General features: G+C 39.9%; 1 long non-coding RNA gene and 1 other non-coding gene across 2 annotated transcripts; one reads left to right on the top strand and one right to left on the bottom strand.

Annotated features, from left to right (window-relative positions):
- Positions 1–31,330: 31,330 nt before the first annotated feature.
- TRNAG-CCC (transfer RNA glycine (anticodon CCC)) lies at positions 31,331–31,403 on the bottom strand. Its single transcript has one exon. It is a non-coding gene; the product is annotated as a tRNA-Gly (tRNA).
- Positions 31,404–45,715: 14,312 nt separating this feature from the next.
- On the top strand, positions 45,716–123,289 carry LOC110142085 (uncharacterized). Its single transcript, XR_011485235.1, has 4 exons — positions 45,716–45,848; positions 50,958–51,066; positions 100,919–101,063; positions 123,159–123,289. It is a non-coding gene; the product is annotated as an uncharacterized lncRNA (long non-coding RNA).
- The last annotated feature ends 20,890 nt before the right edge of the window (positions 123,290–144,179 follow it).

Genomic DNA, 144,179 nt, shown 5'->3' with positions numbered 1-144,179 from the left:
TTCTGTATGACTCCACCTTTTCTTCTCCCACGATCCAGGGGATGATAACATCCATGGAAGTGATGCAAGCCTTGTGTAGAAGATGCTGGAGCCTCTGTCCCCCTGGGTCCCTGCCTGACTACATGGAATAGAATTCTCTCCTGGCAGCAGCTAGACTTCATGTGAGTGAGAAATAAGCTTTTATTGTGAGATGTTTGGAATTTGTATACTGGAGCAGCTAGTGTGGATTTTGAGGTATGGATTCCTGTATCATTTAAACAGCATACTGTTGTAAGAACTGAGGATGTGTGACTCTGGCTTAGAAGCTGAGTGGTGAGAAACCTGGTATTACGGACAGAAAGCCTGTAGTTCTGTCTCCTGCAGTGACAGTGTTTTTGGTAAAACTATCACTGTGAAAAGCTTGAAGTTAGATCTTGTGTCTACTGTACCTCTTGTTCCAAAGTTTAAGATAAAAAAAACAGTGTGTTAGGAGCGTGTGTTGGTTTTTATTGGCTGCCACTATCAAGATATTGCAAGAATGAGATGAACTCAGGAAAGAACTGGCTGGTTTGGAAGGAGAGACTGAAGGGAATGGGGAAGTCCAGAACTCAAAGATTGTTGGGATCTGGAAAAATTTTATTATGCCGGACCCCAAACAGTAAAAGATAAGACAGAAATGTTTTGAGTAACAGAGACTCATTAAAAATCAGCCTTAGGTAAAAACTTCTTTCTATAATAGCCATCATTTGCATATCTAAAAACTCACCAATGTACTTTGCTAAATTTAAATAAATTGATTATTAACCTTGAGATACCTTTCATGGTTATAAAGAACTGCCAGAAGCTATGAAATTTGAATTTTGTGAATATGCCCTGTATCAAATTCTCAGCATCTCTAATCTGACTAGAGCAAACCACAGTGGTGGTTAGGGTTGGAAATGGTGACTTTTCCCCACTTAACTAAAAAAATACATGAGTTATATACTCAGCTCACGAGCACCTCCCATGGTATTAGGGTGTGTGACCCAAATTGGTGTACAAAAGCAGAAGTGACATGGAGAGCAAAAGTACAAAGTAAAACACCGCAAACTGCCAGGAGGGAGATAGAAAATGTTATAGGATTTCAGAAGAAGGTGAAACAACTGTCGGCTAGAACATTTATGGAAGACAGATGTCAGGCAGAACATTTGACCTGGGCTTCAAAGGACAGGTGGGACTTTGATGTCTATAAACAGTGGTAGACAAGGACGTTGGAGGTGAGTAGAAAGGCAATGTTAAAGGCATGAAATGGGAATGCATCCTCTTGAGCTCATATGGATTTGGGTACAGTTTAGAGAGATAAGCCAGGCCTTTGAGGACCTTGAATTTGACCCTGAGAGTGCATTCTTTAGGCATTTGGTGAATGTGGGGAGTTTCAAGTATTATCAGCAACATAGGCGTGTGGTTAGAAGTAGGTAGTAGATGGTAACATAATTTGGAGGGGGAATACAATGAGCAAAGAAGATGTGTTTGCAGATCATCACAATAGTCCTGGCAGTGGGAAAGCAAAAAGGGCAGATGTGTGATAGAAGAAATTAATAGGATCAGGGAAACGCCCAAATATAGGAGACAGCATAGGCTCAAAATGTAGAAGGAAAAATTATAAGCCTTAGTTTCTTGATCTGTTCTTACATTATGGAAATGTAAGAATGTGTAGTATGTTGTAAGAATTTTGTGAAATCCAAATTCCTGAACTGGTCATTATCTTTCTCAGTTAAAATAAGGAATGAAATGTTAAAACAATTTAATATCTGTTGCACAGTTACTGTAAATAACGGTCTCCCAGGTGGCGCTAGTGGTAAAGAACCCTCCTGCCAATGCAGATGTAAGAGACGTGGTTTCGATTCCTGGAAGATCCCCTGGAGGAGGTCATGGCAACCCACTCACGTATTCTTGCTTGGAGAATCCCATGGACAGAGGAGCCTGGAGGGCTACAGTCCATGGGGTCCCGCAGAGTTGAGCACGACTGAAGAGATTTTGCATGCGCACGTGCACTGTAAATGAGTCAGGTAGAGCAAACATGTCATAAGATCAAGAATACTCTGCTATCTCAGGATAAACTGAGTATACATCTTAGTAAGAAAATCTGTATGTTACATGGTGGTTAAGAAGAATCAGACTTGTAAATATAATATATCCAGTTAATGACTTGCATTTCTAAGTCATGGTTGCTCTAGGGAGTTATGATTATCCACTTTAATGTCATTAAAATACTCAAAAGAAAAGCGCTTCCAACCACCATCTGTTTAGGGCTAGCAGGAGGCCTGGGAGATGGAAAGCCACAGATGCGGCCCCAACGCCAGAAACTGGAGCAAGCTGGCCCCTGGCAGGTGAGGGACGCTGACCCGTACTGCCATAGACTAGAGACCCCACACCAAGACTGTAAGACTTGGATTTGGAGATAGTCATAAGAGGTCCTGAATGGGGAATGGTGTGCAGATGAGAAATAATACAATGACCAAACTACAATGGCCAGTATAACCTCAAAAGGAAAACTGGACTAGGGCAGATATAAAGGAAATAGACACACAATAAATGTAAATGCAGAAGTGTTCAATGGAATTTTGGTAGGTTAAATCATAAGTAAGCTTATCAAATCAAATTCAGTGCTGATGAAAAAAATCAAAGCTATATTAATTAAAGTGAAGCAAAGCTGATGGACTAAAAAGACCTCAGTGGCTCAAAGAACATAGGCATTTCTTCCTCTTTCATGCTGATGCTACAAGGCTCCAGGTTTGCTGGCTATTCCTTGTGTTCACCCAGGGACCCAGGTTCCTTCAATTATGTTGTTTCATTATTACTTAGGAAGTGGGTTTCAAACTTTAGTGCAACAAAGAAGTCAGCTAGAGAGCCTTAAAAAATCAAGACTGCTGGGTCTCACCCTCAGACTTTTTAGTTAGTTGATTTTGAGTGGGCCCTGAGAATTCACCTTAAAAAAAATGCCCAGGTAATTGCACCGCTACTGGTCTGGGATCCTAGTTTCACTAGAACATCAGTATCATCTACATGGTGAAAAATGGGTCACTGTGGGTTCCAGGTGACAGAAAAAGAAAACAAGGCTATGTGATTTGTTTGATTACTATCTTAAGGTAAAAGAAATTTCACACATCAATTTCCTTCCCATATTGTTGGCAAGAATCTAGTCATCTGGTTACATCTAACTGCAAGTCACACTGGAAAATATGATCTCTAGGCAATGGCATGCTGGGAAAATCTCTCCCAATTCTTTATTTAGTGATATCACACTGGCGGCTTGAAATTGACCACAGTGTAACAACAGCACAGAGACTGGCAAATGCTACGAATCATGGCTCCCCCAATACAGGGACCACTTTTTAAACATTCACTGATACTTTCCTGTTTATAGCTCAGCTGCTCCAGCCCGTTTCCACTCTTTAACTCTGGATGTACGGAGAATAAATTTTGGTGGACAGTTAGCAGCTTCTGCCACAATGATCAAGTAGGATTTGTTGTAAGGATGCAAATATAAATAATATCTATTAAATAAATGATCTAAAAAGAAAAAATCTATTAAAGCAATGATTCAGTTAATACATTGAAATACATATAATCATCTCAATGGATCCATAAAATGTACTTGATCATTTAACACACATGTATGACAAATCCAATGATCAAACGAGAACAAAAATCTAGGTAATGTCTAGGCTGGAAAACTTTCCCACAACCTCTTATGTGAAGTTATAGAGGGCCTGTGAATTAAATCAACAAAAGTCAAATTAGCAAGAGAAAATACAATGTTTATTCATGTAGGTAAATGGGAGCTCATGAAAAATGTGACTCAAAGAAGCAGATAGAATTTGGTGCTCATACACCATCCTAATACAGGAAGGGGAAGGGTGCTGTTGAGAAAATAAGGAAGGGAAAATAGGAAGATAAATTAAGGAGATAAATGAAGCCTTAGGAAAACAGGTGGAAGATATGACTGTTTTGAAACAATTGCCTGTTCAGGTAATTTCTTAGTCCAGTGCCAATGTCTCTAGTGATAGGAGTCAGTTTTCTCTGATAGCTGTAAAATGTATGACACTTGTTCCTAATTCAAACAATAATATCCTAAACCAAGTGTGGTCAGTGACTAGACCCCACCCCGAACATTAATATTTGTTTCTTGACCATGCAAATTAAAATTAACTTCGGAAAGTTCTGGATTTGGATTTTTGATGCTAGCATCCTCTTTCCTAGGGACTGCCTGACTGATCAAGCACGGAAAAAATGTCCTCAATAATTAGCTAATTGTGGCACACGCAGGCACTTGCTGGGTAATTGAGACACTTCTCTCTCATTTCTAGGGTGAAACATGCTGACTGCGTTTCTAATGAGCCAATTAAAGGTACACACTCCTCACTGACCACTTCTAGCTCACTAGGAATTTTGTTTCTAAGTGTTGAATAAGGAACAAGCACAACCCAATCATTTCTACATTCTCCCACTGTACTTTCTAATTCAGTTTGTTTTTAAAGTTCTCATTTAAATTCTACCGTAAGTAAGGAGTTAAATATTTTTCAAAAATCAAGTAAAAAAACCAAAATACAAATAAGTATTGCACTCCTGGATGGCAAACAAGCATTTTAATTTGGAAGAGCCCACTGAACATGATGTTGGCGAGCACCACTGGGTGTCTCACATACTCCTGGCCACGGCAGGCTGCAGGCACAAGCCCAGAAGAACCTGTTGGCTTCCTCCTTTCCTCCTCCTCTCCCTCCCTCCTTCCATTCCTCCTTCCTTTCTTTCCACTTCCACCCCTCCACTATCTCTCCTTTCTCTCTCCTAGCCTGTTCTCCTCTGTGCCCATTTGTTCTTATTTAGTTGCTAAGTCATGTCTGACTCTGCAACCTCGAACTGTTGCACTCCAGGCTTCCCTGTCCTTCACTATCCCCCAGAGCTGCTCAAGTTCATGTTCATTGAATCAGTGGTGCCATCCAACCATCTCATCCTCTGCCATCCTCTTCTTCTTACCTTCAATCTTTCCCCAGCATCAGGTCTTTTCCAATCAGTTGGCTCTTCACATCGGGTGGCCAAAGTATTGGAACTTCAACTTCAACAGTCCTTCCAATGAATATTCAGGGTTGATTTCCTTTAGGATTGACTGGTTTAATCTCCTTGGTGTCCAAGGGACTCTCAAGAGTCTTCTCCAGCAACACAATTTGAAAGCATCAATTCTTCAGTGCTCAGCCTTCTTTGTGGTCCAGTTCTCACATCTGTATATGACTACTGGAGAAACCATAGCTTTGAGTATATGGACCTTTGTCAGCAAAGTGATGTCTTTGGTTTTTAATATGCTGTCTAGGCTTGTTGTAGCTTTTCTTCCAAGGAGCAAGTGTCTTTTAATTTCATGGCTGCAGTCACTGTCCATAGTGATTTGGGAGCCCAAGGAAATAAAATCTGTTACTGTTACTTTTTCTCCTTTCTATATTCCATGAAGTGATGGGACCAGATGCCATGAACTTAGTTTTCTGAATGTTGAGTTTTAAGTCAGCTTTTTCACTCTCCTCTTTCACCTTCATCAGGAGGTTCTTTAGCTCTTTGCTCTGTGCCTCTCTAACCAAAGACATTTTCTTCAGAAGGCTCAGCACATTTCTGTGAGTTGGTCTGTCACACTTCATCAATTCCTATGAATATATTAGGGGGCTTCCCAGGTGGCTCAGTGGTAAAGAATTTGTGTGCAATGCAGGATGCAGGTTCGATCCCTGATCCAGGAAGATCCCCCTGGAGAAGGAAATGGCAACCCACCCCAGTATTCTTACCTGGGAAATCCCATGAACAGAGGAGCCTGGCGAGCTACAGTCCAGGGAGTCACAAAAGAGTGGGGCATGACTTAGCGACTAAACAGATGGATATATTAGAACATCAGCTTCAACAATGAAAAGTAGAACTGGCTAGTAGTTAGCCCTTACACCATATCAGCTGATAGGAAATAGAACTCAAAATAAAAAATAGAATAATGTTTTGCATTAGATTAGCTTGTCCTTGCTGAGTGCATACTGGATCAGGTTTTCAGCAATATTTCTACAGTGAGATTTATGTAAGTGTGAAGAGCACAAATCTAAGAGACACGATACCAGCTTCTGCCACCAAATAGTACCATGAATGTAAGTAAAAAAGGCTTTCTAAAGACTTCAGTGTTCTCATTATTCAAACAGAAATAACTTTCACACATTCCCTCATTTATTAATTCTTTCTGTAAGCATTTTTGAACACTTAGTTGTAGCAGCCACTGTGCTTGGTCTGGAGATTGGTTGCTTCGGTAAGAAATGATTGCTCTCCTTGGGGAGTTAACGCAGGGTCCTGAAAATGAAACATAATGGCCCATTGTAGAGAGTGCTCATAAAAATCAAATGAGATAATGGGTTGTAAGCACTTTGAAACAGGTTAAAAAAAAAAAACCTTTTCTGCAAAAATGAAGGGATGTCCTAGTATCAGCATCATAGTTGTTACAACCTCAGGATGACAAATAGCTTATTGTGTTTTTTTTAATCCATGGATGTCTGGGCTAAGAGGACGATTGTGAGTGGTTCAGGTAAGACCGAGCATTTGTATTCCTGAAGAATGTTTCCCCACAAATTGACAGTCATTAAAATTAACCTGTGAAGTTAACGGTGGTGTCTGACATGGATGGCTCCAGCTCTATGCCGTTGTGTTCTTCACCAGATGAGGTCTTCCTTTTATTAGGTTGTGAGTCACAGGGCAAACAAACGTGGATGCTCAGCAGTGAATGCTAAATCAGGATCGAGGAGCCGGTGTTGCTTGTTGCCTTGAAAACAAGCAAACACCTTTCGGCATACTGAGTTTTTATGTTTACTGTGAACGCAGACACCCTTTGTGGCTGGTTGCTCAGGGTACAACCAACTTCTCAGACACCTGGACCCTGGCTCTGCCCATCTCCCTTCATCTCCGGTGCTGTGGCTTTCCGAGTTCTGACAGCATGCCTGGTCTCCTTCATTTGCTCTTGTTCCTCTTTCCCTGTTCTCTCTCTTTCTCTCTCTCTTTCCATTACCAAGGTCTGGCCGGCTCTCCGGGAGGAAGATTGCATCATTCTTAGCACAAGACTACCCGGAGCTTTGGGTGCCCTGTAACTGCCCACGTCCTTTCCTCTCCCTTCAACCGAGGAGAAGAGTGACAGATTGCTGGCTGAGAGCACCACGGTGTCTGCTGCCTAATGACCGCTATAAATTCTGATAATCACAATAGCTCTCATAAATAATATAAAACAATAGCCCTGCAGCAGCTGAGACTCTTGCTGCTCAGATGCTTGTTTAAAGAATTTTTAAACACTCCTGAAGCTTTTAAGAATTTGGGGTCAAGTGGTCCTGCTTGGGCACAAGGTCTTGACCAGTGGCAACGAGCCAGTTGTTTCTTCAAGGGCAGATGCAAAGACAGGGATAGCAGTCTGTCCTGGAGAGTCCCCCAGCCTACATCAGAAGTGTATGAGTGAGAAGTAAAGTCTTTGTTAGGCCACTGAGATTTGGGGTTTTTGTTTGTTACATTGGTGTAGCATAATTTACCCTGATTAGTATCATCACTCATATCTCCACTATTAATTTTTCTCACTGGAGATGCTATGGGCATATTAACTCTAGTCCAAAACATCTGTCATCCATTCTGCTTTTATGAAGATAGGTGTGTTTGCAACCATCTTACAGTCATATAGTGAGTGACTTTTAGAAGTCTCTGGATAATTGCATAAATTCTAAATTCCAAATGGGAGATGGTTGCAGTGAAAAAGTTAATTAAGCAGTTGTCCAACTCCCATCCAAAGTGTATTCTTGTGAGTTCTATGGAAAATTTGACATAAGAAAAATGGTCTCCCTCACATTCCAGGAATAAAGCTTATTGATCATGGAGGAACCATTTTTTCCTTAATGGAGTATCACTTTATATAAAGGGTATATTAAAATATAAGATAAATGCTTTTCAGATTTAATGTTGGCAGGGGATTTTTTTCCCCTCAAACCAAATCCTTCAGAGAACTCTGATGCATCAAATAGAATAGGTGTGGAAAATCAAAATCATCTGTCCCTGTTTCCCAGTGGCTGTGAGATGCCTCATCATAGCTCCTGGGCCACTCTTTGAAAACTGCTTGTCAGGATGACTGCTTTGAATCAGGTCTTAGATCTCTGATGCCTTGAACTTTTCAGCTTTCCTTTTCTTATCTCCCTCTTCACTGTGTGTGTATATGCTCAATCATGTCCAACTCTGTGACCCCAAGGACTGTAGCCTGCTGGGCTCCTCTGTCCGTGGGATTTTCCAGGCAAGAATACTGGAGCGGCTTGCCATGCCTTCCTCCAGGGGATCTTCCCAACCTGGGGATTGAACCCGCATCTCTTGCATCTCCTGCATTAGTTGGCAGTTGAGCCACCAGGGAACTGCCACCCCCTGCCTCTGTACTGGATGAAACTAAAAACATAAAGAGGAAAAATAGCCAATGTCAAAAATACCCCAGAGCAAACCAGAAAGCCAAACTCAAACCTGTGCTCTTATCTATTCAAATGGCAGTAGACCAAGAAAGAGAAAGGAAAAAAAAAAAAACTCTAAACAAGAGCAATTTTCCATTGAGGTTCTGAGTAAGCTGGCATCTTCTCTTTTGCATTTTACTTGCAGTTTGGATTTATGGTCTGTGATAGTGTGATCGAGCTTTCTTAGCTGCATCTTGTAGATGGTGACACCGCTGGTGCCGGTGCTGGGCTCGATGCCTCCCAGTGACTCTTGTCATTTCTGGCACATTCCACAGGGCTGTGCTTGGAACAATCCAGTTGCTTTTCTCTCTGCTAAGCTGCTGAGCCATTCACCTCAGCATAAATTGCCAACAAGGTACTGACCCACTGAGGAATCACATCCTTTGCAGCCTATTATGTAGGGCTATTCTCAGTCTCTCCATCCCTCCAGACCCCACTTTTCTAGAGGAAGAGAAAGAGGAAAAGAGACAGGAGGAAGGAGTGAAGAGAGAAGAGAATGTGAAGGAGAGGGTGGAAGACCATGGTGTTGGGGGTGTCGGTCATCTTTGGGGCCACAGCCCTCCAAGAGCATGGCTACAAGTATGCACTTAGGATTCTTCTTTCCTGCTCAGAATCTTCCCACTCAGCTGAGAGTGTAATTGTAGTAAGTACTTGGCAGGTTTGCTGCAGGGGCACCCAGGAAACCTCCCAGCACTGATGTTTCACTGCTGTTCAGGTTACAAGCCGCCTTCCAGCGCAGGAGACATGCGATCTCTGTTCGGTGCCAGCAGCCTGGGTACTTCTTAGAACCCATGGGTCTTCCAGTCCAACCGGACACAGCAACCAGCCAGGATTTCCTTTCCTCCTTCCTCTGCTCCTGAGAACCCTAGACCAGGACCTGGGTGCAGGTAGCTGAGTTGGGGGATGAACCCAGGAAACACAGATGAGGAAATGACAGTTTTGGACAGAAAGGAGAGAAAATCCCACAGGAGGGTGTATTAATAAGTGGTCACTGCTGGGGGAAGTTGGGGCTCAGGTCCCATGAGGCCCTCAAGAAATTGTGTGTCCTGTGAATTGGAGGCTGGGACATTGATCCACTAACATACCTCCAGAAGTATTAACCCTGTACTTCTTGTTGTAACTGAGTGGGGCAGTGCAAATTCTGTGTCACAGAAACCGCTTTGGCTGAGAAGAGAGACCAGGAGCTAAATAGAAGTGGGAAGCTGTTGGCAGGTAAGGGATTAATTACTGCAGTCCATCTCCTTGGGGTCAATGGGTGTGAGCTGAGCAGTAACGCTGGTTGCTATAGCCTTGCCTCTAGAACAGGGTCTAAATAGTAGGGAGTCAAGAAATATTTATGAAACCAAACAATATACAAATGTTTTATTATAATCTAGATGAAAGCAATTTAAAGCTAGATGATCAGTCCAATTGGGCAGAAGTTATTGAACAGAAGAAACATAGAGAAAAGCATAGAGAAAGAGGAAAATAGGAACAATTTCTATAGGTTGAAAAAGATCTGTTCATTCAGAATATATTTATTGAGCACCTATTATATTCCAGGTGCTGGTCTAAGTTGCAGAGAATAGAGCCATGCATAAAAAACCCACAAAATTCTATGCCCCCATTCTATTCTAATGAGAGGTAGATTGTTAATAAGAAAAACAAGTCAGAATTATAGCACACATGATGCTTCTGAGTGCTAAAGATGGCAGAAGAAGGTACTAGGAGGTGTGGCGCTGGAGAAGTTTCCAGTTTTATTTTATGGGCCCAGCACGCTTCTGCTGCGCAACTCTGCTTCCAGTTTTATTTTATTTTTAATTAATTCTTATTGGAGTATAGTTGATTTGCAGTGTTGCATTAGCTTTGGCTGTACAGTAAAGTGAATCAGTTATACATAAGTGTGTGTTATGTTGCTTTAGTCATGTCCAACTCTTTACAGTCATATGGACTGTAGCCTGCCAAGCTCTTCTGTCTGTGGGATTCTCCAGGCAGGAATACTGGAGTGGGTTGCCATTCCCTTCCCCAGGGGATTCTCCTGATCCAGGGATAGAACCTGCATCTCTTACGTCTCGTGCATGGGCAGGCAGGTTCTTACACAGAGCCACTCTTTTTTAGATTCCTTCATACAGGTCCTTAAGAGAGTATTGAGTTCATTGTGCTATATACAGCAGTTTCTTATTAGTTACCTATTTGATATATAGCAGTGTGTATATGTCAATCCCAATCCCTTAATTTTTCCTTCCCCCTCCCTTCTGCCTTGGTAACCATACATTTGTTTTGTACAGCTTGTGACTCTATTTCTGTTTTGAAAGTAAAGTTCATTTCTACCAACTTTTTTTAGAGCCCACATCTAAGTGATGTCATACAATATTTGTCTTTCTCTGTCTGATTCAGTATGGGCAAGGGAGGCCTCACGGACAAGATGGTTGGAGGGGGTGAGGGAGCCCTGAAGATATTTAGGGAAAGCCTTTCAGGCCAAGGAATAGCAGGTACAAGGCCCCGAGTAAAGGAGTGTGCCCGTGTTAGGAGGAAAAGGAGTTCTCTCTCTACCCTTCTGAGTTCCTGACTGAGACCCCCGCCTCTCATAAAACAGAGATTAACAAAAGTAAAATAAACAGAACCCAGGAAAACTGAGTAACACAAGGAGCAACTTTAGAATTCAGGCTTAAATCTTAAGAGGAAAAGGTGGGAGGTCATGTGGGTCTCTTAGGGGACACTAAATGATTTTTAGAATGAAAGGGCTTTTGGACAAAGAGATGGGAGGGATGATAGTTGTGACAAAGCCTGTCTGGGTGTGGTGATGTAGACAGAGAGTATATTATTATTTCCATTTTATAGCAGAGGAAATTGAGGCCAAGACAGTTCGAGCAAGAGCAGTAAAGACCACCCAGTCAGTCCGAGGTCACAGAGCCAGTTCTCGGACCCAGGCTCCCTGCCTCCCAGGACAGTGTCCCTCCTACCAATCCTGATTTAGAAACCCAGATAATGCACGATGAGGTGGAAAGTCGCTCCTCAAGCTATTAGAACAAGGAACAAATGTTTTTGTTGTCACAGCCTGAGTCCTTATAAATTTCCCCATCAAGGAAATAACCATGTGTCTCTTTCAAGTTCTCTTTTATGGGGCTTTTAAAGGCTCCTCTGTCAAAAGGAACTATGTACCCAAGACATAATATGAAGAGGAAATACTTTATCACAGGCTGGCAGAAAAAAGTGCTGCTCAGACTGCTCTTCCCGAGTGGGTGTGGATCCTAGAAGTCTGGGGTCCCAGAGCGGGAGGCTGCCCCCCAGCACCTGAGTCTTGTGGTTGGAGGGAACAGGCCATTTCCAGGGCTGTGACTTAAGGTGGAGCTTGCAGGCTTTAGAAACCTCAAGCTCTTAGGGCTTCCCTGGTGGCTTAGTGGTACCGAATCCACCTGCCAAGCTGGAGACTCAGGTTCAATCCCTGGGTCAGGAAGATCCCCTGGAGGAGGGCATGGCAACCCAATCCAGTATTCTTGCCTGGATAATCCCATGGACAGAGGAGCCTTGTGGGCTACAGCCCATGAGGTCGCAAAGAGTCAGACACGACTGAATGGCTGAGCATGCTTGCATGCAGAGCCTTTGTAACGCAATTATAGATGGTAGACTTATTCCTGTAAGACAGAGTCAGACCCACTGGCTTGTGGGACCAGGGCCAAGGCTGTGTCTAACTGTTTCAAGGTTAGAAATCAAGACAGAAACTGGAGCCCATTATACAGAGCGAAGTAAGCCAGAAAGATAAAGACCATTACAGTATACTAACACATATATATGGAATTTAGAAAGATGGTAACGATAACCCTATATGCAAAACAGAAAAAGAGACTCAGATGTATAGAACAGACTTGTGGACTCTGTGGGAGAAGGCGAGGGTAGGATGTTTCAAGAGAACAGCATTGAAACATGTATATCTAGGGTGAAACAGATCACCAGCCCAGGTTGGATGCATGAGACAAGTGCTCAGGCCTGGAGCACTGGGAAGACCCAGAGGGATGGGGTGGAGAGGGAGGTGGGAGGGGGGACCGGGATGGGGAATACATGTAAATCCATGGCTAATTCATTTCAATGTATGACAAAAACCACTGCAATGTCGTAAAGTAATTAGCCTCCAACTAATAAAAATAAATGGGAAAAAAAAAAAAAAAAAGAAATCAAGACAGGCCCATGGCCGAAACGATGGTCTGCTCTGGCCGAGTGGTGGCCCCTCTCAGATCTTCTTGGCGACCTGCAGGGGGCTGGGGCCTCACTCTCCAGGCCCCCTCTGGCTGCCTGCATGGCCGTCAGAGCCTCTGGGGCAGAGTCGGTGGGAGCTGGGCCTGTGCCTGCGTGGGACTGTACATGTCTGACCCGGGGAGTACTGACTCGTCCGGCGCCTCCTGGAGCCAGGGGGCCATTCCCCTTCTGCTCACGTCACTCTTCTGATGAAGGAACTTCCAGAGAGTTCTAAGTGGCTTTCAAGCAACACACCTGCAGAGCTAGGGGGTGGGAAGGAGCTTCGTTCTGTGGGGAAGAAGGCTGCGTAGACACCCGGTTCAGGGGGCCTCTGGCTCCCGGGGCAGCGGCCGCCTTTCCTGGGCTCCCGGCACTTCCCCGCCCCCAACACACACTCCTCGGCTCACAGTCCAGACCTGGTTCGGCCTGTCCCACGTCTCTCTCCCAAAAGCTCTTTTGCTCAGTAAATTATTGAACTTCCAAAAAAGTTTTTTTTTTTTTCTTAGAAGACCAACAAAACAGAACCACATGAAGCAAAACCAGAACACACAAGTTGTTGCTGGTGGGACGAGGCACCCTCCAAGCAACGGGACCTGGGGGTGAACCTCTTCAGCCCTCTTTGGGTCCAAGGCCTGAATCACTCGAAAACTGTTTCAAACATTACTTGGTAATCGTACCGAAGGACACTTTATGCCAGTGGTGACTTGTCATTCTGTAGTGTTTTCTGCTCAGACCTAGTGTTACAAATGCACTATTATATTTTCGTCCAAACGATGCTGCTTCTTCACCCAAGGGAAACCACACCAACCCCATTAAAGGACGTTCTGGACGAGCGTCAATGCACCTCCTCTTGCTACTTTCAGTGGCTCAATTCACGGTTGGCAAAGGACCCCCGCAGAGAGGAGCGGCAGCCCCTTGGGTGGGAGGCAGCTGAGGCAGACTGCATCCCCTTCCCGGCGGGGCCCTCGACACCCTTCACCACAGCTGCTTCTGGATAATTTAAAGCCCAGCTGTTTAGATAGCGCTGATCTCACAGAACGTGGAGTCTCCTTTTGCAATTTTTTTTTTTAAACCACTGAAGGTCACTCAGCTAGTTTCGTAGCAACTTTAACTCTGTTATCAGATGGTCTGATACTGAGCGTCTTAGGCAACTCGGGCTGCTCTAACTACATACCATAGACTGGGTGGGTTAAACGACGGGCATTTATTTCAAACAGTTCTGGAAGCTGGAAGGCTGAGATCAGGGTGGCAACTGAGTTCTGGTGAGATCTCACATAGGACACACACACACAGAGGATGGGAGGGAGAGAGAGAGAGGGAGAAGAGGGGAGAGAGAGAGAGAAGTAGTGGAAAAAGAAGAAATAGAGGAGGAGGAGAGAGAAGTGAGAGAGAGACAGGCGATGGAGAGAGACAGAGGGAGAGACAGAGACAGAGAGAGCCCTCTGGTCTCCTGGTCTTTTCCTCTTTAATAAGGACTCTAATCCCAACACGGCGGGCGGTGGGGCAGCCACCCTCCTGATCTCATCCAAACCCGATTACCCCCCAAAGGTCCCACCTGCAAACGCTATCACAGTGGGGGTTAGGATGTCAATATATGAATTCTGGGGGTGAAACAAACATCCAGTCTGTAGCATCAAGACAGCCTTCATTTTAGTTTACCACGTGGCTGAATACACACTCACCTAATATCCTGTGAGGAGAAGGAAATGGCAATCTATTCCAGTATTCTCTCTTGACAAATCCCATGGACAGAGGAACCGGGTAGGCTACAGTCTATGAGGTCACAAAGAGTTGGACATGACTGAGTACACATGCATACACACAAAATATCCTCTGACTATTAACTTCTAACTGTATACTGTAATTTTTAAAGCTCCACAATAATTTTTTGAATTATAAATGTAATATAAATATATACCTATAGTAGCCAACAGGGAAAAATTAAAGAAAACCTACCCACCAACTGTAGACCAACAGTTGCATTTATTTTCTTTTGAATGCATGTGTGAGTATAAATGGGCTTTCCAGGTGATGCTAGTGGTAAAGAACCCGCCTGCCAATGCAGGAGACATAAGAGATCTGGGTTCGATCTCTGGGAAGATCCCCTGGAGGAGGAAATGGCAACCCACTCCAGTATTCTTGCCTGGGAAATCCCATGGACAGAGGCACCTGGCAGACTATAGTCCATAGGGTCGTAAAGAGTTAGACGCGACTGAAGTGACTTAGCACATAGTGAGTGTAAATATACACAGATACACATCCATAAAAAAGCATTTTAAAAACAAAATTTGATTCGCACTACAGAGTGTTTTTAAATTTATATCTTCACTTGCATTAAATAGTAAGTCTTTCTCCTTGTCTTAAAAGTTATTTTTTACTTCCTCACTGTTTAATATTGTGACTATTTAAATAATGAATTATCTGCATTTACAACTTGTATTATTTGGAAAATCTATGTATCTACTTTTAATCCTCTCAGTTTTTAACTTCAAATTTTTCAAATGCATTTAGACAACTGTTCTTTTTCTAATTATCAAGAAAGAAATACTGTCTTCTTTGTTCTATCCATGTTAGATAACGAATTTAGCACATATTCTCTTTTACTGTCCCTTTCTTCATGACAGAGCCTCAGTTTTGAGAAGTGTTCTATGCTGTGACTATTGTTATTTTAAAAAATGGATATATGGACATAGGAAGTGGAAACCGTGTATAAACATGGTTTATACATGTAAACCATGCATTTTGTCACAAAAGATTTAAGTTGGCAATTTTTCTACGTTATACTAATTGTTTCCACGAGGTAGTATTGCAGAAGATTGGCTTGGATCCGGAATTCTAACATCTTCAATCAGCCCCCATGTTCTCATAGATTCTCAAGGGAACTGTCCATAGTATTGCTCTAAAGCTTTAGATTCCAATACCCGTGAAGAATCTTGGCTCCAGGCTAGACCACATGGAGCTTGGGCCCTATTTGTCGTTTTTCCCTGTGGCCGTGTCCAGCACAATCCTCCTTGGTTCTGAGTCCAGGCCAGCACCACAGAAAGATGAATCCTTTAGGAAGTGCATCAGGGGAGGAATTTTTCTCCCTTACACCTAGGGCTCTTGATCTCTGCCAACCACCTCAAGCCCGTTTCTTTTCTCCTGGGCCCCATAGTTGTTTCTAAGCAAGATGTATGAATTTAGAACAGAGATTCACAAACCATGTGAGGCATCACATTGTTGCACTGTGAGCCTTTGATTGATTTTTTTAAATTGGAATATAGTTGCTTTACAGTGTTGTGTTAGCTTCTGCTATACAATGAAGTGAATCAGCATTATGTATACGTGTCTCCCTTCCCTCTTGGGCCTTTGCAACAACTGTGGATATGTCTTGAAAGGGTGCTGTCCAGTGGCGGAATCACTGAGCAAAGCAGGTCATGTAATGGGCTTTGCAGTAGGGCTCCGTGCTGGAAATGAGAGGCTCGAATGGTAACACCTGGTCAAGTTGGTACCCAAAGAGATGCAATGGAGCATGCAGGACTTTGCCTTCTGACAGCGTGGTCATTGTGGTGAAGAGGGTTATTTTCAACAGTGGCACAGTATTGAAGGGTGACCAGGTGAGGAGCACAGTAGGCAGGCTCTTTGAAAGAGCGTGGGACGTGCTTCTCTAGGAGCGTTTGTGCTATAATTATTCCTGGCTTGCCTAGTGTTGGTGTTTTTGGAGTGCCAGAAATGATAGCATTCAAAAAATGTGTCACAGGAACAACAAAGTTGAGAACTGCTGATCTGGAACCTCTCTACTGTCACTAGTCAGCGACCATTGCCAAGATTTCTTATTGTCTGGAGAAAGGGATACAAAACAACCACCCGAAAGAGAAAGAAACAACAGATATTTTATGGTTTCGGCTTTGCTATCATCCCAGTCAATCCGTGATGGTTATTCTGGTTCAGCCACCTTTAAACTCCACTCACAGAGCTCTCCCATCAATAAGTCATTGTGACACTCAAATTTCCATATTTTGGAAAAACATTCATTCATTCATCATGCAAATTGCCTTCTCTCTTAGAGTTCATGATGCGTGCTAAGTCACTTCAGTTGTGTCTGACTGACTCTTTGCAACCCCATGGACTGTAGCCCGCCAGGCTTCCCTGTCCATGGGACTCAACAGGCAAGAATACTGGAGTAGGTTGCCATTTCCTCCTCCAGGGGATCTTCCTGACCCAGGGCTGGAACCCGAGTCTCCTGAATCTCCTGCATTGCAGGCAGATTCTTAACCAGCTGAGCCACAGGGGAAAGAAATGATAAACAAGGACATTTCTGAGGAGCCTTTCCTTTTATTCACCTCCTCAGATACGTACCACTTTCCAGTTTATTTCTTCTAACTCCATTAATGCCTGTGTTTTTGTGTCCACAATCTTCAATCAACAGTGGGCTCTTTGTAAGGACACAGATTTAACTCCTTTGTGAGTGCTCCATGATCATCGTGACCTTGTGTTTCCCAGCTCCAGACTTTCTATTTATTTCTGTTTATTCCCAGACCAGCAAACGTGCAAGGTCTTCTTATCACTGTTTTTGATTTTTATATTTTTTTAAAAAATATGTATTTATTTCTCTACACCAGGTCTTAGATGCATGACGTCGGATCTTTCACTACTAGTTGGAGTGCATGGGCTTAGTTGCTCTGTGGCATGTGGGATCTTGGTTCCCCAACCAAGGATCAAACCCATGTCCCCTGCATTGGAAGGCAGATTTTTAACCACTGGGCAACCAGGGAACTCCCTCTTTATGTCTTAAGTGCATGTCCCCGAGGGCCCAATGAGAGGTGACATATTAATATCTTCTGCCATACTTGCCAAAACCTTGCCTTTCTTAAAGTTCCAGGCCCTGCCTAAGGCTGCTGTTCTGATGCTTCTTACTTGCAGAAAGGTCTGGCTCATGTTTCCTTTAGTAACATGCCATCCTCTTAGTTCCTTTTCAGGGACAGATGGTAGCAGAAGAGAGGACCTAGACTGTTAGCCACCCACTGGTGTCAGACATTTTTCAGGTTAAAGAAAGCCTGTCCAGTGAAACTCCGGACCCTGACAGGCAAGCCTAACTAGTTCCATGAGACTGGTCCGTGCTAACCCCATGAAGAAGTTACTCACAGGCCCTGTAGCTGGGCCTCCTTGGGCTTTAGTTGTGTAGAATAGATAAGCCATAAATTGTGCTTCTCAATTATTTCCATAGGTCAGAGAGTCAATGAAAATTCCCTTTCAAGTCTTAGTTTTAGAATCTAAACTGAGACTTCCTTGGCCCTTGTGATGAGTCTTCATGGTAATTTGGCCTGTCTCTAGTAAAAGTAATTAAGACATTTACCCAAGATATATGGTTTCTTTAACTATTTACATTATGTAAAAAAAAATGCTTATCTAGATAACTGTTTCTTTGCTGGTGTCTTTCTGAGAGTATGGAAAATTACTGTCTGATTGTCTTAGTTTCCAATGCTTTTGTGATTTAGTGCTTTTTTTTTTTTTTTTTTTTTTAACTTAGACAACTTGTGAGCAGGAAAGGAAAGTCAAGAACTGTGAGCCACCTGCCATAATAATCTGACATCTGGTCTCATTGCTTTCAAGCTCCTGTACTTCAAAGCACTCTAAAAAGTTGTTAAATGGGTCTTTAACTGACAGGCATTAAAACAACCAAGAGATCCTTATTACATGTGACTCAGTTGCAAGTCGAATAAAACAATCCTTTTCAACATCAGGTTATTTTTTCCATAGCCAGGGAATCCGGGAAATAGCTGTGAAACTCATTTTTGAAGGTAGTTTGATAATTCCTCCATCAAGGGAAATAAAGTGAATGAACAAATAATAACCAGCTGCATTTAAAACCCTACTTTCCTTAAAAATATCTCAAGAGACGACTCTCTTCTTCAGTCCTGAATCTAAGATAATTCCTACACTAAAGTGAAGATGAGATCTATTCAGATCATTAGTACAAGTAATTTCTCATCAAAGTATGGCAGCCTATTTTCAGTTATCAATTGGTGAAGGGAAATGAAGTCAATGAAATAGCAACAATTGAGACATCTGTTATAAACAAAAGTTGTAACCTCCTTTCACAATTATCTTAAAAATTGTATATTGCTTTAAATTGAATCCTTCTTCCATTTCCCCCTCTTCTTTTCCATCTGCTAAGAGGCAGTGAAATAGACCAAATGAAAACAGCAGAAATGAGAACCAAGGGAATAAGGCGATAAATCTATTTCTTTTGCATTCTTTAGAATGCATTCCAGTTCTTGGCAGAGTAGATGCTCAATGTATATTTGTCAAATTAAGTATATAATCTGAATATTCAGAATAAGAATTTGGATGTTTTAATATAATTTATAGTAGTTCAAAAAATGAAATACATAGGTATAAATCTAAGAAAATGTACAAAATCTGTATGCTGAAGCTGACAAAACATGTTGAAAGAAATCAAAGAGCTAAATAAATAGTGTTTGAATAAGAAACATACTATGTTCATGAATTGGAAGACTCTGTCTAGTAAGGATGTCAGCTGCCTTATCTGTTCTGTAGATTTAATGCCACACCAATCAAAATCTCAGCAAGATGTTTTGTAGATATAGACGAGCTGATTCTAAAGTCTATAGGCAAAGTTAATGGAACTAGAATAGCTAAAACAATTTTGAAAAAGAAGAATGAAGTTAGAGAAATCTCATAACCAGACTTGAAGACTTCCTATAGAGTGACAATAATCTAGGCTATGTGATATTTGGTGAAGGAATAGACACATAGACCAGTGGAATAGAATAGAGACCCTAGAAATAGACCTACACCAATATGACTTGTTTTTGGCAAAAATGTGAAAGTAATTCAGTGGAGGAAGGATAGTCTTTTCAACAAATGGTATTGGAACTCTTTGTCATTCACACCCCCCCCCCCATAGAAACTTAATCTTGACTTGACATCAAAATTAATCCAACTGGATCATACATGTAAATATAAAATGTGAAACCATAAAGCAGTCACAAGAAAACATAGGACCACAGGATCTCCTTATCCCAGTTGTTTTAGGGATAAAGAAGGAAGTATTTTCTTTCAAATAACCTTGTTGCCTTGCTCAGGCTATCCAGAGAACGCAGCTTCCCACTTGGGGCTTGCCTTAGGGCAGGGCAGGGAGAGGCAAAGTAGGAGAATGGTGCTTTCCCCTTCTACTGCATTCTGTGTCCCCCAAGGGGCCCCTTTCCCTAGTATTCTGGTTAGAAAGAGAGGGTCTTTCTTGAAACATTTTCTGTCTACACTTGCTGTGCAATCCCTGGATTTGGATCGCCCAAAAGTCTGAGCTGGGAGATATGGAATGGAAACAGCCAGGAAATTCACTGCCATTTGGGTTGTTCTTCAGGATTTGATTTCCCTTCCAAATATGCCTGGTATTATTTAATCAATGCTTGTCAGAGTCCCAGGATGTTTGCATTATGCATCCTGAGCAAGGACTTTTATTGTAATTTGTGAGAGCAACGGAATAGAATGTGCTTAATTCCATCTCAGTGCAGCTGAAACCGGGAATTCTGCTTAACTTTTTTTTTTTTTTAAACCAAAAAAGTCCATTTTCTTTTGCTGGTGATTGGTTTGAAGTGGGAACGGTGCTGATTTCTAGCCAATGAGACAGTAGGAAGCATATGCTTGAAGCTTCTGGGAGAGAGATTTCTCCCTGATAAGGAGAAAGCACCCTGGAGAAATGCCACTCTTCCTACCATTGGATACTGTCCTATAGGACATGATGCTTGGAACTGTGGCTGCCATCTTACACCCTGAAAGAAAAGCCAAAAGATTCTACAGAACTTAAATTGGAACTTGGACTTCACTGAGGGGCAAATTAGCCAAACAACCTACTTTTAGACTTCTGCTTTTATGGGAATCATGAATTCCTAATATGAAGCCATTTTCAATGAGGTGCTTTTAAAACTATGGCCCAAGGCATTCCAAATGACAAACTAGATTATTCCATTTTTCTAATTTAGGGATTCAGCCATCCACAAGAATAACTGTGACAGAATTAATGAATATCTCTCAACAATCTTTAAATTATATTTTAAAAGTGTTTTTGAGCTGGTAGTTTGCTGATTAAGAGATTTAACAAATGGGAAAAGATTGATGTTGTGATATTTTAGAATTATAAAACTAAGAAAAATGAGTATACAGCCTCGAAAGAAATGTGGATTGTGATAAAACTATTCTTGGTTCTTTTGTGGACCTTGAAATATTGTAATTCTATTCTTCACGTTTCTTTATTCATTATTTAAAAATGTTAGTAGGATATGTATTATGTGCTAGAAATTTGTTCTAGATACTTGGAGTTTTAAGATGAGCCAGAAGTGATTGTCATTTTTCCATGGCTTACAGTCCAGTAGGGGATAGACATATAAAGAAATGCAGAGTGATACAGACAAATAATATGAGGATACATATTATTTAGGAATATAAAAGAAGGAAAGAGCTAGTTTTGAGGTATAGTTTTTCTATTCTATGACAATGTATTTATTTTTGTCATACGTTTGAGCAGAATACTCATCTCTTTTGGTTCTAGATTATTGGATAGTGTGATATACTTTGGGCTTCCCAAGTGGCGCTAGAGGTAAAGAACTTGCCCTCCAATGCAGGTTAGACATAAAAGATGTGGGTTTGATTCCTGGGTCAGGAAAATCCCCTGGAGAGGAAAATGGCTACCACTCCAGCATTCCTGTCTGGAGAATCCCATGGACAGAGGAGCCTGGCAGGCTGCAGTCCATATATCACACAGAACTGGACATGAATGAAGCGACTTAGCATGCACACACAGACATAATATGCTTCATTTTCATCATGTGAGACTTTAAAAGAAATGTTTTTTTCTTGTATATTTCTTGTATGTTGGCCCCTATATTGTTTACTTTCTTGCAGAAGGTTTGGACTGTTAACTCAAAGCCTGCCAGCCCCCAATTCAAATCCTTTTCAGTGTAGCTCACATTAGCATATTTTCAACCATTTTACAACTTGTCTGCTTTGCATACCCTGCAAACTGCACCCAACATCTGCTAGCCATAGATAAAGCAAACCACCACAGCTCTAAAAGACCCCAAATTATGGCTGCCCTTTGGGGCTCTCTGACTCAGAAATCCCCACTCTGCTGAGACATCACGTCACCACGTATCTGCCCACATGGAATCCCCTCTCCCTTGGGATTTCCCATGCTCCCTTCCCCTTCTGGGAAGTGACCACACCACCCCCCAACACACACACACACACACACACACACTGTTTTTGGAAGGTTTCCTGCTCAGAGACACTCTCCCTCTCCTGCAAGCCTGTCCAAGTACCACCCAGTAAACCTTGTGCTGTGCAAGAATGCCAGCTTGTGGTCCTATCTTTGCCTGATCAGCCCTGAAACCCTCAAACTCATCACATTTCTCTGCTGTTAGTTTTGCTTTAGTGTTCATCTTTGAAAGTGTTTTCTTTGGAATCCTTGTATGTCTGCTAGGTGAATTCTCTCACACTTCCTTCAGTGTCTGTCCAGATCTTTCCTTCTCTGTTGTCCTTTCATGATGTTTCATCTGACATTGCAACTTTGCCTCCAATCTCATCTCATCTCATCTCCTCTGTAGGTAGCATAATTTTTCTCACTGGAAGCTTTTAGGTTCTTTTTATCTGTGGAGTTCTGAAATACACATTTTTTTTTTTTCATGCAGAAGAATGTGCTTAGTTGCTCAGTCATGTCCAACTGTTTGAGATCCCATGGACCGTAGCCCATTAGGCTCCTGTGTTCATGGGGATTGTCCAGGCAAGAATACTGGAGTGGGTTATCATGCCCTCCTCCAGGGGATCTTCCCAACCCAGGGATTGAACCCAGGTCTCCTGCATTGCAGGCAGATTCTTTACCACTGAGCCACCAAGAAAGCAGAAGAATGGCAAATAGTTTATTCAGATATTCCACTCTTGAGTAAACGGAACATAGATTTCTACTCCTTGAATTTGGGTGACACATCCTTAAAAAGAGTACAGTAGAAAGGGGGAAAATAGAATAACATAAATTTACAGTGGAGAAACTTGACAAACTTCACTTCAGCCAGGTGATCAAGATTAATATTAACAGTTACAAGTAATATTGATTATGTACCCTTGATATGAGGACTTCCCTCTAGCTCAAATGGTAAAGAATCTACCTGCAGTGCAGAAGACCAGAGTTCGATCCCTGGGTCGGGAAGATCCTCTGGAGAAGGGAATGGCAATCCACTCTAGTGATCTTGCCTGGAGAATCCCATGTACAGAGAAGCCTGGTAGGCTACAGTCCATGTGGTTGCAAAGAGTCAGACACGCTTGAGTGAATAACACACACACACACCCCCTTGATAGGGAGTTTCCAGGATGTCTCAGTGGTAAAGAACCTGTCTGCCAATGCAGGAGATGTGGGTTCAATCCCTGGATCAGGAAAATCCTCTGGAGAAAGGTGGCAACCCATTCCAGTTTTCTTGCCTGCGAAATCCCATGGACAGAAGAATCTGGCAGGCTACAGTCCATGGGGTTGCAAAAGAGTTGGACACAACTAACAACTGAGCATGCATGCACACACCCTTGATATGATGTGATAAAACAGCACTTTACTTCCTCCCCAATCCCATAAGCCTAGTCTAACATAAGGAAAACATTATATAAATACCAACTGAGGGACATTTTTGGCCTGTACATCTTTCATAGATGGAAGTCTTGTTCTTTCTTTCTGTCTGGTACTGAGGAAGCATTTCTGAAGATTTGGGTATTTTTTTAGTTCTGGAAGTTCTTCTATATGCATACACCCACAACAATATAATACACACAGATACACTCACATGCACACACATATATATGGCACTTTGCATGAGTGTAAATATAATATATACCCCCATGTGTGTGCCTAAGAATTTTTGTATGGTGACCGTTAAACAATGCTGGAGTTGGAGTTGTTCATTGACCCTACTTGCAATTGAAAATCCAAATATGACTTTACAATCGGTTTGTGTATCTGAGGTCAAAATCTGCAGATTCAACCAACCATGAATGATGCACTCGGTACTAATTTATTGGGAAAAAATAAGTAAGTGGGTCATTGCATAAGTGGACCAATGCGGTTCAAACCTCTGCTGTTCAGGGTCAGTGGTATTTATTTCCTCCTTGCTATTAGAGCTCTTGTAGATCTGTTTTCCATGCAACTTAAAGCTTATCTCATATTTTCCACCTCTCTTTTGTTGTGTTTATTTTTTAATGCTTTATGGGAGAATTCTTTAGTTCAACATGATTTCAATCTCTCTATTTTGCTATTTTGCCTAACTATCAAGTTTTGAAATAGGATTTTTAAAAAATCATTTTTTGGCCAAGCCATTGGACATGTGGGATCTTAGTTCCTTGACCAGGAACTGAACCTGTGCCCCCTGCAGTGGAAGAACAGAGTCTTAACCACTAGACCACCAGGGACGTCTCCAAAATATGATATTTTTAATTTTGAGAATCTCCACTTGTTATATTTTTATAGAACCTTTTTCTTATTTCTCTGAGGATATTAACTATCCTTATCCTATAACTTTATTTTCCTTTGTGTTTTAGGCAACTTACTGAGTTTGACTCCTCTCTCGTGGGTGTTGATTTTCCTCTAACATTCATTGATTCTTATCTGGTGGCTCCTATTTTTATTTGAGATCTCTTTTCTTTGCCTCTTGGTGGTTGTGAATACAGAAATCTGTACTCAGATGGTTTAGAGGGCGTTGGAGCGTGTGGCCAGTAAATTGTACCATGCTCTCTTCTTGTTACACATGTGCTTTTGAAATTGTTCATTTTATTCTCTCATCACTCCTTTTCTTTCCCTGAGAAGTGAAACCAAAAAGCAAAAAAAAAAAAAAAGAAAGAAAGAAAAATTAAGACAATATAATTATATTTTAATCCTCTCAAAGTAGTAGTGTTCGCACTCAGTTGTGTCCGACTCTTTGCCACACCGTGGACTCTAGCCCTCCAGGCTCCTCTGTGGATGGGATCCTCCAGGCGAGAGTACTGGAGTGGGTTTCTCCAGGGGATCTCCCTGACCCAGGGATCGAACCGAGGTCTCTTCCATTGATTGCACATCCTTTACCGTCTGAACTATAGGGAAAGTCCTGAGAGGAGTTGAACTAAGAGGATTCAATGTAGAACTTCGGGATCAGTTTACAAATGAGGGGAAAGGATTTGTGCTACGTTGCTCAAGTTGATGAATTTGCAACTTGAAAGTACATAGGAAAAATGTACTTTCTTTTAGGGTAGATACATTATTCATACTGGAAGGTTGTGTAGTCAAGCATCTCATTTTTAAACTCTGTAGGTCTCATTAATGCCAGTGATGTTAGGATGCTCTGTTCTAAGCACATGACAAAATTCAGTCCAGTTATTCCTACAGCAAACATAGTTGCTGACATACTTCTGCCTTCGGTTGCTAAATGAAAAATAGCAGAATGATAGAGTCAGGGAAATAAAACAATATATTATAGATATGGCCAGCAGTTTAAAATGATTCTTTTTTTTTTTTTGCCTAATTAAGCTTCTGCTTTTCATTATTTTACTCAAGGCCACAGCCTTTAGCATGTAAATTTCAGAATGAAGCTGCACCGGTCTCCTTTACTGGGCATTCAGGTGGGGATTGCAGGTTATAATGGGGGTGAGGCAACGCTGTCTGACTGAGCCAACCTGTAGTCCTGAGGGCCAAGGCTCCCTCTTCAGAAAATGGTCCTCACTGCTCTTACTCAGGGACCAAAGCCAGAGACAACTACTTCCTTGCAGTTTTTTTTCTTCCTCTGTTTATGTGGAAGCTCAGCATTCCTCTAGTCTTTGCTTTTTATTTTCAGCCCCAGCGCTTCTACTCAGCCTGCGGTTCTCAACCTTGTTTGCATATTGGAGTCTGTTGGGTTGCTTTAGAAAAAAGCAACTTCTAAAGCCTTCGTCCTGCTCTCTGAGATCCTGATTTATTTTGTTCCGGAAGCAACCTGGGCATTGGGATTTTTTTTTAAAGCAACCTGGGCTATTTCTCATTTACAGCTATGATTACTGACCCCAGTGCTAGGAAGTGGCCTCTGGCAGACCTTTCACAGAAGTTTGGAAAAAGTTCTTGGGGTTTATCTTAGGGCAGAAACAATGTTCATCTGCTGCTCACTGAGAAGGGAATATGAAGGAGGCTGCCTATACAGCATTTTATTTATGTTATTTTTATTTTAAATTTTTTCCCCTGTGCTTATGTAACAAATTCTTTTTGCTTATCTATTTTATTTTTAAAATTTTTTGGCCACGCCACGAGGTACATGGAAGTTTATTAATAGTTCCCCAACCAGGGACTGAACCCGAACCGCCAGGGAAGTCCCTGCCTATACAGCATTTTAGTTCTTTAGTTAAACATTTTATTGTTTGTCCCACAGCCCTTCCTTCTTTTGTATGTGTTGACTTCAACTTAACTTGCAGTATTTAGAATTATTTTTATGTCCATGAAAGTTAAAGTATTAGTTGCTAAGTCTTGTGTGGCTCTCTGTGATCCCATGGACTGTAGCCTGCCAGGCTCCTCTGCCAATGGGATCATCCTGCAAGAATACTCGAGTGGGTTGCCATTCCCTTCTCCAGGGGATCTTCCTGACCCAGGGATCAAACCCGGGTCTCCCACATTGCAGGCAGATTCTTTACCATCTAAGCCACCAGGGAAGCCCATCCATAGTTGTTTTTTCCTTAGTTGTGTTGGACTAAAGTTTCTTTTTCTATCCTTTCTCTACCACTCTGCTATCACTGACGTTTTATTTGCCAAGATGACTCAAAATTTCTAGTCCACTGATTAACAATAATGACTTGTTTTTCAGCACTGCTGTAAATTTATTTTTAATTATTTATTCTTTCATGTGATTTCAATGGATTTGAAGAGAAATGGATAGACACATCTGTGTTCCTTCTATTAAATTTGTTCCATCTCCCAGTTTCATTCTCCATTTGTCTTTTCCCCTTAATAGATCTATAAAATGTGGAAAGAGATGTTTTACAGTGTCTCACAGCAATTCTATTTTTGTTTTATATAATTTGATGCTTTTATATGAAGCATAAACGTTCAGGGCTGTTACAAATTTTATGTAGATTTTGCCTTTTATGAATATAAAATGACCCTCTTTGCCATGAAAACATTTTCGCCTTCTATTAAATTCTGTTTGAAATAAAAGGGGCCACACTTTCTCTCCTTTAATTTTGCTTATCTGATAAAGCTTTGCTTATCAGTAAAAAAACATTTCTTTGTCAATTTAATATGTTTCTTTAAACAGAAAATGAATAGATGTTCAAAATCTTCTTTTCTAATGGGGAATTGAAATAACTTAAATGGATCATCGTAACTTGTACACTTGGCCCCCGCCTCTGTCATCATGTTTTATATTTTTTTGCTTTCTTCTTTTTCTCCGGATTTATGTCTTCTATTCTGTATAGTATGCTTTGCTTGCTTTTTCCTTTTCCATTGTTCTGAAAGATAAACATCCCTATAAATTTTTTTTCTTTTGGCCTTTAGAAAATATCTAATCTATTATTAATCATTTTCTGTTTTGGTGAGAGTTCTTTTATACATATTTAGAAACTGACTCTAGTTAAATCAGGCAGAAAAGGAATTTTGGGGAGGAAGGATAAGGAACTGTTTGCTGAGTTGCTGGGAAGGAGGGCAGGTACACAGGGCCAAGCCATTGGTAGTCCTGGCACAGGGCAGGCTACCGCCCAGGAGAAGCTCTCTGGACGTCTCAGCCGCCACCCTGGTCTCTGGGTCCCCTGAACATGCCACCAGACGCTTCCTGTCACCTGTGCTGGCCTGGGTTCCAGACGCCGCAGCTACTGCCACCAGATGATCTCTGTAAGGTTTTCTCTGCTTCAGGGCATCGTTTGCCGCACATGAATGTCCCAGACACATTCACATCTCCTAACTGCGTTATCCACTAAGTAGGGTTGAATTCAACCATCCTGTTGAATTGCCATCCAGCTGTCAGTGCTTCCTGCACCACCAGGTGAAGAGATTAAAAAAGGTGTTGAAGTCACTGGTAACTGACACTGTTTATTTATGAAAGAAATATATATTTATTTTTTAAAAGAAAATAAGGATGCTCTTTCTCCATAAGGATAGAGGAGGATATCATGAGACACTTTCCTTCAGTGACACATTCAATGAACAGTTTTAAGTGAATGATTGCTGCTGTTTGGTCGCTGTAGCCCGCCAGGTGCCTCTCTCCTCCACGGTCTCCTGGAGTTTGCTCAGATTCACGTCCATTGAGCCAGTGATGCTAGTGAATGATCTTCTTGTTGTTCAGTCATGTCTGACTCTGTGACTCCATGGTCTGCAGCATGCCAGGCTTCCCATGAGCGCATAATGGGTTAAGCACAAGTCTCCCGCCTATCACAGAGCTGAAAGAGGCCCGAGCTGGCAGGCCTCTGGTCTTTCCTCCTTCTACATCGAGGTGTGGTCCTGCTCGCATCACTCGCTGTATCCCAGATCTCTGCCTGATATCAGCCCTTCTCTGGTTTCGTCATAATCCCTCCTCAGTGTTTGTTGTTGTTTTTTTAAATCCTTTGAACAAGCCGTGTGGCAAGTAGGATCTTAGTTCTCTGACCGGGAGTTGAACCTGTGCCTTCTGCATTGGAAGCACGGAGTCTTAACCACTGGACTGCCGGGGAAGTCTCCTCAGTGTTTTCTAAGTGATGGCTCAAGTTAATTATTACTCATAAACGCTACACACCATACACGGATAAAGAGAAAAGGGAAGAAAAGGGAAGCTGGTTAAAATATATTCATAGCAAAGAAGTGTGGCTACAGGTTATGGTTGTTATTTCTTCAGTTGTTCAGACGGCTGTAGATCAGCACCATCCAATAGAAGTTTCTGTAACAGTGGAAATGTCTTTTACCAGCCCTGCTCAGTACAGAAGCTGCTAGCCGCATGTGGTCAGGGAGTACTTGAAATTGGGCTAGTGAAGGGGAGAGACTAGTATAATGGCATTTAATTCTAACTAGTTTGTTGTTCAGTTGCTCAGTTGTGTCTGACTCTTTGTGACCCCATGGACTGCAACACACCAGGCTTTCCTGTCCTTCACCATTTCCCTGAGTTTGCTCTAAATATAATACATCTAGATTTAAATAACCACATGTGGTTGATGCCTGCAATATTGTACACAACTGTAACTCAAATGATGCTGTTCCCTTTGCCATCAGTTATACTTCAGTGAATTGGGCTCTTTCTCACTCCAATTCTTTGCCCAATTTGAAGATAACCCTGAAACCTGGCTAATCTTGTCTGTTTAAGGCTTCAGTTTCAAATTGTGGTGCTGGAAATGCAGTCCTTGGACTGCAAGGAGATCAAACCAGTCAATCCTAAAGGGAATCAATCCTGAATATTCATTGGAAGGACTGATGCTGATGCTGAAGCTGAAACTCTAATACTTTGGCTACCTGATGTGAAGAGCTGACTCACTGAAAAAGACCCTGATGCTGGGAAAGATTGGGGGCAAGAGGAGAAGGGGGCAACAGAGGATGAGATGGATAGATAGCATCACCAACTCAATGGACATGAATTTGAGCAAACTCTGGGAGATAGTGAAGGACAGGGAAGCCTGGCATGCTGCAGTCCATGGAGTTGCAAAGAGTCAGACATGACCGAACAACAAGAAAATCATTCACTAGCATCACTGACTCAATGGACATGAATCTGAACAAACTCCAGGAGATAGTGGAGGACAGAGGAACCTGGTGGGCTACAGCAACTGAACGGCAACAATCATTCGCTTCAAACTGATCACTGAATGTGTCAGAGAAGGAAGGTATCCCACGATAGTCTCCTCTGTCCTTATAGAGAAAGAGCATCCTTATTTGCTTTTTAAAAATAAGTATGTATTTCTTTTATAAATGAATAGTGTCAGTTACCAGTGACTTCAACACCTTTTTATGATCTATTCACCCAGTGGTGCAGGAAGTGCCAACAGCCTGATGGCAATTCAACAGGGTGGTTATCTGTTTCCTTGCAAACAAAACTTCAACCCTACCTAGTGGAGAACAGAGTTAGGAGATGTGAATGTGTGAAATTTTTGTAAGTATATTATCAGGTGTAATTCTTAGAGGTATCATACCGCCTTCCACCCATTAGGAAGAAACAGGAAATTCCTGGTATTCTTAAAGCCTTCAGTCTAACCTGGCAAAGTATTGTCTCTTGGCTGGAGTGACTCAGGCTTCCACAGCTCAGGACAATGTTCTGTAAGTCCAGCTGCTTTCAGAGGATGGGATTCATGATAGAACCAGTGGTTGTCTTATTGCTTTCCCCCCTCTTCACTCTAAAGTGTGTTCCTTGGTCAGAAGCAATGTCGTTTGGGACATGATGCCTGCATATAGAGCATTCAGTAATGACGGTATTTGTGGAAGTATGGTAAGAGAAGAAAACAAATCCAAGTAATAAGTGATGTCAAACTGTTACCTTTACCAGAAGGACAGTTTCTACTATAGTCAGCCTTCTACTAGGCAGCTTCCATTTAATAAGGAGCTCCTATGAAGCATGCCAGTGTAAAGGTCAGATTATCTCATGCTCAAGCCCTGACTTTCGTATTTTCATCTAGAATCTTGATGCTTTTTGGGGAGGGGAGAGGGTTGTTTTTGCTGTGTCTCAAGTCCTAATCGCTGTGCTCTGAGCTTGACAACAGAGCTCTGTTTTGCTCTTCAGAGACTTGCCAATTATGTTTTTGTCTCCTTCTGCATACTGCTCCAGTATTGGGGTATGTTTTGGGTTAAAAACATTGTCATGCACTTGGAACTTTCCAATTCTCTACCAAAATCTCCTCAGATTTCTTTCTTTCCCTGAAGCAGCCCCCTTCCAGCTGTGGCTCCAGGCTTTGCCTAGATTCTCAGCTTCTTGCCCATATTCAAATTCATCAATACACTCAAGTAAAAGCAACTGCAGAAGCCAGCTCACCTCTCTGTCCCTTCCCTTCTGAAGTATTAGTTCATTTACTTCTTGTTGCCTCAGCAACTCTCTTCTGCTTTGGAAAAGATAATTTTGTATTCCATCTGGCTTTTCTAATTCTAGGTTGGAGCACTGGTCTTTGGACAACCATTGGAAGTGAAAGTCTTTTTGCACAGTACACATTTTAGAATAGCTTTCTGTTTATTCATGCATGAGTTGCAATGTAGCCGCTTTCAGAATTTAGGGGACATAATATTTTCCTTGAAACTATAAATGAAATATAATTTCTTTGCCTTCTTGATATTTAGAGTTTGATGAGAGTCTGATTTTTATTCTTTTTTGTGGGTAAACCCATTTTAAAAATGTCTGCTGTTTAAAAGTTTATTGCTTATCTGTCTTAATGAAAATAATATGTTTTTTTCCAGGGCATCTCTTTATGTGGGTCTCTTTCCAGTGATTTTGAACATTGTGTGGTAAGCCCTTTTCATGAGGCTCCGTGGTTAGTCTTGAGAATAATCTTTCAGTTCTGCTTTAGATATTTGCTGCTTCTTTAGTTGTTATGGTGTCTTCCTAAAGACACCATAATCTCTATTTCCTTTGCTGTCTTTAAAAAATATTTATTTATTTGGCTCTGTCAGTTCTTCATTTCTGCATGTGGGATACTTAGTTGCTGTATGTGAGATCTAGTTCCCTGACCAGGGATCGAACCTGGGTCCCCTGCTTTGGGAATGCAGAGTCTTAACCACTGGACCATCAGGGAAGTCCATTTGTTTCCTTTATTCTTATCTACTAACTTTTCCATCAACTTTTTTGGATCACTTTGGATCTTTGTACTATATTCTGAAAATTTTATCAAATTATTTTGTATCTGCATCATTAGATTTTCCAGGTTTAATCTTATGTTTCATTGAATCAATTTGCATTTAAGTCCTATTTTCTCCAGTGGCTCAATAGTAAAGAACACACCCGCAAATGCAGAAGACTGGGTTTGATCCCTGGGTTGGGAAGAACTGGAGGAGGAAATGGCAACCTACTCCAGTATTCTTGCCTGGGAAATCCCATGGACCGAGGAGCCTGGTGGGCTACAGTCCATGGGGTTGCAAAGAGTCAAACATGACTTAGGACTAAGCACTCACTCACACATTGTGATTTTTCTCTCTTTTAAAATTTTCCTACTTTGTGTCTCTTTTTCTATTTTCTGCTCATATTCATCCTTTATCCTCAGTTTTCCCCTTATTTTGACTTTCTGCTGCTATTGCATAGAAATCATATATTCTAGTAAGTATGACAAAATTAAAGATTTTTTTCTCTTTTCTTGCCTGGTGGGCTCAGATGGTAAAGAATCCGCCTGCAATGCAGGAGACCTGTGTTTGATCCCTAGGTTGGAAAGATCCCTTGGAGAAGGGAATGGCTACCCACTCCAGTATTCTGGCCTGGAGAATATATATACAGTCCATGGGGTCGCAAAGAGTTGGACACAACTGAGTAACTTTCACTTTCACTTTACTATTTTTTAAAGGCTGTGCTTGCACTTTCTGACTGGATTGATAAGAATGACAGCTGAAATTTACTGAGCTCTTGTTACATGTAGGGTACTTTTCTAACCACCATATATGCACTGAATCATTTAATCCTCCAAATAAGCCAATGGAGTAAATACTCCTGTTCCCCCTCTCACAGATGAGGAACAGTAGCTTTCCCACCATCACGTTACCAGTAAGTGTGGTGTCAGGAGTTGAATGTAGGCTGCCTGTTTGCAACAGCTGGGCTGTTAACCACAGCACTATGCTCCTCAACACTCACTGTGATCCATTTACTATACTGTGAGTATATTTTTATGCCTTAAAATGTCCTCTTACAACAGTATTACCAAGTGCCCCAACATGTTCAATCTGAATATCCTGCTGTATTTAATCAACATCTTTTTGGGGAATTTGTTTCTAATTTTTCATTTAAATAATGACTTGCCATGTACGTATATTATTTTTAGAGACTCTCTCTATTTCTTTAAAAAAATTTCTAGAGGCAGAGAATCTGGAATCAATGGTTAGTGCATTTTAGGATTAAGTTGAATAGTACAAAGTTGCCCTCCAGAAAACATGTATCCATTTATACTTCTACCAGGAGTATATCTTCCTTGGTATTTTGGTGCAAAATTTGGGAAGCACTGCCATTTAAATAGGAATCCCTTTTATTAATTTTTAGTACAAATTTTTTCTGTCTGTAACACTTAATTTCTTAACGTGATCTGTTCTTACCCTTTTCCTCCCTTGGATAGTATCTACCAGAATTCTGTATTTTTAACATATATTTTGACTTTTAAAGGATTAGTCTATAAACCTGTCATAGACTTAACATTTTTTCACCTGAGACCTTGACACCTCACTAAAATTTTCATTTGACAGGGCCTTTAATGAATGAGATAATTAACTTAGATATTGTGGATGAAAATGCTATTTTGAGAATAGAGAGTTTAAAAAAGGGTTTTGAGTTGGGATCACTTAATTTGACAATTTACTTAGAGCTTATTAACTAGTTTTCTGTTTTCTTATTTTTATTAAACATAAATGTCACAATGACATTTAAACTCATTTTCATAAAGAAAAGCCATTTAATAAGTCCAATAGAGACTGTGGGACTTCCCTGTGGCTCAGATGGTAAAGAATCCACCTGCAATTCGGGAGACCTGGGTTCAGTCCCTGGATCAGGAAGATTCCCTGGAGGAGGGTGTGGCAACCCACTCCAGTGTTCTTGCCTGGAGAATCCGCATGGACAGCGGAGCCTGGCGGGCTACAGTCCATGGGGTCGCAAAGAGTCAGGCCCCACTGAGTGAGTCAGCACACTTAGATATAGGGTGTGTCATTATTAGGGGTAATGGTTTCACTTCAGAGATTAAAAAATTTTTTAAGAATATTTTAAAATCTGTTTACTTTGGCTACACCAGGTCTTTGGTGGGGTACGCTGTCTTTCTCTAGTTGCGGTGAGCGGGGTCTGCTCTCTGGTTGCAGTGAGTGGGCTTCTCGCTGTGCTGGCTTCTCTTGTTGTAGACCATGGGCTTAGGGCGCAAAGGCTTCAGTAGTTCCAGCGTGCAGTCTCAGCTGCCCCATGGCCTGTGAGAGTTTTGCTGGATCAGGGATCGAGCCCGTGTCCCTTGCATTGGCAGGTGATTCTTAGCCACTGGACCACCAGGGAAGTCCTAACTTAAATGATTTATTATTAACATTCATTCTATTTTCACAGACATATTTATCATATGAGGAAACCTCTCTTTCATACCTGGAGTGAGGTTGGCTCCGTGAATAGTTTTAAAAACGAATACCTGTGATTACAGTATTGGCTGTTACTTACACTAACAATTCCCCCCTCCTGACTATTTATGGATTACTTAAACAGTGTTATCATCTTGATGATCGACAGTTAGAAAGCAGGGTCTAGGGTGAAGTATAGCCAACATAAATGAAGGTGACTACAGAGTTGATATTGACTTTGCCTTTTTCCTTCCCTAATTTTTTAGGTTGTTTTCTGCACTTTTCTCACATCTCTTCTCCGGATTTATCTGAGGCACTTTTTCTTGCTCTAGGCCTCTCACTGTTTTGAAACATGAAAGGAAACATCAAAGACTTCGCTCACGTGAGTTTCGGATCTAACTCTACACTGACAGTATCGCGGGGCGCAATGTCATGCCCAGCCTGTGAGTTCAGCTCAGCAGTGCCCTTCATTTGTCTGTACCAATTGTAACATCTCATCCCTGCTTGAATCTTAGGTGATCATTACTGAGTGACTGTAGGTTCATCTTTGGAGTCAGGAAATCCCATTAAGTATCTTTTCTTGGGGCATTTTAAATTCATTTTAATTTATTTATTTTTTAGCTGTGCCATGCAGCATGCAGGATCCTAGTTCTCCAACCAGGGATGTAACCAGTACCTCTGCAGTGGAGGCCTGGATTCTTAACCACTGATTGTTGTTGTTGGGTTGCTAATTTGTGTCCAACTCTTTGTGACCCAGCCCCCCCCCCCCCCCCCCCCCACACCTCCACCCCAGCAGAATGCAGCACTCCAGGCTTCCCTGTCCTTCACTGTCTCCTAGAGTTTGCTCAAATTCATATCCACTGAGTTGGTGATGCCATCCAACAATCTCATTCCCTCTCACCCCCTTCTCCTGCCTTCAATCTTTCCCAGCATCAGGGCCTTTTACAATGAGTCAGCTCATTGGTCCCACTGGACCACCAGGGAAGCTCCTGATGGTGCAGTTTGTTCTGTTGCTTGTAAATATTCTAAGCAAGCACACTTTTCTGGGTATAAAATGCCTAGAAAGGTAGATCATACTGGGAAAATTGAAATAAATAGTAGAAAGATCGAGCCAAATTGTCCTATTGCTCTATAAAGTTATATCTCAGATTATTTTCTTCTTAAGGTTAAGAAGTAAGCTTATCAAAATATCTCTCAGTGTCCCAAATTGATAGACTTTGAACATTGATATACCATAGCCAAATATCTAGATTCAGAAAGTGTTGCTTACATCATGGCCAAATCAACTATTATTTATATGTATTTAATGTTTTTAGAGAAAAGTGTTGTAATAATTTGCCTTGTAAACATTGATTTTAACTTGGCCAAGTCCTGATATCTATACAAGATAGGTCTAAATTTTAAAAAAAGACAAAACAAACCAACAGGGCTTTATGTTTGAACTCCCTCATTTTAGTTCAGTTCAGTTCAGGCGATCAGTCGTGTCTGACTCTTTGCGACCCCATGGACCGCAACATGCCAGGCCTCCCTGTCCATCACCAGCTCCCAGAGTTTACTCAAACTCGTATCCATTGAGTCGGTGATGCCATCTAACCATCTCATCCTCTGTTGTCCCCTTCTCCTCCCACCTTCAATCTTTCCCAGCATCAGGGTCTTTTCAAATGAGTCAGCTTTTTGAATTAGGTGGCCAAAGTATTGGAGTTTCAGTTTCAGCGTCAGTCCTTCCAATGAATAATCAGGACTGATTCCCTTTAGGATTGACTGGTTGGATCTCCTTGCAGTCCAAGGGACTCTCAAGAGTCTTCTCCAACACCACAGTTCTAAAGCATCAATTCTTCGTCACTCAGTATTCCCTTGTAATGATGTTTGTGTAGTGTCCTGCATGCAAGATCTTTAGTTGCAGCCTACAAAATGTTTTAGGATGTTTTAGTTGGAGCATGTGGGATATAGTTCCCTGACCAGGGATCAAACCCAAGCTCCCTGCGTTGGGAACAGGGAGTTGTAGTCACTAGACCACCAGGGAAGTACCGCATCCGTCTTTTTTAAAACTGGTGATCTTCAGTTTGCTCTTCAAGGGTTAAATTTAGACTATCACCTGGCTGGGCAATTTTGAGTCTATCTCTTAGTGATGAATCACTGACAATTCAACCATATAATTTCTGGCTGGGGTTACTTTAACCAGTGGCGGGTTTGCCAAACCTGCCAAACAATACTTTGCATGACAAACTGCATTCTATCTGTATGCATCTGAGCTTTCTGAATAATCTTTGCAGAACATTTGTTTATACCATGAAGTTTCCAAATATTTGATTCAACTGTTGAGGGGGACAGTGTTGATTCCAGGACAGTAGAATTGGTTGTTTTCCCTACCCATTTTGCACATACTTGACTCCATTAAGTCTAGACTTATGACATTTAGTAAAGGAATTATTTGTCACAGTTCAACTACAAATAGTACATCCCCTTGTGAATGTTTTTGAAAATGTATGGCAATCCCTTCAATGCTTCACTTGACTGTGTAGAGACTGCCAAAACCCAGAGCCTTTAGATTTTTGCTGAATGCCTCCTTTTTATTACCAAGCATTTTAAACCGATGAGAAAAACACAGAAAACCCTGGGGTGAAGGTTCTAGGCAGGTGTGGGAAGGGGGCCCCAGAAAGTAGCCAGATTACCTCTCCCAATGTCGGGTCAAAATGAGTGACAACTCACAAGACATATTTATGCTTTCTCTCCTAATGTTGGGTCTGTTTCATTAGATATATTGAATTATGTTTGCAAATAGGCAGAGAAAATTCAAGCCGTGTGTGTTTATTTTCCTAGAGGTAACTTTTGTAGCAGAGGGGTTTTCTCAGTCTTCCTGTTAGTGACTGGAAGTGGGAAATGCTGCTTCTCTGATTCTGAAGTTTTTTTTTTTTTCTTTTTCCTATAAGGGGAGTTCCATTAGGTTGATTGTGTCTCATACTTCCTTCTGATCTTGGGTGGCCTCAGCCTGCAACAACTTGGAGCAGGGCTTGGGTTCTCCGCCAGAGGTGGGCTGAGCCATGGTGGTGAAAACACCAGATCCAGATCCTAGCCACTAGACCAGTGGTCAGTGACAAGCCCTTGGCCCTTTAGCTTTGCACTAAAGAATTTCCACCAAGAGGAAAAGTGGTGAAGCAAGTAAAGTATTTATTAAGAGGAAATAGAGTACAGTATGTGTGGATAGACACAGGGGCAGACTCAGAGGGCGAGTCCCTGAGTTGCGCCCTCATGGCAGTTTATTTTTATTAAAGTTTGTTTATTTTTAATTGAAGGATAATTGCTTTACAATATTATGTTGGTTTCAGCCACACATCAGCGTGAAATCAGCCATAGATATACATACGTCCGCTCCCTCTTGAACCTCTCTCCCACCTCTCATCCCACCCCACTCCTCTAGATTGAGGCAGAGCACTGGTTTGAGCTCCCTGGGTGATAGAGCAAATACCCACTGGCTATCTGTTTTACATATGGAATGTACATTTCCATGCTACTCTCTCCATTCGTCCCACCCTCTTCTTCCCTATCTTGTGTCTACAAGTCTGTTCTCTTTGAGTCTCCATTGCTGCCCTGCAAATAGGTTCATAGTACCATCTTTTAAGATTTCTTATATACGTGTTAATATACAGTGTTTATCTTTCTCTTTCTCACTTACTTCATTCTGTATAATAGGCTCTGGGTTCATCCACCTCATTAGAACTGACTCAGATGCATTCCTTTTTATGGCTGAGTAATATTCCATTGTATATATGTACCACAGCTTCTTTATCCATTCCTATGTTGATGGATATCTAGATTGTGTCCATGTCCTAGCTATTGTAAATAGTGCTAAGATGAACATTGGGATACATGTGTCTTTTTCAGTTACGATTTTCTCAGGGTATACGCCCAGTAGTGGGATTGTTGATTCATATGTTAAATTTTATTTTTAGTATTTTTTTAAGGAATCTCCATACTGTCTTCCATAGTGGCTGTGTCAATTTACATTCCTACCAACAGTGCAAGAGGGTTCCCTTTTCTTCATACCCTCTCCACCATTTGTTGTTTGTAGATTTTTTGATAATGGCCCTTCTGACTGGCATGGGTTTATCTCTGGGCTTTCTATCTTATTCCATTGGTCTATATTTCTGTTTTTGTACCTCGTGCCAGTTTAAATCATTTATGTGGGACATTTCTTCTGGTTTTCGTTTGACAATCATTCTGATTTTCTTGGTTCATAATCCATATTTGGTATATCTTAGGATCCATTTGTGAGCACATATTTCTTAGCCAAACTGGGTTCTACCCCAAAGTTGTATAGGTAGAGCATCCCTTAACATTGCTCCCTCTATGCTCCTAGGAGCCCTTCTGTGCCTGTGGTTGAGGAGGTCTCCTGACTTTGGGGCAGGGCCAGCCTCCTCCGTTAATTGTCCTGCTATTCTCGCCTTGGAGTTTTGATCAATATGGAATGAATCTCCAATTGCTTTACCCCGAGGGGCCACCTACCTCCTGTCTCAGTTCTGTCTTGGTGGTGGAATAGCATCTGATTAGCAAATCAGATTACTTGTAGTTAGTGATGAGATTAATTGTGTGTGCTCTTTTCAGCTTGTTTTCCTCTTGGGAAGGAGGTTGCCCTGGGAGGGTGGATGTTCCTCTCTGCTCTTTTCTATCCGCAAGGCTGGGTCTACCCTACTGACTACCACTCCCTGGGATGCAGGCAGATGGGTGCGTGTTGCTGGGATTCAGTGAACATGTCTTCCTGCCCAGCTGTATCTTTATAAATGTTGATGTTTTAGCCTCCATCTGTAGTCTTTTCTTTTTCAGATCATTCAGATCCCTGTTTGGGAAGAAGGGTGCTATTTATTGGTGTCCCTCTGGACTTCAACTTCAACCCAGAGTGGCCCTTTGAAGATTGAATGTAGAACTCTGGTGACCCGCCATCACTATAGGAGAGACCCAAGTTCAAGTCAATCACCTAAAATGGCAAATGGCAATAATAGTTTATCCTTCAAGATAATCTCTGTGTAAAGAGCCTGATGATATTAATTTAACCAATAGAAAAGCTGGTCAGCATTAAACCTACAGAAAGAGGTCAGAGAAGAAGAAACCTGTATATCAACGACGGGGAACTCTGATTTCTTTCTGAGAAAAAAACTGCTGTTATATCGCATTTCAAATGAGGTGCTATAACATTGCTCCAGAAGTGAGCACTTCTGTGTAACAATTGTCCAGTTCACTTCACCTTCCATAATAGCAGTAGCAACTATTAAGCCTTATTTTTTTTCCCCAAAGTTTTCCTAGTCTGGATTTTATTTATTTATTGTTTTAATTGTTTTGGTTGCACTGCATGGTGCATGGGATCTTACTTCCCAACCAGGAATAGGATCTTTGGAAGCATGGAATCTTAACCGATGGACCATCAGGGAAGTCCCAAGCCTTACTCTTAAGCATTAATCGGCATGCTGAATTTTAGCCTGGGTCAATGCTATACGGGGTGGATGCTGGGACTTATAAGGTAGAGTTCTTATGATAGATGTATGTGCATTATGACTTCCCTGGCAGCTCAGACAGTAAAGAATTCATCTGCAATGCAGGAGACCCCAGTTCGATCCCTGAGTCTGGAAGATCCCCTGGAGAAGGGAAAGGCATGCCACTCCAGTATTCTTGCCTGGAGAATCCCGTGGACAGAGGAGCCTGGTGGGCTACAGTCCATGGGGTCACAAAGAGTCAGACATGACTGAGTGACTCACACTCACTCACTCATATGCATCATAAATTGTTTTTTCCTTCCAATATGTAAATAACCTGATGTTACATACAGAAAATCCTAAGAGATTCATTAAAACTATAAGTGAGTTCAGCAAGGTCTTGGGATAGAGGATCAACATAAAAAAGTCAATTTTAATTTTATACATTTGTCATGAACAAACTGAAAACGAAATTAAGAAAGCAATTCCAATTCACAATAGCACAAAAAATAATAACATTCTTAAGGATAAATTTAACAAAAGAAGGGCAAAATGTATACCCTGGAACCATAAATCATTGATGAAATAAATGCAATAGGATCTAAATAAATGGAAAAAACATCTTCTGTTCATGGATCAGAGGATTAAACACTGGTAAGATGGTAATACTCTCCAGACTGATCTACAGATTTAACACAACCCCTATCAGAGTCTTAGGTGATTTTTTTTGGTAGAAATTGACAAGCTGATTCCAAAATTTATACCAATTGGTATGGGCTATTGGATTATAAATAATCTTATTCTTTGTGATTTTTCTATTTTACAGCTCTTCCATATTAAATAGGCATTTCCTTTAGAATTAGGAAAATAACTTTTTAATGTTATAATCAGGAACATTTTGGAATGTTTGCCATTTAAAAAGTGGGTTTAAATAGTAAATATTTAAATACTAGGAGCACATATCCCATTATTTTAAGTAATAGTGTGTTTCTAGCCCATATAAAAGCCCCCATCCCTTCTTCAAATATGGCTAAAATATTCTTAAACATCTGTAGAGAAATAGACCAGAATTTTAAGATATTTAAAGTGTCAACTACTTATTTAATTAACACATGATAAAATCATAATTGGGTATATACGTATGTTTTATGAAATAAGGCTGAATAGTATTGGATAGAAATGGAATATTACTTCCACATTGCAGAGAGCATATCAGTTTAGTTCAGTTCAGTTGCTTAGTTGTGTCTGACTCTTTGCAACCCCATGGACTGCAGTACGCCAGGCTTCTCTGTCCGCTATCAACTGCAAGAGCCTACTCAAACTCATGTCCATCGAGTTGGTGATGCCATCCAGCCATCTCATCCTCTGTTGTCCCCTTCTCCTCCTACCTTCAATCTTTCCCAGCATCAGGGTCTTTTCCAATGTTCAGTTCTTCAAATCAGGTGGCCACAGTATTGGAGTTTCAGCTTCAGCATCAGTCCTTCCAATGAATATTCAGGACTGATTTCCTTTAGGATGGACATGTTGGATCCAAGTCCAAGGGACTCTTAAGAGTCTTCTCCAACACCACAGTTCAAAAGCATCAGTTCTTCGCTCAGCTTTCTTTATAGTCCAACTCTCACATCTATACATGACTACTGGAAAAACCATAGCCTTGACTAGACAGGCCTTTGTTGGCAAAGTAATGTCTCTGCTTTTTAATATGCTATCTAGGTTGGTAATAACTTTTCTTCCAAGGAGCAAGCGTCTTTTAATTTCATGCCTGAAGTCACCATCTGCAGTGATTTTGGAGCCCCCCAAAATAAAGTCTGTCACTGTTTCCATTGTTTCCCCATCTATTTGCCATGAACTGATGGGACCAGATGCCATGATCTTAGTTTTCTGAATGTTGAGCTTTAAGCCAACTTTTTCACTCTCCTCTTTCACTTTCATCAAGAAGCTCTTTAGTTCTTCTTCAATTTCTGCCATAAGGGTGGTGTTATCTGTGTATCTGAGGTTATTGATATTTCTCCCTGCAATCTTGACTCCAGATTGTGCTTTATCCAGTCCAGCATTTCTCATGTTGTACTCTACATATAAGTTAAATAATCAGAGTGACAATGATACAGCCTTGACAAACTCCTTTCCCAATTTGGAACCCATCCATTGTTCAGTTCTCACTATTGCTTCTTGACCTACATACAGATTTCTCAAGAGGCAGGTCAGGTGGTCTGGTATTCCCATCTCTTTTAGAATTTTCCACAGTTCGTTGTGATCCACATAGTCAAAGGCTTTGGCATAGTCAATAAAGCAGAACTAGATGTTTTCCTGGAACTTTTTGCTTTTTTGATGATCCAACTGATGTTGGCAATTTTATCTCTGGTTCCTCTGCCTTTTCCAAGTCCAGCTTGAACATTTGGAAGTTCATGGTTCATGTACTGTTGAAGCCTGGCTTGGAGAATTTTGAGCATTACTTTACTAGCGTGTGAGATGAGTGCAATTGTGCAGTAGTTTGAGCATTCTTTGGCATTGCCTTTCTTTGGGATTGGAATGAAAACGGACGTTTTCCAGTCCTGTGGCCACTGCTGAGTTTTCCAGATTTGCTGGCATATTGACTGCAGCACTTCCACAGCATCATCTTTTAGGATTTGAAATAGCTCAATTGGAGTTCCATTACCTCCTCTAGCTTTGTTCATAGTGATGCTTCCTATGGCCCACTTGACTTCATATTCCAGGATATCTGGTTCTAGGTGAGTGATCACACCATTGTGGTTATCTTGGTCATGAAGATCTTTTTTTGTATAGTTCTTCTGTGTATTCTTGCCACCTCTTCTTAATATCTTCTACTTCCGCTAGGTCCATACCATTTCTGTCTTTTATTATGCCCATCTTTGCATGAAATATTCCCTTGGTATCTCTAATTGTAATGTAAATCAGACAGTTAAATATGTTAATGATATACAGGACTGCAGATAATATTTAGCAAAATGAAATTAACCAACAAGGCAATGTTTTGCAAAATATTTAATTGCCAATTGAGTAGCCATCTGAACTAGGTTGAATGGTAAACAGAGACAGAGGCTATAATCACTGTAGCTGTTTGCAGAAGACAGAGTGGGTTGGTGGGTTGGTGGGTTAAGGCATGTGTGATTGACCTAGACATAAGGTAAGTGTTACAGTAAATATATGAGGTTGGTTCTTAATTTTTGGCCGCGTGACGTGGCATTTGCGATCCTAGTTCCCTGACCAGGGTTTGAACGTGTAACTGCTGCACTGGAAGTGCCAAGTCTTAACCACTGGACCACTAGGGAAGTCCCTATGAGCTTTGTTCTTATCTAAATTCAAGCAACTTTGTGTTCAGTCTTCTCTTGCTGCCCATAAGACACTAGAAGTTGGTTAGTTTTCCACAATTTATTGAAAAAGAGTGCTGCAACCTCACTCTTAGATTTGTAGTATCTTTTTCTCCAGGGAATTCTGTTCCTTTGATGGAAATGCACATTCACGATTTCTCTCTTGTTTAGTGTTTGAAATTGGGGTCAGCCAGATGGTCAGCATGACTGATTTTTTTCCTTATACAAGTAGCATTAATGGAAATGATTGCCTAGCCTTGCATTTTATGTAGTACAGATGCTGGCTAGTTAAGCTTGCTTATGAATCATTTTATCCATAAACTCCAGTGTATTCTATTTAGAACTGCAGAGTTAGAAACTAATACATACAGTTAAACTCTTAATCCAGAGAGGGCTCAGTTTTTCACTTAATTTTGTATTCTCTTTTTCCCTCTCTCAATGCTTATAGTAAAGTGATCAAATTAAACAGATCCAGATCCAGGCTGTGTGGTTTAGTATTCTAATTCCTACTTAATTGTTGGATGATGGTCCTATTGAATTTTGAAATGTTAGCGGGGGAAGGGTATTGATGTAGTATGGAATGAACAGGTGTGGAAAAAGTTTTCATAGGATGGATTTCTGTCCTTATTTTTATAAAAAGCATACCCCCAGGAAAAGGGATCAGGGTCTGTTAACCTAATCACCATTGCCACATTGTGAGAAGAAAATGGGTTGTTATTTTTTATTTTTTTGCCACAATGATTAGTTTAAGTGCTCATGCTTTGGGCTTCTGAGATCTAATGTCGGTTTCCATGGGAACAGCAGTGCAGGCAGACCCTGAGTTGTCAGGCGTTTCTATTAATATAATCTGGGGAAGCTCCTGTCTGAGTGCAGGCCAAGTGTTTCCCCAGCATCTTTGGTCATTTAGTCACAAGTGGCTTGAGCCTGTAGATACCTTGAGATGTAAGTATTTGAAATATTTGTTATATTAAAATCAGTATGTGCATAGTATAATGTATATTTTATATTTGTATATACATATGGATATGTATATATGTATATGTTATATAATGTATATGTTATATTTAACATATAATGTATATGTTGAAGTGAAGTGAAGTCGCTCAGTTGTGTCAGACTCTTTGCAACCCCGTGGATTTAATCGCTTTACAATATTTTAAAATTAAATATTTTAAAAATTAAAAAATAAAATTCTTTTAGTAATTAAAAAAGAAACTTTTAATTTATTTCAGTAGTCAAGTCTCCTGTATTCCTTGCTCAAATAAAAGATCTTAAAATACTCTACAAAGACTATGCCAACCAAATGTTCATTCTTCATTCCTGACTTGAACTTCTGCCCTGAATCCTTGCCTCTTTTTCTCTACCGTGAACTGGGATGTGTAAACAAGAAGGAAATTTAAATATCCCTACTTTTAAGTCCGTATGTGTCTCAAGTCTGGGAAAATCTGTAAGTGGTTAGGTCTTTGACTTATCTGCTCTGGACCTTACCCTGGGCACTCATGTTGCTAAGAAGGAAAGTAGTCTCCCCCAAAGGCTCCTGGAACAAAAACCCAGAGCAGCCTCTCAGAACTCTTCAAAGGCTCCAAAGCCCCATGAAGGCTTTTTGCTGTAAGGATCCCTCAGATTTTATGGTCCTCTCACATAGAACCCCCACACACCCATCCATTCATTCCTTCAACAAATACTCACATCTGCTGGGTGCCAGACCCTTGCTAAGAGTGTATATGTCTGTTAGTCCCTCAGTTATGTCTGACTCTTTGTGACCCCATGGACTGTAGCCCACCAGACTCCTCTGTCCCTGGGATTCTCCAGGCAAGAACACTGGAGTGGGTTGCTATGTGCTTCTCCAGTGCATGAAAGTGAAAAGGGAAGGTGAAGTCGCTCAGTCCTGTCCGACTCTTAGTGACCCCATGGACTGTAGCCCACCAGGCTCCTCTGTCCATGGGATTCTCCAGGCAAGAGTACTGGAGTGGGTTGCCATTCCCTTCTCCAGGGTGCTAAGAGAGTAGTACTGACAAAATCTGCCTTTGTGAGTCTGAGAGTATGTTGGGGAAAGGCTATCCCAGAAGCAAATAGACAACTCATTATGTAATAATGGCTACTAGAAGTATTGTGAGATTTCTGTGAAGAAGAATTAGGGGTGAGATCTCATTTAAATGTGAGTAGGATTATACAAGTACTGAGTCTGAAATATGTGGGCTGGGGTGGACGCGAGAGGATGTCTCTGGGTTAGAACCTTTTCCCAACTTCTCTTTCTGCCTTGGCTGCCACCTCTATTGAGCATCTTTGTGGTGGTCTGTTGGGCTTTCCAGGTGGGTCAGTGGTAAAGAATCTGCCCACCAATGCAGCAGATGCAGGAGATGTGGGTTCAATCCCTGGGTCGGGCAGATCCCCTGGAGAAGGAAATGGCAACTCACTCCAGTATACTTACCTGGAAAATCTCATGGGCAAAGGATCCCAACAGTCTACAGTTCATGGGGTTGCAAATAGATGGACACATGACTGAGCAACTAAGCCATGGTGGTCTATTAATGCTCTTTCATCAGTTTTTGTCTTTAATTGTATAATAGATATCCTACCTGTGACTCAGCTGGTAAAGAATCTGCTTGGAACGCAGAAGACCCAGGTTTGATCCCTGGGTTGAGAAAATACCTTGGAGAAGGAAATGGCAAGTCATTCCAGTCCTCTTTGAAGAAGGGGAGGTTAGCTGGGCAGCTTTGAGCAGCAATTAGGTGCCGAGCCATGAAATAACAACCCAGGGGCATCCATATAGCAGAAGAACGATGCAGACAACAGGGTACCTGAGGTCAGTGGGTTGAGGTGGCTGAATGCTGCCTGTGGAGCATTGCACTGTGCTAAGCAGTTTCTCCTGCTTCCAGTCTCATGCTCTGAGGCTGCGGCTGCCGAGTCCAGAGCTCTCCTGGCTGGCCCCTTCTGTCCTGGGTGACCAGGCAAGTGCGGTGCTGGGGGGGGGGGGGGCCTGGCCGTAGGTCACTGACTAAGAACTCATCTGATGATCCCCAGCAGGGACATGGTGATGTACTGCACTCAGTCACATTGCCCAGGGGGGAGTCATGGCACGTGCTACCGGAAAGGATTAGCTCAGCCTGGGAGATGGCCAGTACCTCTCTCCTTGTCCAGACTGATCAACGATTTATGCTGGGTGAGTGGAAATTGACTTTGACCTCATTCACTTTATTGCTTATGAAATCATGGCAGTGACTGTAGACTTTTAGTTTAAACATTTATATAGTTAGGTAGTTTTGTTTTCATGGAGCTGCACTTAATGAACAGGCACATTTCAAATACTAACATGTAGTTGTTAATGAATTATTAATTCTATGTCTCTAAAAGTCAGCTTTCTGTTAGAATTAGCTCTATGAGGCTCGTGACTAATGAAGTCAGGTATTCCATGCTCAGTTCAATTCAGTCGCACAGTCATGTCCGACTCTGCGACCTGATGGATGGCAGTATGCCAGGCTTCCCTGTCTGTCACCAACCCCCGAAGCTTATTCAAACTCATGTCCACTGACTCGGTGATGCCATCCAACCATTTCATCCTCTGTTGTCCCCTTCTCCTCCTGCCTTCAATCTTTCCCAGCATCAGGGTCTTTTCAAATGAGTCACTTCTTTGCATCACGTGGCCAAAGTATTGGAGTTTCAGCTTTAGCATCAGTCCTTCCAATGAATATTCAGGACTGATTTCCTTTAGGATGGACTGGTTGGATCTCCTTGCTGTGCAAGGGACTCTCAAGAGTCTTCTCCAACACCACAGTTCAAAAGCATCAATTCTTCGGTGCTCAGCTTTATGGTCCAACTCTCACATCCATACATGACTACTGGAAAAACCAAAGCTTTGACTAGATGGACCTTTGTTGGCAAAGTAATGTCTCTGCTTTTTAATATTCCATGTTATAGCTTAGGAAATTGGCACTTCCCTGTGCTAAGGATTGGAGCTGGGAGCAAGTCTTCCTGTCTCCCTTCTATGTGGATTTTTTTTCAGCATCATATGCCCTGCTGTATGCCAGGATGTCTGAAGGATCTTGAGAGATCTGGCATAAAATATTCCACACACACACACATATATATATATGGAATTATTTGTATGTAGTTCATATTGTACATCTCTATGAAAGTGAAAGTTGCTCAGTCGTGTCTGACTCTTTGTGACCCCATGGGCTATACAGTTCATGGAATTCTCCAGGCTAGAATACTGGAATGGGTAGCCTTTCTCTTCTTCAGAGGATCTTCCCAACCCAGGGATTAAACCCAGGTCTCCTGCATTGCAGGCGGCTTCTTTACCAGCTGAGCCACAAGGGAAGTCCAAGAATACTGGAGTGGGTAGCCTATCCCTTCTCCAGTGGATCTTCCTCATATATATAAGCCGAAATTATATATTGTAACACATATATTACATGGAAAGATATATAGATATATGTTTCTATCTATCAAGAGGCATGGATACTAACAAATGACTAGGAAGTAGCAGTTTGGCATGGTGTTATGAGGGGGCACACACAGCATGCTATGGAGTATAGGAAGGAAGGGATCCCTGAGAACATGCATTGAGTTTGAGTTCAAAGGGATACTAGCTGGTGAACTCTATGTATCAGGAGGTTGGGGAGTAGATGGCATTTTGGGAAGAGGGAGAATTATAGGCTAAGTGTCAAATGCAAAGGAAAGCATACCTTCTTTTTTTTAAGGGTTTTAAAATTTGATTTATATTTGATTTGTAGTTGTATTTAACAGAATTTATCAATGAAGTCACTTGGTCCTGGAATTTTCTTTGAGGGAATGCTTTTGATTAAGAACTAAATTTTGTTAATAGATATTGAACTGATAGACCTCCTATTACTTCTTGGGTAAGTTTTGTTAAATAGTGCTTTTCAAAGATTTTGCCCATTTAATCTATGTTATCAAATTTTTCAGCAGGAGGTTGCTCCTAGTATTCCCTTCTTATATTTCTAATGTCCAGGATTTGTAGTGAAGTCTCTTCTACTAATCCTAATATTGGTAATAGGTGTTCTCTCTTTTTCCTGAATTGATCTTGGTAGGTATTTATCACTTCCATTAATCTCTTCAAAGAAATGACTTTTGGTCTTGTTTATGCCTTTTTCTCTGTTGTCTGTCTACTTTCTGTTTATTGATTTTTGCTTTTATTTTTGGTATTCACATCTTTCTACTTCCTTTAGGTTAATATTGCTATTCTTTGGGTAGACTCTTGAGTTAGAAGCTTAGATGCATCACTCTCAATCTTTCCCCCCTAAAGTATCCATTTAAAGATAAAAATTTTCCACTAAAGCACTGCTGTAGCTGCATGACACCTGCTACTTACTGTTGCTCTTTCTTCGTTTTCATTCACTGTAATTCCAAGGTGATTAGAAGTATATTTTGCATGATTCTTTGACATTTTTTGAGGCCTACCTTACTACCCAGTATCTATTTTGGTAAACGCTCATATGCACTTGAAAAGTTTTCATTCCTTTCTTTTTCAGCTTTATTGAGATGTAAGTGATAAGCAACATTGTGTAAGTTGGTGTACAGCTTGCTGATTTGATACATTTATATATTGCAAAAATGATGGCTACTATAGTTGTCAGCTAACACGCCCATCATGTCACATAACTCCCACTTCTTTTTTGTGGTGAGAACATTTAAGAGGCAGTCTTAGAAAGTTTCAAATAAACAATATAGTAGCATTAACAATAATCACCAGCTGTATCTCAGAACTTGCTCATATGATAAATGGAAGCTTTCAACCTTTTAGCAACCCTTTGATCTCCCCATTTCCACCCACCTCCCACCCTCTGCCAGCTCCTAGTAAGCACCATTCTACCATCTGTTCTATGAGTTTGGCTTTTTCAGTTTCCACAGATAGGTTACATTCTACAGTATTTGTTTTTCTTCATCTAATTTCACTCAGCATAATGCCCTCAAGGTCCATCCACGTTGTCACAAGCAGTAGAATCTTCTTCTTTCTCATGGCTGACTAATATTCCTTTGTGTAGATGCCACATCTTCTTTATCCATTCATCTGTTGACTGATACATATTGTTTCCATATCTTGGCTATTGTGGATAATGCTGCAATGAACATGGGAGTACAGATAACTCTTTTAGATTCTGTTTTCATTTCATTTGGATATATACTCGGATGTGGGACTGCCAGATCTTACGGTAGTTCTATTTAGCAATTTTTGAGGGACCTCCATACTGTTTTCCATTGTGGCTGCATAAATTTACACTCCCTCCAATGCATTAGAATTCCCTTTTCTTCACATTTTTTCTCAGCACCTGTTGATGACACTGCTTGATGCCAGCCATTCTAACAGGTTTGAGGTCATATCTCATTGTGGTTTTGACTTGCATTTCTTTGATGATTAATCATGTTGAGCACCTTTTCATGTGCCTATTGGCTACTTGTATATCTTTTTTGGAAAATACCTATTCAGTTCCTCTACCCATTTTTAATTGTTTTTTTTTTTTTTTTGTTATAGAGTTATCTGAATTGTTTACATGTATTTTGGGTATTTATTCCTTATCAGAAATATACAAATGCTCTCCTTCCAGTCTCTTTGCCTTTACATTTTGCTGACTGCCTCATAGAGGTATTTTTTTAGTCTTTTTAAGAATGTGACACATCTCTCTAGTGTGGAGTTAATGTGAATTTTTACATTTTGAATGGAATTGCAACCACAATCATTGCTAAAAGAACATTCACTCCTAGTGAGGGTTTACAAAAGCCACTAAAAAGAATAAGGTAGACAGATGAAAATGCGAAGGGTCACCATTTGGGGTTATTTTTATTTAAAAATTTATTGTGCTACTTTTGAAAGAGAATTGTTTTTATGACTGCTCTTTTTGTGATTGAAAGTCATCTAATAGTAAGCAGTATAGTAATAATAATAGGCTACTTTTTAATTTCTGGCAAACAGCTTTAAGTGCACTTTCTTTGATTACACTTCCATTTTTTGTTAAACTTGAATTTTCTGAAGCCTTTTATGTACCACTAAGCAAATAACTTTAACTTTTAATAAACCTGATTTTCATCTTTATTATATTTCTAATTGTTAAGACCATGCTTTCTAAAGTTAACTTCAATCCTCAGATACAGCTGGGAAACTGTTATGAAATAGAATCAGTTGCTTTTTTTTTTTCTTCCTATATCTAATTAAGCACTAACTGATTTTAGTACTATATTGCCTTTACATTGCTTATTCTTATTGACTGAATCCTATCCCTCATTCACTTTTGTTTTGTTTGAAATTTAAAGTTATTTTCTTACTGTATTTATCATACCTACTGTTTTAATAATCTGCTTTCTTTAAATGCAATAAATCCCAAATGGATTGCATATTCTTTATAAAAAAAAAAAAAGAATGTGACATATATTGTGGTATAGTATCCGAATTATCTTTTTTTTAATGATTTTTTCTTTTGGTCACATTATTCTCACTCCACATACATAACAGCTTTTTATATTATAACCATGTGAATAAAAGAAACTGAAAGCTGTATGTGATGCTATTTTACATTCAAGAAAGCTCTTACTTTTTTTTTTTTTTTCTGTTAGGAACTCAGTTTGAAGGGCATGTCACTTCCACTAGCTGTGGAAGATCTCTGTTGGGACTTGGTTAGACTTTTTCCTAAGGTCTAGTTTACCTCTGGTTCATCCCTGGGCTAAGTTCTTTGTGGTCCCCATCTCCTTGGCATTGCTATTTACTAGAGGCTTCGACTCTGACCACTAGAGGCTTTCGATATAGTTCTTGAGGTTCTTGCCCTACATAGTTTTAAAGCCTGGGAAATGTTTTAAGGGCAGTAATACATGTCAGAAAAGACTCTCGTGTTTTTTTTTTTTTTTAATCCTAAGCACCATGACATTATGAAAGATTTTACTCTGCCTTCACAACTTAGCCCCCATCCCAGCCTCCCATGCTGCCTCCGAACTTAAGCACTGACCCGTGGCCAAAACTGACATTGCACCTAGGGCTTCTCTGGTTTCTAATACAGGTCAGCAGCTGTTAAGCCTCTAAATTCACATCTTCTTTCTCGCTTCCCTGGTAGAGTTCCTCTGCAAGGACCAACTTCAAACCTCATGTCTATTTTGGAATTGTTCAATGACCCCAGGAAAGAAAATGGTTGGTGATTTTCAGCTCTCCTGGGAAAGGCTCTTTCAATTCTAAAATTTTAGTTCTCCTAGTCATCATCAACTCCACAACTTTGTGATATCTCGAAACATACAATTTTTGTAATTTATGTGTTTTTTCCTCTAGTTTCCAGGAGAAACAGTGACCTGCCACAACCTACTGCATCTTTCCCGGAAGTGAAATTCATCTTTTGTTAAAGAGAAAAAGAGAAGTGAATTCTGTGATCTATAAACTAGTAAGTTTATTTTAGATACCAAGCAAAATTCTAAAATTCATTGTTTATAAGGCAGATGGAGAGTTATTATTGAATATAAAGGGGTATACAGTAAACTAAATCTAACAGAAGATCATTCAGAATATATTATCCTAGATAGAATCACTCCATTTCTATCTATCATCTATCTAGCTTTCTTTCTTCCTTTTTTGTCAAGGTCGCAAAAGATAGATATAGTCTATCTGACATTTAGAAAGACATTTGACAAAAATTTGGTATCCTTGTCAAGAGGAAGAAATGTGAGGTTGAGGCTGATGCATTTAGATGGATTTACAGTGTCAAAGGATCTTAACCTATGACTCTGGATGACTCTCTAAGGAGATCAGTGTAAGTCTGGAGAAATGTTTCTGTGAGTATAGCAGAAATCTTGTTATCCAGACCTCCAAGTAGATTTTAATCAATTAATTTGATGAAGACAAATAGCATACAGGTCATGTAAAGTTGGAGGGAATTCCAGTAAACTGAAGGAGTCAAGAATTAAAATATTTTCAGCAGGCTGCAAGAAATAAAACTTTATGGGTACAAATATAGTACTCCATATTTGGATAGAATAACAACTGTAAAAATGCAGGCTGAGAACGACAGAAATACAGGTTTTCAAAAAAACACTTGGGAATTACTGTTAGCACGAGCTTAGAATGAGTTAACAGTGTGATATGGCTGCTTAAATGGTCAGTATGATTTAGGACAGCATTTGGTAGAGTATAAGGTATAGAACATGATAGCTGATAGATCCATTGTACTGAATATGCCTTGAACATATGCTGTTGCAATATGTTCCAAGCATCCTGCTTTCAGCTGAGGGGACCATCTCGGAAGCTCACCTGGAGGATGGTAACTGGGATATAAAAGTGGGGAACGTAAGGACAGAAACAGCTGAAGGATGTGAGAGTGTCTAACTAGGGAAAGAGATGCTTTTGGGGGATATGAGAGTTGTCTTCTAATACATGCAGAATTGCTTTGCCTTTGAGCTTAAAACCAGAACAGAAATAGAGAAAAAAACTTTCATTTCTAACATTAAAAAGAACTTAGAACAATAATATAGGCCTCTGAACCTCAGATGAGGCCACTTTGTAATGTTGTGAAGATCTGGGATTTCTGAATCAGGAGGAATTTAACCCAAATTCCTCTGTCATTCATAAGCTCTCTGATTTTCCCTAATCTTTCACACTCTGAGCTTCTTTATTTCTCAAATGGGAACAATCATAGTACAATTTTTATAGTCATTATAAGGATTAAGGGAAATAATTCAGATAATTCATTTGCCATGGTGTGTGGCACATTTATTATGCCTAGAATATAGGAACTATTTTTAAGATACTGAGATGTGGTTAGACAAGCATCTGCCCCTTACCCTGGCCACAGTTTTTCTTTAGTAAGTAGGAAACCAAGTCTCATCTCAGAATTTAGACTTAATGCCTGAAACCTGGGAACCAGTGGAGCTGACTTGATCTGTTATAATGAAGCATCTATAGACCATGAAAGGTAATTCTAGAAGATTTCTCAGGTGTCACTTTTATACAGGTTGTCTGCTTGAGTGAACTCATACTGTGAGTTGAGAAAACATCAGTTTATTCCTTCTAGATGGACAGTTGTTTTTTTTTTTTTACTTTTTTTACATTAATACTGATTTTATTGTTACCAGAACCTCAGTTGTAGCTTACTTAGTGTTTCTGACACCCCCATATAGCAATGGAGCCTTTCACTAATCTCCAAAATATCATCACTTCCTTTTTTTAAATGCTTCTTTGTTGTGGTAAAAGTCACATAATATTAATCATACAACTGTAGCCATATTTAACTGTATAGTTCAGTGGCGCTAAGTACATTCATATTGTTGTGAAACTCTCGAGGACACAAATGTGTACAAACATGCACCCTGGATTTTGAGAGTACACCCAATTTCAAATAGTTTATTCTGTTTTCCCTTAAAGCACATTATTACATGTATATGTAAGATGTTGGAAACTCCAAGCTGCGTGTATGTAGATCACATGGTTGTACCAAGACAGTCAAAATCATTTTTGGTAAGGAGTGTGGTCAGAAAGGCTGTGAGGTGCTGTCTTGTGCTCATCAGCAAAGATTGATATAATACATGGAAAGGGGGAAGAGCAGGGTGACTCAAACTGCTGGTGCGAGTGAGAATTAATATAGCCACTCTGGGTACCAATTTGGTGATCTGTTCAAATAGTAGATGAACACACTCTTTGACTTGGCAAGTCCATTTCTATGTATCTGCCAGAGACTCTCTTTCACAGGTGCAAAAGAAGCTTATAGACTGTTCCTGTAACACTCAACATAAATGCTCACCAAATGGAAAAAGAATAAATAATTAATTGTTCGGTCCTCTGAATTAATTTAATGCCACAATTAAGATGAATAAACTAGAGGTATATTTGTAATTGTAAAATTATATAATTTAAAACTGTATATTTTAAAAACATAATATGGAGTGAAAATACTCTTTATGGAATTATGAATACAATGCTTCCATTAAATAGAGATTTGACTATAAAATATTTAAATGTTTATATTAAATATATTATTTAAATTACATTTATATATAAATTTTTTTATGTTTATATATAAATATATAAATTTATTTATGATGGTGATGGTTTAGTTGCTGAGTCAATATATAAATTTATTTATGATGGTGATGGTTTAGTTGCTGAGTCAATATATAAATTTATTTATGATGGTGATGGTTTAGTTGCTGAGTCAATATATAAATTTATTTATGATGGTGATGGTTTAGTCGCTGAGTCATGTCCGACTCTTGCAACTCCATAGATTGTAGCCTGCCAGACTCCTCTGAACATGGGATTCTCCAGGCAAGAATGCTGCAGTGGGTTGCCATGTCCTTCCCCAGGGGATCTTCCCAACCCAGGAACCAAACCCGGGTCTCCTGCATTGCAGGCAGATTCTTTACCAATTGAACTACAAGGAACACCCCAAATTTATTTATATAAGTTATTAAATATATGCAATAATGTCCATAGTTATAAATATGGAGCAAATATATACAGCTGTTCATGATTGAGCACTTTTTTAGAGGAAAGTAGGGACAAGAATGTGGTGTTATAAATGGGGAGGCTTAATTCCATCTGTGATATTTTATTTTCTAAAAAAGGTAATTTGAAGCACATGTGGAATAATGTTAATATTTGATAAAGCAAGATATTAGGTACATAGACTTCATTCTATTACTCTTTTCTTATCTATAGGTTTAATATACTTCATGTTGCTTTTTTCTTTTTTTGAGAAAGAAGGGTGCTCTTTTCAATGTCCTTGCTTGATTTCCCTGGAAATGGGGACGCTGAGTAAGACCCAGGAATCTAAGACTATTGAGTGGGTATGCAGGAAGAGGCGAGTTTGCTGCTAGTTTGGCTTCATAGCTTAAGAGGCATAGGGCTTCTCATGCCTCCTGTTCGGTTCAGCCTGGTCACTGGGTTTGGAGATCATACAGAAACTAAGGTCAAAGTGCTAGTTAGCTGTTAAAATATCCAAGATCCCTTCTAAATCTAGTGTAGTTTTAAGTAGTATGATGAGCTCTGGTGTCCAAAGATTCAGGACCCTGATACTGTTCCCATCGAGGATTTAGGTAGAAAAACGTTTCCGCTGGAGAGGGAGGTGAAGGGTCAGGACAGAGGAAGGGAAGACACAAGGAATGTCTCAGTGGGAGGGTTCCGAGGAGAGCCCTGGCTGGCATGGGTTGGTGTGGAGACCCTGTGCCCTTGGGGGAAAGCATAAAGGTGACATTAAAGAAGGACTTGCAGATGGAAGGCAGAGAGGCCCAATTTGGCGACTTCATACTTTTGCGCGGAGCATTCTGGTAATAACCACCCCAGAAAACCCAATCACCCAAACAAGAGTGCTTGGAAGTGCGGCTGAATGATTAATGAAGCCGGCGCTACTTGGCTGAGTAGAGAAACAGATTTGCCTAAATATCCAGATGGCTACTTGTCCTCTCTCCCCAGGGCCCTGCAGAACACAGAGGGGATTCCCCCTCCATCGCCCCACCTGGCTGGTAGGGTGATTGGATTCTCAGCGTGCCAGAGGTTGGGGGCCCTTTAGAATCCTCCTTCTGGCTTTTAGTGAGCAGCCTTCAGCCACTCTTTAGTGTTCTTAGGGAAGAGCATTCCATATTCAGAGGAAAAAAAAATAGTTCTCTTTTCGATGCATGAAATGTTTCTGTATTTGAGCAATGAAGCAAGTGGCCTTGGGGACTCATGATAAGTATGCCTTGTCATAAAAAAACATCATGGACCCTTCAAAAATGCCATCTAAAAAGGAAATCTTGCCTTAAGTAATAGTGCTGAAGAGAGAAATTTGAGGGTTTAAGGCAGGATTAGAAAACTTTGTAATTCAGATGTTTTTCCACTTAATATATTGTGTGTATTTTAACTTATAAGGAAGAGTAGAGGAGATGGTAGAAGGAGAAAATAGAGTGACAGAGGTGAGGAAGGGTTAAGATACGTGCAGGAGGTGACGACCATGTTGGAGAAGTTTCCTTTGTTCCCCAGCGTGGATGGAGGTTTATATTATAAAGAATATCCATCAGCTTATTTCTCTTTCACTTTAAAGAAAATTGAAAGCTTCTGTTGTTTAGCCTGTACTGCCTTCTCCTGGTTGGTCCTGGATTAGCAGCTAAGACATGACAAAAGGAAAAGTATGAATGAATCCACATATAACACAGGTGTTATGGTACACTGCTGGCTCATTGCTCTTGACCACTACCTAAATAATATATCCAGGTATTGAGGGACTGGCTTAGAACCATGATGATCTTGTTTCTTGACCCTTACCACTGTGATCCCATGCATATATTAATGAAATGTCTGAGTGGAACACTTAAGCTCTTCCAAAACTGAGAAAGGCACGTGTGCAGACTAGGGGTATCCTTGAGTTGCTTACTTTGAAATGACAGAGGTTGTACAAAATATGAACCTTATTAAGGGACATTTCTTGCATACCTCTGGAGCTGACTTTAATTTTTCTTTTGTGACTTGTCAGGAGTGTGGTGGGGAGATTAAAACTATAGTCTCTAGACTTACAAACTTCAGTTCAGAGAAAAGGTTCTTCCTTAGATTCTTTTCTTTAAAAGACAGATAGGGAGATTCCAAGAATGATACCTGTAAAATGAAAGAAAAAGAAAAGATTGGAAAAAGGAAGCAGAAATGCAAAATTATTGATTTTTTGAGTAGGTAAAGCCAAAACTTTATACACACATATTGTATGTGCACAATGTCCCAGAAATTACAAAACAGAGGGAATCTATCTGTGAGTAACTCAAGATTGAAAAGGAACAGGATTCTGTCCAATCTTCCATATGTTGATATAAAAGAAAAATATTGATGCTGAGGGGCACAGCTGTGGTTCTGTCTCCAGCCTTCTGTTAGAGCATCCATGCGTTGGGAATTGCTGGGGATGGGGAGAAGTTTATGTCCAGATCGTGGAAGCTTGGGAGGTTGAACCAAGTGAAGAAAGTGGGAGAGAGGTTCAGGATGGGGGACACATGTACACCCATGGCTGATTCATGTCAGTGTAAGGTAAAACCACTACAATATTGTAAACTAATTAGCCTCCAGTTAAAAAACAAAACAAAACAAAACAGGCTGTGGTCAGCTACACAAACTGAGACAGAATTCAGTTCAGTTCAGTTCAGTAGCTCAATCGTGTCTGACTCTTTGTGACCCCATGGACCGCAGCACACCAGGCCTCACTGTCCATCACCAACTCCCGGAGTTTACCCAAACTCATGTCCATTGAGTCAGTGATGCCATCCAACCATCTCATCCTCTGTCATCTCCTTCTTCTCCTGCCCCCAATCTTTCCCAGCATCAGGGTCTTTTCAAATGAGTCAGCTCTTCGTATCAGGTGGCCAAAGTATTAGAGTTTCAGCTTCAACATCAGTCCTTCCAATGAATATTCAGGACTGATCTCCTTTAGGATGGACTGGTTGGATCTCCTTGCAGTCCAAGGGACTCTCAAGAGTCTTCTCCAACACCACAGTATTGGAACTATATGAAAACAAGGAAAAACAACAGAAATAGGTATCAGAAAGCCAATGTACTGTCATGTAGGGACAACCCAGTGGCAGAAGAGGGAAGTCAAAGAACCATAAAGTCACAGTGGGAGCCAAAAGTGCATGCACTGAGCTGAGACAGAATTTAGCTTTCCAGTATCTTGAATTTTCAGATGACTTTTAATTCCTATTTCCTCCATGCACAGAAGTGCTTACTCCTGGAGAGTCTAAAGCAGCAAGTGGCTTCTAAGGAATATTGTTGGAAGGACATTAGCAATCCTATTAAAGAAAGGTCAATGATGAATATGTGTATATTATTTCCATGGACAGAGGAGCCTGGCGACTACAGTCCATGGGGTCACAAAAAGTTGGATACGACTGAGCCACTAACATACACACACGTGTATATTATATTGTGTGTGTGTCAAATTGGTGGATCACTGCTATTTGTTTTGGTTCTTCTTAGTTAATTATTTTGTCTGTAAGTCTCAGAAAAGAACTCCATTCATGCACCTTTGGACCAGAAATAAATGTTGAAGTAAATTTGGAGAAAACAGTAAAGGCATAACCACAGGGTCTCTTTGGATCAAGCCTCAAACCTGCTGGCCCACCAATCAGATCTTTGTTATTGAACTGATTTAGGATTAGGGACTGTTCCCACTTCATAAATGATAAGAGCAAAATGATTACAAAGACACTCTAAAGTAATCTGATTATCTATTCTTTTGTAGAATATAAAAATATGGGAGAACCTTGTCTGTCATTTGTTATAACAGAGTCTAGAATTCAATAAATATTAGCTGACAGTGATAACATGAGAATTTTCTTGGCTACTCCAGAAATGACAAACTAAACCTCAAAGCCTTTCCCAGAAACCCAATAAAAGCTAAAATAACTAATTAACAAAATGAATGAGAGCCAAACCAAACCACAGGTCTTCCTGGATAACTTCCTGATCCAAGTTAACATACATGACCAAGCAGGTGACTTCAGGTCCTGTGGGAATCTTTCAGTATTTGGGAGTAAGACGAAAATGGACTGCTAGTAATTGTCATTTTCCTTCAGAGTTAAGATATTAGAAACTGACAAGATGGTCCAGAGCCTGAGAAGGCACAGCCTCTAATTCTAAGAGCCAATTTATTTTACTCTAATTGGAGAGGTTGGCAAGACTTTTGAGATTGTTATTTTAAATGCCTTTTGCTATTAAACCGTGGTTAGGAAATCTGCTCAGCCCAAATGATGCTAAAAGAGCATTAAGTTTATGAGTCACGAAAGCCAAAATGATTCCAATTAGTTCCCCGCATTTCAGCACAATAGAAGTCCTTGATATCCAATGGGGCACTGCTTTCAAATGGAAACAAGACAGATCAGAATCTTGACTCCTCACCTTGATTATTGACCAAGGAAAGGTTAGGTGAGCTATTATGTCGATTCACTTGAAAGGTTCCTCTTCTGCAGAAAGGGGATAACTGGCACATTGGTCTCTGGTGGGGCACAGAGCAGTGTATTGTGTCTTCAGGGTGAAGTCTTTTATACACATGGGGCAGACTTGGAAAGTACTGTAGCTCTGTCTCCTTCTAAGGCCCTTAGATTCAGCTTTCTCTCTTTCCAATTCTTTCCATTTAATTTTTTTAAAATTAATATTTGTTTGGCTGTGCTGGGTCTTAGTTGAAGCAGGTGGGATCTAGTTCCCTGACCAGGGATTGAACCTGGGGCCTCTGCATTGGGAGCACAGAGTCTTAGCCACCAGAATAATGAGCACACACACTGGTGCTTAAGTGAGGATAATGATAGTTAGGCTGTCAGTCATGCCCGACTCTTTGCAACCCCATGGACTGTATCCCGCCAGGCTTCATGGGATTTTTCAGACAAGAATACTGGAGTGGGTTGCCATTCCCTTCTCCAGGGTGTCTTCCCAACCCAGGGATTGAACTTAGGTCTCCTGCATTGCAGACAGGTTCTTTATGATCTGAGCCACCAGGGAAGATAATTGCTAGCATTTGTTCAGCCTTGCCGTCTATGTGTGATCTCAGGGAAAGATATATAAACCATTTTTATCTTACAGATTAAGAAACTAAGAAGCAGACTAGTTAAATAAAATACCTGAGGTCACTCTGACTGTACCTCTCAGTGTGGGATCTGAATTGAGAGCAGTCTGATTACAGAGACCTTGTCTCATCTACTATCTGAATTTATTTCTCTATTTGTCATATTAAAAATAATAGGATGCATGACTGAACTATACCTTCCATGAAGATTTCTTTTATGTGTGAATGTGTGGTTCTTGAAAGACATAACAGAGGACAGACAGCTCTTTCAAAGAGTTTGTTTTGGACATGATACGGTGATCAAATTTGTCATGTGTTCAGACCTAGAGGGTAAAAATGGACAGAATAGTCAGAATAGGGAGATGCTAGAGTTGAGATTCAAATGTCTTAGAAGCAAGAGAGAGTTTCATGTTAATTTGCCTGGTGGATCTGTGTTTGTTACATGTATGATTTTTACATTTCTGGAGCCCAAGGGATAATATGGAGAATTCAGTTCATGGTTAGGATATGGGAAAAAAATTGAACTTACAGGAAAGAAAAAGATCTCATCAGATGGTCCAGGAAGAACAAGTCTATCTAGTGAGATTAAGACTATTGGGGCTATTGGATGCTATAGGAATGAATTCAGACTTGAATAGAGGAGGTGCCTGGAAGACTATAGTCCTTGGGGTTGCAGAAGAGTCAGACATGACTTAGTGACTAAACAACAGCAAAAAAATATGCCTAGTGTCTGCTTCTTTTGCATTTCAAAATCCCAGTGCTCTTGAGAAATAACACATTTCCATACTGAAGGGGCAGGTTGGCAGGAAAAACCAAATGCAAAAGTCGTTAATGGGGACTACTGAGGTGCCTTTGGACTGTGTGTGTGTGTGCGTGCAAGCATGTGCATGTATATGTGTGTGTCTGTCCCTGTTAAACAGGGGATGGAGCCCAGGAAGAATGTTTTTTGTTTGTGTAGAGTGTTTTTTCATCCTTTATGTACTAAGAAATATGGAGATGACTACAGGCATATTTTATCCTGTAGGTAATAATACTGTGATGCCCTTAGAATAATTTTGGCATGATGAGCACTTAAAAAAACTTTTTTGAAGTAGAAATCTTCAGACTATTTGAACCCATAATATAATTAGGACCAATTATACCATCAGGATAAATATGAACAATCATGTCATTAGAAACTGTAATTGCCTAATTATGACTTCTACTGATGCGGTGATTTTTGTGGAAGCTGAATTTCATTTGCAGGACAATTTTGCTGAGTCTGGGGGCGGAAATTAGAGTCAGTTCTTGTCAAGTCAGTGGCTCTCACGTTTTGGTAGTTTTCTTGGTGAGTTCACCAGTACAATTTTTCCATGAATTGGCAACTGTGGACTTTTGACCTTTCTCTGCTCTATACTTTATACCATCCCCTCAAAAGTCGGATGATTGCGCATTCAAATTAAGCCATTCATGGATGAATATGAAAGGGGATGGCAGTAAAGGTATTGATTTAGTGTGGTTTTAAAATTAACGTGGAATTGTATTATTCTTCAAAATCTTCAAAAGGACTGATTAAAAGAAACTCCTTGCAGATTGAAATCATTGCCCTCACCACTTCACTGAGATAAACACAGGGCTGGGGTATTCCTTAGGAATCACATACAAAACTAACAGAGTCACCGTGTGCCCTGACCACTTTCCACAAGTTCCTCATTATCTCCTGCCCTCCCACCTGCCTTTATTTCTGTTTGCTTCCTGGAGGAAAGTCTGACAAAGTAGGCTCCCCAAACCTCATCTGGAAGATTGAATGCATGGGAACATTTATTCCCCAGCAAGTGAATTGTCCAGTAGTGCAAAAACAGAGGGAATAGATCACTTCTGTCTGTCTTTGGAAAATTCAATGACTAGCAGCCAACACTTGTAGAGAGAAAAGAAATGATGTATAGAAATTCCAGTTTGGAAGATTAAGCTTTCCCTACGTGGGGGGTCTATTTCTAATACTTCAGTGTTTCCACAATGACCAAATGAGACTGGTTCTGGCTGCTCGGAGGCAGTCTTTGTTCCTGGGCTTTAGGTTTGTGAGCGTTCGAAAAAGTCAACTGGGGGATCTTCCATGATAAGTCCAATTTGGATGACGTCCAGAATGGCTCCATACGCTGACTTCTGAATTATAATGTGTACCATTATAGCAAAATTCCTGGGTATTTTGTTTTGTGTCCCAGACCATTAGAATTTTTATCTGGCAGGCGCATAGGCAAGACCCAATCTCATTCTAGTCTGATAAAGCTATTTCTGCAGCTGATTAGCCTGCCAAATGTTTCCATTTCTACATGCTTAGTTCCCTTTTTTCCCCCACTGTTTGTAAACTGCTGGGGAGGCGTGTGAACATTTTATTTAATGTCACAGGGAGTGGAAGTTGTGATGGAGGGAGGCAGGGGTGGGGAGGATGTTGTTCTCTGGTTAGACTTTTTAAACTCCACATTCTCTCTTTTAAAATTCTTTTTATAGAGGTGGCTAAGTGGAGGAGCATTAACTCTAAGTTAAATATAGTCCTAATCATCGCAGTTCTATGGTGATGTTTTTTAAGGTGAATGGTAGTGCAGTTTGTTGGTGTAGCTGTAATGGGGTACCACAGACTGCGTGACTTCAGACAACAGATATGTGTTCTTTCACAGTTCTGGAGGCTGGCAGTCTGGACGCTGGAAATCTAAAGTCGAAGTCAACGGGGTCATCCTCTCTAGGGGAGAATCCTTCTTTACCTCCTTCTAGCTTCTGGTGATGCCTGCCATCCTCGGCATGCCTTGGCATATTGATGCATCCCTCATTGTCTGCCTTTGTACTCACATGGCCATGGCCATCATCCCTGTGTCTCTGCGTCCAGATTTCCCGCTTTCTATGACGACATCAGTCCTAGTACTGGGGCCCACCCTAATCTGATATAATCTCCCACCTAAACTTGATTACATCTTCAAGGAGTCATTTCCAAATAAGGTCACATTCTGAGATAGTGAAGATTAGGACTTCAATGTATCTTTTTTTGGGGGGGGGCAGTTGTTGTTCAATCTCTAAGTTGTGTCCAGCTCTTTGCAACCCCATGGACTGCAGCACGACAGCCTCCTCTGTCCTCCACTATCTCCCAGAGTCTGCTCAAATTGATGTCCATTAAGTCAATGATGCCATCTAACCATCTCATCCTCTGCTGCCCGCTTCTCCTCCTGCCTTTAATCTTTTCTAGCATCAGGGAAACCTGATGCTTCACATCAGGTGGACCTGATCAGGTGAAGGTCCAAGTATTGGACCTTCAGCTTCAGCATCCGTCTTTCCAGTGAATATTCAGGATTGACTTCCTTTAGGATTGACTGGTTTGATCCCCTTGCAGTCCAAGGGACTCTCAAGAGTTTTCTCCAGTGATACAATTCAATTCATAATAAAGTGCAGAAGAGAATGTTTGATTTTTGCATTTGCTCAGATAAGGCTAAATAACAAGGCTGAAGGACAGTTATTTAGTAATTTTCCCTGGAAGTCTTGCAAGACTTCAGGATGAATGGGCTTGTTTTACATGTAAGACATGCAGCCGCGTTTCAGGATCATCAAATTCAACACCATAGTTTTGATAGTTGAAGAAATGTGTTAGCCCAGAGTTTCAATAAGTTGCCAAATTCATACAGCTGATGATGAAGGGTTGAGCGTGTGATCCACTCCAAGCCTAGGGTCTTCCTGCTCCTGCTGAGCTGGAGAGCCTTGAGGGGCACAAGGAGTCTATGGTTGCCCAGGGAAGCAGGGACACAAGCCTGGATGCGACTCATCACCTTGTGAATCAGTGAAGCCCCTTACTTCAGCCTGTAGCTGGGCACCTCAAATGCATCTCTGAAAGAGGTCAGGTATAAACAAATACCATTAAATCCCCTAACTTGAACTTCAAGTTTTGAACTTTGAAAGATGCAAACACATGTTCCATCAATGTCAGGTGTGGATGAAATTGTAGTTTGCCATCTGTCTCCTACTGCTGATGAGCGTTCAGTTCTACCAGCCCACCTCCTTTCCCTCCAGTCAGTAGCTCTTCCGGCCTGTTCTCTCAATGCCAGCCCCTGTGTGCCAGCTGTCGTACCGTACTACTGTTCTTTTCAAGGTGCTGTGAGTATGTGCGTGCTAACTCGCTTTAGTCGTGTTGGACTGTTTGCGATCCCATGGACTGTAGCCCACCAGGCTCCTCTGTCCATGGGATTCTCCAGGCAAGAGTACTGGAGTGGGTTTCCATGTCCCACTCCAGGGGATCTTCTCGACCCAGGGATCGAACCTAGGTCCCTTATGTCTTTTGCATTGGCAGGGCGGGTTCTTTACCGCTAGTGCCTCCTAAGAAACCCTCAAGGTTCTATACTGTAAGATTCATAAGATTTTCTTTATTTTTTGTGTTTAGTTTTTATGTGTTATTTGTATGGAAAGTATTATAAATCTATTACAGCACAGTACTATATACCGATTGTGTTAGTTGGATATGTCGGCTAACTTTGTTGAACTTAACAAATTGGACTTAAGAACTCACTCTCAGAAGGGAACTTGTTCGTATGTAGGGGAGTTAACTGTAAAATGAATAAAACAAAAGCTTAAACTGTTATCCCTCCTTTGGGACATTTTGCATTCAATGAAACAGACTGGGCCCCTTCCCAGACCTTTTGAATCATAATCTCGAAGGCAGAGTCCTGGGGGAATCTGTGTGTTACAGAGCATACCAGGTGATGCACGTGATAGAGCATGCTTAGGAAGCACTAGACTGCGGGAAGCCTGACTTCTGAACAGTAGAGAGTAAATATTTAGTGGAGGGATTTTAGGTAAGAATCAAGAGGGGATGGTGGAAGGAGAAGGTGGGGAAAGTGAAAATGAATTACTCAGTGCCCTCCAAGGAACACCAGAGTTTCTACTCTGTGCTGAGTTGGAGGCCTGGTGTCTGCTTCAGGAGGGATTCAAGAAAAGCACATTTTCTGGGCTCACTTCAGTACCCATCTTAGGAGAAATAGAATAGATCTAGGATAACTTATAAAGCGCAGAGACTGGGGCTTCGTGGAGACTGGAGGGCCAATTCCATGTTAAGGGAAGTATGGAAGAAAATTCTAGCCCTGTTCTCTCACCTCTTTTTGTCATACTGCATGCAGCCAGTAATTATGCACTCTCTCTCTCTCTTTTTTTTAAAGAGTTGCTTGTTCATTTTGCACCTGAAGTTATAATCTAGTGCCTGTGACGCACATTTAATTGTTTTAAAATGAAGGTGATAGGAGAGGCAAAGAAATGACTAAGGAAAAAAACCTGGAGAACAGATGGGAAGATAACAGAGTTTTCTAGTCTCTCTCTTCTTTTGAAGTATATGAAATTATAGTTTATTCCACCCCCCTCAATTTACAAATAAAAGTCTGAAGTGAAGGGTTAGTTTGGGGCAAAAAATAGAACTAGTCCTGGTAACCTCTATCTTTGTTTTCTCCATTACACCAACCTTCCTTTCCAAGTTCTGAAGATCTTTTCCTCCTTTTCCACCCACTTCTCCCCAATACTTTCTTTTATATTGGCCAGGTACTTCTTTTACTGAAACTTTGGTGACATTTGTATCTATTGTGGGGCTTCCTTGGTGGCTCAGATGGTAAAAAAATCTGCCTGCAATGCAGAAGAGCTGGGTTCAGTCTCTGGCTCAAGAAGATCCCCTGGGCATGGCAACCCGCTCCAGTATTCTTGCCTGGAGAATCCCATGGATAGAGGAACCTGGAGGGCTGCGGTCCATAGAGCCCCAAGGAGTTGGACAGGACTGAAGCAACTCTGCACATATCTATTGTGTCTGATTCACAATGTTGTCAGGTACATGTTAACTTGATTGTCCAGAAGCTTTCCCATCATTTAAATCACATAAAGGTTTGCATTCAGCTGAAATACATATGTTTATAACTGAAGTTTTTTTAGTTTTATTAATAAGTGATATACTGGCTCAGATGATAAAGAATCTGCCTTACATGCAGGAGACCTGGGTTCAACCCTGGCTTGGGAAGATCCCCTGGAGAAGGGGATGGTAACCCACTCCAGTAGTCTTGCTGGAGAATTCCACAGACAGAGGAGCCTGGTGGGCTACAGTCCATGGGGTCGCAAAAGAGTCGGGCACAACTGAGCGACTAACACTTTCACACTTTCATACAAGTGTATAGTAAACACAGCACTGAAAAATGGCCCCAGATCATTTTCTTGAAAAACCATATGTGTTTCCGAGCCACATTTTTGTGAGATATTTTAAAATTTATTTTTCTTTGAAATTTGGTGCTCTGACATTGAATCTCATGGCTGCACAATACCCAGGTGTCACATATTTTCTTTTGCTAGGTTTTGACTATATTCTCTTCTCCTTTTAGTTTTTACAAATTTAATTTTTATTCTTTCTGCATTCAGGATGGAAGTTTCCTAGGGCTTTCTATCTGAATGGAGTCCTCAGTATATGGTGACACCATTTTCTTCTATTATTTCTTCTTTCTGTTGCCTTTCTTCAGTCTCACCTTGTTTAATAACATTGTGGAGGCTCTCCCCTGTGCCAGCACTGGGCTAAGACTGAGACACCAGTCTCTGCGAAGGACCACTGAGTTCTTAGCAGGACTTAACAAGTGAGAAGAATCTGGGAAGGGCTTGCTTCCACGCATCGTGAAAGGTGACCTATTGCATGGTTTGTGAGGATGCTAGGGGAACGCAGATAAGGCAAGCTGACCACAGTTATGGGGGTCTGGGAATGCTTACTGGAAGAAGTTACACTTGTGCTGAAACTTGAACTACAGGTGTGGGTTAGCTAGACAAGTGGTTGTTTCATTTGTGGCTACTGTAGGACTGGAAAACATTCTTCTACCCTCAGGTTCAGTGGCTGGGCCTATGAAATAGACTGAGAAAAGACAAATGGATGAGAGAGAAACAAAGAGTTTATGAAAGAATGCATACACAGGTATTGATTTGGCTAGGTTTAAGACTACCATCTTGGTATTTAATTTTTAAAAATTCCATTTGTTCTTTGTTCTTTCATTTTCTATTTCCGATTACGTTTCATCAAATCACACATTTTTAAATATTCCATGTTATTTGAATTTTTAATCTATATCTCTGTGTCATTTTTTTAGTAGTGGCTCTAAATGGCTTATACTATGCAAGTTTAAATGCTCACAGTCTATCTTTAAATGATACATTACTTCACAGACTGTGTGACAATTTACAACAGTATTCTTACTTCCTTCTCACCTTTTGTGGTCTTTTTTATGGTTTAGTTCTTTATATACTATAAACCCCACAGTATATTGCTATTATTGTTTTTTTAAAAAATAAGTATGTATGTTTTAGTGAAGTTTCAAGCACTAATAAGTACTGAAAAATTATTAAAAAAACATTTTAAAAGTTATTTAAACACTTTTGATATTAATATATTTTTACTCAACTTCCATGTAAACAACATCTTATACTATTCATTATTTTAGTCAAATTTGGATTTCATAAAAATTTGATCCACTGCTGCTCAGTGACCAGAATGGCCAAGTGACCATTTGTAATCCCAGACCCAAGGTCATCCAAAGAAAATTGTTTTGATAGCTACATGATACATATGAGTTACCTAAAGAGGTTTTCTGTTTATATGTCTCTAAAGAAAAAGCCTAATGGAGAGTAATCAAGTAGCTGATATGGCCAAACTAGATATCTCTTAATTCCAATTATCTAGAAACTGTCACCCAGAAAAAATTAAAACTCAAAAAATAAACCTCTAGATGTAAATCAACAAACTTAAAAATGAATTTTTTTTAATGTTTGTGACATCTAAGGTTTTGAAGTTATTAAAGCTTAAAAGTATCCTAAAAAAAATCCCTAAGAATTTTGGAATACTTTATATATAATCCTTTTAAAAATAAGCTTTTTATTTGTAAAAAAGTTATTCTTTATTTCTGAAGTTCTGATGTTTTACCTGAGTTTTTATTTCCCTTTAGCTTGAGAAACTTATTCTAACCTTTCTTATAGTGTAAGAAACTTTTTTCTTTCTGAAAATATTTTATTTTGCTTATATTTCTGAAAGATATTTTCTCTGGATACCAACTTCTAGTTTGAGAGTTTTTTCCTTCAAGTACATTCTAGATGTCATTCCATTGTGTCTAACCTTTATTCTTTCTGGTGAGAAGTCAACCATGAATATAATTGTTCTGTTTGTGATGTGTATTTTTGTTTCTCTCATTTGCTCTTAAGATTTTCCTTTATCAATTTCTTTTAGCAGTTTGACTATGGTGTGTCTAGATGTGTCTTTCTTTGTATTTATCCTGCATAAAGTTCCTGCACCAAGTTCCCTGGTTCTATAGGTTGACTTATTTTATCAATTTTGGAAAGAGTTTTTGCCATTATCTCTTCAAGTATTTTATTCAGCTTCATTCTTTCTCCCCTCTTTCTGGGTCTCCATTTATACATATGTAAAGCTATTTGATGCTATCTTACAAATAGCAGAATTTCTGTTCTCAATTGCTTCTAGGTTATCTGAAAAGTTCATGGATCTAATTCAATTTAAAAGGAAATTAATGGTCCTGTTTCCAGTGGTAAATGAGACTCTCTTTGTCAGTGGCATTCAATAGCAAAGCAATTTCAATTATCAGCTGTAGACCACTGTAACCAAGTACATACAGAGTCAAGGAATTGGGTGACCAAATATTTGCTGCTGTGGAGTGAGAACTATTAAGTTAGAGTCAGCTGGAAAACACTAGAACTTCCTCTGCCTACCAAAAATTAAAAGGCATGCCCTCAAAAAGGCTGGTGGCTCATGAGAGTAGAGATCATAACGTGAAGGTAGGAAAGCCAATCTTTAGGCGAAAAATGATAGATTTTCTTTTAGCTGTTTTCTTAAAAGATATATTCAGTTTTCTATTCCACATGTTGGCATGCTGCTCTTCACTCTGAACTTTATTTTTCTTTATATACATACACAGAGAAATGACCTAGATTCATATGCCCTGTAGTTTTACTAAGTGTTTGAAAATCATGTTTTGAGGTCACTTTTATTTCAGCTAAAAGTTCACACTTTTGAAATCTGTTTCTCTCAGAATTTTTATTATGATTTTTTATTAAGGACCTTAATTGGTCATACTCATTTTTATTTTATTAGCTTTGATTTTAATACCTTTAGAATTATTACTGTGTAATATTTTCAAGCCTTTGACTGTGTGGATCACAATAAACCATGGAAAATTCTGAGAGAGATGGGAATACCAGTCCACTTGACCTGCCTCTTGAGAAACCTGTATGTAGGTCAGGAAGCAACAGTTAGAACTGGACATGGAACAACAGACTGGTTCCAAATAGGAAAAGGAGTACGTCAAGGCTGTATATTGTCACCCTGCTTCTTTAACTTATACGCAGAGTACATCATGAGAAACTCTGGGCTGGAAGAAGCACAAGCTGGAATCAAGATCGCCAGGAAAAAAGCCAATAACTTCAGATATGCAGATGACACCACCCTTATGGCAGAAAGCAAAGAAGAACTGAAGAACCTCTTGATGAAAGTGAAAGAGGAGAGTGAAAAAAGTTGGCTTAAAGCTCAACATTCAGAAAACTAAGATCATGGCATCTGGTCCCATCACTTCATGGGAAATAGATTGGGAAACAGTGGAAACAGTGTCAGACTTTATTTTTGGGGGCTCCAAAATCGCTGCAGATGGTGATTGCAGCCATGAAATTAAAAGACACTTACTCCTTGGAAGGAAAGTTATGACCAACCTAGATAGCATATTAAAAAGCAGAGACATTACTTTGCCAGCAAAGTTCTGTCTAGTCAAGGCTATGGTTTTCCAGTGGTCATATATGGATGTGAGAGTTGGACTATGAAGAAAGCTGAGCGCCAAAGAATTGATGCTTTTGAACTGTGGTGTTGGAGAAGACTCTTGAGAGTCCCTTGGACTGCAAGGAGATCCAACCAGTCCATCCTAAAGGAGATCAGTCCTGGATGTTCCTTGGAAGGACTGATGCTGAAGCTGAAAGTCCAATACTTGGGACACCTCATGCAAAGAGTTGACTCATTGGAAAAGACCCTTATGCTGGGAGGGATTGGGGGCAGGAGGAGAAGGGGACGACAGAGGATGAGATGGCTGGATGGCATCACCGACTCGATGGGCAGGAGTTTGAGTAAACTCTGGGAGTTGGTGATGGACAGGGAGGCCTGGTGTGCTGCGATTTATGGGGTCGCAAAGAGTCAGACACGACTGAGTGACTGAACTGAACTGAACTGAACTGAATATTTTCAAATGGTAATTTTATTATGTATCGCTTTGGTAGAAGATTCAAAACATTACTCTAGAAAAACTTGGCAGCAAATTCGTTATTCATTGGCAACCTGAAATGTAAATTTATTGGGCAGAAATAATACTTCCTTATCTAATCTTGAGTCTTGGCCCTGATTACAAAGTGCTTGTAGTCCAACCAGCTGGGATCTTATCAGGGATAGGAAAGAGGCCAATTTACTAATAGAGATTGCAATAATGAATAGGAAAGAAAAAACAGGCTGCAAATGAGGGAATCCTAAGAGAACAGAGTATGACATATTCATTCTGGTGGAAGATGGAGAGAAATAGTAGCTTTTGGATATATCCCAGAATATGAATTGTAGGTAAAACAATATATTGTTTTGTATAGCTAAATGTCAATATTGTAAACAGCTTGTAACTAGCTTGATTAATTAGATAATTAGGATATATCAAGTGCAATTTATGTGTCAGACATCATGCTCCTTATTTCACATAATTATTATGAACAGGTAATACATTTACCAAAGTTGGAAATAATCAATAGTTGAAGGATAATAATAGTTCAATGAAAAGACCAGAAGAATTGAATCAGATAGGGTTTTCAGAGAAGAAAAACTTAATGGAATATTTTAAAGAGAAATTTAAAGAAAGAAGATAAAATTGTTTACAAAGAGAAAATGTCAGAAAATGTGGAACAAAGTAGTTCAAAGAGAAGCAGAGATTTTGTTTTAGTAAGCAGAAAGTAAATAGATATATATTTACAGATTATAGCTGGTAAGCTGTAGGCTGTGACCAGAGCAGTGATTCTCTTGGCCTACAGAGGGAAGGGGGAGGGACTTCGGAAGGACCTTGCACAGATGTGGAAATACAAGATCTTTGTCAAAGTTTTCTGGTCAATTAGCTATTTTATTATGTTGCCCAGGGCTGTTGATTACTTACATAGAAAATGCATAACTGCATCTCTACTTTGTACCATGAATGAAATTCAATTCTAGGCTCAACTAGAACTTAAATGTGGAAAACAAGACTTTGAAATTTTTTTAGAGAATAAGTTGCTAAGAATATTTTGCCAAGCAGGAGAGAATTTCTTAAGAAATCACATATAGCATAATCTCAAAATGAGAAGACTGGTAAATTAGACTCAAGAAAATTGAGACCTTAGGTCATGTATGGAATGTGAGCAGCAAACTGGAAGAAGAAATTTGCGGCACCTTTGATTAACAAAATGGATTATATAACTAACTGATACGTTTCAATGGAGCTAGATAAACAAGTCACATGCAGAGGAGATGGCAGAAATATCAGACTCCTTAAGCTAGATGATCTTTGGACCATATATATATTTGTTTTCATTCCTTTATTTAAAAACTGCTTTATCAAGATATAATTCACATACCATGCAATTTGCCCACTTAAAGTGTACAACTTGATGGTTTTTAGTTTATTCACAGTTATGTAACCATCACTGCAATATATTTTAGAACATTTTTAGCACCCCAAAGAAATCTGATATTTTCAGCAACTGTTCTTACTTCCCCCCATCATCAATACCCCCCAGCCCTATGAAACCACTAATTTATTTTCTATCTCTCTAGATTTGCCTTTACAGCACATGAAATATGTGGTCTTTGGGTCCGGTTCCTTTCATTTAGCATAATATTTTTGCATTTCATCCATGTTGTAAAATGTATCAGTGTTTCATCCTACTTTATTACTGAATAATATTTAGTGTGTGGTTTTACTGCATTTATTTTTCCATTCATCACTTGGTAGACACTTGATTGTTTCCATTTTTTATCTATTCGGCTGCTGAACACATACATTTATTTCTATTGGGCCTATACCTAGGACTAGAATTGCTAGGACATTTGGTAATTCTACATTTAATCTGAGAAACTGCCAGACATTTTTCAAAGTGGCTACATCACTTTCTATTCCCACCAGCAAGGTTTCAATTTCTCCACGTCCTCATGGGCACTCGCTATTATCTGTCTTTTTGATTATGACTATTTTAGTAGATGTGAGGTGGTATTTCACTGTGGTTTTGACTTGCATTTCTCCAGGCACTAAGGATGTTGAGCATCTTGTCATGGGTTAATTGGCCATTTGTATATTTTCTTCAGTGAAATGTTTTCTTTTCAAATACTATTTCACACCATTACAAAGTTTTAGACAAATAGAATGAATATGAGGAGAAAATTGAAAAGTTTATGTAGAGAATTCTTTAGATAAACTTTTCTGTAAATGGCAGCATAGGAAGGAGATAATTCAGAGGAGCTGAGAGCTGAAAGCACTTTTTAAAAAAAAAATGCCACAGTGATAATTGTAGTCTATAGCTACCATCTCAGTGGGTACAGAAAGAGGGAGAAAAAGTGAGGAACAGTAATGGGGAGGATGAAAGTGGGATGAGATTGAATTTATTGCAAAATGGAGGGTGACTAAATGACAGAGAGTTGCCTTGTCTGGCCAAGTGTTAGAAATAGATCCCTGTAGGTGCAGAAGGAAAGCTCACTGGTTAAGCAGACTTATCCCTGTGAATCAACACCTCTAGTCACTCTTTGCTTTCCTCTCTATCCAGGGACCTTCCTCCTCCACATTCCAAGGAACTGGCTAAACAGGAAGAAAAGGAAAAACACACCAACTAGTTAAAAAAAATCACACAATTCACAAAAAGCCCCTCAAGACTATGTTAATGTAAATACAATTTGAATGAAAATTAAACACACAAAAAGACCTTATTAAAAACATGTTTACTTTAAGAAACCCATGCATGAATTATTTGAATAATTGAACCACTGAAGGGTGAAATTGGAAGAAATGTATTCATATAAAGGTATGCAGCATAAGTGAAGGAAGCTATGGTTCAAATTCCGAATTTTGTAAAAATATGTATATAGAATATAACTATCAAAATGATCTCAATTGGGCTATCATTCTTACTCCTTAATGTTTCAGTGCGTAATGATAAAGACCAGTAAAACAGACAAGACCTTTTTGATTTGGACATAAAGAGGAAACCCAGTCTATGGGAAATAGAGTGTGACCTTCATAGTATGTGCAGATGTTCACAGGCTGTCAATAAGCTGCTGCCTTGATTTCATCCTCTGTCTGTGATGCCAGACCCAGGACTTGTACCAGCCAGCTACCTGGCTCTGCTCATCAGGAGATGCTCGAGGCAGACTGGAAGGCTGAAGGCGGAAGAAGGAGCGCGTTTCTTCCTGTTTGCTCCTTGCGCCTTTGCATGGCATCCTAGCAGTGGTTTCCATACCAGCTGTAATAGTGTGTTTCAGGAGCCACAGTGGGTCCCACTTTGCAGTTCAGACAACATTCCTAGAACTAGTCTGACTGGACTCCTTCGGGACCAGCCCTGGCTGGCAAGCACCCGTCCTGTGAGATCTGGGCCCCAGCTCTGAGGCGGCCCTCAGCTTCTAAATTATAATAATCCTAGCCGTGTCTCTTTGTTCTCTCTGCCCTCACGATGAGAGCTGCTTCCTACCCCATATTTTGGTATTCCCTTTTGCCTTTTCAGTCCTTCAGTATCTGGCTGGTTAACAATTCTTTGTATTAAGTCGTGTATCCTAAGTGGACCCTCATTGAATGGAAACATAAAATCATTCAGTTTCCCAGGGCATAGTGAGATGTTGTTGTTTGCTCACTCAGTTTTGTCCAACTCTTTGCGACTCCATGGACTGTAGCATGCCAGGCTTCCCTGTCCTTCACAATAGCAAGATATAGTTTATATAAAATTATTGCATACCTTTATATTTTATAATAAATTATTACTTTAATATATTTCAGTATTGAGTAAGCTAAGTTACAAATTTTGTTGATACATTTGTCAGTGAAAATGATCCATAAATGCCTTTCTGGATACTATCTTCCTCTGGTTTTGATATTAGTGTTATGTGATCTTTGAGGAATGGGCTAGGAAATGTATGTATTTTTTTAATTAATTAAATTTGATTAAGACTTTTTAAAAGCAGTTTAAGATTCATAGCAAAATTGAGGGGAAGGTACAGAGATTTTCCATATACTCTCACTACGTATGCATAGACCCCCTCATTATCATTACCCCCCACCAGAGTTCTACATTTGTTATCATTGATGAAACTGTTGGGTTGGCCAAAACCCAAACCAACTTTTTGGCCAACCCAATACGTTGACACATCGTAATCACCCAAAGTCCATAATTTACCTTAGAGTTTCTTCTTGGTGTTGTATATTCTTTGGGTTTGGACAAATGTATAATGACATGTAGCCATCATTATGGTATCATACAAAGTATTTTTATTGTTCTTAAAATCTTCTTTCTATGTTTTATTTATTTCTACCCCATAACTTAATCCCTGGCAACTACTGATTTTTACTGTCTCCAAAGTTTTGCCTTTTCAAGAATGTTATTTAGTTGAAATTACACAGCATGTAGCCATTTCAGATTGGCTTCTTTTGCTTACTGTATATTTTGAAGTAATTGGTATGTATATTTGAACTATTTTTCTTAAAAGTTTTTGAAGTTTATATGTAAATCTGGGCCTGTACAATTTGTAAAATAGTTCTTCAGTTGACATGTCAACTTTTTCTAAATCTATATATGTATATTCTAATTTTTCTTGGGCCAATTTTGAGAATTTTAATTTTTTTAAAGTATCTGTTTTCAACTAGATAAGTAATGTAGTATTTTTATTTATTTCTTTGACTGTGTTGGGTCTTAGTTGCAGCATGTGGGATCTACTTCCCTGACCAGGAATCGAACCCTGGGCCCCCTGCATTGGGAGCATGGAGCCTTAGCCACTGGACCACCAGGGAAGTCCCCGAGTAATGTAGTATTTTTAATAAAATTTTAAACTCATTCCCTGTATTTCCACTTTTTCATTCACAATATCATTCCCCAAAATAACCTTTTGGTTTTACTGAGAAACTTTTCTTATTTTCTAGTCTTATTAATTTCCTTTTTAACATTACATATTTCCACCCTAATTTTCTGACAGTTTGTAAAACTAGTTGGAAGCTTAGTTCAACAATTTTCAGCCTTTCTTTTTTAGAATACTGCTTTGATGTAACGCTGAGGGGTGGACTCATGTTCTCCTTACACTCTGAATACTTCTGTACAGTTTGTAATTTTCATTTTGTTTCCTCCTTGACCTAAGAGTAATTTTGAATGTGATTAACAATCTCCAGTTATTTTGTATTTTTTTGGTGGGAAGGCTGTGCTAACATTTTTTGTTAAGGTTATTAATTTCTTTTTTTTTTTCCATTATCTTTATCTTTGGTGATTGCTATGATTTCCGCTTTTCAGAATTTGTTGAAATTTCTTTTGTGGCTTAACAATACATGGTCAACTTTTGGCAATGTGTGTTTGAAAAACTGTATATAGACTTTGAACTTTGTATAGTATTTTATGCATTCTAAATATTTTTGTTTTGACTCTTTGTTTTGTCAGTTTGTGAGAGAGCTTTGTTAGCATCTTCCTTTAAGATTTTTTATTGTTCATATTTCTTTGTATTTATATAGTTTTTCTTTAGGTAAATTTCAAAGCTATATTATTAGCTACTTATAGATTTATAACTATTGAGTCTTCTTACTTAGGTCTTCCTTTAATTAAGGAATCATTTAATAGTTCCATGTCAAGTTTTCCTTTATTTTATATTCTTTTATAATTTGCCTGATATGTATTTTTCCTCATTGTTATTTTAGATTTTCCTGTTTGCTTTCATTTTAAGGATGTTTAAGGATGTCTCTATAAACAGTTAATTCTGAAGACTGTCTTTTTAACCATCTCTGAGTTGCTGTCTTTTTAATAGATGAGTTTAACCCTGGCATATGTATTGTAACTAACAATTCGTTTAACTTTTTCCTAAAATTCTGCTTTGTTTTCTATTATATTTACCTCACTTGCTATGGATATTTTTTCTTTACCTCCTTTTCAGCCTTTTGTTACACTGGCTTTTTTCCTTCTTTTGTCCTCACTCTAATGGTTTGGAAGATAATTCTGAATAATTATATTTCTGTTGTACAAACATATAAATGTATATTTAATTATTCAGAGTTGCAATTTTCCCCATTAATTAGACAGGTACTTCTGCACATTTCTCATTTTTATATAGTTTGGAATTTTAGTTTGATAGTTGTTGTGGTTTTATTGTTCTGTCTTATCAACATGTTTAGCTAACCCTAAATGTTCTTTTGTTGTTGTTATTATTCATCATTACTTTTTTAATCCTACTTTTTCTTCTTACATTTATAATCTTTCCTTTTCCTTTCTTTCTTTCCCCTCTCTCCTCATCCCCTACTCATTGAATTCTTTAGTAATTATTTCACACAGCAGTTGCAAGCAGTGACTACTGTCAGTGTTTTTTTCTCTCCTCCTGAATTTCTATAAGTTGAAAATTCTGTATTTATTCATTGGTTAATCTTTATATCTGTAGGCAGAGTTTCAATTTCCTGAACCTCTCTCTTGTTGACTTTATTTCAGTTTGAAATAGTCTCTTGAATCTTTTGTTGGAATATTATCTACAACATTCAAAAGTCCTGGCTCACTCACCCTATCAATTTTCTTTCTTTGCTTGCAAATTCCTTCTCTTTGTTGAATTTCATATTGCTCTTTCACAGTGCTGGCTTTCCTTAAATATTTGATGAGTCGTGCACATTTATAACTGAAAATCTCTCTCAAACTCAGAAAAGGCTGCATCTGTTTTTACAGCCTGCTTGATGGGAGAAGCAGGACCAGTTTTTGAGTGGGATCATAAATGGACAAAACTCTGTGCCCTGAGCTCTCCATTCTCCTGAGTGTTGAGAGTTGCCTGGGACCCCACCCTGCTCTCCACCGATTCTCATTGACCTGAGGGAGGAGTCTCTTGTTCTTTTGCTTGGCGCTTGGAAAGGCTGGGGAGAGAAGGGCGGAGTAGGAAGATGTGTGTGTTCCGGACCCTTTCCTGCTCCTAGCATCTGCGTCTTCAGTCTTGGGTGCACGCATGCTGCCCGTTTCCTTCGCCTACCCTGTCCTCCCTCCTTCTCAATCCAGTTCCCTGCTTTGGAAGTCCTCATATTTCTCCTTTCTTTGTTCCTACTGTGGAGATAAATTCATTTATCTTGTTTTCTGTGTTTTCTGGCTTCTAACGGGATTTGTGCCAGCAACCTACTCTCAACCCACCATCCTGAGTGAAGATCACTCTTCACTCCCTTAAGATGCATGCTAAGTCGCTTCAGTAGTGTCTGATGGTGTGTGACTCCATGGACTATAGCCCGCCAGGCTCCTCTGTCCATGGGATTCTCCAGGCAAGAATACTGAAGTGGATGATTTTCCTTAAGCAAAAATAGCAAATATGCGGTCATCTGTTTAACATCCTACATGGATTGTTTTGTTTGGAGCTTTGCTTTTGTTTCTAAACCACGGCTCACAAAGTGTAAGGGTGGTAGCCAGAATTAACATGAATCAGCTAGCAGCCACTTAGGACTATCGATTTTAGTTATGTTTAGACATTCTGTATTTTCATCCTATGTTCTCACATTCTAGAAAATTAAATCTAGGGCTGTACCTGTGCATTTTTTAGGCTCAGAGAATACTGAAATGGAGACAAGGTGTTGGACAATTTTCTCATTAATTTGGCAATTGGAATGTCTTTTCTGTTATTCAACCAAATGAAAACACAAAACAGCAAAAATATTTTTGCCGAGAAGTTAGACATATCCAAGCTGTGTCTTTAAAGGATGAGATGTGATTTGTTTGCATTTTGTCTTCTAAATATATCCCTAAGTAATATTGAAATTGATGAGAGCTGTTTACTAATGATCCCAAAGGAACTTTGCTGATGAGGCTCAAATACAAAGAAGCCGTGTGATGACTTTGAAGGCTGGTTAAAGAGAACTGCAGTACTGGCTACTTTGCTGGTATATGTAACAAAATATCTCTGGAATTTAATAAGGGGATTTTTATTGTGTTCAATGGTCTCATAAGAAAAATTCACAAAACCTTTTCTGGGCTGATCCTCTGACATATCAACATTCAAATAATCCATGAAGTGTTGGTGGGCGTGTGATTTTATTCTAGGAAACTTAATAGATTGTTCAGTGGGTGTTTGCCTCTATACACACCCACCTCAGATCCTCATTGTCACATGTGACTTTTATTTCAATTTTAAAAATCCTTCAGAGAAAGATATTAGATAATATTCCATGTGACTGTCGTTATTTCCATTGCCTCATCTCAGTATTTTATGCTGTAGCATAGATTAATTCCTCTCTTCTTTCCTTAGTGATCATAATAATAATTACTTCTACTACTTTTTGGGCATTACCTCTCTACTTGTAAATATAGGAATGCACATGAAAGTTGTTTATAAGCGAAAAGCACTTTTCAAAAATATTATCTAAAACCAGTATTATCATTAGTATATCCTGTTACCAGCAACATTGAAGACTTTGGATTAAAGAGTAGCACATATATGTGGGGTTTAGAAAGATGGCAACGATGACCCTATATGCGAGACAGCAAAAGAGACACAGAGATAAAGAACAGACTTTTGGACTCTGTGGGAGAAGGCAAGGGTGGGATGATTTGAGAGAATAGCACTGAAACATGTGTATTACCATATGTGAAATAGATCGCCAGTCCAGGTTGGATGCATGAGGCAGGGCGCTCAGAGCTGGTGCACTGGGACGACCCTGAGGGATGGGATGGGGAGGGAGGTGGGAGGGGGCTCAGGATGGGGGACACAGGTACACCCGTGGCTGATTCATGTCAGTGTATGGCAAAAAACCACTACAATATTGTAAAGTAATTAGCCTCCAATTAAAACAAATAAATAAATCAACAACAACAAAAGAAACCCCATACTCATAAGCAGTCACTCCAAAAAAAAAAAAGAGTAATGAGAAAGTGTATGCGTGTGTCTTCCTTTCTCACTGGGTAAGTATCTGGGTCTTCTCAATATCAGGAAATAAAAGACTTCCTGAGCTTTCTAGCTGAGTACCAGAAAACTTTTCAGCAAACAAGTCAACGGTTTCATATATCTGTTGGCTTGAGGATAAGATGTTGGCATGAAATTTAAAGAGAATAAGTTATGAGTACTTTTGGTGACTCTAAGGAAGTAATTAAACTAGAATCAATTATAATAATAAGCAAACACACTTTTTGGAGGAACTTGGAGCTTCTCAGGGAAAATCAGGAATTTAGCAGAGAATGGTCTGCATTCTCTTTATGCTGTAGAAGCCATGAACAAATGATGTGTCCCAAGTCAAAAAACTAGTTGAGATATACTAACCTGGAGACTTTTTAAATTGGAAGAGACTTTTTAGTTATATAGTTGCATCTTTTACTGAATCAGAAATTCTCTAACTCTTTTATGCCTCCTTTTCATTATCTGTGAAACTGGGATTATAGTAACCCTCCCTTTCTTAAAAACTTGTTATAAAAATACATAATGGGTTGGAAAATCACAGGAGCTACCAAGGACTTAAGTGTTCATAGAACACCCTTATTTTCCTAAAAAGGAAACAGCCTCAAGTGAACAAATGATTTGTCCCAAGTCAGAAAACTAGTTGAGAAACCGGAGGCTTTTTAAATTGAAAAAGACTTTTTAGTTATATACTTACATGTCTTACTGAAGAAGAAATTCTCTACAACCTATCTGGCAATCATCGTGAGATCTTTCCTTGCTAAGAAAATGACTGCAGTTTCCAGAGCAGAGTGATTTATTTTTGAACCACTCTAATTTTAGGCAGTCATTTCTTGTAATGAATTGGACCCTGGGTTCCTGTGTCTTCTAGACCTTGACTCTATCACAGGTGGGATTCCCCAGAAAGCAGATTGTAAGATAGAAATAAACTTACAGGAGGTTTATTAGGGAATGCTTTAGGGATCAACACTTATGGAAAGGAAGAGAAAGAAACAGAATGTGTCAGAGACGTAAGTAGTCTGAAATGCAGTTACAGTGGAATGTTTCAACTGATGCTGCAAGGAATTTAGGAGATGGAATGACTTTCAAATGGTCTTGAGTTGGAATGAGAAAGCCAGGTCCTTAAACCATCTATTAGTTGCTGGATACAGGCAGCCCTGGGAAGGGGCTGTGACCTTTCTGAAACAGCTTTTTATCACTGAGGCAATCCCAAATGGTACTGGCATCTGAGGACTGTTTGCAGTTGGTACTACCAATGGTTAAAGAGCAGAGTTCCTTTATTTCTGAAAGGGAGCTTGGTGGTACTTCATAGTATCCACCGTGAATAACATGATACATTTTAGCATTTTCTTGTGAACTTCTACTAAAAAAAAAGCCTTTACTGCAGTTTGACTGGGACTGTGTTGTATCTATAGATATGGGAAAATAGATATGCTAACAATCTTGAGTCTTCTAATCCACTAACCATGTTATACCTCTCTGTTTATTTAGATCTTCTTTCATTTCAGTTAGCAATATTTTTTAGATTTCAGTATACAAGCCTTAAAAAACATTTGGACACATGTGTCCTTAAGTATTTGATAAATCTTTGATGCTATTTTAAATGACATATTTAAGTTTTTCTTTAGACTATTTATTGCTAGTATAGAAGTCAATTATTAATTTTTGTCAATTGGTCTTGTATTCTGACCATTTGCGTAACTCACTTATTAGCCATAGTGGATTTTTTTCTAAATTGCTTAGAATTTTCTATGTTCATGATCATATCGTCCATTAACTAAAAATTGCTCTACTCCATTTGCAATCTACAGGCCTTTTATTGGGTTGGCCAAAGAATTTTGTTTGGGATTTTTCCATCAGACGTTATAGAAAAACTTGAATGAACTTTTTGACCAAACTGCTATTTCCTTTTGTTGTTATATTGCAATGGCTCAAAGCTGCAGTACAGTTGGGATAGAAGTGCTGGGAGCAGACATCCTTCCCTTGTTCCCAATCTGGTGGAGTAGCATTTGGTCTTCCATTAAGTAAGATGTTAGTAAATTACACTAGGTGAATGAAGCCTCTAGAGTAACAACATGAAAAATATACATTAAGAGACAATCACTTATATTCATTTTGCATCAATACCGGATACAGCAGTAGTTGGAACAAATTGTGAATAATTACCTCCTTCCTAGCTTTGATAGAGAGCATATTTCACATCCTTTAGAAACTGTTCCAAAGTGACGATGGAATAACCAATTCCTTAGCATGTGGAAGAATCATAATGTCCTGCAAAAATCATCGTGTGGAGGAAAGTTAAGTAAGCCTATCAGATAGTTCATCACTTACGTTCACTGATGTTCATGCTGAGAGAGGTTCATGCTTAGACTAATCTTCAAAAGAACTTGTCTAGGATAAATCTTTTTGCCCAGCTCCCTTTGAAGGGGATGTTGACATCTTAACATTAAATGTATAAACACATCATATTTATATAATACCCAAACGCCAGCCACTTCTGCAAGAACAGAGCAGGAGCATACTCATGAACTCATTTCTCTACCTCTTCCTCCCAGCCCACCCCCTGTTAGGAATTCAGCTTCCTCTTAAACCTGCTTCAGTCCATTCTGGAATAGTTCAGGATGGATTCTCAGTTGTGCCCAGGTATAAGGTTTTTCCCATGGTTCTATGTCTGGCTTTTCATTTCGATCTCACTTGCTTCTGCGAGTACTGCTGTCCTGGCAGATGTCAATGTTTCTGCTGTCGTGTGGTCCACTGGTGTCCCCGAGGGACTCTGCTTTGGGTGCTGGACACTGTGAAGGGCTTTGTCATTTACACCCTAAAACATCACTGGTCATGGTCAGAGTCTCCCACAGTCTTTCCTGAAGTCAGTTCCTTCGGCTTTCCTTCCACAGGGGTCACATGAAGGGCAGAATGGAAACCTCCTTGCTCTCCTGTTTGCCATCTTTGCCATTTCTCTCATCTTCTCTAACCAGTCATACCACAAATAAACAACCCCCAAACCCAAACATTTTCCCCCTAAATCAAAACACTAAAATCATTACGCATATACCTACAAGTGAAAGTGAGTGTTAGTTGCTTAATCACATCCTACTCTTTGCGAGCCCATGGACTATAGCCTACGAGGCTCCTCTGTCCATGAGATTTTTCAGGCAAGGATACTGGAGTGGGTTGCCATGCCCTCCTCCAAGGCATCTTCCAGACCTAGGGATTGAACTGGTTCTCCCACATTGCATACTTTTTGCTGTCTGACCCACCAGAGAAGATGCAAGGGTCACCTACCAGTGATAAACATTTGGTCTCAGTTGGAGACTTGGCTACAAAAGCAATTGCTCAGTTGACTGGAGACAGCCAGTATGGTTTCTACTTGCAAAGCCAATGCAACAGCCCTTTACTGAAGACTCATAGAATCATACAGTGAGGGACATTGAAATGAATATAGATGAGAAGCAAAAATGTAATCTTCTCAATGCCTTGAAATGAGGACAGCTTTGACTTCATGTGGCCTTTCTGTTTTGTCATTATTTGTTTCAAATTAACTAGAATCCAGCTCATTATTTTCCAGGCACAAATATTTGCTCACTATATCTAAACGAATAAATATTTGATGTCTGGCAATTAACAGTGGACATTTGATAGCAAATGGGGTAGAGCTGGTTGTGAGAGTATATGCAAATGATGAGCACTAGATCTCTTCATGTGTTGAGATTTCCAGACACTCAAAAATTACATCCTCTCTAAAAATCCAGAGCTGTACCTGAGAAGGTTTATATAGTACCAAAGGTATATTGAGTATTACTAGTTATAGTCATTTACTTTGATCAGCAAAGCCAAAAATGATGTTTAGAGGGTGACTGAGGATGTATCTTGTATATATCAAACATGAGTGGTCCCTGCATTTTTTCTGACCCTTCCACCCTCAAGCAGAGTCAAATATTTTCCTGTGTCTCATTTTTACTCAGTTGGAAAAACAAAAGCTGGAGCAAAGATACCACCTCATTATTTAATCATCATTTCTTAAATAAATACAATCATTATTACTCTTACTTATAATAGAGTATAATAATGCCTCCTTCTAAAGAGACAAGATTTTCATTCAAGAAGATAATTTTCTGAAATTCTCCATTCATTTGTCAAATTGGAAGTCTTGATGAATGAATCAGTGAAAATTTTTTAAAGAAGTTTTCATTTGCTTCAACTCTGTGAAAATTTAATGAGCTGATCTGGCTCATAATGTGTATAAACATGAATACGTGTATTTCATTCTTCCATAAAATGCTGGCAACAATACAGATACAAAAGGTTTAATTCACGATTTCTTTGCTGCCTCCATTAGAAATTCTAAGCCGATTCCTTCAAGCTGCCACTGCATGAGTCATTTCAGGAAATAGAAATCAACATTCTGAAATAACCTGAATTGGGGTTTGGCGAATGGTAGGATGAAGCAGCATCTCATCAAAGGAAAGCTTTTTATTAACTCTAAAGAAAATAAAACCGTCATCAGGCTAGAAGTCTTTAATGGGGCTTGAGAAGGATAACTTCCCCAGTTTGGTGGTAGATGTTCTCAGGCAGAGAAAAACTGGCTGTACTCAGATCAGATGGTAGTGACCTGCTCACTTCCTGACTTTGCTATCACTAACATTTCAGTCCCAGTTTCATATCTGCTGATGGGTTTCATATCCTCCTCCCTCTTCTCTTCCTGCTAAAATTGGAGCCATTTTTCAAGGTCTAGTTCGGGTCTTTCTTGGGAAGTCTTTTCTGATCCTCCCAGCTTGATTGAATCTCTTCTTCCTCTTACCTCCGAGCAGTATTTCTAATCTTTCCTAGTCATTTGACCCTTAATCATATGCTATTTTGTATAGTTCATTGAATTTCCAGTGCTGTTTGTCTGATCTCCTTAGCTAGATTAAAGAGTCTTTTAGGGCAGGGCTGTTCATTTTCATGCTTATACGGCCCAATGACTTGTTTTTGTGTGTACTCCGTCGCTCAATCATGTCTGACTGTTTGTGACCCCATGGACTCCCCCATGGAGGAGCCAGGTTCCTCTATCCATGGGATTTCCCAGGCAAGAATCTAGAGTGAGTTGCCAGTTCCTCCTCCATGGGATCTTCCTGACCCAGCGTCCGAATGCATGTCTCCTGCATTGGCAGGCACATTCTTTTTTTTTTTTTTGAAGTTGGCCCTCTACCTTTAATCATATACAAAAACTAACTCAGAATGAACCACAGAACTAAATGTAAAAGCTAAAACTATAAAACTTAGAAGAAAACATAAGGATAAATGTTTGTGATCTTGAATTAGAAAATGGTTCCTTAGCTATGATACCCAAAACATAAGTGATACAAGAAAAAAAGTTGTTTCCATCAAAATCAAAACTTTTGAGGAGTTTCTTGGTGGTCCAGTGTTTAGGACTTGGTGCTTTCACTCGGCAGGTGGATTCTTTACCATACCTGTGAAGCCCAATGGCTTGTATAGGAAGAAACTATTATGTGTCAATGATCTGGAACAGCAAGCCATAATCTTTTTGCTCCAGGAGGCCTGGTTTCATTGGGATATAAATGCATCTACGAGGGTCTATTCTAATTTGTATGATCATAGATGATGGTCCTGGAGTCAGATAAACCTAGTTTAGATCCTGGATCCATCACTTATGAAATGTGAATGTGGGCAAGTTTTTAAATTTTTTTTTAAGCAACAATTTGTTCATCTGGAAATAAAAAGATTAATAAAACTGTTGTGGGGGAAAGAATTAGAGAAGCTAATGCCCACGAAGCACTTAGCATGGTTCCTGGTACATAATTAACACTAAATAATGGTAACTATCATTATCACAAGTGCTATTGGTATACACTCAAAGGCACTGGTCACTGAGGAAGGAGGATTGCCTGGGGGAATCCTTGTGATTCCTTCCAGAATTGTGAAGCTGACCCACCAGCCATAAAAAATCAGAGTGTCAAACACAATGGGGTGAACTCATTGTGTGGGCGTAGGTCAGTGTCAGGAAGGAGGCAATGTATAAATGAGACTTGTATCAAGAGTCACTGGCAGTCATATTGGATTGGCCAAAAAGTTAATTTGGGTTTTTCCACAACATCTTATGAAAGATGTTTGGCCAACCCAATACTTCTAGAAATTCAACTACTGACCAGTAGTGGTTTGGGATGATCTTTTCAGTTTGGATTAAGGCATTGGACAGCACCTAGGATTTCTGAAAATAGAACCAGTTTTTCTAAAAAGCAGCTCAGAAAAAGGATAGGTAGACAATCAGGTGCCTAGCCAAACAAATAAGGGTTTAATGTTTTGTTTGCTTAATGTTAATGCTTTTTATTCCAGCAAGGACCTGAAGTCCTTCTGTTTCCTGTCATTTGTAGACTTGTCTATATTCATTGTTGCCAATTTCTCATTTCCATTCTCTTGCCAACCCAGTAAAAAAGGGCCTTCTTTTCCACAGGACGACCAAAATCTCTCCCATTGAGATTGTTAGTGACCTTCCTGTTCTGATGCCATGACCCCATCCTTCATTTCTTAATAGCATTCAGTTCAATTATCTACCCTCTCATTCCTGAATTTATCTCTGCTTTTGGCTGTTGTCAGGCAAGTCACACTCTCTTGGTATTCCTGTTCCCTTTTTGGATTCTCCCACCCAGGTTTTTTTTTCTTTCTTTCTGGATTCCTCTTTCTCTTATTTTTGAAATGTTGGTATTCCTCAAAATTCTTCATCTCTTCTTTCTTCTAACTCTCCACACCCTTTTCCATTGATCTGGCCTTCCTTATCCACTTGTGCTCCTGAGTTCACTCACCATCTTTCTGAATCTCTGGTGGGTCCAGATCTTTTTCCTGAGCTCTGCCTTGTAAGTCCAGTGTTCTACCAGGCATCTCAGACAGACTCAAAACAGAACTCTTCACTCTTACAATAAAATTCTCCAAGTTTACCCTTTCTCCCATGTTCCTTCTCTCAGAAAACATCACTACCACCAACCCCATCAAGTAAAACAAATTTATGTTGTCTCCCTTGACATCTCATTTCCTATATTCAATTCATCACCAAATTCCTACTCAGAGTTCCCGAACTCATGTTCTTCTTCTGAGTAGGTATGTCTTGTTTGGTCCACCATCTGCAAACTTATGGACTAGAGTCCTTGCTTAAAACTGTTCTCCTTTCAACCACCTGTTACCATGTAACTTAATCAGTTTTGCTGCATTCCTTTATGTGTGGATTTAGAAAATGCACCCACAAAAAAAGCTTATGTCTTTGGAAACTGCATAATCAGAGATTCTATTTTTTTTCCTATGGGAAGCCAAATATATTGTTCGCTAATAATGGTAGGCAAATGCAGCATCATTTTCATTATAGAAACTAATGTGCGTATAAGTGGGTATAATGCTGATTATAATCCCATTATCAATGGAGTTTATGCCAGTCGTATTTGCATTGTTATTACTTGAAATAATGCTCACACTAAAGTTTGTGTTTGTTAAAGTAGTAATTGTGCATACTTTAGAAAATCATATAGTGCTACAGTGCTTACAGTAGTGTATACTGGTTATCAATCCCTGAGGAGGACCCCGACCACTTCTGCCCACTGTCTCGTTATCAGAGTTAACAATGAAAATGTAACACAGTCCAACACCGGATGGAACAATGTTTTGCTCACATAGAGAAGAGCAGAGCAACAGCATCTTTAGTAGTAGGCATTCCATCCCCCATGGCCAGTAGGTCTCTCCCAGAGGCCACTGCAGGGCACTTCACCTCATATACCCCTCCCTTGGCAGAAGGACCATGTAGACAGAGCTTGTCCCCTCTCTGAGAAGAACAGATATAACAGTGAGACTAGCAAGATGCCATATAACATGCACACACTGAGCAGAAACAAAGTACTCTTTGAGCCTGAAAGAAGGAAAGATATTCCCACACGAGGGGTTGATCCCGACGCAGGCTATGTAGACCCTATCTCTCAGTAAGGATGAAGACCATCACTCCATTTCTTCTAATCTGCAGTCTGTGCTCTATGTACCAGCACTGCCAATAATTTCATATTCCTCGAAAACATTGCATAAACAAGTGCTCTATAAATATTCATTGATTTGAATACTATAGTAAACAGACCAAGATGGTATGACTACCTTTTTGTGTTCATGGCTGATGTTAGTCCTGAAAACTTATTCTTCAATTCTAACTGTGATCTTTGATGCTGGCAGTTGTATTGCTCTGATTTCTAAGAAAACATGTTTTTCTGGTTCAAGAAGATTGTTATTTTGGTGGGTCAGGGTGTAGAGATCAGGGTTGGTGGGGGGAGGGAGGGAAGATTTTACTTATAAAACAGCTACTAAGTAGCTGAAATGTGAGCTCTTCTACAGCTAAATCCCAAGGCTTTTCCCAGTCATTAGAGGAAAAAAGTTAATGATAGATTTTGCTGAATTTGAAATATTTCTTTCATATATTTTTCATATCCTTTTGATGCTTACTTGTCTATATGAGGATTTAAGTAAACTGATTCCTGATTTATTAGAAAATCACACTTTTCATGATTTAAATTCATCACTATTTCATTCTGCTTTCTGTGATTACTTGCAGAATAAATTGAGTCAAAGCAAAGAAGACATAGAAGAAAAAGTATCATGATACTAAAATTGAGAGAAGTCTAAGAAGAGGAGAGAGGGAACAAAATTGAGGAGAAATGGTGGGCATTCCAAGAAAGAAAGGGATGGATGGAAAATAGGGAATTCTGTGTGACTCACTGGTAAAGAATCCACCTGCCAGTGCAGAAGATGGAGACTTGCGTTTGATCCCTGGGTCGGGAAGACCCCCCTGGAGTTGGAAATGGCAACTCACTCCAGTATTCTTGCCTGGAAAATCCCATGGACAGAGGAGCCTGGCATGCTCCATAGGGTCTCAAGGAACCAGACGTGACTTAGTGACTAAGCATGCATGCACAAACTGCAAAAAGCAAATTACCACACAAGGAACTCTGACTCTGGCTCCAGAGGAAAATTTGTTTTAATACACTTCCTTTTGCTGTTTCATTAACTCAGGGATATGTGGCTTTTTTACTGTTGCTATGGAGGCATAATAGGAAATATAAACTTACTGGTACAAAACAAGACCTAACTTGTTTAAATGACAGAAAGACTAGAACAATCACATTCATTTTGTTCTTCTTAACTATAAACTCTAATCTGCCATGATACCTCTCTATTCCCAGAATGTTTATTAAGAACACACTTTGGTGATGATATTAACCATGTCGCATCAACATTAGAAATTAAATGATCAGTGGGGTAATATAAAGAAGGCCAGCACAGAGTAATTTTGTAATATATAAGTTGTATTGATGAGACACTTGATAAGAAAACGATTTGCTTTGATTCTGGCATCATCGTTTGTTCTGACTAAAGCTTGAAAACAAATAACATAATTTGCATAATGAAACCATTGAGAGTAAATCGCTGTCATTCGTCAGGGTATCTGTACTATTTTGACTTACAGTTTAAATTCATTCAAGTTTATTTCTCTCCTTACCCCAACTAAACAATGCTTTTGATTTATTCTTGCCATTTAATGTCACATAAAATAAAGTGTTCCACTAGAAGGAGAAACAATTTGTCAAGTAGAACTATATTAAGTGAAACATTCTCTCTGATATGTTTTTAATTTGTTTTATCCCCATTTTGCTATTGTAATTTTCCCACCTGCCAGTGGTGATAAGAAACCATTTCATTCTTCTTCCTTTGGCTCACTAAGGCCACGTATGCATTTTGTCAAGAAGGGTCTCAGCTTAGGAAGGAAGATCTTGCCCTGGGACCCAGCCAAGAGGACTGACCATCCAGGAGTCAGTTAACAAGCGCTCCTGAGCACCTGACTACTATTTATCAAACATTGTTTTAGGATCTGTAAAACACAAAACAGCGTTCTTATCTAGGTTGATGAAACCCCATGCTAATTCAGGCTACTCTGAATACCTTCTGTGCATTCCAAATGTGCTTACCCTTTCCTTCCTCCTATGGAGAACTTTTTTCTTTTTTTAATTTATTTTTAAAATTGAAGTATGTTTGTGTGTTAGTTGCTCAGTTGTGTCTGACTCCTTGCAACCCCATAAACTGTAGCCCGCCAGGCTTCTCCGTCCATGGAATTCTCCAAGCAAGAAAACTGGAGTTGGGTAGCCATTCCCTTCTCCAGGGGAATCTTCCCAACCCAGGGATCAAACCCGGGTCTTCTGCATTGCAGGCAGATTCTCCACTGTCTGACCACCAGGGAAGTCAAAGAAGTATAGTTAACTCACAATAATAGTATGTTAGTTTCAGGTGTGCAATGCAGTGATTGAACATTTTTATAGATCATCCTCCATATAAATCTATTATAAAATATTGGCTATATTCCCTGTGCTGTACATCACATCCTTATAACTTATTTCTTTTTATACCTAGTATTTTATACCTCTTCAGCCCCTACCCATACCTTGCCCCACCCCTCATCCCTTTTCCCACTGGTAACCACTGGTTTGTTCTCTGTATCTGTGATTCTCTTTCTACTTTGTTATATCCTTTTGTTTTATTTTAAATATAGGGCCCATGGCCCCACAGAAGCTACTGGATAGAATTCAAACAGCCTGTAAAAAATTCTGTCTTTTAAATTATTAATCATTAAAATTTAACAATTCCTTTAATCATATAAGTAGTCACAGATCACTGTAGTATCAAGAGTAGCTGTGACCTTATCCTCAATCAAACTTCCATATTTTCATATCACATTACAGTTGTTGCAGATCTCTGGAAATGCCATTTAAGCTTTATTACTATTTTAAAATTAGTTATTGGGCTTTCAGTTAGAGTTTATTATTTAATGCATTAATATAGAAGCATGCACATCATTAAATTAAATTTCTTTGATATTTTTATAGTTGTATTTCAAAGGAATTGTTTTTTGTAACCCTACATAATTTTATTTTATACATTCAAAACAGTAGTCTGAGAGGTGGTTCATAGACACTAAAAAGATAGAGTCTCTGTCGATGGTTATCAGATTTGGTAAATTTTAATTTGCGCATACTTCCAGAAGAAAGAAAAAGCAGTAAAAATGGAAAGAATTTAAATTTAGAGGCTTAATTTCAAATACTAAGTTGGAAGCAGTTGACTTCACTTAAGTTTCTGAATTATCCTTATCCTTTTCCATATTCATTACTTTGAGAGCTATCTAGTAAGTGACCTTGACTATCCTGACAAATCTTTCCCTCCGTTGTTGCCTATCAAACTTTTCTTGTGATCTTGGGATATTACTTTGCATCCCAGCCTTACTTTTCTTCATTTGCATGCTGGAGATAATAACACGTAGGTTTTTTTTTTTGTTCTTGCATGTTTATGTGTGAGGGTTATGCTTCAGGCTAGCAGTGAAGATTCTAAAAAAATACTGAATGGATTTAAGTAAGAAAGAATATACCTACAGACAACTTGAAAACTCTAAACCATTATATAAATATACAAATGCCATGAATTATAGTTATGGACTTTATAGAATGTTAAGTAGTTGACAAATTTTAAAAAGAAAACGCCTGTCTATGAACTAAAAAATGCTGTGTCATTGTTGGGTAAGGCATAAAGCCTAAATAATATCAGAAGTGGAACCCCGTGGCGATGTCTAGTGGGCACATGGTGCTTGGAAATGTTATAGCTCGCAGTTTTCCAGGAAATGATGTGCTGTTGTCAATTTCCTGTTAAACACGGTTCTCACGAGGTTAATAGCAAGTGCATTTCCCCAGTTAAGATGGATGGTGGGCGGAGTGGAGGGGGCATCTTGTGGTATACCATGATGGTGCTCCCGTGAAAATAATTTCTTCTCAGTAGTTGAAGAAATTGCTTCATTTCCCCTTGCAGAGCTGAGAACATGTTGTGGCTGGTGGAGTTAAGGAACATACGGGTCTATCCATCATCTTTGTTCTTGAAGACGTTACATTTTCAGTATGACCGAGAGACCAACTTTTTCAATAAATAACAAATGTAAACTTTTCTATCACCTAATACCGTAGGCCATGGCCAAAATTCATGGAAGAAATTGAGTGTGAATTTCAAAGACATGGTTGTAATGCAACACCTCTCCTGTCACTTAAATCAACATGGCAGCCAATATATTTTCAACTTTAGGTGATGGCAGTTAACCCAGCATCCTCCACATGCAAGGCATTGTATGCTGATTTTTATTAGTTACAGATCACTCTGTTCCTTGGTGGCGCTGATGTCCCCATTTTGAGCTGTTCTGAGAGCCTTGATTGTGAGACACAGCATCTCCAACCTTTTCTCTGTTCCTGGGCCAGATGAGCAGGCTGGAAAAACATCCTTTGAATAACAGAAAGGCTTTGAGGGAGACCAGGAAACATTGTCTTCCCCTCAAGAAATTTCATAGCTAGATTCTGGTTTCTTTGCTAGCACCTACAGTGGCATGATGGGCTTCCCAGGTGGCGCTAGTGGTAAAGGATCAGCCTGGCAATGCAGGAGGCATAAGGGATGGAGGTTCCATCCCTGGGTGGGGAAGATCCCCTGGAGAAGGGAATGGCAGCCCACTCCAGTGTTCTTGCCTGGAGAATCCCATGGACAGAGGAGCCTGGTGGGCTGCAGTCCATGGGGTCGCAGAGTCCGACACAATTGAAGTGACAGCCTGCCTGCGTGCACAGTGGCATGAATGCTGTCTTTTAACTTCACGTTAGTGTTTCAAACAGAGCAGCAGGAGGAGATTGTGATGTGTGTCAGTAGGCTCCTCAGCCCCACCCTGGCCTTATTAAAAGTCTCTGCTCAATGTCCATCTTTGGTGACATCTTTATAGCCTTTGCAAATATAAGCTACTCTTTAAAATAAAGGAGCCAGAGAAACAAAGGTGAAGGGAGGAAGAGAGAAAGGATGAAGGGAAGTGAGGGAGGGAGAAAACCATTCTGGATTCATTTATTGACCCTATGAGATGAGGTGAGACCAATACTTTCACTTAAAACTATCTAAGGGCCGGGCATGGAGACTAGGGAAACTGGGACAACTTTGGTTTTTAGAAAGGTTCACAGCAAGAAGAATATTCACACTCATGACATTTAAGTTTAAAGGGGTTGGGCTTTATCTTCTTATTGGTTCAGTACAATTTAATAGCAGCGTTTGAGAGAACAAACCCCAAACGCTCTTCAACATTCATTGAACAATGAAGAATAAGCAAGCTTTCAGAAGGTAATGAGCAACAAGGACCATCTGGGAGATGTTAACTCAGGAGGAACGCCACTGTTTCTCCCCGTCCTCCCGTGACATCTCTGTTTCATGTGGCGTGGAATCCACAGACCACGCCAATGTATATATTTTTAATACAGTTCATTTTAAAATTCCCTGTTGCTTTAGGGCATTCAGAGGGAGAAGAGGAGATATACTCTCATCGTATGAGGCAGTCGGTTCTCACTGCAGCTTTGAGACAAGTGAGCAATTTGCCCTTCCTTTGACAAACTCTGCAGGCTGTCAGTCAGGACATGAGTAAAGACCTCGCTTTAGAGAGGAACCACTTTCTGACAGTAACTATGCCTTGATGGAGAGCGCGGCATATGAGTTATGAGCTCTGGCCTCTGAGTTGTGAAAGATGACTCAGAAAATGTAGCCTTGGAGAACTACTCAGGAAACGCCTGTGGCAGCGCTAAGCCCTGAGCAGACTCACTCATGTCTATTTTTGGCTCCTCTTCAGAGGACCAGAGGGCACAAGCCAGCCAACCCCATTTCTAATCGCTCCTGTTGCGATGTGTTGACATCTTTTTTCTGCTTCGTGAGAATGTGTGGAGTCAGTTATATGAGGGCAAGGAGAGGAAAGGAGAACGGGTAGTTTAAGCCACCTCTGTGGAAGTGACCCTGGGTTTCCCTGGTGGCTCAGTGGTAAAGATTCTGCCTGTCAAGCAGGAGACTTGAGTTCGATTCCGGGGCCGGGAAGATCCCCTAAAGAAAGAAAATGGCAACCCACTCCAGTATCCTTGCCTGGGAAATCCCATGGACGGAGGAGCCTGGTGGGCTACAGTCCATGGGGTTGCAAAGAGTCGAACACAGCTAAGTGATTGAGCAAACACACATGCTTGTGACCAGAAAGGGGTGCACATTGAATGTCACAGACCAGGAAGGTACTTGAGAAAGGGTATTTGGGGGAAGAAAAGCATTTTGTGAAACTTGAAAACATTTCTGTTTGAGCGGTTAACACTTTATGAGTGTTGAGTAAGAAAAACAAGATAGAATGCCCATATGATGTTGCATATGATGCAAAAGAGGCTGTAGTGAGATGAGAACATGGAGTGTTTGAAACTCAGCTTTGTAAGAGTTGTATGCCAATGCTGAAAACTCATTTTGCTCCCTTATCATTTGCTCAGAGTCTCCTAGGGATGGGAAAAAAGGTACATGCCAAAAAAATGATAAAAAAGGTCAATAAGGAAGGAACAAAGGGATGAGAGAGAATGAAGTAATAGGACTTAAAAAATTATTTTTGGCCAAGACCTTTTATAAATGTTTTTCATAAGGACTTAAATTTTTTTTTCCCTTGGCAACAAAGTTATTGATAAAATTGAAAATGCCATCTTAAATGCTAGGTTACAGAACTAATGATTGTGGGATTTTTATATTTAGATCCACAGGCTATTAGAGCTCTAAAGGACACAGAAGATCATTCAGTTTACCTCTCATTTTAAGAGATGGGACCAGAGGCTTAGAGTGATGTTTTCAAGGTCACAAAACCAATGAAAAAGCCAGTCAGGAACTTAAATTCTGATTTTTAGCCTTGGACTAAGGACCATAGCACTTTCTTTTTCCTTCTCAGTGATATGATGAGGAAAATAATGATCAAATGATTTACTGACTTAATGGAGGTCAGTGGACACATTAGAAGCAAACGTGTGACTAGAACCAGTCTCTTTATTTCTGGTCCAGACCATGAATTTACTTCATGTGACGCCATTAATGGTTTCATAGGTTAACTTTTCTGAGATGACATAGAGATTAGTGGGTAGGAAGCTTAGTAGGGAATTCTCTTGAAAATAACATGTATAGAATGACAGAGAAGGAGGCAGCATTGAGTACAGAGGAAAACTGAGCTACGATGCTCTCTGATGAAGGTCACGGGTGATGCAGGGGGAAGTCCGAGACTAGGACAGCCCTTGAGGATTGTCGTGAGTTGGGGCAGAGGGGCCAGGCCTTATAACCTTCATGATCAGTCACTATTTGCTGCACTCAGGGAGGAGCCTTGACCTTGATTGAGGACCTTGTCTCTCTTCAGCCAAGGCGCTTCATAGAGAGGGCTGACAGCTGGCAGCAGTTCCAGAAGCTGGAGAATAACATCTTCATTCCTAACTGGGCAACTTGGCAGAAGATCAGTGAGGTGCTTGTATCTCTCTTGGATCCACTTTTCATATAAATATGGGGAATCGATTGTCCAGGGTTCCAGTGGGTTTCTTTTCCTGGAGGCTTCTTACAGAAATAAGGTTGGTGGGATAAGTGAGCACCCCTTCTGATAGAGCTAGCTGTAAGGTCTTAAGTGATACTCACCGTCTCCCTCCTAGATTATCCACTCTAGACTTCCCTCACCTCTGCTGGTCTTGGTGGCTTTCCTGGTGGTCTGGCCCTAACCATCCTGAGCTTCTGGTCATCTTACCTTCCTTCTTCAAGCCTTAGTTATATTAGTCCATTTGCCATCATGTTTAGGCAGGTGGATACATGAGTGCCAGACACAAATATTTCTTCCTGTTTTCATCGTATATGAGAAGCCCTACTTTCTCCCGAAAATCTGGGTTAATTGCAGCACTGCCAAGACGGTGACTCCTTCTATTGTAAGCTTGTCACTTGAGGTGCCAGAAATAACCAGGTACCAGCAAAACTTATATAGTACCACTAGAATCATTCTGTTCCCTGGTTGTAGCAGTGCCCCTTTGGATAATGTGACCTCAAGTCATATGGTCCCCAGAATGCCCTTGCTAAAGCTTTTTTAAAAATCTGGTCCAACTTTCATGATATCTTAAATATAGAGGACAACTGATATTTTTTGTGGGATGTCTAGTTGGTCAAGATCTCTTAAACCTATATCAGGACAGGGAAAAAGAGTTAACATAGCCCTTGGGCAAGATTGCAAATGTATACCATTGTCCCTTTCAAATAAATGTGAGCTCTTTCTGATCTTCTTTCCTATTATGGTTAGAAAAGAATGTGTTGGACAAATCAATGACCGTGAGGTCATAATGACCTTTTCTGGCAAAGATGTCACACTTGGCAAGCAGCTGCAATTGGACTACTACTGCTTAGTAGAGTTTGTGGCTATCCATTGTCTTTCTTGAGAATTCATCTCATTTTTTAAGGTGAGTAGTGAGTTAAATGAAGATGTGATGGAGATCATTATCCTTCTATCCCTTAGGTCTTTAATAGAAGTCTTGCAAGTTATGCTAGTCTCCCTGGCATGTGATAGCTTCTTAGAGAGTGCTCTGGAAAAAAATACCCCATGGAAGGGAAGAGAAAGAAGCAAGGTTGGGCAGAAGGAAAAGTCAGGCTGGGATGCTTGTTTGGCGAATGCCATGGCTGACCCCCTGGGGAGCTCTTGGAGTGGACTGGCTCTGCAGAGTTGTTCCGAGTTGGGGTCAGGCGACAGGCCTTTACACTCCTGTGTCGACTGTGTATTGGATGCAGGATGTCTAGGGAAGGGACATAACCTTGGACGAGGACGCACTTCTCAACCAAGGCACTTCCAAATGAGGTCTGATAGTGAGGACTGGCTGCCGGCAGCACTTACAGCCCCTGGAGGAAGAGCTACTTTGAATCAACTGCTAAATGCAATATGGGAACCCTTATAAAATGTGATACAGCACTCAAAATTACAATAATATATTTTATATATTTTTGGAAAAAGAGACTTTTAAGTCGGTTTTAGTCTATTTGAAGTGAAGGATCACACACACACAAATGGGTGGGGAGAAAAAGAAATGCACACCATACTCTAATTGCAGAAGAGCACCACTCTCAATTAGCATACTGAACAGACACAGAACCCAGAAGAGAACGGTATTTGTAGACTGATGAATGAGTCTGGAATAAACTTCTTCCCATAAATTACCTAAATGCAGCTGAGGCTAGCGTAAACTGGTTGCCCTAGGCTGGCTTCCCTGTTTCATTGGAAAACGAGTGGCACTTCACGTTGTGGAACTAATTGCAGTTGGAATGTGAGTTCAAGAGCTTTAGGTATATTATGGATTGGAACTAGCCCATAAACAGTAATTATTTTATTCTATTTATGTATTTGGACACAATGGTCTCGGTCAAGACTTGATATGAGTTTGCTGTATATTGTTAATGTCTTTATTATTCAAATTACGGGAAGATGAGTTTAAGCAGGAATTTCAAAAGTGAACACTTATCTGAGAGATCTTCTCTGACTTCCCCACTGAAGTAGCCTCTTTCTCGTTATTCTTTGCTCCTTATCCTTTTTGTCTCTGTACTCATTACTGTGTGATTTATAATATACAGCATTTATTTGCGAGTGGAATGACTTATTTACCACCTTGGTTTGGAATGTGAACTTTGAGGAGGCGGGGGATTTGTCTACTCTGCTTATTGCAATACCACTAACACCTCAAAGAGTACATGATGCATGGTAGATGCTCAACAAATGATGGTCAAAGGATACACCAATGAATATATGAGCCATACTTTATCTGGTTAATAGATGTCTCTGCTTTTGGAACACGTTATTACAGTTAAGGTCATTAACAAGGTTAAGAATTAATGGTTGCTTTTGTTGAGTTCCAGGACTAAAATGTCTTAACTTTTCCTCTGTGAGAGTCTCTGGGCTTTCGGTCAGAAGAGTTAACTATGGTTAACACCTCACTAAACACTCTTTAATTTCAGCAGCCAGAGATGTTCAGGTTTCATCAATTGTCCTGATTTTGGGGCTCTTGGCAGCTACTAACGATGCTACTATAGTGATGATGATGATGATGGTGGTGGTGATGACAGTAGGTAATATTCATCAAGCAGTTTTTGCTAGTTACAGTGCTAAGAGCTGGGTATTAGCACTTATGTGATGCTCACTACATCTCTTATCAAAAACAATTTACCATTGTACTGATGAGAAACTTGGGGGTAAAGAGAAGTAAATATCCAAAGCCAGACACCTGGCTGGTGGTAGAACCAGCATTTGAACTGGGGTGAGACATACACCAAAGCCTGTGATCTTAGTGACTAGGACATTTTGAGTCAGTAGTGAGGTCAGAAAATGGAGAGGAAGGGGTTATACCAGGAAGAAAAATACATAACATCTTCTCCTTTCAAAATTGTAGATAGTGAAATGGGAGGGAATAGTTTGAGTATAGTTCTGAAATAAGATGTACAGTCAAGTAGCAATAAGGCAGGAAGAAAAAATATCAGAACGTCATTTGAAACTTAGCGACAGGAGAAGGAGATCCATCTTTTTAGTGGGACAGGGTAGGCTCATAGAGGACATTCTTATTCTGCTGAGACTGAGAAGTGGAGGAAGGACGTGCCAGAAAGAAGGGACAACAATGCTGACATATTGTCAGAAGTGAGTCTGTCAAGTAATGTATCTAATCAGTGTAAAAAGCTTCTCTCTCTCAGTAAGATATTGCAAATATTTAAGATACATTATACATGGTTGAAATTTTTCTAATTCCTTTTCATCCCTTCCACACTTACTAGTTGGCTTTCCCCCCATCATTTTTTGAGTTATTTCTTACTGTCTGGCACAATAAGATATTCCAATTTCATCTTGTACTTTCTCTCCCTGACCCTTGGAATCAGCCATTTCTCTAAGTAGCCCTAGTTACCTTACTTTGTAGTGGTATCTTGAAACCAAGATTTAGGTGCTAGATGTGCTCATTGCGACTGGAGTATCATTACACACACACACATTTTAATGTTACTGCAATGGGGCATGTGTCATTGAATATCATCCAAGTGAATCTAAAGGGTACATCATTTGGGGAGTTAAACAGAGCTAAAATCCAGTTGAAATCATGGTTATAAAAATTGCTATTAGCTTAATAAGCAATTATAACTGCAAAAGACTGTGAGACTACATAACCTTTTAAATTCATCTTGAGAGAAGCAATCAAGTCTTGTTTTGCAACTTAGTTGGTTGGTAATCCAGATTCTGTAATCTTAGATTTCTAAGATTGTGTAATTTAATTAGAATACCATAACTCTGGGATGGTATCAAAGTTAGTATATCCATAACATTAGTCATATGTGAAGATGCATAGAAATAATAAAGAAATCAAGCATGTGTCATTAATGTTTAGAACCAGATCTAAATATAGTAATACATTTTGAAAACACTGTATTTCTGTAATTTTTGCTGACTGATTAAGGTGTTTGAAGTTTCAAAAGAATCAGCCAAGCTAACTTTTTAAAGTTAATTTTTTGTTGGAATATCATTGATTTACAAAGTCGTGTTAAGTTTCTTTTGTACAGCAAAGTGAGTCAGTTATACATACACATATTTCCACTATTTTAAAATTCTGTTCCCATATAGGTCCTTAGAGAGATGGAACAGAGTTCCTTGTACTATTCAGCAGGTTCTTAAATGTGTTTGTGTCACTCTTGGTCACTTTTGTTAGTCTGATTCTTTGCAACCCCATGGACTGTATCTCATCAGGCTCCTCTGTCCACGGAATTCTTCAGGGAAGAATACTGGAGTGGGTAGCCATTTCCTTCTCCAAGGGTTCTTCCTGACCTCGGGATTGAAGCTGCATTGCAGGTGGATTCTTTACCATCTGAACCACGAGGGAAGCTCTGTTCTATACGTAGTGATGTGTATATGTCAACCCCAGTCTCCCAATTTAGCTCCCTCTCTTTTCCCCTCGGTAACCACAGGTTTCTTTTCTACATCTGTGGCTCTACTTCTGCTTTGTAAGTAGGTTCAACTGTAACATTTTAAAGCCTATTTTAAATTAATTAAGGAGATGTAGTTAAATTCATAATAAAGATTGAAATAGTTAAGGAAACAATTTATACATCTTATTGGCAATTATTTAATAAATTGAACATTCAAGAAATGTAACAAGGAGTGACTGTTATGCAAGCACGAAAACCCTTGCTATTGAAAAATTGAGGTGGGATCTGGGCAGAGCATCACAGTATCTAATACAGTTGATATTTTGGGTTCCCCTTGTAAGGTCAAGTAAATTGTCAGAATATATAGATTCATAGTTGATCAACCCTGAGTGGGACCTTGAATATCACACAGTTTATAACTTGGACCCTCAGCACAAACAAATTTAAACGTTTGCGAAGTGTCACTTCACCAAGGTACCAAAACTTGGCTAAGATATATCCCTCTGCGTCAGGCTCTCATACTCTATCCTTCCCAACAATTTTATAATGAAGATTAAAGGAATATGTTTTGGATAGTCCATATCTCGCTGCAAATATGTTACTGAATTACGTGTTAGATACTGCCTGTGAGAAGCGCTAGAAGAAACAATGAATAACAAATAAGTGTGGGTTCTGTTGATTCCTTTTGCCAAGGGGAAAAAATGAATTTGTTTAATTGGTGAAAATAAAGCTATTGTGTAGAAGCCAAGGGATGCAGGTGGGAACATCACAGGATAGTTGAAATTTAGTATCGCCTAGAGGCAGGAAATTGAACCAAGTGACCTGGCAAGGTTCCTATAAGCCCTTTAGCTGTGGAACTGAATTGAGAAAGTATTGTTTTTAATTGGTTCCCGTTCGACCTTATTAAAAGTTTAAGTGTGCTTTTACTCTAACCTTTTATCCTCTTGACATTTCTTTCCTTGTATTTTATAGGTCCTTTGCTTTTCTTCATCATAATTTCCCCTTTATATTGTACTAGGTTTCATTCTGGAAAAAAATGGTCTGTCTCCTTGCATTTGTTAAAAAGACCAACCGCAAAATATTCTTGAGGATGGAAATTGACTTTATGAGGCTTCTTTTTTTTTGCCTCTGAAAGAATTATACGAGGCAGTTATTTCTTACATCTGTGAGACCCAGGCCATGTATTTTAATAATAATTGCTTGCAAATATGTTAGCCTTTATCCTGTAATCTGTTTGAGAGTAACCATATTTCTTTTCAACCTTGTTTCCCCAACAGCCTGACAGCCTGACACAGAGTAAACTCTCAATATGTCTGTTGAATGAATTAATAATTGTTAATGTATTGTAATTGTTCATTCAAGTATCCATCTCTTTTGTGGATTGAATTTAAAGATGAGGATCAAATCATTTTCCTATTTGTACCATTGGTTCTTGTGTATACTGTTCATGTAGTAGTGTATTGCAGTGAATGAAGGAATGAAAAAATAATGAAACAGAATAGGAGGAACTCTGCATCATTACTGAAGGCTAGTGGAGAAGCTCCCTCCAAAATTAGCTTTGTTCTATGCCTGTCAAAGGTGTGGACAATTCCACTCTGTTTATGCACTGTCTGTTGCTAAGAGGGCCTCTTGATGAAGTAAGTCTAGAATTTAGTAGAAACTCAAGGTCATTTTTAGAAAGGCAATTACCTCTTCACAGGATGAGAGCGCTGGCTACCTGAAGGTGATTAAGGCAAAAGACACTAAAAGAGGAAAGTTTTGCAGTTTGCAATGTTGCCCCAGATGAGTCCAGGGGTAAAATGCAAAGACATGGAGATAATCTATTTCAAATGTGTAACAATTAACACCAGAAAGGAAATCCATGTGCAACACTATTTCTATAAGATTAAAGAGGAGAGAAAGTGAAACAAGGCAGACATACTAATGAAAAGTTTCATTTACTTATCAAAGAAACAAATAAAAATGTTTTGGAGTATCTTCTTTGTTCTGGAAGCTGTGATAGGTACTGTGGATATAGCAAGAAACAGCAACGTTTTCACTATGCTGAAGAGTTTACTAGCGTATAGAGGAGGTTGATATTTAATATATATAACCAAAATCTATAACTGTGCAGTTGAAAAAGTGAAATGAAGGAAAAATTCCTGGTGTTGTAACACAAATAACAGTAGGATTAACCTAATCTGAAAGGTAACAGACAACTTTCTTGAAGAGAGGTCCCAAAAGACAACACTTGAGGGAAAAAAGGCATTAGCAATATAGAGAGGAAAGGAAACATCTTCTAGATAAAAGTGAGAACATGGGAAAAGATCTCAAGATAGGAAGAACATGAGCATAGCTGGAGCTAAATTATTAAGGTTGGAGTTTAGTAAGAAGTGGAAAGAATGGAGTAAATTGAAGTTGGAAAGGAGAGCAAAGGCTTGGGACAAATCATGCAATGCTTGATGGCCGAGGACTTTGGACTTTAATAGAGAGACGTCAAATAGTTTAATTCAGTTTATGGGAGAGAGACCACCAAAATATGCTTTTAAAAAAGATTACCGAGGAAGATGTCAATCATTTATCCTTCTGCATATAGAATAGCAGAAGTCCAAGGAATTGTTACAACCATGCATTTCTATTTTATCAGATAGTTTTTATTTTCCCCCTGCAATTTAAAACTTGTGAATTTTATTGTGTGTAAATTATACCTCCATAAAATTGATTTTAGAACATTTTAATGTTCAACTAAAACAAAGAATTCCACCCTTGTGCAACTCCTTCATATCTTGGCAGTGAGCATCAGTGGCTGCTAACATCTCCAAAACAGAGAAAGCCGAATTTGTGTCTTCTGTTGAAAGAATGCACCACTTCCTAGAGTCATATCAAAAGCAGGAACCTACATCCGATCTAGCATCTGGATCCAGCATTGAGTTTACAGGTAATCCAGCAGCCAGATGATATGTTGAACTACTCCATGAGGATTCAGTCTGCAAAATCCATACTCTGAGAGTCTTCACAGGAAAAATAGCATTAATCAAGTAAATGTTAAGGACAAAATGAAAGAGATGGGAAGAAAACCTGTAAATTAAGTCAATGTCATATTGAAAAGAGATTATATTTCCTTACCGTTATGGTCATGTCGTTTGTCACCAAACTTTTCATAAGTACCTTTCCACCCTAGGAGGGGTTACCTACTTCACCCCTTGGCCCTGGGCTCTGATATACTCAGTTTTCCTTGTTATTAACATCTTAACGTTAGTATGGTAAAGTCAATAATTAAATTATTTTAGTTTTTACCTAATATCATTTTTTTCCCCTGTCCTTGGATTCCATTCAGGAAACTATGTTACAGATAATTATATCTCCTTAAGCCCTTGTTGGCTATGGCAGTTTCTGGACTTCCCTTGTGTTTGATAACTTTGATAGTTTTGAAGAGTGTTGGTCAGGTATTTTGTAGAATGTGCCTCTGTTGGGATTTATGTGATGTTTTTCTCATGATTAGATTGGGATTATTGGTTTAGGGAGGAAGACTACATATACCAAGGGTACATACTGTCAACATGACCTGTCGCCTAGCTGAGATAGTGTTGGTCAGGTTTCTCCACTCTTAAATCATTCCTCTCTCTTTTCATATGTGCTCTTTGGAAATAGTTACCATGAAAAGTCAGCACTCGAGGAGTAAGAAGTTATGCCTTTCCTCCTTGAGAATGTCCATATAAATTATTTGAAATTCCTCTGCGTGGATTTTTTTTTGACACTTTAAATATTTCACGCCACTCTTTTCTTGCTTGCATGGTATCTGATGTGAAGTCCATCGTAATTCTTATTTTTGTTCCCCTATAGGGATGTGGATTTTTTTGGTGGGGGGAGGTCTGGCTTCTTTTGAAGTTTCTTTCTGTCTTTGGTTTTCTGCAGTTTGAATATGATATGCCTAGGTGTGGGAGTTTTTCTCTTTATTCTTTTGTATTTATCCTAGTTAGTCTTCTCTGCACCTTATAGATATGTGCATTGCTTTTCTATGACTCATTCTGTAAAATTCTCTGTTGGATCCATCATTTCTTCTGTTCCATTCTTTCATTCTTATCCTACTGGTATTTGAATTATGCATATATTATACCTTTTGAAATTATCCCAGTGTTCTTAGATATTCTGTACTGATTTCTTTTTCCTTCCATTCTCTTTGCATTTCAGTTTGGGAAGTTTCTATTGACATGTCCTCCAGCCCATCAATTATGATTCTTTCCTTGGCTGCGTCAAGTCTGCTGATGAACCCACCAAAGGCATTCTGCTATCTTTTTGCTTTCTAGCATCTCCTTTTGTGTCTTTCTTAAAATTTCCATATATCTCTTTACATTATATATTTTTCTTATATGTTGTCTATTTTTTCCTTAACATTCTAATCATAGCTGTTTTAAATTTCTGTCTGATAATTTCTTCTGAGTCTGAGGACTGCTTAGATTTTTGTTTTTCCTGACTTTTGGCATTTCTTACAAGATGTGGGAGGCTGAACTTGTATTGGGTGCTAGGGACTGATAAATGGGCTTTCAGTAAGAACAGTTATGCAATCTGGGTTTAATGTTTGCTGTGTGTGTGCTGTCAGAGACTTCAGATCCCTCCACTGTCCTCGTTTTTCTCTCTCCCCTTCTCTTGGGGCTTCATAGCTATGTACTCCTCCTTAGAGAAAGTCTGGCAATTCTATTTTTCTGCAGCTCTGTTGGTATGAAGATGAAAGCTAGGGGAGAGGATTGTTGTTCAGTTTCTATGTCATGGCCAACTCTTTGCAACCCTGTGGACTGTAGCACACAGGGCTCCTCTATCCTCCACTATCTTCTAGAGTTTGCTCAACTCATGTCCATCGAGTCAGTGATGCTATCTAACCATCTCATCCTCTGCTGCCCCTTTCTTTTGCCTTCAGTCTTTCCCAACATCAGGGTCTTTTCCAGTGAGTCAGCTCTTCACATCAGGTGACCAAAGTCTTGGAGCTACAGCTTCAGCATCAGTCCTTCCAATGATATGCAGGACTCATTTCCTTTAGGATGGACTGGTTTGATCTCCTTGCAGTCCAAGGGACTCTTAAGAGTCTTCTCCAGCACCACAATTTGAAAGCATCAGTTCTTCGGTGCTCAGCCTTCTTTGTGGTCCGACTCTCGGGGAACAGTCTATAATCTGAAGATGAAATCTCAGTCTTTTAGTGGGTCTATGTCTCTTGTTTGTCACCTGCACAATTGTTTCTCTAGTGGGATAGCTTTTAATTTGTTTCTTCTTGCCCCCTAACTTCCTTCCTTGGCTGCAGTGTTCCCAACTTATTTTTTTTAAGCCCTTACCCCTGTTAACTTTTTTCTCTTAGATGAGAGGGAAAGCCTACAGAGGTCTACAGTTTGAAGAATGACCTTCCCCCAATCTGAGACAAGGCTCAAAATTGCCTTTTCTGATAGTAGGCCTTTATTGTGAAGATAACCCTGGGATTGTTTCACAATAATCAGTGTAGTACTTCATGAAAAATTAGAAAATTTCCCTTTATCTTCAACATTTTGTTTTATTTATTTTTAGCTGCGTTGGGTCTTCATTGCTTTCCTAGGGCTTGTTTCTAGTTGTGGCAAGTGGCAGCCGCTCTTCATTGTGGTGCTCAGGCTGCTCATTGTGGTGGCTTCTCTGGTTGTGGAGCATGGGCTCTAGGATGAGTGGGCTTAATAGCTGTGGAGCACGGGCTTAGTTGCTCCAGAGCACGCGGGATCATCCCAGAGCAGGGATCGAACCCATGTCCTCTGCATTAGCAGGCAGATTCTTATCCACTGGACCACCGGGGAAGCCCTCTTCAGTGTTTTAGAACAATTCATAAAGCATTTGAAATAGTGGTTCATTGAAAGGTTGATAGAATTTTCTTCTCAAGTTCTTCTCAAATTATTTGGGCAAAATGTTTCCTTTTTTTTTTTTTTCCAGTGGTATAGTTTCTTTATTTTTATCTTCTGTGAAAAATATTATTTATTGATAATAGAGTCAAATATTGTTAGCCTGTATTACCCAAGGAAATTGTACATTTCAGGCAGATATTCAAATTATTTGATTAGAAGTCTGCAAAATAATCTCTTTCGGTGTTAATTTTTCCATTTCAGTGTTTGTTTTCCCTTATTATTTCTTATTTTTCATGTTTGTGATTTCTCTTATTTCATTAATTTCTTTAAACATACATTAATTTTCTTTAAGCCTACTATTTTTAAATCTGTTTCCTCCTTAATTCCCACATTTTATTTTTTTCCTCCTTTGTGCTTTCTTACTTCTTTATTATTCTTTTTTATAGGCTTTTTTCAGCTGGTATTTACTTTATTTGGTTTCATTCTTTTATTTTTTTGACTAACAAAAATGGAAGTCTATGAATTTTCCTCTAAACATATCTCTCTATTATCATTATTATTTTTTTTTTTTAGAAATTCTGTCATTTCAACTTGTACTTTCTGTTTACAAAAGTGTTTTTCATATATTTATTGGCCATTTGTATGTCTCCTTTGGAGAAATGTCTATTCAGACCTTTTTAAATTGGATTATTTGTGGCTTTTTTTTTTTGTATTTTGCTTTTGAATTGTAGGAGTTCCTTATGTATGTATTTTGGATATTAACCCTTCATCAGATATATGGGTTATAAACATTTTCTCCCATTCTGTATGTTGTTTTTCATTTTGTTGATTTTTTTTTTCTATTCCGAAGCTTTTTACTTTGATGTAATCTTACTTTTCAATTTTTGTTTCTGTTGTTTTTGCTTTTGGTGTCATATGAAGAAATCATTGCTAAGGCCAATGTTAAGAAGCTTTTTCTCTTTGTTTCTTCTAGAAGATTTACAAGTTAAGCTTTTACATCTTTAATCCATTTTGAGTCAATTATTGTGCATGGTATAAGATTAAGATACAATTGCATTCTTTTGCATGTGGATACCTAGTTTTCCAAACACCATTTATTGATCATCATCACTAATCATTGTTGTTGTTGTTCAGTTGCTAAATCATGTCTGACTATTTGTGACCCTGTGGACTGCACACACCAGGCTCCTCTGTCCTCCACTATTTCCCGGAGTTTGCTCAAATTCATGTCTGTTGAATCAGTGATGCTATCCAACCATCTCTTCCTCTGCCATCCCCTTCTTTGCCCTCAATGTCTTCCAGTATCAGGGTCTCCAAACCACAATGAGATATCACCTCACAGCTGTTAGGAAGACTATTACCAAAAATACAAAGAAGTGTTGGTGAAGATATTGAGAAAAGGGAACCTTTGCACACCGTTGATGGGAATGTAAACAGTTGCAGCTACTTTGGAAAACAAAACATCCAGGCTTCTCAAAAAATTAAAAATAAAACTATCATATAATCCAGCAAATCCCATAGGTGCTTGTTTTGAAGTTGCATTCCCACAATAAGATAGGATATTTACTTGAACCGGGGGAGGGGAGAGGAAGCATCATAAACCTCTTGGAGACACCTCTTGACTTCCCTATCCGTACTGATTAAGACTTTAATTATTCTTGCAACCTGTTTTTAGAATATTTTGGCACTCTTATTTTTTTGTACAAAATCAATACAAAGAATCGATGCAAAGAATCAAAACTTTTAAAAAATAATATTCTAACTAGCTTGCATTAAAGTACTTTTAAAATGGACATTTTTGTTAGAGATAATGTTAGGCGTATTTGAAAAGAACCTATGCTTCCCTGGTGGTTCAGCTGGTAAAAAACCTGCCTGCCAGTGCAGGAAACTCAAGACACATGAGTTTGATCCGGGGGTTGGGAAGATCCCCTGTAGAAGGAAATGGCAACCCACTCGGGTATTCTTGACTGGAAAATTCCATGGACAGAGGGGCCTGGCAGGCTACAGTACATGGGGTTACAAAGAGTCAGACACGACTGAGCGGGCATGTACACTAGGTGTATTTACCTTAGTCTCTCCATGGCTGTATGTTTCCTAATGCATTTACTCTTTCCTAGTAATACAGAATGAAGCTGTGGCACTTGAGTAGGCAGTTTTGAGAAAGAAAAAAATAAGTCTAGATGATGCTCTTTTAGAGATAAACTAATCATCACACTAATGTATCAAAGAAACCAGGAAAAAAAAAAACACAAAAAACCTATGTTAACACCTGTTTTAAATCAATATCTTTCTCCAATCTGTGGATAGAAATTCAACGTGTGTCTTTGTGAGGCTTATAAAGAACAGCTCTCCATTTAAAGGATCTAATGGCCTTGGAGCCCCTTGAGGAATCTAGATTAATGGAGGTTACTCAGAGAATTGCAGAACATAGGAAATCCAGCTAGTGGATGTGTAACACTTGGATCCAAAATGTTATCTCATGAGGCAAAAGCAAACAAAGGGAATATCCACAGATGTAATAAAATACTGATGACGTCAGTTTTTCCTGTTGTGTTTTTGGCTTCACAGATAATGTGTGGGTTTATATAGAAGTATATCAATTGTATCAGCTTAAAGGGTAGATTTTGGAGAAACTGATGTTAATTGTCACTGTTCAGTACTTTTCATATTCCCTCTTGATCCTACAACCAATAATTATTCAAAACACTAAACTGGCTTCCTCCCAGGAAAGCCATCCCAGAGAGAATAGCTATTTACCTTTTTAGCTTTTAAATTATGTGTTGACCTAAAACTCAGAATTAAAATACCACTAAAACAATTGCTGCAATTTTGTAATGTAAAGCTCAGTTCACATCCTATTAGGTGGGTCGGGATTATTCTTGTAGGTTCCATCTAAAGAAAGAGGAATCCAAGGTGTATGAAAGTAGTGAGATGCCAATGTCACCCGTAATAGTTGGAAGGACTATGATGGCAACCAGTGATTCTCTGAGGAAACTGAGGTCTCTCTGCCTGAGCCAAGTTTGGCCAGCTCCAGTGAACTCATTTCTTCTAATTCCACCGATAGATGTTGTTTGGGTATACTGGAGATGGAATTTATCTTTGGAATATTTGTTATTTAGTACAAAAAATTTGATAAGTAAATTTATAGTTAACACAAGACTTTGAAGACAAAAATAACGGGTGATTATTTTGAGCTACTCAACTAAGTGTTAAGATAGGAAAACTAATTAGCATATAATGTTGAACTGAGTGCTGTCAATTCAAACCATTCTTTTCTAAAGGCTAGTTGGAAGCCTTCCCTACTTGCCCATAGCAAACATCTGACTCCATTTCTTAGTTGTTACCTAATACTGCAATTCCAGAGAGTCAAGGGCCTGCTTGTCTTAGATGAGTTCAGATTTTTAAATTTCATATACCAGCAGAAGTTCACAGAAAATGGAAATTTATAGAGCATTTTTATTGTGTCAAGTAGAGCTTTAAAAACAGTTACCATTTGCACTCACCTTCATTTCAAAAAAGAGAATTTTAGCCATAAAGAAAAATTGCTCTCAGAATCAAAAGATGGCCACTCAAATGGAATAAATTCAGCATTATAAAACCTGTGTTTTCCCCCTTTGGTTTTTGTCTTTTCATTTTGCAAAAAAAGCAGTGTTAATTTTGTCATGTGCTGGCATTGGCTTGAGAACCCCTGTCTGATGTCTGTGCCTGAGAATTATAAGCAATGTGACTAGGACTTCCTCTCATAGTCTAAATGAAGAATGATGAAAATCATGTGTACCCTGTCTTAAAGATAACCTAGAGGGAGCCAAAAGAGCCCCTTTAACTGGCCAACATCAGAACGGACAGAAAAATAAATCCATTTACAAGGAGAAACTGGCTGAGAAGTAAAATAACAGTACTTTGTAAAAGCAGTGATCAAGGTGAGCAAATTTCAATCTTAAATGAGACATAAGTGAAGTCGCTCAGTTGTGTCCAACTCTGCGACCCCATGGACCAGCTCCTCAGTCTGTGGGATTTTCCAGGTATGAATACTGGAGTGGGTTGCCATTTCCTTCTCCAGGGGATCTTCCTGACCCAGGGATCAAACCCAGGTCTCCTGCTTTGTAGGCAGAAGCTTTACCATCTGAGCTACCAGGGAAGTACAAATGAGACATAAGGAGGATAGCAAATCAACTGAATTGTTTAATTAGAAACAACAGTTCTCAATGAGAAGCCAAGGCGTTAACTTTTAAAAATAAATGGCTCAATTTATGATAAGTCCTAGAAGTTGTAGACTAAAAACAAATTATTATCCAAAAGGCGTGTGCTTGGAAGGACCGTTTATCTTCATAGTGACCTCTGTGTGAGCTGTTGGGATCATGAGAGCCTGACTTTCTGCCTTGTTTTAGCTGCTTGACACAAGGCTTTGTTCTCAGTTGTAGGAACACTAATATAAAAAGCAGAATTTGTGTGTGGTGTTGGTACACATAGATCATAATTGAGGGCCATGAGAAATGTGCAGCTGCTCTTTCATTGCACCAGAAAGCAAATGTTTCTGCTGTGTACGAGTCTGTGTGCTTATACCTTCCTAACTTTCTCCTTTCAGAATAATTTCCCCAGAGTCAAATCCCAGCCAAGTGCAGCCTTTACATATCAAGGCGGGCAGAAATGCTAGCTCGAGGCTCTTTCTGAAGTTGTAAAAGGGTGACGGGTACTTCGTTGGTTGGCTCAAGGATGAAATTGTGGAGGTTTCCATATCAAAACAGCTGCACTTAAATTTTCCATCCCCAAACACCTCCCTGTTTATTCAAAATCAGGGTACAACTGGAAAAGCAGTTTCATAAGTTTCTGACTTTTTCAAAGTTGTTTCAAAACACGCAAATTATATTGTTCACTGTTCACTTTTCTTTTTTTCATAGGAGTAGTTGGGCGTTCTTTGATGCCCTGCTTGGTTGTCTTTTTCATTTTATTTCTGGCTGTGCTGGGTCTTCGCTGCCGCTCGGGCTTTTCTCTAGTTGCGGTGCACCGGCTTCTCATCGCGGTGGCTTCCTTTGTTGCGGGGCACAGGCTCTAGGATGTGGAAGCTTCAGCAGCTGCTGCGCGTGGGCTGAGGAGTTGCCACTCCTGGGCTCTAGAGCACAAGCTTAGTAGTTGTGGCACATGGCCTTAGTTGCTCTGTGGCACGTGGGATCTTCCAGGATCAGGGAGGGAACCTGTGTCTCCTGCATTGGCAGATGGATTCTTTACCACGGACCCACCAGGGAAGCCGCTGCTTGGTTGTTTATGATTGGTATCTACATCTGTTTTGTTTCAGTTCTAACACGTCCTTTTACTCCAGTAAGAACATTATTCATTGTGCCAGAGATAACATGGGGAACCCTCATTATTGATGCAATCGAATGAAAATACAGCCAAACAAAATGGATTTTCATGGATAAAATCTGCTGAGTTGAACACAGTACATTTTATCACTAAGATAAATATTACCATCTTTTCCTGATTGTTGCTCTGCAATTCTTATGAAAAACACCATCAATATAAAGAAAAAAAATCAATTCTCTCTTTCCAAAATAGTGAATATATATGTCAGATTCCCTAAGAACTGTTAATGGCTTTTATTAGTAAATTTTTTTATCCCAGATGTAATTACATTAAGTAATTCAGTTTCTAGAGGAGTTTGAATAATTAAAAAGCACCTGCTGATTTTCTCCAGTAGAGTAAAAAGTATTTTAATAATACACAAACAGCAGAAACTGAAGAAGAAAAGACTTAGGTAAAGGATCACTTTAACCAATTTATTAATGTCCAAATTTCAAGCTTATCATTGCATTTATACCAAGACATCTACCTATTAGAGGGATGATGTTCATGAGAAATCAGCTATATTGTTGTTTGTGTGTGGGTATCTTAATGATGAATGTTTCCCTTCCTGCTTTGATCTGGCTTGTTCAATTTCCATACGGAAGACAGGAACTCTGGCTGACTCTCTGAGTTACCTATGGAATTGGGGTACAGGCTAACATGCTTAAATGATATCCACAGATAATCTTGGGATGTTTTAGCTTTCATCTCTCCAATCTCCCCATAGCTCCAAATTATTTCAGAATCACTCAGATGCAGGAAAATGTGCTGAGTGAGTTATTTCTTTTTTTTTCTTTCCATCTCGTACTTTGGCTGATTACATAAGTCAGGGAAAATGGAATAGTCAGTGTGCAGGTATGAGGAAAGAGACATTGAATTTAACTGCTCATCAGTAAGTAAGCGTGTCTGAATTTGTCATGTTCTTTTCCTGGCAAAGCATTTCTTCAGCCTCAAGAAGTTCTAACCTACGTACTGATGAGACTGGTCCTGACCCTTTTCTGTGCCTAAAAGCTGCCCAGAATCTGACTGAGACAAACCCTGACTGGTGCAGAAGTTCTTCCCATGAAGAGCATTCTATGTGGGGTTAGAGATGGCTGGCTGGCTAAGAAGAAACTCTTTGCTTAAAAACTCCAGTGTATCTCCTACTGTTTTCTTTTTTAATGTTTAGACTATCCTGTAAGTAGGCATTAATTTTATTTATTGTGAAAAACAGGTGGCAGTTCCAAATCAAGAATCCTTCAATTCATTTCTTTGTAAATAATGTACACATTTATTTATAGTCTCACTTTTCATCCTTAAGAATCATTCTAATTACTCTGGCTTGAGGGAAAAATAAAGACTGGCCATCCAAGATTTAAACCTTCAGTTATCTAAAACACCAGGAGGTGCTATAAGATAATGTTAAGGAACATGATTCCCCCACCTCCTAGAATTACAGGTTTGAAAATCTAGTTAAATCAAGCTTTAACAAAACTGTTTTCTCTGAGAAAGGCTTAAATGTCCAGATTCTAAGGTAATAGACCATTCCCTGGATCTAAAGGACTTTTTCAAGGAGGATAGTAGCCTTGTCAAGGCTTCAGGGATAATATTAATAAAGATTTGCAGAGATATTTTCTACATTCCTAATGCCAGGAACTATTTGTGGAGGGACAGTAATTAAAAACTATTGATACAGGTTTTGTGTGTGTAACGCAGTTTAAAATGCAATCAGAAAACCAGGCGAGAGTACCAAATGAAAGACTGGAGCTGGTGTGTAACTCTTGCCGGGGCGGGTGTTTACTCTTCCAGCCACATATCAGCTAAATCTATGAAGACAACCATTTCAGTTACATAGTTAAAGAGAAATTTATTTGTATTTTTCTAGTGAATCAATAGCATCATCTCTTTGGGAAATTCCTAATAAGCAATTTTTAAGAATTATCAGCTTCAGTGAGACATAATGTACTTGAAATGAAACTAACCAATTTAAAATGTACAATTTGATGAATTTTGACAAATGTATACATGGTCATGTAATCACTGCCAAAATGATGATGTAGAACAGTTTTTTGCCTTTTTCTCTCGCTTCTGCTTTTTAAAAGTTAAGGTATAGTTGATTTATAATCTTATATAAGTTTCAGGTATACAACATAGTGATTCATAATCTTAAAGATTATACTCCATTTATGATTATTATAAAGTATTGGCCATATTCCCTGTAGAATATTTCTATCCACTGCCCTTCCCCCACCCCAATTTCCTTTATGCTCCTTTTCAATTACTATTATCACACCACTACCTGGACCCTGGTAATCACTGATCTGTTTTCTGTGACTATATTTTTGTCTTTTCTAGAATTTTACATTAGCCTTTTGTGGCTAATATTTCTTACATCTCATGTGTTTTTTTTGAGATTTATCCATGTTGTGTGTATTAGTGATTTATTCTTTTTTATTACAGAGTGGTATTTTATTACATGGTTATATGTCAGTGTGATTTATATTCACGATTTGATGGACATTTGGGTTCTTTTCAGTTTCGGGAGGTTATGAATAAAGCTGTAGTAAAGATTCTTGTGCAAGTCTTTGTACGGACATATGCTTTTCCTTCTCGCTTGGGTAAATACTGGGAATGGAATGGCTAGTATGTATGTGTGTACACACACATGTATATATATAATATAGCTTTTTAAAAAAATATTAATTTTTTATATTGAAGAATAATTGCTAAACTGAATTGCATTGGTTTCTGCCAAACATCAATATGAATAAGCCTAATATATATATATGTATATATATAAAGTATGTATATATATATATATATATATATATATACATACTTTAAAAAAATTGCAACAGTATTTTCCAAACTGGTTGTACCATCTTGCATTACCACCAGTAGTGTATGAAAGTTCCAAATCTTCCACTCTTCACCAGCACTTGGTATTGTTGGTCTTTTAAATTTTAGTTATTTGTAGTGGCTTTAATTTGCATTTTCTTAATGAGTAATGATACTGAGTAAACTTATGGTTTTACTAGACATTCATACATCTTCTTTTGAAAAGTTTTCATTCAAATGTTTAGTCAATTTTTACTTGGATTGTGTTTTCTTATTGTTGAGTTTAGGGAGTCCTTTATATATAAATATATAGATCCTTTATGAGATTTATGCTTTGCAAATATTCTTTCCCAATCTGTGGCTTATCATCTCATTTATTCACTTTCTTTATGAGCAGAAATTTTTAATTTTGACAAAGTATTCTTTATCAACTTTTTTTCCTTCATGAGTCCTACTTTCTCTGAACTCAGGAGTTTCCTCCCTTGTACTAATCTATACTTAAGGAGTATCCTTCTCGGACCTTCGGCATTTTCTTCTCCAGTAGTCTGCTACAACTCGAGCCACTTTAATATACCCCAATTCTCAGTTCCATCTCCACACAGGTTGTCCACCAGGCTCTGCTTGGCTTCCTCTTCTCTGTCTGTGGCCTGAAAATTCCCTTCCCTCAAGGCAATACATCTGGGACAATCAAATGGATTACCTGATTTACTTTTTATCTCTCTGAAATCACTGTCTTTTATTGCTTCATGTCCAGTATCTTGAAAACGATTGTTCCATATATTTTTGTCATTTGTTATTGTTATTTCAAGTCAGAGGTCAAAGGGTGAATTTGGTCCCCTCTTACTAGAAGTAGAAGCAGTTCCCTTACTCTTCTGTTTTTGAATATTTTTAATCAAGATATAGTTGGCATGTAACATAGTTTCAAGCGTACAACACAATGATTTGTTATATGCATATATTGCAATCTTTTAAATTTTTGGACATCACTCCTTGGTCTCTGGCTTTAGTTTAGATATGTTTATTTTCTCTCTCACCAGAGGTCAGGTACTCTATTTAGTTCACATTTTGTTAAACATGAGTAAATAAATGAATACATAAAGTTATGATCTAAAGGAGATGAATGCAATGAACATGGAAATCTTGGAGCTTCCTATAATCAAGTACCTACTTGTCTTTATTTATAATTTTTCTGTTTTCATTATCAGTAGATCTTGTCTAAAGATCTGGAAGCTTTTTACTGATCATTGTTCACTGTTTCTACTGATATGGGAAGGGTTCTTTCTCCTTAGCAGAAGAGAAGGTAGAACATTTTAACCTTTTTTTTGAGTGTCAAAGGAATTTTGTTTATACTGTAAAGTCAATGAAAATATTGAAGCTTTTCACTTCTGGAAAATATTAAATATGTAAAATTGAAAATTTTAAATTTATTCCTGGGTAGTTTGGCTTTTCCAGTAGTCGTGTATGGATGTGAGAGTTGAACTATAAAGAAAGCTGAGCACTGAAGAATTAATGCTTTTGAACTGTGGCACTGGAGAAGACTCTTGAGAGCCCCCTGGAATGCAAGGAGATCAAACCAGTCCATCCTAAAGGAAATCAGTCCTGAATATTCATTGGAAGGACTGATGCTGAAGCTGAAACTCCAATACTGTGGCCACCTGATGTGAAGAACTGACTCATTTGAAAAGACCCTGATGCTAGGAAAGATTGAAGGCAGGAAGAGAAGGGGATGACAGAGGATGAGATGGTTGGATGGCATCACCAACTCAATGGACATGAGTCTGAGTGAGCTCTGGGAGTTGTTGATGGACAGGGAAGCCTGGCATGCTTGTGTCCATGGGGTTGCAAAGAGTCAGACACGACTGAGCGACTGAACTGAACTGAGTTTGGTAACAAATATGGGAATTATATAATTTAAATCTAAACTCTTGGTATTTCTTTACTTTTTGGCAGTTCCAAAAGAGCTATACCTTCTGTTAACTATACAAATCCTTTTTGAGAATTACTAAATTGATAATGTTCACAAGTTATCCAATTTCTCATTACTCTTAGTTGTCAGTATAAGAAATCCCGTTTGACTTATTGTGTTATAATATCTGCAATTTTAATAGTTCAGTTCTGAAAAATTTTTATTTTATTTAAAAATATTTGCATAAAGTAAAATTTCAAACAATATACAATTCTCCCTTTCAGTTTATATATCTGTCTGTGTCTAACTTTTGGAAGTTTTATAGATGCATGTTATACTCACTGTTTGGAACTTTATTCAATAGCAAAAAAAAAAAAAATCTTTTTTCAAGATATGTCTTTGTTAACTTTTAAATTTTGAACTCTTTTAAATAGCACAAAATATTACTTTATTTGCATGTATTATAATTAATAGGACTTCCCTGGTGGTTCAGATGGTAAAGAATCTGCCTGCAATGTAAGAGAGCAGGGTTCAATCTTTGGGTGGGGAAGATCCCCTGGAGAAGGAAATGGCAACCCACTCCAGTATTCTTGCCTGGAGAATCCCATGAACATAGAAGCCTGGAGGGCTACAGTCCATGGGGTCACAAAGAGTCTTATAACCTGTCGAAATTTTAACTAGAATTTGTTGTTCAACTATAAGTGTTAGTAAGAGCTACACTTATTTTATAGTTGATACTATAGCATCTGTGAAGTCTTTTGGATTTGTGTTGTATTTACTGAATTTTCTGGAATTTTTTGACCATTTCAGTTGGCACATTTAGATAAAAATTTTGGGCCAAGACACAGTGTGGAGGTTTTAAAATGTCCAAAAAAGCAGCCTCTACAGCAGCTTCTCTTGGCAGAGCCCAGCCCAGACCCAAGCCCATAGAGGCCAGGAGGTGTCAGCATCCTTTCTGTAGATGTTTCAGAGGAACGCTATAACTCACATTTGGAATGTGCAATTCAGTAGTCTGGCATAAATGGATACCACAAATACTGATCATGTATTACACACATTTTTGGATTCATATTCGCCCACGTTTGAGAATTTCAGGTTTTTTGAAAATTGGTATCTAGCCTGTGAAATGAGGCATAATGTTTTCAAAGCAGGGTTTAGGATTACTAAGAAATTTATGATACTGTTTTGCAATGAGCTTGATCAAAGAAACTTTTTGTAAAAAAAAAAAATAGAGGAAAGGAAGAAAGAGAGAGGAAAGGGGAAAAAAATAGAGATGAAAGGAAAAATAATATAAATGTGCCACACATTTAATACTTTTTCTCCTTAGAGCTAAAGGTGCTTCCTTAGATATTATCAGGTTATATGTCATTACAACTATGAAGAAAGATTAAGGAAGGAATCACAGATGTCTCTGGGCTCCCCATTCTACTCCAGGAGGAAAGAAGGGGTGACTAAAATTTGCTGCTCAAATTTCTTAGGAAAGACAGTTATCATACATTGTTTCCCTTAATCTTCAGAACAACAGTGTGAAGGAGCTGTGAATTGGACCTGAGATTCAATGATGCTGAAGTTTGAACAAGGCCAAATAAAGTATCAATAAAGTCACGATTTGAACCTAAATCTAGCTTGTGCCAAATCCTGTGCTTATTTCTACAGAAGGAAAGCTTTTCCCTCGTAGGATACTTTGTGTGTGTGTGTGTGTGTGTGTGTCTGTCTGTCATTTGCATTGCTTCCATGTAATCTTTTGTTTTTCTGTTGAGGTTATTGATGGAAATGAGAACATAACAAGCTTAAGAAAATTTTTATTTTACTCTTAAATTCAAATAATAAAATCCCATTTAAGAAATGTAATTTAAAATGTCCAGTTTTTAAATGTAAGTTTCCAGTTGTCTATTTCTTTGACCCTCCTTAAAATTAAGTCCTGGTATTAAAAATTCTTAAAACTAGAAAATTACCTTTTCTTATTATGTGGAAGGATTCTCTCCTCTTCCCAAAAGCAAACACATCTTAGCCATTATTTTTCCTTAATAAAGTCTTCTCTAGGGCAGCCACTTATGAGTCTCACTTGAAGCAACCTTTCTCAATGCCTGCAACATAAATGCATAATACTTATATTGTTTTTCTGGCTTATTTAAGTAAATAACAGCAATTGTTCCCTGGTCCACTCATTCATTAAAAACTGACTTGTCAATAGAAAACTCTTTGAATATTTAGAGCACTTTTAATCTTCTTAATGTAAGTCAGATATTAATCTGTCCTCATTGTTGTTGGTTAGTCATTAAGTCTGACTCTTTGAGACCGCATGGACTGTAGCCTACCAGGTTCCTCTGTCCGTGGGATTTCCCAGGCAAGAATACTGGAGTGGGTTATCATTTCTTTCTCCAGGGAATCTTCCCACCTAGGGATCGAACTTATATCTCTTACGTTTCCTGTGTTGGCAGGCAGATTCTTTACAACTGAGCAACCTGGGAAGCCCAATATGTCCTTACAAAGCTCCATAAGAGACAGCTGTGTAATGGACAAGAGCATGGACTTTGGAATGAATGCCTGGGTTGGAATCCAAGCTCTGCCCCTTATCAGTGGTGTGAAACTGAGCAGGTTCCTCAATCTCTCTGTAAGTGGTAACCTCCTCTGGAAAATGGCAATTAACTCGCCTGTCCCTTTTCTGGTTGATGTGAGGATTAAATGAGCTGATACAAGTAGAGCAATTAGAATGCTGCATGGACACCGTTATTATTTAAGGTTAGCAATAAGCTTTAAAACCAAACTCTAGCAAAATTCATCCCATGGTATTTAATGTTTTTAGCATTAGAAAGGACACTAAGAAGCAATTTAGTTTAATAGTTAACAGAAAAAAAATCATGCTAAAGTCATCTCCGTTTAATGCTGTAGTATGTAGATTTAAATCATACTTGATGTTGTGGCATCGTCCCAATTGTTGTAGGAAATTGTTTAATTAAAACATTTTTCCTCAGGCAGTATAAAAAGACATGAATAATAACATACTGAAATTATAAGTATATAGGTATCATTACCATAGCATCTATTTTATTATTTATAATTTTACTAATATTAAGCATTTTTTAAAACCCAAATTTCTAAGATAATTATATATAACACGTTTATCTTCATTGCCAATTTCTGTCTCATAGATTTCCCTTTTCTGTGCATTTCTTGTAGATGGAAACATGCAATATATGGTCTTTCCCACATGGCTCTTTTGACTTAGCATGATATTTTTTTTTTCATTTATTTTTATTAGTTGGAGGCTAATTACTTTACAATATTGTAGTGGGTTTTGTCATACATTGACATGAATCAGCCATGGATTTCCATGTTAGCATGATATTTTTGAGGCTCATCCATGTTGTAGCAATAACAGCACTTCATCCCTGTTTACAGGTGAATAACATGCTCTCCTGTATGAATAGATTCCAATTTGTTTGGCCATTCACTAATTCATGGACATTGGGTTGTTTCTACTTTGTATTTAATAAAAATAATGCTGCCATGAGTATTCATTTGCAAGTCTTTGTGGGAACATATATTTTCAATTCTCTTGGGTAAATTCCTCGGGTACAATTGCAGGGCCATAACTTTGGTCACATGATCTACAGAACAAGATTTTGGAAAAAAAAAAATTTAGGGCCTCATAATGCTCTTCATGGGCTTGGGAAAATAAAGGACAGAAATGGTATGGACTTAACAGAAGCAGAAGATATTAAGCAGAGGTGGCAAGAATACACAGAAGAACTGTACAAAAAAGATCTTCATGACCCAGATAATCACAATGGTGTGATCATTCACCTGGAGCCAGACATCCTGGAATGTGAAGTCAGGTGGGCCTTAGAAAGCATCATTATGAACAAAGCTAGTGAAGGTGATGGAATTCCTGTTGAGCTATTTCAAATCCTAAAACATGATGCTGTGAAAGTGCTGCACTCATATGTCAGCAAAATTGGAAAACTCAGCAGTGGCCACAGGACTGGAAAAGGTCAGTTTTCATTCCAATCCTTAAGAAAGACAATGCCAAAGAATGCTTAAACTACCGCACAATTGCACTCATCTCACACACTAGTAAAGTAATGCTCAAAATTCTCCAAGCCAGGCTTCAGCAATATATGAACTGTGAACTTCCAGATGTTCAAGCTGGATTAGAAAAGGCAGAGGAACCAGAGATCAAATTGCCAACATCTGCTGGATCATCAAAAAAGCAAGAGAGTTTCAGGAAGACATCTATTTCTGCTTTATTGACTATGCCATAGCCTTTGACTGTGTGGATTACAATAAACTGTGGAAAATTCTGAAAGAGATGGGAATACCAGGCCACCTGACCTACCTCTTGAGAAACCTGTATGCAGTTCAGAAAGCAACAGTTAGAACTCAACATGGAACAACAGATTGGTTCCAAATAGGAAAAGGAGTATGTCAAGGCTGTATATTGTCACCCTGCTTATTTAACTTATACGCAGAGTACATCATGAGAAATGCTGGGCTGGAAGAAGCACAAGCTGGAATTCAGATTGCCAGGAGAAATATCAATAACCTCAGATATGCAGATGACACCACCTTTATGGCAGAAAGTGAAGAAGAACTAAAGAATCTCTTGATGAAAGTGAAAGAGGAGGGTGAAAAAGTTGGTTTAAAGCTCAACATTCAGAAAACTAAGATCATGGCATCCGGTCTCATCACTTCATGGCAAATAGATGGGGAAACAGTGGAAACAGTGGCTGACTTTAGTTTCTTGGGCTCCAAAATCACTGCAGATGGTGACTGCAGCCATAAAAATTAAAAGACACTCCTTGGATGGAAAGTTATGACCAACCTAGATAGCATATTAAAAAGCAGAGACATTACTTTGTCAACAAAGGTCCGTCTAGTCAAGGCTACGGTTTTTCTAGTAGTCATGTATGGATGTGAGAGTTGGACTATAAAGATAGCTGAGCACCAAAGAATTGATGCTTTTGAACTGTGGTGTTGGAGAACACTCTTGAGAGTCCCTTGGACTGCAAGGAGATACAACCAATCCATCCTAAAGGAGCTCAGTCCTGGGTGTTTCATTGGAAGGACTGATGTTGAAGCTGAAGCTCCAATACTTTGGCTACGTGATGCGAAGAGCTGACTCATTTGAAAAGACCCTAATGCTGGGAAAGATTGAGGGCAGGAGGAGAGGGGATGACAGAGGATGAGATGGTTGGATGACATCACTGACTCAATGGACATGAGTTTTGGGTAAGCTCTGGGAGTTGGTGATGGACAGGGAGGCCTGGCATGCTGCAGTTCATGGGGTCGGAAAGACTCGGACACGACTGAGCGACTGAACTGACTGACTGACTAATGCTCTTCATGAATAATATTTATTAAAGCTCTATTTATTCAATTTATGCATTTAAACAAAAACAGCAATTATGGATGGCTTATTTTATTTTATATAAAAAGGAATATTATAAATATAAAAGCAAAGCATACCTTGAAATTTAGGGGACATGCGTGCATGCGTGTTAAGTCATTTCAGTCACGCCCGACTCTGCAACCCTATGAACTGTAGCCTGCCAGGCTCCTGTGTCCATGGAATTTTCCAGGCAAGAATACTGGAGTTGGTTGCCATGCCCTCCTCCAGGGGATCTTCCCTCCCGAGGGATTGATCCTAGGTCTCTTTTGTCTCCTGCATTAGCAAGTTGGTTCTTTACTACTAGTGCCACCTGGGGAGCCCCAAATTTAAGGGACATATATTATCAGCTCTCCACCGTTGCTGTATAAAGTACAGCTCTAGGTATTGAACACTTTAATATCTCCCAACATTGTTTACTTACAGGAATACTCGAACCCCTGTTAAATAAAACTAAGTCTTTAAAATTCAAATATATGCATATAATTATCACACACCTTAAGGAAGTAAAAATTAGAAGTCATTTTACACACTTAATTATAAAACATTTCTCAAGGGCAGAAACATAAAACTAATCAGTATATATTGACGTACAAATAGACGATTTGTAGCAAATAAAGTAAGAAACTATGCTCAGGAAACATCCATTGCTTCTATTATCATGAACTGCAAGAATTTTAGCATTTTCATTGGCCAGGTGAAGAGTTCATTTATCTGAATAAGGAGAATCAGGATAATTGGGTTTTCAGAAAAAGACCCCTACCCTTCCAGGCTTTATCACATTACTAAATTTCTCTAGGAATTAAGTTCAAAATGTCCAGAATGGTTTTCAACTCATAGGCTACGTGTATGACTTTTCTTATCACTTGAATATTTATTTCCTTATTTGTGGAATTCTAGGACAAAATCTTTTAGTGAAGATTAGAAGTACAATTTTCAGAATAAATATAAAAAGAATGTAGACATGTATTTTGCTTGCCATCCTCCTAGATGGAAATTGATTAAAAATGGTACATGAAGGACTGGCAAAAATGAATGAATGGTAGATGCCTCATGGGTCCCAGGAAAGGTATTTGAGGTTGTTGGTGTACATTCCTGAATGCTTTAGTTTGGTTTTATGGAGGGTGGCCATATTATCCCTGGGCCCTACTTCTAGATACCATTATCAAACAGAATGATGAGCAGCTGAAGCTGGGGGTGCAACCCAGTGTGGTGTTTCTTATGTTCTAAACTTCAGGTATGAAAGGCTGGGCTATTCACAGACCAAATGTAAGTAGGTCACAATTCTTTATAATAGGAAGCTTTTAAACAAACCTCACTTTTTTTTTTTTTGATGTTCAGATGTTACATATACATTTTTCAGTGGTAGGAAGCTTTAAAAACATTACACGTACACATGATGAATTACGTGAATATCTAAACTAGGACACAAAATTGGGAGAATTTATAAGTCAACTTATGCATGGAAAAACTAACCAGCAAAACTGGGTAGCTACTGCTTTTTGAGTAATTACCACATGCTAAGCACTGTTCTAATTGCTTTACATGTATTAACACATTTAACCTTCATAACTTTATGAAGTAGGTGTAATTATGATCATCTCATTTATTAGGTGAGGAAATTGAGCCACAGAAAGTTAGGTTAATGGCTTGTTTACCTAATGGCATCATCACGCAGATAGGAAGTGGTGAAGTCAAGCTTTGATCTAAGGTACTCTGGCTCCTGAGCCCAAGTTCAGACCCAACATGCCATGTCATCCTCTATAATAATTATGTAGAGAATTCTCTGGCAGTCCAACGATTAAGAATCTGTGCATCCGCTACAGGGGGATGGGTTTGATCCCTGGTCACAGAACTAAGATTCCGCAAGCTGTGCTGTGCAGTCCTCCCCACAAAATAGAAAAAAATTATGCAGTCACTAATTCATATGAAGTAAGATATACCCAACTGATGATGGCCTTGTTTTTTAAACTATGTACTACAATAAAATCTTTAAGATTTGTTCATTTTTACTGAGTTCATAATCATTTGAAAAAAATTAATGAAATTTAAAACTGTCAATAACTATTTTGAGAAGAAACTATTTTGTAATTATTTTGAAAACAGAAATCATGCTTCTGTATAAAATATCCTCTTAACCAAAAATGTTTTCTATGGTCATGATGATTATTCTTACTTTCAGTCATTCTGTCTCAGGGACCATTGTTGGTGAATGTGCTTGGTTGAGAGTCAAGGAAAGTTTTGAGATGCTCTCTCTCTTAGAAGTCCACATGGCATTTGAACAAGCCTATCTCATCAATGCCAAGACTGCATCAACTAATTATTCATAAGACATAATGTATAGTCCGGGCTTCCCTGGTGTCTCAGGCAGTATAGAATCTGCTTGCAATGCAGGAGCCTGGGGTTTGATCCCTAGGTGGGGAAGGTGCCCTGGAGAAGAGAATGGCTACCCACTCTAGTATTCTTTTCTGGAGAATTCCATAGATGGAGGAGCCTGATGGTCTATGGTATAGTCAAGGAAATATCTTACTATATTTAGACTGTTGGCCTTTTTAAACCTTGTTTTAAATTAAATATTTCGATATTGATGTCGAGGTATTTTAATGCCAACATTTATTTTGATAGAAGCAACATTTAATGTATGAAAAAGCATACATATCTGAGAGACATATAACCAAGATGAAGCAGAAGACTAGCAGTTGACATCACGGATATTCAGAACTGTATCTTAACTAGATGGAAGGTATAGCACTTTGGAGGGAATTACGTAGCAAACTTTGCTTTAATATGTCCAAGTTAATTCACAAGATTGCTGGGGGGAAATTCATAAATTATTTCAGTAAACAAATTATTTTTGAAAACCCTCAAGCTGGAGAAAAAGGCAACTATTTACCTGCAAATAATTGATATGCTAATTTTGGATAATTCTCTAGGCATTAAACCAAATCTCCTGTGCACCACTGTTATGGTAGTTCTTTGATTAGTTTGAATTGTCTCAGTCACTTGTAACTTTTTCAAAGATTATATTTCCCTGAAAATATCTCATAATTTAACATTTCCACTCTTTCTGGCTATTCTTTCCTTGGTTACTCCAAGGAGTTACTCCTCTCATTAACCTATATTAACACTTTAAAGGGTGCATATTTTCTATTCTTATCTGTAATTCTGTGAAAATAAAGCAGTTGTTTAATGGTTAGTAATATGAGTGCAAAAGTATTAATATATCCCCACTGAAATATTAACATAATTTAATGTTCATTCAATAAAATTAAAGTAGCTAACAAGAAATAGGATTCTTACTTACATTTTGAACTGATGGTTACAAAGGGCTTTGTTATATGTTCTGTAAACACAAACTCCACAATGATTTTAACAGTTTTAAAATTCTGTAGACAATATAAGCTACTCAATTTTAAGTCTTTATTCTTGAAATCCTACTTTTTTGTTTAGGTGAAAAATAACTGAATATTTGTGTCCACTCCTAAATTCCTACGTTGAAGCCCTAATACCAGTGTAATGATATTTGGAGATGGATCCTTTACGCAGTATTGGTTTGGCCAAAAAGTTTGTATGGGTTTTTCCATGGTACAGAAAAATCTGAACAAACTCTGGCCAAACAAATAATTATGTCATGAGAGTAAAGTCCTTAGGGTGAGGTTAACATTTTTTTAGAAGAGACATCAAAGAGTTTGTTTTTTATATTTTTTCTCTCTTTCTCCACCATGTAAGGGTCCAAGGAGAAAACGGATGTCTGCAAACCAGGAAGAAGGCTCTCCCTAGAACCCAGCCATGTTGGCACCTTGATCTTTGACTTTTGGCCTCCGGAACTGTAAGCAATAAATTTCTGCTTAAGCCACCCAGTTTGTGGTATTTGTTGTAGCAGCCTGAGCAGACCAAGATAAAGAAGGAAATATAATAATCTAATTTGTCCTGAATTCTATATAACATTAGCTATTGACCTATATTAACATGTAGTGAAGATATATGAGCAGAATGTACAGTGCAGAAGATACACTTATACCAAGGAAAATAGGTAATAATGTTTATCTTAAATTACATAGGTGGGCTTCCCTGGCGGCTCAAACAGTAAAGGATCCACCGACAATGCAGGAGTCCCAGGTTCAGTCCCTGGGTTGGGAAGATCCCCTGGAGAAGGGAATGGATACCCCTTCTAGTATTATTGCCTGGGGAATCCCATGGAAGGGGAAAATGGTGGGCTACAGTCTATGAGATGGTAAGAGTCGGACACGACTGAGCAACTAATTTAAATTACACAGATGCATTTAGACTCTTTTGATTTTATAATTTGACCTGTTTTGTTACCACACCTGTGAACTTCTTGTGTATTTCAAGTTTTACAGCATGTAAATATGGACAACTACTAATGGGATAGAGCTGAAATTGTGAGAAATACTCAATTATAAAAGTATAAATAACATCACAAGTAATACTTTGGCTCTCTTTAAATTTTAGTGGAATTAGATGCCACGTAAGCTAAGATGTACGAGAGAGAGGATGGATTATAAAGTAAATCTTAGGTTTTCCTTATCATTTCTTAGAAATCAAAATCAATTTAAGACACCAGTTTTCAATAGTATTCTCATGTATAAGTAGAATACAATGATATGTAATATCTGGTGCAATAGAGATCCATGACTTCTAGCCTCCTGAGACATCTATCGTCATGAAAGAGATGAAGAACATCAGCTCATGAGTTATGTAACCTTGAGACAATTTCCCATTTCTACCTACAAGTATGAATAAATGCCATAATACAGATCAACTATCATTTGTTATATACAAATATGTGGTTCTTTTTTGGACATTTTTCTGGATCTAAATAACTACAGGTGACATTTCTGAGAAATGAACTGTCCTGAATTCAATAGAGAAAGTAGAAGAGTCTATGTCTCCATTAACTCCTGAGAATTTTCATCATTTGAGTTTTCTCCAGACAGCCTGATGATCTTTATTTTCCCTGAACTCACATGAACTGTGACAGTCACTTGGCAATTAATTGTGCATGGAGTTAATATGTAGTCCGTGTATGTTTCAGGACACATGTGGGGCTAAACAGGGAGGTACTGTTGTTCTGGTTCCCTGGGAAACATACTCAGAAATGATGAGATTTACATGAAGGAAATTTATTTGGGAATGCTTTGGGGAAGATTGGAAGTAAGAAAAGGAGAAAAAGGCAATGGGAAAACTTGATCATCAATGCAGAGGCAGCTAGTCCTTCAGAGAAGGGCTGAAGTTGGCAAAGCAGCCCTCTGCCTGGGGGGAGCTTTCCCCGGTGTTTGGGGAGTCAGCCCATCAGTAGTTAGTACTTCTGACAACTGATGAGACCAGAGCCTTGGTCCTGAAGTAGGCTACCTGGGAGCTACACTCCCGCATTCACTGCAGGAAGTAGCAGAATGCATAGATGAGTGTCATAGCATTTAGAGTTAGGTGGGCTGGTTGGAAACTGGTTTCTACCACACTAGACACCAGATAGGTCACCTTGAGCAAACTACTTAACTTCTCTGCTCCTCTTAATTGGGGATAAGAAATCTGCAGGCATCTCATGGGGTTATTGTGGAAATGGATGGATGAGTTAACACATGTAAAGCATACAGTGGTTCCTGGAATATCGTGAGCCCTTTGCAATTGTCAGCTATTATTATGAGACGTTGCTATAAAACAATGAAACTATTTTTAAAACTAACTTACCCGTATGAATATTTGTTCCTGTATAGGTCAGAGGGGGCTATTAATAAATAAACTCCAACAACTCTAGTTGCTTAAAATAACAAGGATTTATTTCTTGGCCACGCTACATCATAGGTTGGCTCTAGGACCCAAGCTGACAGAGGAGCCACTAGCTGGATCATTGCCAGTGTGGCAGAAAAAAAAGAGATAGTATTTGAAATGCTGACTCTTAAAACTTCTACCTGGAAGCGATCCATGTCTATTCCACTCATATTTCACTGGTAAAAATTAAACATGTGAGTACACATAACTCTAAGCGGTGGGAAGGGAGGTATAACCCCACCCTTTGTCTGGAAGGAAAAGCTGAATAACTTCATAACAGCACTAATGACTACCAACAGTTTAATTTTTAAAATTACATGGCACTAGATACACTTATTAATGATAGACAACTTTTCTTGAACACTTACTGTGTGCCAGGTACTATGATAAATGGCAATACTATGAAATAGACCCCTATTAATATCCCAGTATTGTACATTGAAAAAGTACTGAGACTTTTTTAGTGTCAGCCCTAAAACTTAGAGAAACCCAATAAACAGCACGAATCCAGTTGGTGGCTAATGTGAACTCAAACTCAGGTCTGACTGTAAAGCCCACACTTGTAACTAACACTCGATGTCCTCATAAGAACTTCAGTGACACCAGTATAGCTCACAATATCTTCAAGACACATGCTCTATTTTTTTTTTTAAAAGGAATTGCTGTTAGAAGCTATTATTTAGAGGGTCTTAACCCCCAAAGTGTATGAAGTCTCAAACATTGCGGAAGATTTTTACATGCTCCCATGATGGTGTTCCTTGTTGGCTCAGCTGGTAAAGAGTCTGCCTGCAATGTGGGAGACCTGGGTTCATCGATCCCTGGGTTGAGAAGATCCCATGGAGAAGGGAAAGGCTAGCCACTCCAGTATCCTGACCAGGAGAATTCCATGGACTGTACAGTCCCTGGGGTCGCAGAGTCAGACACGACTGAGCCACTTTCAGTTTCATGATGGTATTGAATGGGTAAATAAATAAGTCAAGTGCCCCTCTTCCTTTGGTTAACTTGATCAGTAAGATGGGGACTCCAGCTTCTTTCCCACAAGATGTGCAAGGGTCATCTTCCTTCCAGACCTGGCGATTATGCACATAACTTCCGTTCACATTCCATTGACCAGAAGCTCATCATGGGCTGCTCCTGACCACAAGGAAGGCTGGGGAGGGGAGTCATCCTTGTGCAGAGTGAGTCTTGCTCAGGATACGTTGACGACGCTTTATATTTTCATGGGATTGAAGAGACTTAGTGTTAATCACTCAGTCATGTCCAACTCAGAGACCCTGTGGACTGTACCTACCAGGCTCCTCTGTCCATGGGATTCTCTAAGTAAGAATTCTGGAGTAGGTAGCCATTCTCTTCTCCAGGGGATCTTCTTGATCCAGGGATCGAACCTGGGTCTGCTGCATTGCAGGCATATTCTTTACTGTCTGAGCCAGCAGGGATGAGACTTAAAAGTAGAACAAATATAGTAGAGGTTAGCAGGGCATGATCTCAAAGTTGCCCCCTTTGAGGTTGGTTTGCATTCCTCTCTCTTTTCAGTCCTCTGAGCAGTGTCTTATTTGGATTTACACCACTCTTTAACATTTAGTGTCCTGCATTTAACATGCATTATAGTTTGCCTTTGTGCTAACAGCAAGGTTATAGTTGGCCTTCTTTATCTCTCCTTTAATTGCTATGTGAGATGGTGTAATCTATTTATAGTATTAATGCAGGAAGATACAGAGGACATTCTGTAATAAACATACACAAGGCAGTGATGGGACCCAGAGGAGGGTTTTATATGCCATTGGGCCAGCACTGTGGGCTGCAGGGACCCACCACGCCACCAGACAGCTTTGCTCTGGGAGGAGGGCAGCATATTCAGTCTGATTCTCTAGAGCAAGGGTCCCCAACCTCCAGGATCTAATGCCTGGTGATCGGAGATGGAGCTGATGTAATAAGAATAGAAATAAAGCACACAACAAATGTAACGTGCTTGAATCATCCTGAAACCACCCCCACCCCCACCCCCACTGCTTGTCCGTGGAAAAGCTGTCTTCTACAAAATGGGTCCCTGGTGCCAGAAAGGTTGGGATTCATTGCTAGAGATGGTCCCTTAAAGACTATGATTAGAATTTTTAAGGGTTGCATAGGGCAAGTAATAGGGGAATAAATTGTAGTGGAAGAGAATTTTGCAAGTTGTTGCAATGCACTGTGAGATTTAGCCCTTGCTAACTTTTAGGAACTTTCCCCTTTAGTCTGGGAAGGTGTTGTTGTATTGTCCACTCTCATGATCAGTCATAAAGTGGCTTAAGATTGGATTCTGTATTATCCCATGATTCTAGGATGAGCACCACTGCTGGGGATATAAGGGGACCAGTAATGCACATCACTTTAACATCGTTAAAATGCTTTCACGGGTATAATTTTATTTTGATTCTGTCCACTAGGAAGGGTGAGGGTCTATGTTTCTCACATTCAACTTTGTATTTCTAGCAGTCCAGGGTTTGTATGTTTTTTCCATGGAACATGTATTAACAGCAGCTCTAAAAGTTAAGAAGGCAGGTATCTGCATCACTCTTTGTAGAAGAAAAAAATGGGCTCAGTGAGATTATATGACTTTCCTTAGGTCACATAGTTGGTAACAACACACTGAATTTTGAAGTAAGTTCTTCTGATTTATGTTTTGTTATTCTTTTCACCCATCTATGCTGCTTATCACATTTTAAAAAAATGTACTCAGGAGTATCAAACATTCATTCCTTGAGGATAAATTCCAGTCTTGGAAATAGTCAAAAGTAGTCTAGTATTAAATGTGGTAAAGAGTTGGTGGCCAAGTTAAACAATGGTATTTTTGATTTTTAAAAGTGAGGTATATCTATAAACTGACACCTTTTTTGAGACTCATAAACTGGCACATAATACATATCTCTTAAGTATTTGTTAGTTTTGAGAAAAATGCAAAAATATTTAAAAACTCGTATCTTGATGATGAAGCCATGAAACTTTTACCTATAGTAAGATCAGAACCAGACCCCAGGAAATTGAAAACAGAAACTCACTCAGAGCAAAATGTGCAGAGTTCAAACAATGGCTGTTTTTAAAATCTGAACTTTTGTTTTCAGTGATTTTTAATAAAATCTAGTATGTATCACTCAGCTTGTGATTTGGCCTTGGAGAGGCGTTATTTATAAAGGTGGTGAGAGAATGAGCCGTGACTCTTGTCCACTATGTGTTAGGTGATTTACTTCGTTTAATCCCCAAATCAGTCTATGAAACAAATATTTCCCTTTTAAAGAAGAGGGAAAGGCTGATGGTTTTCAGGTACTGATCAAACATCACACAGCCAGTAGGAGGCACAGCTAGAATTCCCATGCAAATCCGTTTCAGAGTTAAGGTCTTTCTTTCAAACAATGCTGTTTCTTTTCCAAGGGTAAAAGAGGGTGGAGATATGCTGGATGGAATGATGGTCCCCACATAATGGAACCTGTGAACGTGACCTTATTTAGAAAAAAATGATCTTTGCAGATGTGATTAAGAATTTCAAGATGAGATCATCCTAGATTATCTGGAGGGTCTTAAATCTGAGGACAAGTGTCTTTATAAGAGATATATAAGGGGGACTTTCCTGGCGGTGCAGTGGTTAATACTCCATGCTTCCACTGCAGGAGGCATGGGTTCGATCCTTGGTCAGGGAACTAAGATTCCACATGTCACGTGGCGTGGCCAAAAAAGGAAAAAATAAAATAAAGATCTCATGAAAAGAAAAAGAGGTACATAAGGGAGATCCTGAGAGAAGAGAAGGTCATGTGAAAACTGGGCAGAGCTTCAAGCAACACAGCCATGAGCAATACTGCCAGCCAGCCACCAGAAGCAGGAGGAAGCAGGTTGTTCCTAGAGCCTGTGGTGGGACACTTTGATTCTAGACTTCTGGCATCCAGAACTAGGAGAGAATGAATTTCTGTTGTTATCAGTCACAGATGTGTTGCAGTTTTTTCACAGCAGCCCTAGAAAACCACTACAGGAGGTGTGGGGAGGAACGCCCAGGGGGATGGACACACTGGTTCATTGGGAATCAGAGAGGAGAAGCTGCTCGCTGGGAGAAGGTCGGTCTGGGTCACATCCCCCCTCTGCAGCTTATCTGTGCATCCTGCAGGAGAAACGTAACCTCTCTAGGGTTTGGTGTCCTCAGCTGTAAAATCTAGACATTACAATGCATTTCTCATTGGATTTTAAGGGTTTAATGAGCACATATAAAGTCCTTAGCATAATAGAAGAAGTCAATTTACTTCCTTCTGTGGATCAGAAGAATATTTCATCGTGAAATAGAACATTATCCTTGACTTTGATTTTTGTAAATGAGGCAGACAATGCAATAAAGTGTTATAAGGTCCACAACAGAGATAAATAGGAGCCACAGCAGTGGCATGAAAGGAGAGATTGACTCAGGTTGGTTGAACCAGGCATGCTCTCAAAGGGGAAGACCCTCGAGTTGGGATTAAAAGATGACTAGGCATATATTAGGCCAAAGATGGTCCACAATACACAGACCCCCTCCTTTCCCGCCTTGTCTCACCCCCTCCAAGGAATAAACCTACAGGATTATATCTGTGTGGAGAGGTAGCAGGCATATAAGATCAAGGAGTCAGAGGGAGGAGTTTGCAACTATTAAAATTTGATCTCTACTAAGGTCCATCATAATATTTCAGAACACTAGGGAAAAAGAGGAGACCACACAAGCTTCCAGACAGAGGCGGGAACTTATCCTATAAAAAGGAACAGGAATTAGAATGGCTGTAGATTGCAGAAAAACAACGCTGATAAAGAACAGTGGAGCAATTTATCTTCTACATTCTAAGGGAAACTCACTTCCAACCTAGAAATCTATGCTCAGCCAAATTCCAGTGAAGTATAAGGATAGATTAATTACCGGTGACATATAAGAACCATCTGAAAACATTGAGAGGCTTTCTTGGGAGGCTGCTGAAGGATGTACTCCTTTAAAACAAAGGAGCAAACCAAGAAAAAAAGAGCCATTATATCTAAGAAACAGGAGAGTCAACTCAGGAAAGGAACACGCTCCCTTCATTTGATAGGAAATGAAAACTATCAGGCAAAAAGTGTGACTTGTAGAAGCTGGAAAGAGTCAGAATTTTAGGTAGAGATTTATTCAAGAAGATGAAGATGATAGAATAACTAGTGTAAATAAAAGCAATGAGAGAGTATTTAGACAGGTTGGAGAAGGCTTTGAGGTTACTTAGTGATAAGCACATATTGGGTTGGCCAAAAAGTTCAGAAGATATTACAGAAAAGCTGGAATGAACTTTTTGGGCACCCCAGTAGAAAGTCAAGCAAATGGAAAAAAATAACCCAAATAATTATTAGCTTCAGGATAATAAAAATATTGAGCAGGGGAAAAATTCCCATCATAGTGTATTAAATGGTTTATTCCTGCATTACATACATAGATGTGATAATATAAGCTTTTGATTTTAGCATTTCTGGGGCATGGGGAGTTTGCTGCTATTTGGGAGCTAGAAGAAGAAAAAAAGAGCTAACTCTTTGTCTTTCATAGTTAATAGACAATGCCTAGAACTGAAAAAAAAAATCTAGAAATAGCAGTTCAAGCATGTTTTGGAGGTAAATACCAGAAGAGCTAAAAAAGTTAAAAGTGATCACTTAATGGATGGGGAAATGAGGAGTTAGGGATACCTTGACATTATTTGTTTTAACAAATTTGATTAAAGAAGTATCAGCTTGGACTATATATATGTATTGCTTTGATAAGAAACAAAACTTGTAAGAAAATGTCTTTTGTTCTAGAGTTTCCAAGAAATTTCTAATCAGTCTGTTGAAACTTCAGGAACCTCTAACATTTCTCCCCCAATTGTCATGAAATCATGGATGCTGAAACTAAGCTCTTTGCTCCTGGATTTCTAGATCTTAGGACAGTTTCGAACTTGGCTTCCATCTGACACAGCCAACCTGCTGGTGAATCGTAGAAAAAGTAACCCTATCCAGGTGACTTTCAAACTGTGGTGCTGGAGAAGACTCTTGAGAGTCCCTTGGACAGCAAGGAGATCAAACCAGTCCATCGTAAATGAAATCAACCCTGAATATTCATTGGAAGGATTGATGCTGAAGCTCCAGTACTTTGGCCACCTGATGTGAATAGCCAATTCATTGGAAAAGACCCTGATGCTGGGAAAGAATGAGGGCAGGAAGAGAAGGGGGTGACAGAGGATTAGGTGGTCGGATGGTATCACTGACTCAAAGGACTTGAGTTTGAGTAGACTCCAGGAGATGGGGAAGGACAGGGAAGCCTGGTGTGCTGCAGTCTATGGGGTTACAAAGAGCTGAACACGACTTAGCAACTGAACGACAAAATCCAGGTGACATCAGCCCATAGCAGGGTCAAGGGTAACTAAAGTTCATTGAGTTGGAGGGTAGAGACAACAAGAAGGTGGTTCCATTATTAACTAACTTGTTATGAGAAGTTTTGAGTTTGAGGCAGAAATATAATAGAAAATGTTAAGGAGATGGGAAAAATAAAGATGTTAAGAAAACATTCGTTTGGCACAGATTAATTTATTAGATCGTGGAGAAGGCTTGAACAAAGATCTTATTCTTGATTGGAGCGAGAACAGATTTCAAGGGCAAGTTTGCTGCTTTATATTAAGTAGGAAATTCTGAAGATACTTCTCTATGAGACATGAGAGCAATAGTGTTCATTTGAAAAGGAACTTTTTAAGGAGCTTTTTCCCTCTTGGATATCTCTGTTATTTGTAAAAAAAAAAAAACTCAGGGTATCTTTAACTTACCATTTCATGGCCATTGTTCAAAACTCTGAACATGATTTCCTATAGAAACAACTGCAGGTGGTGGGATCCATTAGGCCAAACCTCTAATGACTCGTTAGTCACTGGTTGCCACAACAGTACTGAACTAAACCCATGTTTCCATGGAAAAATTCAAATATGATTCATATTGAGCTGCAGGAATACTTGTGACCACATTTTGTAACAGAAATTAAAAAGGAGTGATGAGTGGGTGGGATCAAGGGTAGAGATACTCTTTAAGGGCAGGAGAGTGTTGCAAAAGAATAAATTATATCAAGGGAAACTTACCTCTCCTCTTTCAATGCCACTTGACCGAAAACAATGGCATCTAGAACCCATTCTGAATCTCACTGATCTAGTTCCTAGCTGAAAACAAAATAAAGATATAGTTAGACGAATTTCTAGGGAGTAAGAAGTTGAAAAGATTCGGGAAAATAGAATTTCCAGAAGGAAAGTGAGTTGTTTGGTCATATGGCATTTGGCTTAACAACTCTGCCTCTTTGCCTCTCTCTCTTTCCCCAATGTGTGTGTGTGTGTGTGTGTGTGTGTGTGTGTATAATATGTTGAGCTTGTTTAGAGCTTCCCAGGTGGTGCTAGTGGTAAAGAACCCACCCGCCAGTGTAGGAAACTAAGAGATACAGGTCTGATCCTTTGGTTGGGAAGATCCCCTGGGGAGGGCATGGCAACCCACACTAGTATTCTTGAGTCTCACGGACAGAGAATCCCATGGACAGAGAAGCTTGGCAGGCTACAGTCCATAGGGTTGCCCAGAGTTGGACATGACTGAAGCAACTTAGCGGGCATGCATAAACTTGTATAAATAAGGAGCTGCTTATAAATAATTTTGATATCTGGTCAACCTAACAAAGATTCTTATCAATGAATGTTTTGAAACGTCACAATTAACTAGAGAACAGCAAAGTTGAAGTGGTAAAAATATAAACTCTAAATTAAATTGCTTAATAATTAAGAACTCTTGCCTTGGGGGCAGAGAAAGGAATCCAAAACCTGTATATTAATTTAACTTAGTGAAGAAAAAAATAACTATTTAAAGACTTGACCCTTTTCTAAGTTTCCAGACCCAACAGTACACTTAATTGAATGCTTATGATAACATATAAAGGATGCTCAGTCTATCAGATGTAATTTTAATCATTTATTCATTGCGTCTGCATTTATAATATCAAGATAAAATAACTTACTGCTATTTTCCCAAATATTTCTTCTTGGTAGGCTGAATTTTGCTGTTGATAAAGTAGGGTTCACAGACATTTTCATTTCTGTATACCATATGAGTTTTTGGCCCATTTTTTATATTGTATCAATGACCTCAGAAAAGAACTGCCCTCCTCCCCTTTTGCTTTTCCTTTATAGAACATTTCAAATACTTTCCTTGTTGATTTTGCTGTGTTGCCCTAATTCCATGCCCAGCACAAATATTGGGTTGGCCAAAAAAACTAGTTGAGGTTTTTCCATAAGATGTTATGGAAAAATCCAAATGAACTTTTTGGCCAACCCAATATAATATGGGCTGTGAGATATTGCATACTTCATGAACTTCCTAACCTGTGACCGGGCTTGTCCTGGGGTCATCACCCTTTTCCTCATTACTTCACAACTCATCCCCATCCATGGAGAGAAGCAAGGAGTACACAGAGGTAGTGAGCTGTTGGCTTAACTCGGGAGGACTGTGACGTTTCCCCCACTCACTTCAGTAAAAGAAGGTAACACCTCTTTCAACCAACTGAGAGGGTTCAAGGAAGCTACATGAAGATATGGGTGTCCCGAGAATGGGAAGAAATGGGCAGCTCTCCCCTTCTTAAACATAGAACCCCTTATGCCTTCCCTGAGACAGCTGGAGATGGGGGAGAGGGATCAAGGTACTCCTTGATGTTTGAGGAGTAGGTGGAAATGGAGACTGGGACCTACTTCTTACCTGGGGGAATTTTGAAGGTAGAACAGCAGATGGAACATGTCCAATGACAGTGAAATGAGTGAGTAGTAGCCTGCCTTGTCATCATTTGGCATGGAAAGGATGTTTGAGTCTCCCACGGCTCAAGAGGATGCTGTGAAAGGTAGAAGCTACCTTAAAAGTACTTGTCCCAAAGGTGCCTTGCTGGGGCAAGAGAATGCTGCAGTGCTAGGTTAGGATGGAAGGAGCTATACCATTAGGGATGGGGAAATTTCAAGAGGTAAGCCAAAACCTGGGTCACCTTTGTCTGGGGACTGTGCAGTGTTGAGGACCTGCAGGGTTTCTGAGGCAGCTTCCTGTGAACCTCACAAAAGTGCTAGTTATTTGGCTGTCTGCCCCAAAGAGGTCACTGATGGCCAGCCAGTAATAACCATGGAAGAACTAAAATGCAGAGTAATTCAAGCAAACAAAAAAAATATATATATGCTTTTCCTTTCATTGTATCTTCCTCAACCCAGACCTTGGAAAAGCCAAAAGTAGAAGGGGAAGGATAAGGAGGAAAGGAGAGGGACAGGCCAGTCTCTTCCACCACATGGCAGCCCGATTTGGGGTATTTGGAGAGAGGCTTGGGATTGGAGATGAGGTTGCCTGAGACTTAGACTGGACCAGACCCCTTCAATCCCTGCATGGTAGTTACCGTGAATGCAGTGGAGTTCCTTCACATACTTGTAAAAATCTGGAAGCTATAGGATTTGCCTGAAACGAGGGCCAGGAGATGGAGATATTTGAGTAGTGACTGGAGAAAACAGTAAAGCCATTTCCCACCCAGTTGAGACTGTTCAATAAACTGATTTCATGAGGATAGATTATGGAGTAAGGCTATTTTGTGGACTGTTAAGGAGGCTCTTTGGGGATGCTGAGCCCAGAGTATGAGGTTAAGAAGTTGGTGAATTCCTTCCCTGAAGAATCAGTGTTTGGGGTTCAGTCTTTTGGAAATGACTTCGCTCATTAAATCTGACACCCACCAGTCTGGGGTGATCTGCCTCTTTCTTCATTCTTTCTCTCCCCCTCACCTTGTATGGGGGCCAGTTTTAGATCTTTTTTTTTTTTTTAAAAACTAACACAGATGCATTCCAGGAAAAGACAATGAAAAAGCCTTTAACTTTTTCACATCCCAACTGGGGCATGCGTCTTATGCCAGAAAAGAGCTTAACTGTAGAAAAATGATGCTCTCATGAAACAGGGACCACAAACAGCAAGCTGGTGCGTGTCGTTTTTTGGGAATGGTGTGGTCAAGGGAAGGAACAGGGGGCCCTTTCAGGGCAGGCTTAGGGGTCAAGACCTCCTTCCTTTGTAAGAGGAGAACTTTGTGACGGAGAACTGAAGTGCTAGTATTGTGTATCCTATCCCTTCCAGAAATGGTTTTTGAAAGGCTGCCAGCTTTTTAGGGAGGCTTATGACAAGGTTCTTCGTTAAACTCTTGTGGTTCACGGGTACAGCATAGAATTGGGAGAGCTGGAACCTGAGTTCTAAACCTCATTCTGAAAACAGCTTTATGACCCTGGGGAAAGCAGTTCAGCTTCTCTGAACCTTTTTATCATATATAAAATTAAGAACTTTGAACCAGATACCTAGGATTCTTTCCTGGTCTAACATTTGATATGTTTCTGAGGCAAAGCATCAGCTTAATGGGGAAAGCTTATAATGTTCTGACAAGGAATCCCAGGTTAGGTGGTGGATAATCAAGTATTTATTTACTCCACTCTTTCATGCGTAGATATAATAAAAGCTGATGTAAAACCTACCAGAAGGGACTCTTCTTTCTTCATGTTTGGCATATTTGTAAATAGCAACAATAAGCCCCAGAACATATTCTTAGAAATAAATAAAATTCATAATCATTATTCCTGTGTATCAGTCATGATATCACTGTGAAATATTCAGATCAATTTTTGAAGGGAAATGAATAACATATATAATGTATTCAGTATCCCAAGTGGCATTATTTCTATTGGATGGTTTATATGGTATCTTATTGATAGTGCCTTACTAATAGCGGCAACCTACTCCAGTATTCTTTCCTGGAGAACTCCACGTAGCCTGGTGGGCTACAGTCCATGGGGTCACGGGGAGCTGGACACAACGTAGCGACTGAATGACAAGAACGGTTAATGAGGCATAAGAAAGAAAATTGCTCAAGGGAAAAAAAGTGATAAAATAAAAACAGTATTTGATCTCAACAACTGCCTTCAATAATCTGCAAAATGATGATGATAATGATTCTTTCTTTATATCATAGTATTATAATAAGATATGATTAATACGATAGTGTTGTGATATATGGGATTCCTTGGTGGCTCAGACGGTAAAGAATCTACCTGCAGTGCAGGAGACCTGGGTTTGATTCCTGGGTCGGAAAGATCCCCTGGAGGAGGAAATGGCAACCCACTCCAGTATTCTTGCCTGGGAAATCCCATACACAGAGGAGCCTGGTGGCCTACAGTCCATGGGGCCACAAAGAGTTGGACACAACTTAGCCACTGAACAACAATATTGTGATATGTAATATAGTCGACAATAATATTAAGATTCATCATCTCGTTGGCCCCAAGGTGGGTACTAAGGAAGTCTTATTAGCATCAATAGCTTTACTTCTAGTTTCTTAGCTGACATGGATGTAATCACCGGCTCCTCCCTTGTTTTCCACGTTTCCTCTCCGGCGTGCTATGTAGTGGCTGGGACTCTCCACCACGGGGCGGCCACACGTGGACCCTGGCTGCTGTCCTTCTGTTTGGGCTTCTGTCTCAAGTGTCCTGAGAACACAGCCCCCCACTTCTCTCGCAGGGGCGGCGGCACTCCTGCTGCTGTCCTGTCCCCGCGCAGTTCCTTCAGCCCACACCTGTAGTCATCCTTCTTCCCAGAAATGCAAAGCAGCCTCCCCCTTCACAGCTTTCCACCTTTCCCCCCGAGTTTGACAGCGATAGGTGTGGTGTGGTGCCTTTAAGCCTTACAGCGTTCTCCATCAAAATGGCCACTTCAGCGTTTACTTTTCTGTCCCTAGAAGCTTGAGCCCTTGTTCTGAGCCAGCCTGGGGAATACTTCCCCTCGTGTTCTCCGTTTTCCATCCTCCTCCTTCCTCTGTTTCTCCCCCCACGTTTCTCCTTTCTCATTTAGAAAATACACATGTGTGCATGTGCACGTGTGCACGCGCACACACACACACACACACACACACACACACACACTGCCATCACCAATAACCCGTCAAAAACCATCATGAACTCATTCAAACTGGACAGATGATGGGAGAGACAGGATTGCCATCTCAGCCCAGCAATCACAGCTGACTCAGTCAAAATAAGGAGTGATCTAAGACTGGTGCCCACCAGTGAATCACTGCGTGAATTTTATGACCAGATCTCAAATAAGTATCTTACAGCCTGTTAGCGAAAAGCACTTGTAAACAGTCAGAATCCTAAATTTTTCAGAACCCTATATCTACTCCAAGACAGGTGGCTACGCAAGTGAGGATGCTTTGGGAGACTGTAAATTCTGGACACAGGAGATCACTGGTTTCCTGATTTATGGCTGAAGGTGTGCACTCTCTGTGCTGGTGGTCAGTGATGATAAAGTGGATACCAGTGCCTCTTTGGATTTCCTGTTGCCCCTTCAAGAACCACCAATTAGAAGCATCTAATCAAGTGCAGGGATCTAATCAGGTGTAAGTGCGTTCCTAGTGGTTCAGTGTTAAAGAATCCCCCTGCCAACGCAGGAGACATGTTTTCCGGGTGGGGAAAGATTCCCCTGGAGAAGGAAATGGCAATTGACTCCAGTATTATTGCCTGGGAAATCCCATGAACAGAGGGGCCGGGTGGGGTACAGTCCACGGGGCTGCAAGAGTTGGACACAGCTTAGCAGCTGAAAAACAACAACAATCAGGCATAAAGTGCTGGGGGCGGGTAAACCTTTACAGGTTGTCACTGCACTGTGGGCTTGCTGTTCAGATTTTCTAAACTACTAAAAATAGTCTTTCATTTTTACCTGCGTAATTTTGTCCGCTTTTTCCCCACTTGAGCAGATAAATATTACCAGGTAACATGATGACAGCCACTCTGATCTCTAGTTTTCCTCTTGGTTTCAACTGACCAAAGAGATAAGTCCTCAAGGAAACACTCACCTTTATTATCGATACATGGTCATTCTTAACTAGTCAGGATCAGTCTGCTAAATAGTGCCAGTCTCTAATAACCAAGGAGGCAATCCCCACATTTCCTTCTCGAAGCTGGGCTGGGGAACATTTGTGATGCAGGGGAGGTTGGATATTTGCATACAAAGTCTATGTCTGCCCAGTGCACCAGGCCCGAGCACTTGTCTCATGTACCCAGTAATGATGTAAAGTAATTAGCCTCCAACTAATAAAAATTAAAAAAAAAAAACAAAAAACCAAAAAACTATAATTATACCAAAGGAAATAAAAAAAAAAAAAAAAAAGTCTATGTCTGTTTACACATGCCTATAGCAGCATTATCAGAGAAGGCAATGGCAACCCACTCCAGTACTCTTGCCTGGAAAATCCCATGGACGGAGGAGCCTAATAGGCTGCAGTCCATGGGATTACTAAGGGTCGGACACGACTGAGGAACTTCACTCTCACTTTTCACTTTCATGCATCGGAGAAGGAAATGGCAACCCACTCCAGTGTTCTTGCTTGGAGAATCCCAGGGACAGGGGAGCCTGGTGGGCTGTCGTCTATGGGGTCGCACAGAGTTGGACACAACTGAAGCGACTTAGCAGCAGCAGCATAGCATCATTATGCCATGAGTATCTAAGTTATAAATCTACAGTTTTTGCCAGTGGTTCTCAAATGTGGTCTCTCCCCCAGCAGCATGGGTAGCACCTGGAAACTTGTTAGAAATGCAGATTCCTGGGGCCTGCCCCAGCCCTTCAGAAACTCTGGGATGGGACTGGCAATCTGCATTTTGATTCACGAGTGAGTCTGATGCAGAGTATAAGTACCCTCGTTTTAGGATGTTTCCAAGAACAAGCCCCTTTGACTTTTGAAAACAATGGTGTGGGCAAATTAAATTGTTCTTTTTCTGAAAAGCAATTAATCACACTGAACAATTATTCATGCATTTCTGAAGCATATGTTGATCATATTAGAAATACCCTTCCCAACTGCTGTATAGCAGGGAACTCTGAGTAGAGTTGAGTAATTGAGTAATATTATGAGGCAGCCTGGATGGGAGGAGAGTTTGGGGGAGAATGGATACATGTATGTGTATGACTGAGTCCCTTTGCTGAAATTATCACAACATTGTTAATCGGCTATACCCCAATACAAAAAGGTTTTTTAAAAAAAAAATTAAAAAGGATTCTTAAAGAGAAACTATGTAAAAACATCTATGATGTTTCAAGAGAACAGCATCAAAACATGTATATTATCTAGGGTGAAACAGATCACCAGTCCAGGTTGGGTGCATGAGACAAGTGCTCGGGCCTGGTGTACTGGGAAGACCCAGAGGGATTGGGTGGAGAGGGAGGTGGGAGGGGGGACCAGGATGGGGAATACATGTAAATCCATGGCTCATTCATTTCAATATATGACAAAAACCACTGCAATGATGTAAAATAATTAGCCTCCAACTAATAAAAATAAATGGAAAAAAAAAAGAAAGAAAAAACAAAAGAAGATAATATAGGAAATTAAAAAAAAAATTTGATTAACTTCCAAAATGTTACTATAAAAACCAGGAAATGGTGACTGATGAGTTACCCCTCCCCCCAAAAAAAATGTATCAGCTTCTTCACCTTTTACAGTGGACAGCCAATGTATACTATTTTAATATTGTTCTTAAGTAAAGGATCTAATTTAAAAAAATACCCTTCCCCTTTCATTCAAAAGGGTCTCAAAGTACCCTTTTAGGTAACATTCTTTCAATGTTTGGGAGCCCTGGAAAGGAAGACCCCCCCAAGGCAAGAAATGAAATACTCGTGCAAACAGATCTCACTGGTGCACGGAAAATACCCCTTAACACCACTGAGCTGAGGGAGGAGTAGAAGAAAACATGGGAGGAAGGTAAAGGCTTAAAAAAATACATAAAAAGGGCATTAAAAAACATATGAAGCAGTTTATGTTTAATCAAAAATAAAATGCTTTGTGAACTACAAATTGGGGGGATCCACATTTAATGAGCCTGTAAAGCAGTGCTTTAAAACATTATTGTTGTTTTCACTTCTGGACTTGATCTCTGAGACAGTGTTGGGTGCTGCTGGGGTAACGTGTGGGAAGCACGTTACCGTGTCATCCTCATTAATCAGCTGACATTTATTGAGCACTTACTGTGTCCCGCAAATTGGGTTAAAACAGGGGAATGCTGAAAACAGGGTCTTGGCTTCTTAACAAGCTTACTAGTTGAAGAGATGGGAGTAACATGGAAATGCTTGGGCTCAATAAAATAACATGATCAAATATGAGGAGGCTGCAATGCAGGGCTTTATCTTTTTGAGCATCTGGCGTCTATGGAAGAAGGCTACAGGGGGCAGGTGGACCTCAAAGGAGGCTATCTGCAGAGAATTGTAGAAACAGCCTCAGTTTCCCCCTCTCTGGATCTCTGCCCCTTGGCAATGCGAGTTTTCAGCTCTTCATATTCAGCATGTACCCCTGGAATTGGAGCTCCCCTTGTAACAGAAGCAGTGGTGAGGTGCCAGTTCTGAGCCTCAAGACACCGTGCATGCTTCTGGCCACTCTCTTGGAACATGTCGGGCTGACATGAACAAGACCAGGTTAAGCCTGTTGAAGGGAAAGAGACCACATCCATCAGAAGATGAGCTATCCAGCTGAGGCCATCTGCGACTAGTTAGCGCCCAGCAGGGCCATCGGTGAGCCCAGCTGAGACCAGAACCCTCCAGTTGATTCCAGTCAAAATTGTCAGTCCACAGAATCTTGGGCTACATGAATCAATAATGTTTTAGGCCAACACATTTCAGACTGGTTTGTCATATAGCAGTAGATAACTGATACAAGGTCTACAAGGTGGACAGGAAGGGAGAAGACTTTTGAGACTAGAGCTGCGACTCCAAACAGGTCAAGAATCAGAAATGTGTGAGGTCAGGACAAAGAAAAGTGAAGGCATCAGTAGGACTGACCACTTTCTTTCAATAAATCAGTAGGCCCACGAGCATTTAATAGAACATATAATGGAGATCAGACCTGCACTATTACTATCCTTCAAGCACTCCATCGGTTTCTAAGAAGCACAAATCCCCACATGTTGAAACACACAGTGAGCATCATGGACCCCTATGTGTCCAAGCTGGACTTGAAGAGAGTAAAATACTCTTTTCTAGCCAACTATATTATGCCAAGGGAAAAACTTTTTTTTTTTTTCTTTTGGTGACTTATACTCAGCTTTTACTTTTTATGCAGAAAAATCTGAAGCTTATTTTGTGACTGACTTTCTAGAAACTGCTAGAGGCAACTTTAAAGAATCCCAGAGTAAAGGATATTATGTAACTAGAGTTCTTTTAAAATCTTAAGTTCTCACAAGGTGGATCTAGTAGGCCACTGAGTAACAAACAACTTCCACTCAATTTTATTAGGTCTTTGAATATATTCTTCACCATAAAAGAGCACAAGAGAAATGCTTTCCTTTAAGTGCTAAAAATGTGTTCTTTTTGTTGAGCTGAACTTGACAGAAATGAACATCTCTAGGAGATGATGGATTCTTATTTTAAAAGTAGCATCTTAAATTTGGCAGGAGATGGGGTGTCGGTGGGTTGGGCGGGGATGGGGTGAGTTAGGGTTGGGGGAGTGTGATATTCAGATGGAACATCTTGAACCTATATTTCCTCCTGTCTGGGATGCTTTTTTTTTTTTTTTTCTCCCAGCAAGCACAGAGGCATCCTTCACTTCATTCAGTTATTTAAACGGACTAGTTGACAAAGTGCTATAAACTTTATACAAGACAGCCTTATTGAGCAACTATTTTATTCAAGCAATGGTCAGATCAGCAGTACCGCACAGGTCAGAAAATCACGGTGAACCGGGCATTTCCATAGGAGAAAAGGCGAGGGTAATCAAGCCCTAAGCGCCACACAAGGGGAGCCGAGCGAGAAGCGTCAAATCTGAAGATCTCGCCGTGTGCGCGCGTTAGCAGGAGAGCGAGCGAGACAGAAAGTTGCTGTTTTCATCGCAGCCTGTCTCCTGCGAACGTGTTGCTCCCTTTGGACTCTCCAGTAACCAGTTCACCCAAAACTTTTCTGCCACGAGGCCCCGCGTCTCCCGCGTGCCCCCAGCCTTCCTGCGCCGGCTAACAGGTCCCGGATCGCCGAAGCGTCACCTCTGAGTCCCGGGGAAATCTCCGCAGCCCACTCGGACTGCAGCCCTTGGTCGCCGCCCGGCCTCCCATTGCAGCAACCGGGGCGATCGAGAGGGAGGAGACGCTCAGGTCGGGGGTAGAGGGGGGAGACCCGGCGGGAGGACCGACCCCGCGGGCCGGGCTCGGGCACCAGCATGGGGAAGGGAGGCGCGGGCCGAGCTCGCCCCGCAGGTAAACAGGCCGGCGAGGCGCAGGGCGCTGCCGCCGCGGCCACCCAGCCATTTCCAGGCACGCAACTCCGCCTCCAGGGCTCTCTGCCTCGCGCGCTCGCCCCGCCGCCCGCTCGCAGCCTCAGCAGCCGCCGCAGCATCACTTCACACAAAGGACTGTTACCCGCTGAGCAGCTTCTCCACCTCCACGTCCTCCTCCGGTGACAGCAAAGCCCCGACAGCCGGGCTCGGGCGCGGCGGCGGCGGAGCGGGGAGGACCTATTACTCCCAGCATTCGAGCATCCGAGGCGGTGGCGGCGGCTTTTTTTTTTTTCTCTCTTTCGCCTAAAAAAAAAAATTTTTTTTTTTTTGCCCTTTCCACCGCTTCGCCTTTCTGTGGTTCCACCCACCCCTTCTCTCCCTTCCTCCTCCCCCTCCCGTAAACAAGTCTCCCACGGCCCCCGCCAATAAATAAATTAGGAGGAGGGTGCGGGGGGGTGGGGGGAGGAGGAGGAGGGGAGAGGAAAAGGGAGGCAGCGCCAGAGACCGAGGAGGCAAGAGTCCGAACCGACAGCCACCGGAGCCCGCACGCACCTCGCACCATGAGCTGGCGATGCGCCCCGCGCCGCGCCGGGAGGACCGGCCCCGCCGCCCGCTCTCCTCCGCCGTCGCCGCTGCTGCTGCCGCCGCTGCTGCTGCTGTGGACCGCGGCCCTGGCGCCGGGGGCGGCCGCCGGCGACGAGGCGGCTCCCGCGGGGGCCTCGGTGTGCTACGCGTCCCCGCCCAGCGTGGGCTCGGTGCAGGAGCTGGCTCAGCGCGCCGCGGTGGTGATCGAGGGAAAGCTGCACCCGCCGCGGCGGCGGCAGCAGGGGGCACTCGACAGGGAGGCGGCGGCGGCGGCGGCGGCGGCCGCGGGCGAGGCAGGGGCGTGGGGAGGCGAGCGCCCGCCGCCGGCCAACGGGACCGTGCCCGCCTGGCCCACCGGCTCCGCGCCCAGCGCCGCCGAGCCCGGAGCCGAGGCGCCCTATCTGGTGAAGGTGCACCAGGTGTGGGCGGCGAAAGCCGGGGGCTTGAAGAAGGACTCGCTCCTCACCGTGCGCCTGGGCGCCCGGGGCCACCCCGCCTTCCCCTCCTGCGGGCGCCTCAAGGAGGACAGCCGGTACATCTTCTTCATGGAGCCCGAGGCCAACAGCAGCGGCCGCGCGCCCGCCGCCTTCCGAGCCTCCTTCCCCCCTCTCGAGACGGGCCGGAACCTCAAGAAGGAGGTCAGCCGGGTGCTGTGCAAGCGGTGCGGTAAGTTCCTCGGCCCGCGGGGCGCGCTCGGGCCGGGCGGGGAGGGCGGGGAGGGCGCACCTCCCCGGGGCGCGCCGGGCGGCCGCCGGGCTTCGACGGCTGTCGGGCGGACGCGGTCCGAGCGGCGGAGGGGCGCGTTTGGGAGCCGCTTGGTGGATTGGATTCCCCAGGCAAGCGCCTTCTCCCGTTTCCCGGTTTCGAGGCTTTGCCGTGGGGGAAAGTCCGAGTTTGGTCCGCGGTTGGGGCCGCCTGAAACTTTTTAATTCCTTGGGGTTTCGTTGGCCAGGTGGAATGGCAGGGGGCCGGTGGCTTGCCTGCGGTGCCTTCTCGAACTTGGCTCTGGTTAGGAGTTGCTCTTCAGGGCGGCCGTGTGGGGCTTTTCCTTTGAAGGAGGAAGGGTGAGTCGGACAGGA

This window comes from Odocoileus virginianus, chromosome 32 (genome assembly GCF_023699985.2).
Source record: "Odocoileus virginianus isolate 20LAN1187 ecotype Illinois chromosome 32, Ovbor_1.2, whole genome shotgun sequence".
Taxonomy (NCBI): domain Eukaryota; kingdom Metazoa; phylum Chordata; class Mammalia; order Artiodactyla; family Cervidae; genus Odocoileus; species Odocoileus virginianus.
The sequence above is the reverse complement of the archived record's forward strand: the minus strand, read 5'-3'. Positions and strand labels throughout refer to the sequence as shown.